Source organism: Giraffa tippelskirchi, chromosome 1 (assembly GCF_054371585.1).
Source record: "Giraffa tippelskirchi isolate mGirTip1 chromosome 1, T2T-mGirTip1v1.2.pri, whole genome shotgun sequence".
NCBI classification, from domain to species: Eukaryota; Metazoa; Chordata; class Mammalia; order Artiodactyla; family Giraffidae; genus Giraffa; species Giraffa tippelskirchi.
The window spans coordinates 117,002,552-117,124,447 of NC_137275.1; the positions used below are offsets into that span (position 1 = coordinate 117,002,552).

Genomic DNA, 121,896 nt, shown 5'->3' on the forward strand with positions numbered 1-121,896 from the left:
GTGACACAGATATTATAGTAACCACATTGGGATTTCAAAATAACCAAGATTCTGATGTTTAAGAAAACAGAGGAGGAAAATGGAGAATTTCAACAGAGAGCAAAATCTATAAAGAGGAGTAAACAGAAATACTAGAACTAAAGCTTCAGTAAGTGAAATGAATAATTCAACACATTTACTAATGGCAACCGACTCCAGTATTCTTGCCTGGAGAATCCCCATGGACAGAGGGGCCTAGTGGTCTACAGTCCACGGGGTCACAAAGAGTCAGACACAACTGAGCAACTAAGCACACACACACACTTAACAGATTACACCTAGCAGGAAAAAAATGTTCTGTGAACTTGAAGAGAAGCTGATAGAAGGAATCCAGATTGAAGCACGGAAGGTAAAAAAAGATAGACCCTTTACAAAGAGCACAAGAGACATGTGGAAAACAGTGTGATGGTCAAAATCATAAGCAGAGGATTTTAAACAGAGGAGGGAGGTAAGGGATGGGGCAATATTTGAGAGAAAATGACTTAGAAGTTTTCAAATAAATGAAATATCAAACCATAGATGCATTATAACTACAAATGCCTACTGATGGTTTAAAACAATAGTGATAATATCTTACCGAGTTTAACATATCTGTAGAAGTAAGATATGTATACCAATAGCACAAAAAGCATGGGGGAATTGGTAAATAAGTTAAGCTATTTCAAGGTTCTTACACTTTAGGAATCAATAAAAGAATTTACTGATTTAAGGTTGAGTATAATAAGATGAGGATGTATACTGTAATTGTTAAGGTAACAGCAGAAAGAATACTTATAAGACTGTGCAACCTATAAGGTAACAGAAATTCAAATGACCTAATTCTTCATCTTTCATTGTAGGAAACAAACTGATATTGTTTAAAGTTGACATTTCAATAAACAGAAATGTCAGTAACATTTTTAGAGTTACTGAGAATCTGCCAGAAAAACTAAAAACAGAAATAATTTAAATGGCTACCTCTGGAAATGAGGACTAGTAATTAGGGGTTAACAAAAACTTTTGCTTGTTGTTTTATGGTCTTATCTACCATTTGCATTTTTACTATGTGCATGCAATATTTTAATAATACATTTTAAACAAAATTTTTGTTGATAAAATTGAGTATTTTATCCATTGTGTTTAAAAATATTTTTAACTTGAATAAATGAGAAGTTAGACACAATTCTTCATCTCCATTGATATGGTGAATTTCTGATACTTCTTCAAGAGGAATATAAATATTGCTGGGAAGCAGTCTTCTCTTCTGTTCATCCTTTATTCTCTGAGTTATTAAGGTACTTTACACATACCATATGTAAGTGGCTTTTGTGTCTTTCCTGCTCCCAGTCTGCAAGCAGAGATTATTTCTTCATCTTGTTTCCTCAGTACCTAGCAAAATTCTGATACCTTTAGGTGATTAATCACTGAATGTTAAAAAGACATGAGGCCTTTCTATCTCCATATACAAGACCTCATTCCAGGGAAAGAAATTCTATTTGCCAAAGGTTCATTTAGCCCAAGCACTCTGGATGCCCTGTTCAGCCTTGCTGTGGTCAGTTTTCGGTCTCCTGTCTGCTACATGTCTGCATTGCACTCATCAGTGTGTATGCTCCTTGTTGTTTACTTATGTCCAACTCTCTGCGACCCGATGGACCCACCAGCCTCATCCGCCCATGAGATTTCAGGCAAGAATACTAGAGTAGATCGCCATTTCCTTCTCCAGGGAATCTTCCCCACCTGGGTATTGTACCCATGTTTCCTGCATTGGCAGGTGGATTCTTTACCACTGAGGCATCAGGGAAGCACTTGTGTATGGTCCTTACTGGTTGCCTTTCTCATTCTCTTTTCACAGTAGAATTTTCTTTTTAGCTACTTGTTTTGGCACCAGTTTAGGCTTCTTTAATATGTTATTAAATATGTTGGTTCCTCAAGTTCAAATATCTAGAAAACTGACGGAAAGTCAATAACATATCATGTGCACCTAAGTTCCATTGTTGAACTATGACTGTTTCTTTCTTGATAACTAACTTTTTGTATGGAAAATTCCAAACGTTCAGAGGAGAGAACAGTTTAGTAAACTGTTGTCTCCATCATACAGCTTTAACAGTTATCAATAAACGGACAATCTTGTTTTAGCTATATCCCCTCAACAACCCTTCCAAATTATTTTGAAGCAAATTTAAGACAAAATATCATTTCATCTACAATGTTTTGTGTTTTTTCTTAATGCTATCAAACAGCTAGTGTTCATATTTTTTTTATTCAGTGTCATAAATATGTGTGTGTAGCATATATATAGTATATATGAATTTTGATCCAATTAGGTTCATATATAGTGACTTCTTGATAAATATTTTGAGTCTTTTAATATGTATGTTTTCCTACATCTCCTTTTCTTTTTTTGCAATGTTTTGTTGCTGTTGAAGAAAGTTTTTTTTTGTTATGAGAAATATCTGTTAGTCTGGAGTCTGTTGACTGCATCTGCCTAGTAGAGTTAAGCATACGTTTTTGTCTTCTGTACATGGATCAGATTCAGATTCTAGTTCTTTTAGTAACATTGACTTTTAAGTGGTGTTCTGTATGTCCTTCAAGATGTATATAGTATTTTGTCATTCCTTTTGCAATGTTTTCCTCCACTAATTATCATATTCATTAGATGCTCAAACATTGATATTCAGATTTCATTATCTAATCTTAAGCTTATTAACTTTTTGGTTACTCTGATATATGGATTGTACATGATAGACAAGATAAATGCTTACTTTTTTCCCTTATACACTTGTTTTCAAAGTAACGAGGTGATTTTTCTAGCATATATTTAAAATTTTATATTAATTCCAGAAAATACCTGATATGTTTCAATGAATTGCAGTTTTTATTCTTGCGTATGCTTAAATTTTTCATCTCAATCCAGTGGAAATTTTTTCAGATTGGCTTCTGCTCGATAGGAGTCTGCTAGTTTCTGTAATTTTCTCCATGTTTCAGGCTCATCTTGCACCTTCTCTACTTAAACTTGGAATCAGTCATTTCTCCAAAAAGCTTTGCTTTCTTTTAGTGGGAATGGGATTAGATACCACAATCTAGGTGTTGAAGGAAGACAGCCACTTTTATTTAGTGAACTTAAATCTGAATGACCATGATCTGGTAGAAAGAAGACAGAGAGTTTAAAATCAGATAGACTGATTCAAATTAAGACTCTGGCCCTTATACCTAGATAAATTTAGCCAAATGACTGAATAGCCAAAAAAATTGTAGGATGAGCATATAATTTATTGTCCAATTCACAATGACTTGGAGAATAAAAAGGGTGCTGTTACAAGTTACCCTGGGATACTAGGTGTAAACTGGGAGTCCTGGGAGAACTGGAACATACAATTATTTTAGTTCTAAGATGTTATAATGATTAAAGGTACTGCATATAATGGCCAAAGAATTGTTTTGGCCAAAGTAGGCACTGAGAAACTGTAGGGGGTATTGATAATGCTCACTTTCCTCTATGCCACTTTTATACTCCAGAATTAGACTGTGATATTTGATATCATTAAATCCAGCGACATGAATGTCAGAAAATAAAGTTCTTTTCAGTGTAATTTCCCCAAAGTCCCTCTGTTGACAAATGCTATGCATTGTCATGAGGAGCAGAAGCTGTCAAGATCCTGACCATATTCCTTGGACCATAGAATTTCAATGTGTTCTAGACAACTTCCATCTGCCAATATCTACACCTCTGTGCAAGCTTGTTTTAGCTGTACCCTCAACCACAACCTTTCCAAATTATTTTGGAATAGACTAAAAATGCTAGGAAACTAAAACACTTACTGCAGCAGCTCTGTCAGTGACTGATAGGAAAGTGACAGTGAAGTTGCTCAGTTGTGTCCGACTCGTAGCGACCCCATGGACTGAAGCCTACCAGGCTCTTCCATCCATGGGATAGGAATTGGCGTATAAATAACTCATCCACCTTGCCTCTCTGATGGGCTAGCTCTATAATGTGTTTCTTCACTATTTCCAAGATTTTCTTCCATGAGGTACATATTCAGTCATCTATTACATATTCAGTCACTATTACAGTAGCTGGCTTATTGGCTGCCTTCTTTTCCCTATGTCATTTCTCCACTCCCCTGCCATTGTTCTATGTGCCTCTCAAAATCACTAGAATTTTTGTCTCAGGGTCCGCTTCTGGGAGAAATAAAGACACTAAGATATATGTGTTTTGCTTTGTTTTTTTAACTCATGTTCTTTTTTTCAGATACAATTGACATACAACATTATACTAATTTTAGGTACACTGCATAATGATTTGATATATGTATATATTATGAAATAATTACCACAGTAAATTTAGTTAACATACGCCACCATGTACATAACATCTATCACCATATTTAGTTTCTTGTGATGAGAACTTTTCAGCAACTTTCTAATAGCAACTTTCAAAAATACAGTATTATTAACCAGAGTCATCATGCTGTAACTTACATCCCCAGGAATTATTTATTTTATAAGTGAAAGTCTGTACCTTTTGACTGCTTTCACCATTTCACACCCACCATCTACCTGCCATCTTCCTACCTCTGACAACCACCAATATCTTCTTTATACCTATAATGTTCTTTCTTTTAAGATTCCATATATAAGTGAGACCATAAGGTATTTGTCTTTCTTTTTCTGACATTTCATTTAGCATAATGTTCTCAAGGACCATCCCTGCTGTCTCAAATGGCAGGGTTTCCTTTTTTAGGGATGAATAATATTCCTTTGTAAATATACCACATTTTCTTCATCCATCCATCTACCCATCAAGGAACACTGAGGTTGCTTTCATATCTTGGCTATTGTAAAGAATGCTGCAGTGAACATGGACTTGCAGATACCTATTTGAAATAGTGATTTGTTTGCTTTGAGTAAATACTCATAAGTGGAGTTGCTAGATCACATAGTATTTCTATTTTTAATTTTTTGAGGAAACTCCATACTATTTCCCATAGTGCTTGCACCATTTTACAATCCCACCGGTAGCAGGGGTCACGTTACCCTCTATACCCTTGTCAGCTCTCATCGTTTCTTGTCTTTTTGATGTTAGTCATTCTAACAGGAGTGGGATAATATCTCAGTGTTGTTTTGACTTGCATTTTTCTGATGATTACTGATATTGATCACCCTTTTTAAATCATTTTAAAAATTGAAGTATACTTAATTTACATTATTGTGTTTCAGGTGTACAGCAAAGTGATTCAGTTATGCATATATATATATATGTATGTGTGTATATATATATATATATATATACACACACACACACCTATGTATAGTTTCTCAGATTCTTTTACTTATAGCTCATTACATGATATTGAATACAGTTCCCTGGCCTATACAGTAGGCTCTTGATCTATTTTATATATAATAGTGCATATATGTTAATCACAAGCTCCTAATCTATATCTGCCAATTTACTGTCAACTTTGGTAACCATAAGTTTGCTTTCTATACCTGTGAATTTATTTTGTTTTGTAAATGAGTTCATTTGCATCATTGTTTTTTAGAATCTACATGTCACTAACATCGTGCTGTTATTAACATAATGGTATCGTATGATAATTGTCTTTGTCCGACTTAATGTGGTAATCTCTGGGGCCATCCACATCATTAAAATAACATTACTTCATTCTTTTTTATGGCTGAGTAATATTCCTCGTGCATATATACCACATCTTCTTTATCCATTCATCTGTTAATGGACATTTAGGTTGCTTCCACATCTTGGCTATTGGTTTTTTTTGGTTTTTTTTAATTGGAGTATAGTTGATTTACAATGTGCAAGTATATAGTGTAGAGCAAAGTGAGTCATTTATACAAATACATATATCCACTCTTTTCCCATGTAGGCCATTACAGAATATTGAGTAAATTTCCTGTGTTATACAGTTTGCCCTTAATAGTTATCTATTTTATATACAATTGTGTGTATGGCAATCTCAACCTCCCAATTTATCCCTTCCCCCACCCCTTTCCCCTTGGTAGGCATAAATTTGTTCTCTACATCTGTAACTATATATATATTTTGTAGATAAGCTCATTTGTACCCTTTTTTTTAGATTCCACATCCCTGGTGGCTCAGACAGTAAAGCCTGCAATGTGGGATACTTGGGTTCAATCCCTGGGTTGGGAAGAGTCTCTGGAGAAGGAAATAGCAACCCATTCCAGTACTCTTGCTTGGAAAATCCCATGGACTGAGGAGCCTAGTAGGCTACAATCCATGGGGTTGCAAAGAGTCAGATATGGCTGAACAACGTCACTTTCTTTCTTCTTTAGATTTCACATATAATCTATATCATATGATATTTGTCTTTTGGTCTGACTTCACTCAGAATGACCATCTCTAGATCCATCCACGTTTCTGCAAATGGCATTAGTTTATTCTTTTTTATTGATAAGTAATACTTCATTGTACATATGCACCACATCTTTATCCATTTCTCTGTTGATGGACATTTAGATTGCTTCTGCGTCTTGGCTATTATAAATAGTGCTACAGTGAACATTTGGGTACGTGTATCTTTTCAAATTATGGTTTTCTCTGGATATATAACCAGGAGTGGGGTTGCAGGGTCATATGACAGGTCTGTTTTTAGTTTTTTAAGGAATGTTCATACTGTTCTCCATAGTGGTTCTACCAATGTACATTCCCACCAACAATGTAGGGAGATTTTTTTTTCTCCACACCCTCTCCAGCATTTATTGTTTGTAGACTTTTTGATGATTGTCATTCTGACTGGTATGAGGTGATACCTCACTGCAGTTTTCATCTGCATTTCTCTGATAATTAGTTGAGCATGTTTTATGTGCCTTTTGGCCTTCTGTATGTCTTTTTTGGAGAAATGTCTGTTAAGATCTTCACACCTACTTTTTAAATTGTATTGTTTGTTTTTTTGATATTAAAATGAATGCACTGTTTATATATTTTGGAGATTAATCCCTTGTCAGTTGTTTCATTTACAAGTATTTTCTCCCATTTGGGGGATTATCTTTTCTTTTTGTTTATGGTTTTTGTTGCTGTACAAAATGTTTAATTTGATCTCCCTTTTATAGTTTTGCTTTTACTTTCATTACTCTTGGAAATGAATTGAAAAAGATCTTGTGGCAATTTATGTCAAAGAGTGTTCTATGTTTTCCTCTAAGCATTTTATAGGGTTTTTATAAGGGTTTTGTAGTCTTGCATATAGGTCTTTAGTCCATTTTGAGTTTTTATTTTTGTCTATGATGTTAGAAAATGTTCTAATTTTATTTTTACATGTAGCTGTCTAGTTTGCTCAATACCATTTATTGAAGAGATTGTCTTTTCTTCATCGTATATTCTTGCCTCCTTTGTCATAGATTAGGAGACTTGGGTTTATAGCTAGGCTTACTATTCTGTTTTATTGATCTATATTTCTGTTTCTGTGTCAGTACCATACTGTTTTGATGACTGTAGTTTTATAGTATAGTCTAATGTCAGGACATCTGAAGCCTCCAGCTTTATTTTTCTTTCTCAAGATTTCTTCAGCCATTCAAGGTCTTTTGTGTTTCCATACAAATTGCAAATTTTTTTGTTCTAATTCTATGAAAAATACCATAGGTAATTTGATAGAGATTGCAATGAATCCATAGATTGTCTTGGGAAGTATAGTCATTTTTCACAATATTGATTTTTCCAATCCATGAGTATGGTATATCTGTTTGTATCATCTTTCATCAATATCATAGTATTTCGAGTACAGGTCTTCCCCTCTTTATGTAGGCTTATTCCTAGGTATTCTATTCTTTTGATATGATGGTAAATGGAATTGTTTCCTTAATTCCTCTTTTTGATCTTTTGTTTTCAGTGTATAGGAATGCAAGACTTTGTCCTTGATTTTGTATTCTGTCATGTTACCAGATTGACTGATGAGCTCTGGTGGTTTTATGGTAGCATCTTTAGGGTTTTCTATGTATAGTGTCATGCCATCTGCAAACAGTGGCAACTTTACTTCTTATCTTCCAGTTTGGATTCTTTTTATTCCTTTCTTCTCTGAATGCCTTGACTAAAGAATTTCCAAAGTTATATTGAAAAAAGGCAGTGAGAGTGGACCTCCTTGTCTTTTTCCTGATCTTAGAGGAAATGCTTTCACTTTTCCACCATTGACAATGATGTTTGTGGTGGAATTTTTGTATATGGCCTTTGTTATGTTGAGGTAGATTTCCTCTGTGTCCAACGTCTAGAGAGTTTTGGTTTTTTTAAATCATAAATGGGTGTTGAATTTTGTTTAAAGCTTTTTCTGCATCTATTGAGATGGTCATATGATTTTTATTCTTTAATTTGTCGGTGTGGTGTATCTTACTGTATGATTTGCAGATATTGAAGAACTCTTGCCCCCTGGGATAAAACGCACTTACTCATGGTGTATGATTCTTTTAATGTGTTGTTGGATTCAATTTGACAGTATTTGTTGAGGATTTTTGAGTTCATGTTCATCAGTGTTATTGGCCTGTAGTTTTCTTTTTTTGTGTGTTATAATTTGTGTGATTTTGGTATCAGGGCACTGAAGCCTCATAGAATGAATTTGGGACTGTTCCTTTGCACTTTTTTGCAAGAATTTAAGAAGAGTAGGTGTTAACTCTTCTTTGAATGTTCGGTGGAATTCACTTGTAAAGCTCTCTGGTCTGGGACTTTTGTTTTTTGATAATTTTAAAGTTTTTGATTCAATTTCAGTAATTGTAATTGATCTGTTCATATTTTCTGAGGCTTCCTTGGTGGTTCGGACAGTAAAGAATCTGCCTACAATTAAGGAGACCAGGGTTCAATCCCTGGGTCAGGAAGATCCCCTGGAGAAGGGAATGGCCCACTCCACGATTCTTGCCTGGAGAATTCCATGGACCAAGGAGCCTGGTGGGCTACTGTCCATGGGATTGCAAAGAGATGGACACTATTTCTTTTTAAATTGAGAGATTGTACTTTTCTAAAAATTTGTCCATTTCTTCTATCTCTTTTATTGGCATGTAGCTTGTAGGAGTCTCTTACGGTCCTTTGCATTTCTGTGGTGTTAGTTGTAACTTCTTCATTCCTGAGTTTATTGATTTGAGCCCATTTCCTTTTTTTCTATGAATCTAGTTAAAGATTATCAATTTTGTTTATCTTTTCATAGAACCAGTTTTTAGTTTCATTGATATTTGCTATTGTTTTCTTCATTTCTTTTTTAATTTATTTTTCCACTGATTTTTATGATTTTTTTCGTCTGTTAATTTTGGGTTTTGTTTGTTCATCTTCCTCTAGCTGCTTTAGCTGTAAGATTAGGCTGTTCATTTGATTATTTTATTGTTTCCTGAGGTAAGCTTGTATCATTACTAACTTTCCTCTTTCGATTGCTTTTACTTCATTCCATAAGTTTTGGATCATTGTATTTTCATTTTCATTTTTCATTAGGTGATTTTGTAGCATATCATTTAGCCTTCATGTATTTGTGTTTTTTACAGCTTTTTTCTTGTAGTTGATTTCTGTGAGAAATTGTTATAAAGATGCTATATATGTTTTCAGTTTTATTAAATTTACCACTGTTTGTTTTGTGACCCAGTGTGTGCTCAGTCCCGGAGATTGTTTTATATCCACTTGAAAAAAAATGTGTATTTTGCCGCTTTCAGTTGAAATGCCTTATATATATATCAATTAAGTCCATTTACTCTAATGCGTCATTTAAGGCCTGTGGGTACGTTCTGTGTGGATGATCTCTCCACTGATGTAAGTGGATTGTTGAAGTCTCCCATTACTATTGTTTTACTGTCAGCATCTCCTTTTATGTCTCTTAATAACTGCTATATATATTGTGGTACTCCTGTGTTGGGTGCATATATATTTATAATTGTTATATCTCCTTCTTTGTTTGATTCCTTGATCATTATGTATTGTCTCTTGTAATAGTCTTTATTTTGAAATCTATTTTGTCTAATATAAATATTACTGCTCTGGGTTTGTTTTGATTTCCATTTGCTTGAATTACCACTTTTTATTTCCTCACTGTCATTTTGTATGTGATTGTAGATCTGAAGTGAGTTGATCATAGGCAGCACGCATGCATGCTAAATCGCTTCAGTCATATCTGACTCTTTGTGACCCTGTGGATAATAGCCTATCAGGCTCCCCTGTCTATGGGATTCTCCAGGCAAGTATACTAGGTGGATTGCTATGCCCTTCTCCAGGGAATCTTCCCTACTCAGGGATTGAACCTGCATCTCTTATGTCTCCTGCATTGGCAGGCAGTTTCTTTACCACCTGTGAAGCCCTGTAGGCAGCATATATATGGCCTTATTTGTGTATCCAGTCAGCCAGTCTATATCTTTTGGTTGGAGCACTTAGTCTATTTACATTTAAGATAATTTATTAATATGTGCCTCCTTATTGACATTTTGTTAATTGTTTTGGATTTGTTTATGTAGCTCTTTTCACCCCCATTTCTTCTTTTGTTCCCTTCTCTTGTGACTTGATGACTATGTTTAGTGTTATGTTTGGATGTCTTTCTTTCTTTCTTTTTTTTTTTTGTATAACCATTTTAGAGTTTTGTTTTGCAGTTACCATGAGGTTTTTTTGTGTCACTCTATGTATGTGTGTGTTTTGGGGGGTATATTGGAGTAGGAAATGGCAACATACTCCAGTATTCTTGCCTAGAAAATTCCACAGACAGAAGAGCCTTGTTGGCTACAGTCCCATGGGTCACAAAGAGTCAGACACGACTGACTGACTATGTGTGCGTACACACACACACACACATACGCATACTTGTTTTCAGTTGTTCATCTCTTAATTTTCGTATGCATTTTAGATATCCTTCATTTGTACTCTCTTCCCTTCAAGATCATTGTTTTTGATATGATATTTTACATCTAATTATTTTGTGTATTGTTTAACTGCTTTTGTAAATACAAATGATTTTACTACTTGTGTCTTTTAACTTATCTGCTATCTTTGTGTGTGGATGATTTTCTACTTTTATTATATGTTTACTTTTACCAGTGAGCTTTTCTATTTCATATTTTCTTGTTTCTAGTTGGGACTTTTCCTTTTCCACCTAGAGAAGTTCTTTTAGCATTTATTATAAAGCTGATTTGGTGGTTCTGAATTCTTTCAGCCTTTCCTCGTCTGTATAACTTTTGATTTTTTCATCAAATCTGAATGAGAGTCTTGTTAGAGTATTCTTGGTTGTAAGTTTATTTTTTACGTCCCTCTGTTTAAATATATCATAGCACTCCGTTCTGACCAGAAGAATTTCTGCTGAAAAATCAACCAGTAGGCTTATGGGAATTCCCTTATGGGAGTTCCTTTGTATATATTTTTTGCTTTCCCCATGTTGCTTTTAATATTATTTCTTGATATTTAATTTTTGTCATTTTCATTGCATCATGTCTTGCTATGTTTCTCTGTAGGTTAATCTTCTATGGGTCTTTCTTTGCTTCTTTTATTTGAGTGACTATTTCTTTTCCCAAGTTAGGAAGGCTTTAAGCTATGAGCTCTAAGGTATGTTCTCAGGCCTTTTCTCTCTTCTGACACCCCTATTATGAATATCAGTGTGCTTCTGTTGTCCCAGTGGTCTCTTAAATTGTCTTCTTTGCTTTTCATTCTTTTTTTTTTTGTTCAGCATCAGTGATTTCCACTATTCTTCCTTCCAGAACATTGATTTATTCTTCTGCCTTATTAAGTGTACTCTTGATTGCTTCTAGGCATCCCAGATGGTGACTTCTAGTGTATTTTTCTTTTTAATTCTTGTATTCTTCAATTCTGTTCATTCTTTATATTAACCAATTCTTTGTAAAACTTTTTTTCACTCTGTGCATCCATTCCCATCCTGAGTTCTTGGATCGTCTTTACAATCATTGCTCTGAACTCTTTAACAGGTAGATTGCCTATCTCCATGTCACTTAGTTCTTTTTCTAGGGTTTTATTTTGTTCCTTCATTTGAAACATATTCCTCTGTTGTCTCTTTTTGTCTAAATTTTTATTTGCAGTTTTATGTATGTGATATGTTGGTTATGTTTCTTGACCTTGTGGAAGTGGCCCTCTGTAGGAAATAACTCATGCCCCGCTCTCATCATTCATGGATAAGTTGTCAGTTTGTCTAAGGGTTTTGTCTGTTTGCTAATTCGGTCTTCAGGATGCAGGATTGTAGTTTACTTGCTTCTGGTGCCTGACCTCACTGGGTGAGTCTAGTATAGAGGCTTGTGCAGGCTTCCTGATAGGAGGGGCCACTGCCTGCCTACTGGTGCATGGAGCTGGGTCTTGGCCCCCAGGAGGCAGGAATAAGTCTAGGGGTAGGTCTAGAGGCAGCTATGGGCTCAGGAAGTATTTATGTAGACTGTCTGATTGTGAGCATGGTGTGTCATTGCCCAATTTGTTATTTGGCCTGAGGTGTACAACCACTGGCACCTGTAGGTTGTCGGGTGGGGCCAGGACTTGGTGCCAAGATGTAAGCCTCCAGGAGAGATCAGGCAGATGAATGCTCCTCAATATGTCACCAATGTCTATGTCTTCAGGGTGGGTCACAGTTGCCTCTGCTTCCCGAGGAGACTCTCCAAAACCAGCAGGTAGGTCTGGCTCAGTTGCCAACAAATTATTGCCTTTCCCTTGCTCCCGGTATGTGTGAAATTTTATGTGTACCCTTTAAGAGTGAGGCCTCTATTTCTCCATCCTGTGGAGATCCTGCGATCAAGCCCTGTTGGCCTTCAAAGCTAAGAGCTTTGTGGGCTCCTCTACCTGGTCCTGGACTCCTAGGATAGGTGAGCCTGACATAAGGCTCAGAATTCCTACTTATTTGAGAGAATCTCTGTGATATAATTATTCTCCAGCTTGTGGGTTGCCCACTGGGAGGTATGGGATTTGATTATATCATGAGTGCCCCCCTCCTACCTATCTCATTGTTGTTTCTTCCTTATGTCTTTAGTTGTAGATCTTTTCTGTAGGTCCCAGTCTTTTTTAATCAATTGGTGTTGTGTAGTTAATCTTTTAACTTTATTTTTGATTGAAGGATAATTGTTTTACAATATTGTGTTGGTTTCTGCTATATATCAGCATGAATCAGCTATGGTACACATATGTCCCCTCTGTCTTGAAACTCCCTCCCACCTCCCACCCCATCTCATCCCTCTAGGTTGTCACAGAGCCCCAGTTTGAGTTCCCTGAGCAAATTCCCACTGGCTATCTATTTTACATATGGTAGTGGGTATGTTTCCATGCTACTCTCTACATTCATACCACCCTCTCCTTCCCCCACTCTGCCTGTGTTCATAAGTCTGTTCTTTGCGTCTCCATTGTTGCCTGCAAATAGGTTCATCAATACCATCTTTCTAGATTGCATATATATGCATTAATATATGAGATTTTTTTTTCTTTCTGACTTACTTTTCTCTGCATAACATGCTCTTGGTTCACCCACCTCATTAGTACTGACTCAAATGCATTCCTTTTTATGGCTAAATAATATTCTATTGTATATGCATACCACAGCTTCTTTATCCATTTATATGTCAATGGACATCTAGGATGCTTCCATGTCCTAGCTATTGTAAATAGTGTAAATAGTGCTATTTATTGTAAATAAACTGTAAGCTGTTTACAAAGGTATTGTAAATATTGTAATTAGTGCTATAATGAACACTGGAGTACATGTGTCTTTCAGTTATGGTTTTCTCAGGGTATGTGCCCCGTAGTGGGATTACTGGGCCATATGGTAGTTTTATTCCTCATTTTTTAAGGAATATCCATACTGTCTTCCATAGTGGCTATATCAATTTACATTCCCAGTTAATTTTGATTTTGGTGTTCCCATGAGAGGAGGCGAGTTTAGGGTCCTTCTACTCTGCCATCTCAGAGAAGGCAATGGCACCCCACTCCAGTACTCTTGCCTGGAAAATCCCATGGATGGAGGAGCCTGGTAGGCTACAGTCCATGGGGTCGCTAAGAGTCGGACACGACTGAGCGACTTCACTTTCACTTTTCCCCTTCATGCACTGGAGAAGGAAATGGCAACCCACTACAGTATTCTTGCCTGGAAAATCCCAGGGACGGTGGAGCCTGGTGGGCTGCCGTCTATGGGGTCACACAGAGTCGGACACGACTGAAGCAACTTAGCACTCTGCCATCTTGGCTGTTCTTGATGATAAGCACATTTTCAGGTACCTATTTGCATTCAGTTCCTCTGCCCATTTTTTGGTCAAAATTTCTTTCTATGGAATTTTATCAATTCTTTATATATTTTGGATATTAACCCATTGTTGGTTTTATTATTTGCAAATATGTTCTCCTATTCAGTACAGTGTCTTTTCATTTTGTTGTTAGGTTCCTTTGCTATGCAGAAACTTTTCAGTTTGATGTTTATTTCTGCTTTTGTTGCCTTTGCTTTTGGTGTTATTGTCAAAAAAATCATCACCAAGACCAGTGTTAAGAAACTTACTGTATTTTAATTTTATGATTTTAGGTGCTATGTTCAAGTCTTTGAGGTATGTTATTATTGTGTGTCATGAGTAAAAAAAGGAATGTGTGTTTGGTCATTTCAGCTTAAACTTATTGAGGATTAAATAAAGTAAGGTAGATGGTGGAAATGTGGAGGGGTTCTGTCAAAGAAACTCAAAAGCCTCTTTTGATATATACATTGATCTCTTAGGTTTCTCATCAAAACAAGTAAATCACTTGATATCTTCAATAGCATTTCTATATAGTAGGGATTTTCCATAAGTTAGTGTTGGCATCATTGATGGGTGGGGACTAAGTATCAGGGACAGAGAAAGTGGGCAAAGTATAAAGACAACATTATCAATTGAAGTTTCTCTCCTTTATTGTTCCTGCAGGAAAAGTGCTAACTTTGATAACTACCTGAAATTAATCATCAATATACCCTAGAGTCACTGTGTATTTTGTTTTTTAAGTACAAAATGTAGCAAAAAAAAAAAAATCGATAGGTAGAAAAATTAATTACTGCTGCAGATACACACACCCACATAAATATACACTGACACACATAGATGCCTCAAAATAACAACAAAAATAAAAGTTCTATACCCACACAGATTTATGGCAGAATGAGTTGATGAGAAAAACTTTTCTATGCAGCAATGAAAAGGAATTTGATATTTTAGTTCTTTAGTAATTATGCTTTCTCTATGAGACCATTAGGACTACCTCATCAAGTCTCACAGCCCTCTTATCACCACACATCCGAGGCTTTTGGGTCACTTGTCATCACCAGGTTCTTGTCCCATTTTGCTTTATGTATCCTCGAATGTTAGCCACTCCTTTCAGTGTGTCCTCTTAATCCTTCCATTGAGTTTAATGGAATTTAAAGCATCTGTAATACACAAAATTCCTTATTTTCTCAACTATTTCCCTGAATGTTTATCTCCTGTTTGCCAGTGTGTTCTTGCTCTCACCTGAGGATTCATATTCCCCTAAAATCTTTGTAAGGAAGTTGTTGTTTTATAATCTTTCTCAAGATATAGCTGGTATATAATATAGCTGGTGTTCAAGGTATAGCTGGTATATAACATTTCAAATGCTTATATTGCCAAATTTTATAAGTTTGTATATATATATCCATGAATCTATCATGTAAGGTAATGAGCATCCATTGCTGCCTAAATTTTCCTCACAACCCTTTATAGTTCTACTCTCCCAATCTACAGACTTTTTTTAATACTCATAATTCATATTCAGAGGTGGGATGTCCTTTTCAAGGCTTCCAAGCCACTAATCTTTCTTCCTCTTTCAAAAACCATCTCCTCAGGGTGCTCAGGGCTGGTGCACTGGGATGACCCTAAGGGATGGGATGGGGAGGGAGGTGGGAGGGGGGCTCAGGATGGGGAACATTTGCACACCCATGGCTGATTCATGTCAATGTATGGCAAAAACCACTACAATATTGTAAAGTATTTAGCCTCCAATTAAAATAAATTAATTAATTAAAAAAACTCATCTCCTTTAGAGCTTATACATACTCTGAGACTATGCTGCTAGTTTTCCTTTCTATATTCTGTTATGTGTCAACCTTCTTTCCACTCCTCATGTTCACCAAAAGCTTTATAAAACTTGATTCATTGTCTTTTGCTTCACCCCAATACTAAACTACCTTATTTTCTCAACTATTTCTCATCTATTCTTAAAAATTAATCATGTGGAGTCAACCAACATTTTTTGGATGACTCATCTAACACTGATATCTGAATTCCCTTTGCCTCTAATTATCTCCTCAAGCCTACAGGTTTCATGGTACTACCTCAGACATTATCATCATGTTTAACTGGAGCCCCTTTAAAATATTGATTTCAAGCATCCATTCTGACTACTACCTTCTCTCCTTAAAGCCTCCTCTCCTAGGATCCCATTCCAATACTACTTCTTGTAGTATTCAACTTCATCTTCAAGTGCCTCCAATCTGTTGTCCTTCCAATTACTCATTTTATTAAGTAAAAACAAAGTCTTCATTCCCTTCTTCACCCAGCTTAAAGTTTTATGGTCCAGCAATATAATTACTCTTATACTAACATGTTTAATTCTCTTCTTGTTCTATCATACCTAGAAAAAAAGTCAGTCCTAGCTCAACCTGAGTACTGCCTTTTCGGTGCTGAAGCAGCTGAAAGCTCTTTGAGAAAATCATACAATACTTGATTCCTATCAGTTTCGATAATCTTTACAAATCTAAGAGGACATTTAACACTATTTGTCAATCTTATGACACTTCAAGCGTTCATTTTCCTTCCTGTTGAATATTCCATATTTTCTCTATCATTGCATCTATAAATAGCGTCTACCCAACCATCTCCATCAGTAGATAACTTTTCCTGCTATTTATAGGAAATAGAAGTGCTCAGAATAGGAGTGCCTATGTTGTTCTATATTGTTGTTGTTGTTGTGCTTCGATTCATGGGGTCGCAAAGAGTCAGACACAACTGAGCAACTGAACTGATGTTGTTCTATCACTAAATCTATATGTCTCCACAAATTTTATTTACTGAATTTCTTCTTTTGAAAACGGAAACAAGGGGAGGGGGACTGTCCCAAGATGGTGGAGGAATAGGATAGGAGACCACTTTCTCTCCCATAAATTCATCAAAAGATCATTTGAATGTTGAGCAACTTCCACAAAACAACTTCTGAACGCTGGTGGAAGACACTAGGCACCCAGAAAGGCAGCCCTTTCTCTTCAAAAGGAGGTAGGATAAAATATAAAATACAAAAAGAGAGACAAAAGGTTTAGGGATGGAGACCCGTCCTGGGAAGGGAGTTGTGAAGGAGAGCTTCCCACACAGTAGGAAACCCTCTCATAGGCAGGTCTGTGGGGAGTTTTTGAATCTCAGAGAGCAACAAAACTGGGAGAAAATAAAAACCCACAGAATATTCACCTAACCACAACTGCCAGCTGAGAAGTAGCCCAGACGCTTACATCTGCCCCCAGGGAATGCAGGCTGGGCAGGGAGGAGCGGGCTGCATCATTGGTTCTTAGGGTAAGAACCAGGCCTGAATACCCTGAGGACAATCTGGGGGAGCTGACATGAGATAACAACCCAAACTGTGGAATCACCAGAGAGACACACATACACACAAAATGACCTTTCATGTGAAAGGTTCTAACGTACAGCCGGGTGCACTCACAGAACAAAGGATTGAGCAAATACCAAAGGAGAGCTAGCTGGCTGCATGTAGGTCCCTCCCCACCCAGAGTGAGAGAGGCAGGCATGTGACAGCCAGAGCCAGAAGGCAAGGGGCTGCTGTGCTCTCAGCCCCAGAGAGGGCATCTTCCACCAAACTGTGAGTAGGCTCCCAGTTGCTAACCATGTCTTCCTGGGATCCTGGATGGTTGACATCTTCCAGCAGGGTCGCAGCCTGAGATAAGCTCCCCAGAGGAGACACACAGCACACCATAGATGGTTGTCTTGTGGTACACCTGGGAAACTTAGCGGCTGGGACCAGGGATGTGATTAAGATGCACAGCTCATCTGGGACAGTGCACTCACCAAGCACCTGGCCACCTGAGCTCTCCAACCCGGAAAGGGGACAAAACACACACTCAACTGACTCTGTGCCCTTGCTGAGTACCTGAGAACCTGAGAAGCTTAGACTTGGGAAGTGTGCAAAACACAGGGCCCATTTTGGACAGTGGCCTTGCATAGCACCCTGGAGCCTGAGCAGTGTAGATCTGGGAAGCACATGTCGCATTGGACTGTGGAAAACCCAGTGTGGTCCATACACAGTGAGCACTCCCAACACACATCAGTGATATTTGTTTGCAGTGTCCCTCCCTCCCCACAACACAACTGAGCAAGTGAGCCTAAATAAGTGACCACTTTCACCTCTTTGTGTCAGGGTGGAAATTAGACACTAAAGAGACTTGCAAACAGAGGAAGCCAAAATAAAGAAGAGGGAGCGTCTCTGGAAGTGACAGGTGCAACCAATTAAAACCCTGTAGTTAACATTGACTGATCATTGGAGGGGGCCTATAGACCTTGAGAACAAATACAAGCTGGGACAAGGAACTATCTGAAACTGAACTGACCCCACACTGCCCACAAAAGCTCCAGAGAAATTCCTAGATATATTTTTACTATTATCACTTTTTCATTGTTTTTCAAAATGTAAGTTGTTTATTACTCCTTTAATTTTCATTTTTATTTCATTTTTATATTTTTATATTTTATATTTCATTTTATTTCATTTTTATAACCTGTTATTACCTTGCCAAAAAAAGACCTTATTTTTAAAGCAAATTATATATTTTTATATTATATATATATATACACATTTAATTTTGTGATTGATTTCGTTTTGTAGTTTTTATATTGTATTTTTGAGAGTCTAACCTCTATTTTAGATTTTTAATCTTTGCTTTTTGGTATTTATTATCAATTTTGTACCTTTAAGAATCTAATCTTCCGTATCCATTTTCACTTAGGGATGTGATTACTGGCTTGATTGCTCTCTCCCCTTTTTACTCCCTCTCTTCTCTTGATTGCTTTTCTTCCTCAAGTCACCTCTATCTCCTTCCTCCCCCTTCTCTTTTCTACTTAACTCTGTGAATCTCTCTGGGTGTTCTGGGCTGTGGAGAACACTTAGGAAACTGATTAGTGGCTAGATTGCTCTCTCCCCTTTTGACTCCCTCTCTTCTCCTCCTGATTACCTCTAACTCCCTCCTCCCTCTTCTCTTCTCTATGTAACTCTGTGAGTCTCACTGGGTGTCCCTCGCTGTTTAGAATTGTTTCACCATTAACCCGGAGAAGGCAATGGCAACCCACTCCAGTACTCTTGCCTGGAAAATCCCATGAACAGTGGAGCCTGGTGGGCTGCCGTCTGTGGGGTTGCACAGAGTCGGACACGACTGAAGCGACTTAGCAACAGCAACAGCAGCACCACTAACCTAGATGTTTTATCATCTGTGCTGTATGAATGGAGAAGTCTTGAGGCTACTGTAAGAAAAGGACTAAAAGCCAGAGGCAGGAAACTTAATTCCAAAATTTGAGAACATCAGAGAACTCCTGATTCCATGGAACATTAATAGACAAGAGCTTACCCAAAAGTCTCCATATCTACACTGAAACCAAGCTCCACCCAAGAGCCAACAAGTTCCAGAGCAAGACATACCACACAAATTCTCCAGCAAAGCAGGACACAACCCTGACCATTAAAAGACAGGCTGCCCAAAGCCATGCCAAACTGATAGACACCTCAAAACTCACTGCTGAAAACTTCATTGCACTCCAGAGAGAAGAGATCCAGCTCCACCCACCAGAACACAGACACAAGCTCCCCCAACCAGGAAACTTTGACAAGCCACTAGAGCAACCCTACTCATAGGGAGCAGACTCCACAATAAAGAGGAACCATGAACTTCAGGCCTACAGAAAGCGTACCCCAAACACAGCAATCTAAACAAAATGAAAAGGCAGAGAAATATTCAACAGGCAAAGGAACATGATAAATACCCACCAAACCAAACCAAAGAGGAGGAGATAGGGAGTCTACCTGAAAAAGAGTTCAGAAAAATGATAGTAAAGATGATCCAAAATCTTGAAAACAAGATTGAGTTACAGATAAATAGACTAGGGACAAGGATTGAGAAGATGCAAGAAATGGTTAACAAGAACCTAGAAGAAATAAAGGAGATTTAAAAAAAAATGAATAATGCAACAACTGAGATCAAAAGCATTCTGGAGGGAAACAACCGTAGAATAACTGAGGCAGAAGAGAGGATAAGTGGAAATAAATGAAGCAGAGAGGAAAAAATAATTAAAAGAAATTAGGACAATCTCAGAGACCTCTGGGACAATGTTAAATGCCCCAACATTCGAATCATAGGAGTCCCAGGAGAAGACGACAAAAAAAAGGGCATGAGAAAATACTTGAGGAGATAATAGTTGAAAACTTCCCTAAAATGGGGAAGGAAATAGCCACTCAAGTCCAAGAAACTAGAGTCCCAAACAGACGATACCACCCTGATAGCAGAAAGTGAAGAAGAACTAAGGAACTACTTGATGAAAGTGAAAAAGTTGGCTTAAAACTCAACAATCAGAAAACTAAGAACATGGCATCCAGTCCCCTCACTTCATGACAAATATATAGGGATACAATAGAAACAGTGACAGACTTTATTTCTTTGGGTTCCAAAATCACTGCAGATGGTGACTGCAACCATGAAATTAAAAGACACTTGCTCCAAGGAAGAAAAGTTATGGCCAACCTAGACAGCATATTAAAAAGCAGAGACATTACTTTGCCAACAAATGTCCATCTAGTCAAAGCTATGGTTTCTCCATTAGTCATTTATGGATGTGAGAGTTGGACCATAAAGAAAGCTGAGTGCCAAAGAATTGATGCTTTTGAAATTTGATGTTGGAGAAAACCCTTGAGAGTCCCTTAGACTGCAAGGAGATCCACCCAATCAATCCTAAAGGGAATCAGTCCTGAATATTCATTGGAAGGACAGATGCTGAAGCTGAAACTCCAATACTTTGGCCACCTGATGTGAAAAACTGACTCACTTGAAAAGACCTTGATGCTGGGAAAGATTGAAGGCAGGAGGAGAAGGGGATGACAGAGGATGAGATGGTTGGATGGCATCACCAACTCGATGAACATGAGTTTGAGTAAGCTCTGGGAGTTGGTGATGGACAGGGTGGCCTCGTGTGCTGCAGTCCATGAGGTCGCAAAGAGTCGGACACAACTGAGTGACTGAACTGAACTGATGGAAGCTAAATAACACTGAATAAACAACAGATCACAGAAGAAATAAAAAAGAAAATCAAAATATACATAAAAACAAATGAAAATGAAAACATGTCAAGTGAAAACGTATGGGAATCAGTAAAAGCAGTGCTAAGAGGAAGGTTCATAGCAATACAAACTTACCTCAAGAAACAAGAGAAAAATCAAATAAATAGCCTAACTTTACATCTAAAGCAACTAGTAAAAGAAGAAACAAAGAACCCCAAAGTTAGTAGATGGAAAGAATCATAAAAATCAGAGCAGAAATAATTGAAAAATTAACAGAGGTGACTATAGCAAAAATCAGCAAAACTAAAAGCTGGTTATTTGAGAAGATAAATAAAATAGACAAACCATTAGCCAGACTCATCAAGAAAAAAAGGGAGAAGGATCCAATTACAAAATTAGAAATGAAAACGGAGAAATCATACCAGACAATACAGAAATACAAAGGATCATAAGAGACTACTATCAGCAACTATATGCCAATAAAATGGGCAACTTGGGAGAAATGGACGAATTCCTAGAAAGGTACAACCTTTCAAAACTGAACCAGGAAGAAATAGAAAAACTTAACAGACTCATAACAAGCACAGAAATCGAAACTGTAATAAAAAATCTCCTAACAAACAAAATCTCACGACCAGATGGCTTCACAGGTGAATTCTGCCAAAAATTTAGAGAAGAGCTAACACCTATCCTACTCAAACTCTTCCAGAAAATGGCAGAGGAAGGTAAACTCCCAAACTCATTCTCTAAGGCCACCATCACCCTAACACCAAAACCAGACAAAGATGCCACAAAAAAAGAAGACTACAGGCCAATATCACTGATGAACATACATGAAAAAATCCTCAACAAAATTCTAGCAAACAGAATTCAACAATGTATTTAAAAGATCATACATCATGACAACATGGGCTTTATTCCAAGGATGCAAGGATTCTTCAATATTTGCAAATCAATCAATGTGATACACCACATTAACAAATTGAAAGATAAAAACCATATGATTATCTCAATAGATGCAGAGACAGCCTTTGACAAAATTCAACACCCATTTATGATAAAAGCTCTCCAGAAAGCAGTCAAAGAAGGAACATACCTCAACATAATAAAAGCCATATGTGATTAATCCACAGCAAACATTATCCTCAATGGCAAAAAATTGAAAGCATTTCCTCTAAAGTCAGGAACAAGACAAGAGTGCCCACTCTTAATACTACTATTCAATGTAGTTTTGGAAGTTTTAGCCACAGCAATCAGACAAGAAAAAGAAATAAAAGGAATCAGATTGGAAAAGAAGTAAAACTCTGTTTGCAGATGACATGATCTTCTACATTGAAAACCCTAAGACACCACCAGAAAATTACTATATCTAATCAATGAACACAGTAAAGTTGCAGGATGTAAAATTTATGCACAGAAATCCCTTGCATTCCTATACAGTAACAATGAGAAAACAGAAAGAGAAATTAAGGAAACAACCCCATTCACCATTGCAACGAAAAGAATAAAATACTTAGGACTAAATTTACGTAAAGAAACAAAAGACCTATATAGAGAAAACCATTAACCACTGATGAAAGAAATCAAAGATGACACAAATAGATGGAGAAACATACCATGTTCATGGATCGGAAGAATTAATATAGTGAAAATACGTATACTACCTAAAGCAATCTGTAGATTCAATGCAATCCCTATCAAGCTACCAACTGTATTTGTCACAGAACTAGAACAAATAATTTCACAATTTTTATGGAAATACAAAAAACCTCGAATAGCCAAAGCAATCTTGAGAAAGAATAATGGAACTGGAGGAATCAACCTGCCTGACTTCAGGCTCTACTACAAAGCTACAGTCATCAAGACAGTATGGTACTGGCACAAAGATGGAAATACAGATCAATGGAACAAAATAGAAAGCCAGAGATAAATCCACACACCTATGGACACCTTATCTTTGACAAAGGAGGCAAGAATATACAATGGAGAAAAGACAATCTCTTTAACAAGTGGTGCTGGGAAAACTGGTCAAGCACCTGTAAAAGAATGAAACTGGAACACTTTCTAACACCACACACAAAAATAAACTCTAAATGGATTAATCTAAATGTAAGGCCAGAAACTATAAAACTCCTAGAGGAATACATAGGCAGAACACTTTCTGACATAAATCACAGCAAGATCCTCTATGACCCACCTCCCAGAGTAATGGAAATAAAAGCAAAAATAAACAAATGGGACCTAATTTAACATAAAAGTTTTTGCACTATGAAGGAAACTATAAGCAAGGTGAAAAGACAGCCTTCAAAATGGGAGAAAATAATAGCAAATGAAACAGCTGACAAATAATTAATCTCAAAAATATACAAGCAGCTCAGGCAGCTCAATTCCAGAAAAATAAATGACCCAATCAAAAAAAATGGCCAAAGATCTAAATATACATTTCTCCAAAGAAGACACTCAGATGGCTAACAAACAGATGAAAAGCTGCTCAACATCACTCATTATCAGAGAAATGCAAATCAAAACCACAATGAGATACCATGTCACGCCAGTCAGAATGGCTGCCATCAACAAGTCTACAAACAATAAATGCTGGAGAGGGTGTGGAGAAAAGGGAACCCTCTTACACTGTTGGTGGGAGTGCAAACTACTATAGCCACTATGGAGAACAGTGTGGATATTCCTTTAAAAACTGGAAATAGAATATCCATCTGACCCAGCAATCCCACTGCTGGGCATACACACCAAGGAAACCAGAATTGAAAGAGACACATGTACCCCAATGTTCATTGAAGCACTGTTTACAATAGCTAGGACACTGAAGCAACCTAGATGTCCATCGGCAGACAAATGGATAAGAAAACTGTGGTATATACACAATGGAATATTACTCAGCTATTAAAAAGAACAGTTCTAATGAGTCAGTTCTAATGAGGTGGGTGAAGCTGGAGCCTATTATACAGAGTGAAGTAAGTCAGAAAGAAAAACACCAATACAGTATATTAACACATATATATAGAATTTAGAAAGACAGTAATGACAACCCTATGTGTGAGACAGCAAAAGAGACACAGATATAAAGAACAGACTTTTGGACTCTGGGAGAAGGTGAGGGTGGGATGACTTGAGAGAATAACATTGAAATATGTATATTACCATATGTGAAATAGATGACTAGTCCAAATTCAATGCATGAAACAGGGCACTCAAAGCTGGTGCACTGGGACAACCCAGAGGGATGGGATGGGGAGGGAGGTGGGAGGTAGGAGGTGGGAAGTGGTGTTCGGGATGGAGGGACATATGAACATCCATGGCTGATTTATGTCAAGTATGGCAAAAACCACCACAGTATTATAAAGTAATTAGCCCCCAATTAAAATAAATAAATAAAATTTTAGAAAAGAAAGAAAACAGAAACAATGGTCCCTCATTCTTTCACAAACTGTCCTCCCATTCCTACTTTGAATCTCATTTCCCTTTGTCTTCTTATGGACTTCTCTCCTGCATTATCTTCCTCATTCCCTCATGGTAAGTTACTCTTACCTTGCTAAATATTTCCATTCACTTATAAACTTGCTCTTGCATCTATCATTAAAAATTTCTCTCTTGATCTCAAATATCCTCATTATTCTTGTTTCATTTATTCTCTTCTCTATTAGCAAGGCTCCTTTCAAAAATTGTTCTCTATACATTCACTATCTCAGCTCCTGTACTCCTATTTCCAATCAGGACATAGAACCGCCCACTGAATTAAATAGGAAAAGTTTAACATAAAGAGCTACTAAACCACAGTAAGAGCAACTGTAAGATCTAAAAAAAGTCCATGGACATCCTAGGACTGATAGAGAGCATTCAAAGAGGGAAAAACATCAAACAGTAGCTCTGGTGATCTGGTCAGCCACCACTGGTATATTTTTACACCTATAGTATTGACTGAAGGTGCAACATGTACTCCTGCAATTTCATTCCGATACCCTTCACTTAACATGTGTGCACTGAAAAGAAATGTTTAAAGGAATTTCATCCATTATTGTGTGCATATATTAAAAGGTGAACTCGGAGCTGAGAGGAAATAAATTGACCACTGGTACTCCCACTCATTTTTTTTTTAACCAGGACTTAGTGTACTTTGGAAGTGCACTTTTGAAAAACAAGACATGTTTTTTCAATTCTGGAAAATTCTTATTTTTTTTCATTTCTCTGATTATTATCTCTTTCTCATTGTCTTTATTCTTTTTTTTTCTGAAAATATTGTCATTCCATCCCCCATCTTTTCTGTTTCATTTTCTCTCTGGGTTATACCACACAGCAGAGTGTAGGGTTAAAAGCACAGACATTGGATCTATATTATCTGCATTCAAATTCTGGTTCTACCACTGCATTCACTGCACAGCATATTTGAAAAGACCCATCAGACTCTGCCAGGTCACATAAGGCTTTCACAAATGTAGGCAAACAGGAGGGGAAATGTTCAGGCAATCAGAGAGGTTATGTAACTTTGCATCCTGACCAGAGTGGATAAAATTTCAGTTGCTTTGACTCTATACTTTCAGGGATCATTTCTATAGTTTGTTACTAGAGAAGCTTCTCTGAACACGTAGAGCACCCAAAACCACAAGGAGAAAATGCAATGCTCTCTCCTGACAGTGAAACTGGCTCTTGGTTCTGCTTCTGCAACTGTCATTGGCCATTTAATGATCGTTCTTCTCTTCCTTTGGGAGAGTAAGAAGGCGAGAACATGGTCTGAGTGGTAAGAAGAAAAAAAGTTTCAGTTGCTTCACATTCTCGGTAACATTAGGGGGAAGGGAAATGAAGCAAGGAAGGAGGACAAGCATAGGGTGTGTTATTGAGCTGGCCACTGCTTGATAGCAAGTGCAATTGAATGCTTGATCTCAAGGGGTCATCTTCTAAGTTATATATATAATTTACTCTCTCAAGACAGTTAGTCCAGAGACAGGAAAAGAGGAAAGTGTGGTCTCTAGCTCCCTTATTTCATTCATCAAACTTTGCTGAAGTGAGAATTTATCCCCATTCAACATTGTGCTTGCATGGAAGTCTCCTTTTTCAGTATTAACAGGGAAGTGTAAGAGTGAAAAGTATAAGACATATGGCACATATATGGTGTGAGTACTACCTGCCTGTGCTGTAGTGAAGTTGCTGTGTAGGTTGCTGGGTGTGAGCAAGTGGCTGACATCCCAAAGTCAGTGAATGCATAAGAGGTGTCCCATGCTATGATTTAATACTGGTAATTTTGTTACTTCTGAGTTTCTGAAGTTGAAAAATGGATCTTCCAAGGCTATCAGACTTTTTAGAAGGCATAATTATGCCCTCTACACAAGATATTGTGCTATTAGTTTATCATCTGGACTTTAATTCATCATTAATTCAACAAATAATTATTTAGTAACTAGCATGGACCAGGCACTGTTCTGGGTTCTTGGTTTTAAATGAACCTAAGTAGGATCCAAATGGCCCTACTGTCATGGTCTTCCTCTATAGTGGAAGAAAGACAATCAGGAAAAAGATGAAACAAGGTACTATCAGAAAATTATGAGTGTGTTTTATAAAATAAAGCAAGGGAAGGAGACAGAGAGTATTCAGGGGGAAGCCATGGAGGGCATGGGAAAGGCAGTCCCATGAGAAGAAAGTAGTCATATTTGAGCAAAGAATTTAAGATAAAAAGAAAAACTAGCAGGTGTTGATTTGGAAAGAAAAAGATTTAGGCAGAGAGAATAGCAAATGCCAAGGTCCTAAAGAGAGAGCATGCTTGATTAGTGTAGGTGGACACAAGATGAATTTGAGGAAGTGGGTAGATCTCAGATTATGTCTGAATGTATAGATCATTGAGATGAATTTGGTCATTATTTTAAGTACATTGGAAAACCACTGGAAACTTTAAGGAGGAAAGGGAATAATGTGATTTTTGTGTGTTTTTGATGTTGGTTTGGTTTACATCCACCAGATCATTGAAAAAGCAAGAGAGTGCCAGAAAAACATCTATTTCTGCTTTATTGACTATGCCAAATCCTTTGACTGTGTGGATCACAATAAACTGTAGAAAATTCTGAAAGAGATGGGATACCAGGCTACCTGACCTGCCTCTTGAGAAACCTGTATGCAGGTCAGGAAGCAACAGTTAGAACTGGACATGGAACAACAGGAAATAGGAAAAGGAGTACGCCAAGGCTGTATATTGTCACCCTGCTTATTTAACTTCTATGAAGAGTGCACCATGAGAAATGCTGGGCTGGATGAAGCACAAGCTGGAATCAAAATTGCTAGGAGAAATATCAATAACCTCAGATATGCAGATGACACCACCATTATGGCAGAAAGTGAAGAAAAACTAAAGAGCCTCTTGATGAAAGTGAAAGAGGAGGGTGAAAAAAGTTGGCTTAAAGCTCAACATTCAGAAAACTAAGATCATGGCATTTGGTCCCATCACTTCATGGCAAATAGATGGGGAAACAGGGGAAACAGTGTCAGACTTTATTTTTGGGGGCTCCAAAATCACTGCTGATGTGACTGCAGCCATGAAATTAAAAGATGCTTACTCCTTGGAAGGAAAGTTATGACCAACCTAGACAGCATATTAAAAAGTAGAGACATTCCTTTGCCAACAAAGGTCTGCCTAGTCAAGGCTATAGTTTTTCCAGTAGTCATGTATGGATGTGAGAGTTGGAGTATAAAGAAAGCTGAGTGCTGAAGAATTGATGCTTTTAAACTGTGGTGTTGGAGAAGACTCTTGAGAGTCCCTTGGGCTGCAAGGATATCCAACCAGTCCATCTTAAAGGAGATCAGTCCTGGGTGTTCATTGGAACAACTGATGTTGAAGCTGAAACTCCAATACTTTGGCCATCTCATGCGAAGAGCTGACTCATTGGAAAAGACCCTAATGCTGGGAAAGATTGAGGGCAGGAGGAGAAGGGGACGACAGAGGATGAGATGGTTGGATGGCATCACCGACTCAATGGACATGAGTTTGGGTAAACTCCAGGAGTTGGTGATGGACAGGGAGGCCTGGGTGCTGCAGTCCATAGGGTCGCAAAGAGTCTGACATGACTGAGTGACTGAACTGAACTGTTTTATTTTTAATCACTCTGACTGATCTTTAAAGACTAAAGACCAAGGGACTAGTGATTAAAAAAACAACAAAAAAAAGACTAGTCTCTAACTCATGTTTATTGGATTGTGATGCAGGTGAACTATGGTGGAGAGAATATAGGAAAAAATGTTGGGGAGTTGGCTCCACCAGGAGCATATTGGCATAGTTATATGAAGAAGGGCTTTGGGACAGGAGATCAAGCAAGTATCTATAGAGAAAGGGTGTGTGAAGAATAGCACAGTGTTGGTCTCAGAGACTGGCCTCGGACCCAGTTTTTCAAATTTGATCTGAACCCAGGACAGCATGGGGAGAGACAGGGAGCTTTAGGAAGATTCTGTGAGGTATTGGGACACAAACATCATTGTCTGATGCTCAGGGAACAAATCGTGACATTGGGAAGGGAGTATCTCTCTCTCTCTTTCATCAGTGAACACAGCTTGGATTCAATGCCTTGACAACTAGACTAGGAAGCTGCCCAAAACTGAGGCTCAGCAATGCCCTGGGAAACACAGTGCCCCTAAAGGTAGGGATAGAATATACAGAAGACTTAGAGCTGCCAGACACATGAATGAACTTATTTCTGAGCATGAATCTGTCTTGGGTCTGTGCAAAATAACTGGTGAGACATCAGGGGACCCAGAGGAGATGTGTTAGAAGATGGGAGAAGAAAATTACATGGTAACTAGTGATGGTAAACCAGGGAAAGTCCTTCAAAGACTCCTCATTTCACTGGGATAAAGAGAAGTTCTCAGCTCTGTGTAATTAAGAACCCTGCTTACCTCTCTCCCTTCCTTCTGCTTTCCTCAGACTATGTGAGTCATCCACAAGAAGTCTCTTCCAATCCTATGGATGCATCTGGCTCTCTTTTATCATCTGGCTTTTATAAATGTTATTCCCACTCTTTGGATACTCTTTCCCCTTCTGTCTTGCCTCAGATAATTCCTATTGATTTTAAAGTTTCACCTTTGAGGCCACTTGCCCTAGAATAAGTTTCCTACCATCATACTCTGGGTTATGTATTCCTCATCCATGCTTCTACGGTGCCCCAAATACTATACTCTCATAGCACTTAAGTACAGGGGAAGTGTTTACTCATTTAGTTTAGTCCCAGCTACAATGAAAACTTTATGATGCAGGGATTGGATCTGTGACTTGTTCATCTTTGTATCTCTAGTCTCCAACATAGTTCCACAGGAAATTAGCAGATGCTCAAAACTTTTTAATGAAGAGAAGGTAGAAAGTTTAAAAGGAAGGGAAGAAAAGAGACAAGTTACAGATAAGGAGTGAGTACCCTTGCCCTGTACCATTCTCTTTAATTCAGCTTTCAGTGGAGTGGCCTCACTACTGAAGTTGATAGAAGGTATTGTATCTGCTGTGTTGAGAGAGAACCTATTTAAAGCTTTTAACTGTGAGAAATGAATTTCTTTTATTTATGAATCACTCAGTTTATGGTATTTTTGTTATATCAGTCCATATGGTATGGAAATCCTCTCCTCCAGAGGTCAAGAATCCTGAACAAGCCCCCAGAATGAAAGGTTGCTGCTATACGCCATTTGATAGGCCAGGATTCATGACCTCTGGAGGAGAGGATTTCCATCCAGGGTCAGAGACTTGACTAATTGGAGCTTTTTGTGTAGCAAAGTTTTATTAAAGTATAATAGAGATGAGGAAAGCTTCTGACACAGACAACAGAAGGGGAAAGAAAGTGTACCCTTGGTAGTTTTTAGCAAGGTGTTTTATGCCTGTGAGAAAGCTGTTAATCAGATAAGGGAGACACCCTCAAGGCTGAGGGAGTTTCACCAGGCCCCTCTCCTACAACATGCATTTTTGAGATAGGCTGGCAAGAGGTGTGTCATCCCCTGGCCACGAAACAATTGGCAGGAATACTGGTTTGTTGAGCCATTATCAGCCCAAGGTTTGAGAAAAGAAAAAAAGTTAGTCTCAGGTGGAACCCTTTTGAAGAAAGGCAAAATTCAAAGTTTCATTAACATGGCTTAAGAAAAACATTTCCATAAGAAAAACACATTGGTTAGCTCAAGGCGGAACCAGGTGTCCTCAACACAGAATTAAAAGAAGCCTCTTTTAGTATTGTGTAGAGAAGGAAAAAAAAAAAGTATGCCACTTGCAATTTATTTCCTCCTGCTGCTTAGGGACCTCTGGCCTTCCTGCCTCTTACCTCTCAGTTTTTAGGGAATGGGAAGGGAAAAACAGAACGTGACTGCTAATGGATAGGGAGGGGGCTTATCTTTAGAGTGATAAATGCAACAACCATTTCAAAAATAGGCTATTTTGAAAGGTCCATACATTTGGAAAGAATATGTAATATCTGCCAGAACAACATGGGGAAATACGGCCATCTATACACAGGCTCAAAGAATGCAAACAGACAAAAGTGGAATATTTATTAAAAGCCACACAATATGGAAAGTTTTGCTCATTACAAGGCAGGATAGCTGATGGGAAAAGCACCAGCTGTTGCTGCATATTCTACAAACGTTTTCTATAGGTTTAGTAGAATGGATTTAATAACAAATTTGGGTTTATGGAACTTTTCATGAGCTAAGGCATGATGCGTCATGACCCCAGAGAAGAATATCAAGGGGCTGGCTTTCTTAGGGGCTTCATATTATTTCTTCCAAAATAACCTATGTATTATTGCCTGAGTGCCAGTGTTCACAGATGGTCTCCTGCATGGCAGTAGTACTAACACTTTCACTGAAGAAAACATTTTAATAAGCAATAGAGCTAAGGTCAGGAAGCAACAGTTAGAACTGGACATGGAACAACAGAATGGTTCCAAATAGGAAAAGGAGTATGTCAAGGCTGTATATTGTCACCCTGCTTATTTAACTTATATGCAGAGCACATCATGAGAAACACTGGGCTGGAAGAAACACAAGCTGGAATCAAGATTGTGGGGAGAAATATCAATAACCTCAGATATGCAGATGACACCACCCTTATGGCAGAAAGTGAAGAAGAACTAAAGAGCCTCTTGATGAAAGGGAAAGAGGAGAGTGAAAAAAATTGGCTTAAAGCTTAACGTTCACAAAACTAAGATCATAGCATCTGGTCCCATCACTTCATGGGAAATAGATTGAGAAACAGTGTCAGACTTTATTTTTTGGGGCTCCAAAATCACTGCTGATAGTGATTGCAGCCCTGAAATTAAAAGACGCTTACTCCTTGGAAGGAAGGTTATGACCAACCTAGATAGCATATTTAAAAGCAGAGACATTACTTTGCCAACAAAGGTCGGTCTAGTCAAGGCTCTAGTTTCTCCAGTGGTCATGTATGGATGTGAGAGTTGGACGGTGAAGAAAGCTGAGCGCCAAAGAATTGATGCTTTTGAACGGTGGTGTTGGAGAAGACTCTTTAGAGTCCCTTGGACTGCAACAAGATCCAACCAGTCCATCCTAAAGGAGATCAGTCCTGGGTGTTCATTAGAAGGACTGATGTTGAAGCTGAAACTTCAATACTTTGGCCACCTCATGCGAAGAGTTGACTCATTGGAAAAGACCCTAATGCTGGGAAGGATTGGGGGCGGGAGGAGAAGGGGACGACAGAGGATGAGATGGTTGGATTGCATCACTGACTCGATGGACGTGGGTTTGGGTAAGCTCCGGGAGTTGGTGATGGACAGGAAGGCCTGGCGTGCTGTGATTCATGGGGTTGCAAAGAGACGGACAGTACTGACAGACTGAACTGAACTGAACTGAAGAATGCAAAAGACATGTACTCAGAAAACTATGATATTGATGAAATGAACTGAAGATACTACAAACAGATGGAAAGATATATCACGTTCTTGGGTTGGAAGAATTAGTATTGCTAAAATGATCATACTACCCAAGGCAATCTAAAGACTGTATGCAATCCCTAGAAAGATACTGGGCTTCCCTGGTGGCTCAGTGGTAAAGAATCCTCCTACTAATGGAGGAAATGTGAGTCCGATCCCTTGGTTGAAAAGATCCCCTGGAGAAGGACACAAAAACTCACTCCAGTATTCTCGCCTGGGAAATTCCATGGAGAAAGGAGACTGATGGGCTGCAGTCCATGGGGTTGCAGAAAAGAGTTGAACACAACTTAGCAACTAAACAACAACAATCAAGACATCAATGGTATATTTCACAGAACTAGAATAAATAATTTTACAATTTATATGGAAACACAAAAGATTCTGAATAGAAAAAACAATCTTGAGAAAGAAGAACAGAGTTGGAGGCATCATGTTCTATGACTTCAGACTGTACTATATACTATTATAGTAATCATAATCATCAGTTCAGTTCAGTCACTCAGTCATGTCCAACTCTTTGAGACCCCATGGGCTGCAGCACTCCAGGCCTCCCTGTCCATTGCCAACTATCAGAGCTTGCTCAAACTCAGGTCCATCGAGTTGATGATGTCATCCAACCATCTCATCCAACCAATTCATCCTTTCCTCCCACTGTCAATCTTTCCCAGAATCAGGGGCTTTTCCAATGAGTCAGTTCTTCCCATCACGTGGCCAAAATATTGGAGTTTCAGCTTCAACATCAATCAATAGTCAGGACTGATTACCTTTAGGATGGACTAGTTGGATCTGCTTGCAGTCCAAGGGACTCTCAAGAGTCCTCTCCAACACCACAATTCAAAAGCATCAATTCATTGGCACTCAGCTTTCTTTATACTCCTACTCTCAAATCCATACATAACTACTGGAAAAACCATATCTTTTACTAGATGGACCTTCATTGGCAAAGTAATGTCTCTGTTTTTTAATATGCTGTCTAGGTTGGTCATAGCTTTTCTTCCAAGGAGTTCAGTTCAGTTCAGTCGCTCAGTCGTGTCCGACTGTTTGTGACCCCATGAATTGCAGCACGCCAGGCCTCCCTGTCCATCACCAACTCCCAGAGTTTACCCAAACCCACGTCCATTGAGTCGGTGATGCCATCCAATCATCTCATCCTCTGTCGTCCCCTTCTCCTCCTGCCCCCAATCCTACCCAGCATTAAGGTCTTTTCCAATGAGTCAACGCTTCACATGAGGTGGCCAAAGTATTAGAGTTTCAGCTTCAGCATCAGTCCTTCCAAAGAACACCCAGGACTGATCTCCTTTAGGATGGACTGGTTGGATCTTGTTGCAGTCCAAGGGACTCTCAAGAGTCTTCTCCAACACCACAGTTCAAAAGCATCAATTCTTTGGCGCTCAGCTTTCTTCACCGTCCAACTCTCACATCCATACATGACCACTGGAAAAACCAGAGCCTTGACTAGACCGACTTTTGTTGGCAAAGTAATGTCTCTGCTTTTAAATATGCTCTCTAGGTTGGTCATAAACTTTCTTCCAAGGAGTAAACGTCTTTTAATTTCATGGCTACAATCACCATCAGCAGTGATTTTGGAGCCCCCAAAAATAAAGTCTGACACTGTTTCCACTGTTTCCCCATCTATCTCCCATGAAGTGATGGGACCAGATGCCATGATCTTAGTTTTCTGAACATTGAGCTTTAAGCCAACTTTTTCATTCTCCTCAAGAGGCTCTTTCGTTCTTCTTTGCTTTCTGCTATAATGGTGGTGTCATCTGCATATCTGAGGTTATTGATATTTCCCTGGCAATCTTGATTCCAGTTTGTGATTCATCCAGCCCAGTGTTTCTCATGATGTACTCTGCATATAAGTTAAATAAGCAGGGTGACAATACACAGATTTTACGTACTCCTTTCCCAATTTGGAACCAGTCTGTTGTTCCTTATCCAGTTCTAACTGTTGCTTCTTGACCTGCATATGGATTTCTCAGTAGGCAGGTCAGGTGGTTTGGTATTCCCATCTCTGGAAGAATTTTCCATAGTTTGTGTGATCCACACAGTCAAAGGCTTTGGCATAATCAATAAAGCTGAAGTAGATGTTTTTCTGGAATTCTCTTGCTTTTTCAGTGATCCAGCAGATGTTGGCAATTTGATCTCTGGTTCCTCTGCCTTTTCTAAATCCAGCTTGGACACCTGGAAGTTCACAGCTCACATTCTGTTGAAGCCTGTCTTGGAGAATTTTGAGCATTACTTTTCGAGAATGTTAGATGAGTGCAATTGTGTGGTAGTTTGAGCATTGTTGGCGTTGCCTATCTTTGGGACTGGAATGAAGACTGCCTTTTCCGGTCCTGTGGCCACTGCTGAGTTTTCCAAATTTGCTGGCATATTGAGTGCAGCACTTTCACAGCATCATCTTTTAGGATTTGAAATAGCTCAACTGGAATTCCATCACCTCCTCTAGCTTTGTTTGTAGTAATGCCTCCTAAGGCCCACTTGACTTCATATTCCACCATGTCTGACTCTAAGTGAGTGACCACACCATCATGGTTATCCGTGTCATGAAAATCTTTTTTGTACAGTTCTTCTGAGTATTCTTGCCACCTCTTCTTAATATCTTCGGCTTCTGTTAGGTCCATACTTTTTCTGTCCTTTATTGTGCCCATCTCTGCATGAAATGTTCCCTTGGTATCTCTAATTTTCTTGAAGAGATCTCTAGTCTTTCCCATTCTGTTGTTTTCCTCTATTTCTTTGCATTGATCACTGAGGAAGGCTTTCTTATGTCTCCTTGCTGTTCTTTGGAACTCTGCATTCAAATGGCTATATCTTTCCTTAAAACAGTATGGTAGTGGCATAAAAACAGACATGCAGGTCAATGGAACATATAAGCACAGAAATCAACCCACACAATTATGGTCAATTAATTTACACTCAATTAACCTATGACAAAGGAGTGAAGGATCTCCTGTGAAGATAGCCACTTCAATAAGTATTGCTTGCAAAACTGGACAGATACATGTAAATCAAGTAAATTAAAACATTCTCTAAAATCATGCAAAAAAAAAATCTCATTATGGATGAAACCATAAAATCAAAAGCTGTATAACTTCTAGTGGGAAATTATAGGCGGTACACTCTGTCATAAATTATAGCAATATTTTTTTGGATCTGTCTCTAAAATCAGAAGCAAACAAATGGGAAGTGATTAAAATGAAAAGCTTTAGCACAGCAAAGGAAACTTCCAGTAAAATGAAAAGACAATATACTGAATGGAGAAAATATTTGCTGATGATATGACCCATATGACTGATAAGAGATAAGCAAATTATACAATTCAATGTGAAAGAAATAAACAATCTGATTAAAAATGGCCAAGGAACTGAATAGACATTTTTCCAAAAAGAACATGCAGATGGTCAACAGGCATATGAAAAGATGCTCAATACCATTAGTCATCAGGGAAATGAAAATGAAAATCACAGTAAAATATCACCTCATATCTGTCAGAAAGCTATCATCAAAAAGAACATAAATAACAGATGTTGGTGAGGATGTGGAGAAAGGGAACCCTCATGAACTGTTGGTGGGAAAATAAATTCGTGCAGCCACTGTGGAAAACAATACTGTGGTGGTGGTTCAGTCGCCAAGTCATGTCCGACTCTTGCGACTCCATGGACTGTAGCCCACCAGGCTCCTCTGTCCATGGGATTCTCCAGGCAAGAATACTGGTGTGGGTTGCCATTTCCTTCTCCAGGGGATCTTCCCAATCCAGGAATCGAACCCAGGTCTCCTGAATTGCAGGCAGATGATTTACCAACTGAGCTACTAAAAATAGAAATACCATATGACCCAGAAATTTCACTTCTGCATATACATATGTCCAAAAAATGAAAGCATTAATTTAAAACTATACATGTACCCCAATGTTCATAGCAGCTTTATTTATAAATTACCAAAATATGGAAGCAACGCAAGTGACCATCAGCAGATGAAAGGATAAAGAGGAGAGAATGCTATTCATCCATAAAACAGCCATTTGCATCAAAATGGATAGACCTGGAGGATATTATATAAGTGAATTAAGTCTGACAGAAAAAGACAAACACTGTATGATATCATTTGTACATGGAATCTAAAAAATATGACAAACTAGTGAATATGACAAAAAAGAATCAGACTCATAGATACAAATTAGTATTTACCAGTGGGAGAGAGAAGAAGGGGCAACATAGGGATAAAGGACTAAGAGATGCAAACTATTACGTATAAAATAACCTACAAGGATACATTGTACAAAACATGTAAGATATCCAGTGTCTTATAATACCTGTAAATAGGCTAAAAACTTACATTTTTTAACTCACTATTGTGTACCCTTAACCAGTAACTTGTATATTATACATCAACTACATTTCAATTAAAAAATAAAAACAAATTAAAAAACAAGTATATTCATAAACATAGAAAGAAACCAACATTTGGGAACTCACATGATGATGGTTGAAATTGGGTGACACACTTCAGACTTTTATCAAGACCTGTTTTCACTTGTTAATAATGTTACTAGTAAGTCACCCTCTATATAGTTTCCATGTGTGTGCTCAGTCGTGTCCAACTCTTTGCGACCTCATCAACTGTAGCCCCACCAGGCTCCTCTGTCCATGGGGATTCTCTAGGTAAGAATACTGGAGTGGGTTGTCATGCCCTTCGCCAGGGAATCTTCCCAACCCAGGGATTGAACCCAGGTCTCCCGTATTGTTGGAGGATTCTTTACTGTCTGAGCCACCAGGGAAGCCCAAGAATACTGGAGTGGTTACCTATCCCTTCTCCAGCGGAACTTCCTGACACAGGAATCGAACCAGGGTCTTATCGTAGGTGGATTCTTTACCAACTGAGCTACACGGGACACTAATTTTCCATAATTTTAACTAATAGCTAACATTTGTTGATTGTTTATCATGTGTCAGGAACTGTACAAAGACTTTATACGAAATAGTTCAAAAGGCTATGAGGTAAATACTATTACATTTCCATTCTGTGATGGAAAGAGAGAGAGGGTCAGAGAAATGAAACAGCATGCTCAAATTTCACAGCAAGTAAATGACAGCTGAGATTCAAAGGTAGGCAATGGGACTTTGTAGCCTTAATGGCTATGCATTAGCAGAGAATTCTTGACTACTTCCTTACAGGGTAGATATGAAGACAAAAGTAACAGTTTAAATGAAAGCAATCCAAACAATATAAAGAACTATATGATAGATATATGTAGATGCTAAAAATTTCAGTAAATTCTGAAGATGAGAGCAGTGTTTGATCAACGTGCTCCAAAATACCCTTTGAGAAAATACATTTCAAAATTTAAAGTTATGGACGTATATTTCAAATATGCTGCTGCTGCTAAGTCGCTTTAGCCATGTCCGACTCTGTGCGACCCCATAGATGGCAGCCCACCAGGCTCCTCTGTCCCTTGGACTGTCCAGGCAAGAATACTGGAGTGGGTTGCCATTATGTGTAAAATTGTATGGAGTTATTAACTTCTAGGATTTATGCAATGTATTTTTAAATACTTAACATTTGATAATATCAGCTACTTTGTAAAAGTAAAATAAAAAAATCAGGATAAAAACTTGCTATACTGTATGCACACCATGTTCATAACAGTATTATTTACAATTGCCAAGATATAAAAGCAACTTAAATGTCCATCAACAGATGAATAGATAAAGAAGATGTGGTAGTATATATATACAATGGAATACTGGTGGTGGTGGTGGTGCTTAGTTGCTAAGTCATGTCCAACTCTTTTGCAACCCCATGGACTGTAGCCCTTCAGGCTCCTCTGTCCATGGGACTTCCCAGACAAGAATACTGGAGTGAGTTACCATGCCCTCCTCCAGGGAATCTTCCTGACCCAAGGATCAAACCACAGCTCCTACACTGTAGGCTGGTTCTTTACCACGGACTACCTGGGAAGCCCCACAATGGAATATTACTCAGCCATAAAAAGGAATGAAATTGTGTCATTTGCATACACGTAGATAGACCTAGAGACTGTCATATAGAATTAAGTCAAAAAGAGAAAAACAAGTATCATATAGTATCACTTATATGTAGAATCTAGAAAAATGGTACAGACAAACTTATCTGCAAAGCAGAAATAGAGATACAGACATAGAGAACAAACTTATGGGTACCAAGGGGAAAGGGAGGGTGGGATGACTTAGGAGATTGGGATTGACATATATACACTACTATTGTAAAACAGATAACCAACAAGAACCTGCTGTAGAGTACAGGAAACTCTACTCAATGTTCCGTGGTGAAGTAAATGGGAAGGAAACCCCCCAAAGAGGGGACATATATAGAGCTGATTCACTTTGCTGTATAGCAGAAACTAACACAACATTGTAAAGCAACTATTCTACATAAAAAAGATTTTTTTTAAAGATGTGGTACATATATATACAATATATTACTCAAGCATAAAAAAGGAATGAAATTTGGCATTTGCAGCAACATGGATGAACTTGAAGAGTACTATGCTAAGTGAAATAAGTCATACAGAAAAAGACAAATATTGTATGATACCACTTACATGTAGAATCTGAAAAATTATAACAAACTAGTGAATATAACAGAAAAGAATCAGACTCACAGATGTAGAGAACACACTAGTAGTCACCTGTCGGGAGCAGGGGGAAGGGCAAAATAGGAGTGGAGGGGTGGGAGTTATAAACTATTGGAAGTAAGACAGACTACAAGGATGTATTGCACAATATGGGTAATATAGTCAATGTTTTATAATAACTGTAAATGGAGTGTAACCTTTAAAAATTGTATAAAAATAAAAATGAGAAAAAATATGTCCTATTGCAATTATTTTTCCACTGTATTATTTTAGCAACAGAAATGCACACCATTCTCTAAGGAAGAATAGGAATATGTAAATTTATGATGATGAGGGTTTTCTTGGGATATAGAATCAAGGCTAGGAGCACAAGACAAAAAAGAAGGTGCTGCATGCTTTCTGCTGCACTCCCAGTGGCACAGGAGCCCAGTAATTATTCCCACCGGCAAGAAAACGGACGATAGATAATGATTGACAAGGGAAACTTGGGGTCTAGACAATCATATTTAATGAGATAGGTTAGACAGTCTAAGTAGCACAGCCTCCAACAGGCTGGATTCCATAAATTTTCAGTCCACTTTGGGATAAACTCAGTAGGTCTGTTGGCATCATTGCCTTGAAAGCTACCCAAAGCTACCCAAAACAGTTCAGACTTGATAATTCACTCTGGGCTTTTTTTTTTTTTTAAAACAAAATAAGGTAAATTTTGAGCCGTATGAATAAAACCTTCATATTCTAAGTGTTTTAACACAAATCTACCCTGCAAGTAGGTAGTAAGGTACAGTCTGGAGCAATAGGACTCTAGGCCAAATGCTCTTCTGGAAAGATCCCTAGAAATCCTGGGTAGTGGTGGTTTAGTCAGTAAGTCATATCCAACTCTTGCTACCCCATGTACTGTAGTCAGCCAGGCTCCTCTGTCCTTGGGATTCTCCAGGCAAGAATACTGGAGTGGGTTGCCATTTCCTTCTGCAGGGAATCTTCCCAACCCAGGGATTGAACCCGGGTCTCCTGCATTGCAGGCAGATTCTTTACTGACTGAACTATGAGAGAAGCCCTTTATGACACTTGTATGCATTAAAAAAGATGAAAACTTAAAATCCCAAGTGGGAGGGTGTCAGCTGTTTATGCCACTCAGAATGCATGGTCCTGTCCTGTATTCATTCTCTTACCTCTCTGGGCAGGTATGGCCAGAGGAGCTAGTGACAGCCATCCTTCTGCCATGATGACGGCATGTAGAAAATGGCTGAGGGTCAACAGTGTTTTGCCACTAAACCTGGTGAGAGAGTCACTGGCCCATCAGAGATAAAGCTTGTAACCAGTTAGCCAGAGCACTTTGGGGCAGGATGCCATAGGATAGCTCCTCTAACTCCATGCCGCATATACAGAGAGTTTAGGCTTCAGCTTCCATGTGATATAGAAATACTGGCCCCTTAGGACTGTGTTTCCTGGTGGCCAACCCTGGCCAAGAATCATAATTGAAAAGCTGTCACTGCCCTGAGCATTGCCAATCCCAGAAAATCTGAGAAGCACAGCCTTCTGCAATTTCATGTCTCTTCTCCAGACTGTAAAATAGCTGAAAAATAAACATAAAAAACAGACAAATACAAACACTGGACAGAGTTTTGAGGATTGATGGATGAATCTCATGTGCTGTTCCTCATTCAAGGAAGTTGATTTACATCCTATTTCCTGATAGGAAAGTAATAGACAAAGGACATCCTCAGATTCTAATTGCAATCATGTCTGTCATCCTGATATCCTCTGAATGCGTATTATAACAGAGACCTCATTCAGGTACAGATAATCTTGGTAAAACATGTTTCTGAAAGAAGTACAGCTTATCTTATTTCCTCTACTTCTAAATGCCAGAGTTGGGACTTTAATTATCAGATACACATCTCATCCAGGAACATGCCTACACACAAAGTCAGGAGGGAATTTCTGATCTGAGGCTCGCTGAAGATTTACTTATTTCAGAAGCATTTCTGTAGCAGTGTGAATTTGTATAGCAGTGTGAAGGCATTCTTCTAGGTGGTTTACAAATATACATTCCTTTAATCTTCATAACAGCTTTTTGAGAGAAGGTACTTTTATGGACTCTATTTTATAGATGAAGAAACTGCCCAAGTTTTCCCAGTGAGGACATGACAGAGCCAGGATTCAAACCTGGCAATTTTGAATCAGTCGTGCTGTGCTATGCTTTGCTGCCTCTCACATAGGCTTGCTGAGACTGACTATAAATTTATTCTGTGATGGGAATCATACACATTTAACCAGTCAACCCTAAAGGGAATCAATGCTGGATATTCATTGGAAGGACTGATGCTAAAGCTGAAGCTGCAATACTTTGGCCACCTGATGCAAAGAGCTGACTCACTGGAAAAGACTCTGATACTGGGAAAGACTGAGGGCAAGAGGATAAGATGAATGGATGGCCTCAATGATTCAATGGATATGAGTCTGAGAAAACTCAAGGAGTTAGTGAAAGACAGGGAAGCCTGGCATGCTGCAGTTCACAGGTCTCAAAGAGTTGGACACAATTTAGTGAACGACAACAAAGCATACAGGGACTATACAAGAAAGTTATATGGTAGGTGTGAATGGCTTCTGTCTCCTAACTCAAAAGTGGCCATTGTCTTTGACCAATGCAGCTAAGGACTCTTCCTCTACATCCTATGCACTTCAGAGCTCCTAATAGAAATCATACAGAACGTCTATACCTTTGTTCATTGTTCCAGATTTGATCTTTAAGCAGCATGCAATCAATTTGTTCAAAAATGTTGCTTCCTTCCAAACCACTGAGCAAAATTTTGGCTTCCTGGCCTGCTTACCAGCCTCAGGAATTTTGCAGCTCCCAGACTCTCTAATCTGAATACCCATAACTTCAGTATCTGATGTTGTGGCTGTGGTCTCTCTGCAGTCATAGGATTCTGTCTTGCTAACAGGTGGCCCAAACACTTTAATATCCTTTTGGCCAAAAGAACTACTTCCTACTCAGACTCCAAAGTAAAAACTGATTTCCCATTCTGTGGTATGTTGTCATTTACTGGAAAATGTAGAATCAGTTACTATTTTTGTAGAAGTCCCCAGAAATGGTCCTGGGGGAGAATCTCTGTTGAAACCAGTAGCACATGGGTTAGACTATCCTGGGAACATCAGCAAGTGTGTGTTACTCTCATCATAAACAAACCCATAGGAATAATAGAAAGCTTCTGAGCACAATCTCTGCATGAGTACACACACCATTCTGAAGACAGAGGTCTTCCCCCTGCCCTTGTGGCTCCCTTGATAAAGCTCAAAATGATCACTTGCTCCATCGATTTGGCAATTATTTATTGTTTTTCACAGTTTTTATAGTGTTTCTCATAGTACTAGAATTCATAAACAAGCATTATTAACTCAACATAAGTACCTCCAAATTGGGTCACAAAACTAATTCTTTTCAGTTGGTTTTAATCTATAGTTCGGTTAGCTGTCATTAGACTCACTTATTATAAAATGACCTATTTAGTTAAATGAAACTCTTAATTAAAGCAAGGGAGTCATTATTTACATTAGTGATTTTCATACTTGATTATCCATTACAACCATGTAGGGAGCTTCCACACTCTCAGAAGCCCAATCAGCATTCAGATTAGTTACATTAGTAACTTGGGGTGGGGTTCAGGTGTCATACCTTTTCAAGTGCCCTAGGAGATTCCAACATGTATCTAAGTTTGGAAACTACTGATATAAAGGAAAATTTTTAAATTTTAATATTATTTAATTAGATTTATACTAATAGCAAACATTGGAATATTGTGCCTGCTATGTACTGGGTACTGCTGTAAACCTTTGTGAATATAAACACATCTAATCTTCACTACAGGAGAAGGCAATGGCAACCCACTCTAGTACTCTTGCCTGGAAAATCCCATGGAGGAGCCTGGTAGGCTATAGTCCATGGGGTCGCTAAGAGTCGGACACGACTGAGCATCCCTTTCATGCACTGGAGAAGGAAATGGCAATCCACTCCAGTGTTCTTGCCTGGAGAATCCCAGGAACAGCGGAGCCTGGTGAGCTGCTGTCTATGGGGTCGCACAGAGTCGGACACAACTGAAGCTACTTAGCAGCAGCAGCAGCAGCAATCTTCACTACAATGCTATGGTATTATTATCTCCATGTTACAGTTGATGGAAAAAAGAGACAGAAATTACGAGACTTGTCCAAAATAACTCATATTGTAAGTAGCAGAGTCATAATTTTTATTCCATTAGTTTGGCTCATAACCATTATTCTGTCTGTTAAATATTTATGTCTTTAAATAGAGTTTGAAAACAAACATTTAATAGTAGTTACAGCAGTGGTGTCAGGAGGCAGTCAGAGGCACACTTTTAAGTGGTTTATATAAAGAAATGCATTAATAACAAAGAAAACTTCCTTTTTTTAAAGGAAGTTTAATTTAAATTTTAAATTAGTTTATTTATCTATTTTTTAACTTTACAATATTGTATTTGTTTTGCCATACATTGACATGAATCCACCATGGGTGTACATGTTTCCCTCTTCCAGAAAACTTCTTAAATGCCTGTTCTTATTAGTAACTGCTTAATCTATTTTTAATTGTTTTACTCAGACAAACCTCTTTTGGAATGTTATATAACAAATTAAGCTATATACCATGTACCAGGAATGTTAGCTTAAAACCATTAGTTAGCATTGACAACGAACGTTCCTATGATCTTCATTCTCTTAAAAAAAAAAAGTGACTCTCCTCTCCCCAAACAAGTGAACAAGCACATCTCTTTTGCTCTTACCTGTAGTGCCATCATCCCAGAATACTTAAAGCCCTCCCCGGTAGCCGTCTCCTGTGCTGCAGGCATTCTTACTCCGCTAACTGCCTTCCTGATATTCCTGGCTTACCCCCTCTCCAAGTGTCTGACACCCAAGTTCAGCATGGAACAAGCAGCTCTGGGGCCTGCCGGCTCCAGGCAGAACTCCCCTTTCTCTGCCTGCAGCTTGCAGGAGAGAGCGGCTCCTCCAGCCTCAGGCCCCAGGAAAGGGGCTCTCTGGCTGCTCCCTTCTCCTCCGGTCTAGCTCCCCTCTGCTTCACAGCATCCCGTGAGGTTTGTTCAGAGAGGCCATGGAGGTCCTGCAGCTGCCGCCAGCTGAGCCTGACCGGGGCCCTGAACCAGGCCTCTGGGACGGTGCCAAGTCACTCTTAAAGTGGGCACATACATAGCTGTTGAGCATCGTCTGCCTTTTAGTCCACCCTCAGCATTATGTCTCTGCTTTTCTCTTCTCCACACTCACATTCCAGCCTCTGAGGCTGACCCTTACCTGAATAACCGCCCTTTCTTACTCCCTTTCTTCCCTCTGGTGTCTGTAGTTTAAGCCCCAAACGTCAGCCCCAGCCTGGGCTGGCCACTCGCTGCCAGATCTCATGGATGCCCACCATCTGCTGTTGTGGCCTTAGGACTCTGCCAGGCCTCTGGGAATCCACGTGCCAGTCTTCCTGGATGGCCTCTGCTTTACTGTCGACGCCTGCGGAGACTTGTCCCAGTGACCTGCTCTGTCCTTGGGGTTCTGTGGAGTCTCTGCTTACTGGCCTTTTCTAGCCTGACCCACCCCACGTGACATTTGAGCTGAAGTCTGGCAGCTTTCTGTCCATGGGAGCCGGGGGTTATGATAAATTATTCAAATGCACACAAAATTTTGTTTTTACTGAACTATGTCACCGGCTTTGAGCAGTTGTCCCCACCTGTCTCAAGATGGCTGGCACAGATTTCTCCTTTATTAAAGGGACCAGGTCATTTTTCATAAAACATTTAAAAAGCATATGTACACAGGGCCTACCTGTAAGCAGGTGTGCAGTAGCTTCTGAGGGCTTCACTGGGCATCATGTTTTCCCATGCCCTCTGTATCCCTCATCTGCTTCTGCCATCACTGACCAGCCTCCACCCAGACTCCTTCTTTTCTCCGTCTCTGCACATCCCTCCTCATATCCCTCAATTGTCAGTTTAAATACCCATTCTTCAGGCTCTGGCTGCATATTAGAGTTACCTGGGTCCCTTCAGTTAAACTACAGTCTCTGCAGGTGGGGCCCGACATTGGCACTATGAAAGGCTCCTCAGATGATTCTAATCTGCTTTCAAACAGGAGAACTTCTGACAGGAAAATTTAGGCTTCAGTTCTTTCCCAGGAAGGGCAAGAAGCTGTACCACCAAGAATTAATCTCTATCTAACTTATCATGTTACTCCTCATATATAACATAACATGTGGCATATCTTGGAGATAATGTGTGTTTTATGAATAAATAAACGGATATTCTGAAATGTGTTTATAACTTTGTCCTAAGCCTGGAGGCTATGATTTATATCCACTAAGCCAAATTGGCTAGAAAATTTGAACAAATACATTCCAAGCATGTTCTCATCCAATTATAAAAATTTTAGATTTTGACATTCCTCATCACTCTGTCTTAAAATTCAAAATATTTCTCCCATTTTTATATACACTATTGTATAAAAAACAGAAAAACTTTCAATCAAAATAAACTAAATAACATCTGTGCTTATACCATCACTGCTAACCCTTTATCATCTCTCATTTACTATACCCACACACTATTGCATATATTAAATTGAATCATACCTTATTCCTTCAGCAATATGTTGTGTAAAACCTTAGTCTCATTAAAAAGTAACTTGGAGACAAGTCAGCTAAACATTAGGGAGGTTAAAACTTAAGTGTAAAAGTCCCCTAGAAGGACACTGAGACCTTTCTAACATTTGGCTACATTCTTATGTTCAGTGTGTGTGTGTGTGTGTGTGTGTGTGTGTGTTAGTCACTCAGTCATGTCCGACTGTTTGTAGCATCATGGACTATAGCCCACCAGGCTCCTCTGTCCATGGGATTCTCCAGGCAAGAATACTGGAGTGGATTGCCATTCCCTTCTCCAGGGGATCTTCCTGACCCAGGGATCAAATCTGGGTTTCCTGCATTTCTTGCAAATTCTTTACCATCTGAGCCAACAGTGCAGCCCATGCCTGTATTCTCTTACTAGTCAAGTCTGTAAATGACATTTGTATTTGAAAAAATGAACCTTAGGTGACTGTGAAATAGAGAAAGTTACTCTCCAGTGACTACATATAGGGAAAAAGAAAACATTTTTAATAAAAATGAAAACAATTCCTGAGGGTTTCAAGCCTTAAAATCATAACATTATTTTAAGCCTTCGCTTGCTTTTTTGACAGAAGAAAATCACAATGACTAATGTTTATCAACCACTTTTTTGTTAGGCACTGTGCTAAACAATTTACATAAACTATTTTGCCTATTGCTCACAATAGAACCATTAAGTGGGTATTATATCCCCTGGTTATGAACAAGGAAACTGAGACTTAGACAGGTTAACAAGTTCGACTGGGTTCTGCACTTAGTGAGTGACAGAGCTGGGACTGAGGGATGAGAAGGGTCTCACCTGACCACAGTGTTCTACTGCTAGTCTCAGTTCAGTCACTCATAGTGTTCAACTCTTTGTGACCCCATAGAGCATGCCAGGCTTCCCTGTCCATTACGAACTCCCTGAGCTTGCCCAAACTCATGTCCATCTAGTCGGTGATGTCATCCAACCATCTCATCCTCTGTCATACCCTTCTCCTCCTGCCTTCAATCTTTCTCAGCATCAGGATCTTTTCCAATGAGTTAGCTCTTCACATTAGGTGGCCAAAGTATTGGAGCTTCAGCTTCAGGATCAGTCCTTCCAATGAATAATCAGGACTGATTTCCTTTAAGATTGACTGGTTTGATCTCCTTGCTGTCCAAGGGACTCTCAAGAGTCTTCTCCAGCACCACAGTTCAAAAGCATCAATTCTTAGGCACTCAGCTTTCTTTACAGTCAGACTCTCACATCCATACATGATTACTGGAAAAACCACAGCTTTGACTATATGGAATTTTGTCGGTAAAACAATGTCTCTGCTTTTTAATATGCTCTCTAGGTTTGTCATAGTTTTCTTCCAAGGAGCAAGCATCTTTTAATTTCATGGCTGCAGTCACCATCTGCAGTAATTTTGGAGCCCAAGAAAATAAAGTTGTGTTTAGCAACTACTAGTCTAGCAGCACCTACTAAAATGTAGTGCTTTGACAAACCTTGTTCTTAATAAAAACCTGTGTTGATAATCTCCTTCCTTTTATTAAATTACTCTACAGTTTTACTGAAACTCGCCTTAAATTTATGGTTCAAAAATCTCTGTTTTTCTTTTTGGGGAAATGGAGAATTTAACCACGTCTAGTCCACACTATTTCTATTGTTTTTTTTTTTTTTTTCTAAAGATTCTCAGTGGCAGTTCTTCAGCACCATGGGTTAAGTTAGTCCTCCTCATAGACAGCGTATTAAAAAGCAGAGACATCACTTTGCTGACAAAGGTCTGTATAGTCAAAGCTATGGTTTTTTTCAGTAGTCATGTACAGATGTGTGAGTTGGACCATAAAGAAGGCTGAGTGCCAAAGAATTGATGCTTTCAAACTGTGGTGCTGGAGAAGACCTTTTAGAGTCCCTTGGACTGCAAGGAGATCAAACCAGTCAATCCTAAAGGAAATCAGTCCTGAATATTCACTGGAAGAACTGATGCTAAAGCTGAAACTCCAATACTTTGGCCACTTGATGCAAAGAACTGACTCATTGGAAAAGATCCTGATGTTGGGAAAGATTGAAGGCAGGAGGAGAAAGGTACGACAGAGGATGAGATGGTTGGATGGCATCACTGAGTTAATGGACGTGAGTCTGAGCAAACTCTGGGAGATAGTAAAGGACAGGGAAGCCTGGCATGCTGCAGTCCATGGGATCGCAACGAGTCAGACAGGACTGAGTGACTGAATAACAACAAACATGCTTTCCAGCTCTACAGTCTGTTGCTGACCCCATGCAGAATTGGAGGGATCCACTTGAACAGTAGGACAGTGCAGCTGATCCCCTTAACTTTCCTAATAAATCCACTAACTGGCAGACATGCTGTGTCCAGAGCACATGGGTCTCTTTTCAATCAACAGCAGAAATTACCTCATTTATCTCAATTTAGAGCCATTTCCTATATGCAGCTCCTGTCCAAAGCCTGACAAATACAATTTATATTCAGGGCTGGTAGTTTATGAGACATGAATAGTAATACATTCCCTAAGCTTTCTCCTACCTAGTCAAATCGCCAGAAAGCAGTATACCTGCATTTTATTATTCTGGCTTTCCATACACATCATTTTATAGGCTATGACTCAAACTCTGCAATCAGCTGGCATCATTTGTATTATGAATGGCTACATGCAGAATGTCCACTACTACTGAAGATGCATCCATCATGTACTTTAATATTTTTTCTATAAAGGCTGGTGTGGTCAATTCCTGCTGGAGTTCAGAGTCAGAAAAAGCTTGGTCTCTTCTGACATACAAGTATGCTTCTTTTCTCTTTTGAGTAATGAAGACTGACTCCCTTCTTGTCAGAAAGCTGGTAACTAAATATTCTACTCAGTTGCTGTAGCTTCTTATAACCTAGATTCACTGGTATAAGCGCATGCTTGTCTTTCTTCGTTACCAACTTCATGCCTCCATCCTCTTCCTCTCCTTTTTGTTTTGTCCTGGTAAGTTTAATAGATTTTTGCTGGATAGTAAAGACAGCATGGGCTTAAGAACCTTACTTCCTGGAATTCTAAGAAACTAACAGTTTTGAGCTGTGTGAGCTTGAGTGAGTTTCATAATATTGTCTATGCCTCTGTTTTTCATTTATAAAATGAGAATAATAGAAGCACCTGACTCATACAGTTGTTGTAAAAATAAAATAATGCAACATGTAGTTCAAATGATGCTATTATTAATGCTTCCCCCCCTTTACAAAATACTGGTTAAATACACAAACCATAAAATTTACTACCTTAACCATTTTGAAGTGTGCAGCTTAGTAGTGTAGTACACCCACATCATTGAGCAACCAATCTCCAGAACTCTTACAGTTTGTAAGACTGAGATGCTTGATATACCCCAACAACTCTCCATCTGCTCCAACACTTAACACCTGGCAACCACCATTCTACTTTCTATCTCAATGAATTTGACTACCCTAGGTACCTCAGATAAGTGGAACCATACAGCATTTGTCTTTTTGTGACTGGTTTGTTTCACTTAGCATATTGTCCTAAGGTTAATTCATGTTGTACCACATGTCAGGATTTCCTTCTCTTTTAAGGCTGAATAATATCCCATTATATATATATATATATATATATATATATATATATATATATGTATGTATATACACACACACACGCACATAACACCACATTTTGTTTATACATTTATCCTTTGATAGACACTTGGGTTGTTTCCATTTTATGCCTATTGTGACTAATGCTCTACATCTGTGTCTCTATTTTTGTTTTGCAAGTAAGATCATCTATACCATTTTTCTAGATTCCACCTATATGCATTAATATACGATATTTGTTCTTCTCTTTATGACTTACTTCACTCTGTATGACTCTCTCTTTTCAAATGACATGATTGTCAATGTAGAATATCCCAAGAAATCAACAACAAACTGCCTAAAACTAACAAGTAAATACAGTAGCATCGTAAGTTTCAAGATCAACATACAAAATGATTGCATTTCCATGCATTTCCATGAACACATGGAACTGAAAATTAGAACTACAATACCATGCATAGATGCTTAAAAAATAGCTTAAGTGCAAATCTAACAAAATGTATGCAGGTCTTATATGCTGAAAACTGCAAAATGCTGATGAAAGAAATCAAAGAAGACCTAAATATACAATGAGACCTACTCTATTCACAGATTTATTCATAGTAGAGATCTCAATTCCTATCAAAATCCTAGAAAGGCATTTTGTAGAGACACACAAATATATTATAAAATTTATACATATAGGCACAGGCCCTAGAATATCTAAAATTCTTTTGTAAAAGGGGAATAAAGTGGCAGAAATCACCCTACTTGGTTTCAAGACTTACACAGCTGCAGTATTCAAGACTGTGAGGGATCAGAGGACAAAGAGACACTTAAGTCAGTGGAATAGAATAGAGAGCTCAAAATGTCAAAAGTAAAACCACAGAACTCTTAGAAAAGAACATAGAAAAGTCTAGGGACAGAGAATCTGGTGAAGAGTCCTTAGACTGGACGTCAAAAGTATAACTAATAAAATTTAAAAAATGATAAATGGGACCTCATCAAAATTAAAACCTTTGAGAAGGAAGGTATATATGTACGTATAGAGCCAATTCACTTCATTGCACAACAGAAACTAACACACCATTGTAAAGCAATTGTACTCCAATAAAAATTTTAAAAATGAAAACTTTAATCCATGAGAGACCGTAAAGGGGATAAATAACAGGGTACAAACAGAAGGAAAGATTTACAAGTCACTTATTTGACAAAGAATTAGCATCTATCATACAAAGTGTACCTTCTAAACTCAACAGCAAATAGGCCAAACAGTTCAATTAGAAAATGGGTAAATATATTTTAAAAAACGTTTCACTGAAGAAGATATTAGGATGGCAAATAAACACATGAGAAGATATTCAATATCATTTGCTATTAGAGGAATGCAAATTAAGACTCAATGAGATATCACTGAACTCTTATTAAAACAGCTAAAATAAAAGTAATGACAATACCAAGGATGTGGAGAAACTGAATCTCTAATATGTAGATGATGGAAAGTTAAAATGGTACAACCATTCTGAAAAGTAGTTTGACAGTTTCTTGTTGTTGCTCAGTCGCTTAGTTGTGTCCGACTTTGCAACCAGCCCGTGAAGGCTTGGACTTTGCAGCACACCAGGCCTCCCTGTCTATCACCAACTCCCAGAGCTTGCTCAAACTCATGTCCATTGAGTCAGTGATGCCATCCAACCATCTCATCCTCTGTTGTCCCCTTCTCCTCCTGCCTTCAATCTTTCCCAGCATAAAGGTTTTTTCCCAATGAGTCAGTTCTTCACATCAGGTGGCTGAAGTACTGGAGCTTCAGCTTTAGTATCAGTCCTTCCAATGAATATTCAGGACTGATTTCCTTTAGGATTGACTGGTTTGATCTCCTTGCTGACCAAAGGACTCTCAAGGGTCTTCTCCAGACCACAGTTTGAAAGCATAAATTCCTTGGTGCTCAGCCTTTTTTATTGTCCAGCTTTCACATCCGTACATGACTACTGGAGAAAACATAGCTTTGACTAGAGGACCTTTGTCGGCAAAGTAATGTCTCTGATTTTTAACATGCCATCTAGGTTAGTCGTAGCTTTTCTTCCAAGGAGCAAGCGTCTTAATTTCATGGCTACAGGCACCATCCACAGCGATTGTGGAGTCCAAGAACAATAAAGTCTGTCACTGTTTCCATTGTTCCCCCATCTATTTGACATGAGATGATGGGACCAGATGCCATAATATTAGTTTTGTGCATGTTGAGTTTTAAGCCAGCTTTTTCACTCTCCTCTTTCACTTTCATCAAGAGGCTCTTTAATTCTTCATTTTCTGCCATATGGGTGGTGTCATCTGCATATCTGACATTATCGATATTTCTCCCAGCAATCTTGATTCCAGCTTGTGATTCATCCAGCCTTGGATTTCATATGATGTACTCTGTATATAAGTTAAATAAGCAGGGTGACAATATACAGCCTTGATGTACTCCTTGGCAATTTCTTAAAAAACCTAAATATACAAACCATACACTGGACAAGCAAAGTGAAAAGAAGTGTTACTTGCTCAGTTGTGTGTGACCCTTTGCAACCCCATGGACTGTAGTCCGCCTCGCTCCTCTGTCCACGGAATTCTCCAGGCCAGAATACTGGAGTGGGTAGCCATTCCCTTCTCCAGGTGATCTTCCTAACCCAGGGATCAAACCTAGGTCTCCTGCATTGCAGGCAGATTCTTTACCGTTTGAGCCACCAGGAAAGCCCAGACTGGACAAGCAAACTTTTTGTCATTTCTCAGAGAAATGAAAACATTCACAGAAAAATCTGTACCTGGCTCTTCATAGCAGCTTTATTTGTAATAGCCCCAAACTAGAAACAACCAAAATATCTTATTGTGGGAGACTGGTTAAACTGTGATATATCCTCAGCAATAAAAGTGCAACTGCTGATACACCTAACAACTTGGATGAATCTTAAGAGCATTACGCTGAGTGGGGAAAAAATCATATCAAAAGATTATATACTGTATGATTCTGTTTATACAACCTGCCAAAATACAGAGCCGGAGAAGAATTAGTGATCAGCAGGGGTTAGAGGTAGGGGGAGTACTGGGTGTGACTGTAAAGGGATAGCTTTATGGAAATCTTTGTGGTGAGAGAAGAGTTTTCTATCTTGGTTTTGGTGGTGGTTACAGGCATCTATACTTGGTATAAAATGACACAGACCTACACACACTATATCACACACATATCAAATTCCTGGTTTTGTATTGTACTATAGTTAAACAAGATGTAATAAATTGGAGAAGCCAGATGCAGGATACAGGAGACCTCTCTGTACTATCTGTGTGATTTCCTAGGAGCTGTAATTATTTTTTAACACAGGAGAATAATCAAAAATAAATCTCATTTTGCCTTGGCTGGCTGTAGCCCTATTATCTCATAAGAGGAGAAACTGTGAGACTGTGGAAAACCACAGTACTCAATTTTACACATATGCAGGACTTGGGGCACCAGACAGGGTCTGCGCGCCAGAGATTGGGGAGCCGGGAGGAGTTTTCCACTCCCGCCGGGAGGGTGCGGAGGCGGGGTCCCCGAGCTGAAGCTGGGAGTGAGCGGCGCGCAGCCGAGCTCCGCCCCACCCTCCGCAGCTCCCGGAGCCCGTGCCGCGTCCTCACCGCGTGGCCGGGGAGCGAGAGACGCGGGGACTGTCGCCCTGGCATTCCGGACGGCCACAGCGCCTGGCCTCAGAGAAGAGCAACAGAACTTTGAACTAGGAACATTTTTGGTCAATGGGATAATCTCCCTCGCTTTGGCTCTTGATTATGAGTTAAAGCCCTGCACTGTTTTCCCTCCCTCGAACCTCCTGAGGTGCTGACGGGAGCCCTCCCGCGCGCCCGAGCGCAGAGCAGAGGCTGCCGAGGCCTCCAGGGGCCGGAGGCGGCCGCCGGGCCGCTCCTCCAGGAGCCCGCGCCCCGCCACGCCGGAGTCCGTGACCCGGAGGCGGATGGCGCTCGGGGAGCCCGCAGCATGCAATCGCTCAACATCACTCCGGAGCAGTTCTCCCGGCTGCTGCGGGACCACAACCTGACGCGGGAGCAGTTCATCTCGCTCTACGGGCTGCGGCCGCTCGTCTACACCCCAGAGCTGCCCGGGCGCGCCAAGCTGGCTTTCGTGCTCACCGGCGTGCTCATCTTCGCCCTGGCACTCTTTGGCAACGGGTTGGTGGTCTACGTGGTGACCCGCAGCAAAGCCATGCGCACCGTCACCAACATCTTCATCTGCTCCTTGGCGCTCAGCGACCTGCTCATCGCCTTCTTCTGCATCCCGGTCACAATGCTCCAGAACATCTCCGACAACTGGCTGGGGGGTGAGTTCGCGCCCTTTCCTTCGCCCCTAATCCCCAGCCTTCCAGGGAATCCCCCACCACAACACACACTCTGCGCTTTTGACTTTCTTACTTTTTTTTTCTTTTCTCTACGAAATGAATCCAGAGCCCTTTCTCAGAACTTGCTTACCTGCTCTCACTTGGAGATAAGTTTTTGCTGCTTTTGTTTCCGTTCCACCGTTTTCCTTCCTGTCGCTTAGAAACTCAAGTTAGGAAGCACTTAGGAGAGGCTCAAGACAGTGGGGTGGGAAGTAACATCAGTTATTTCAGCTTCCTTTTCCATAGTTGCTTGGGTGGGGAAGAGCCCCTGGAGAAGGGAATGGCAACCCACTCCAATATTCTTGCCTGGAGAATTCCATGGACAGAGGAGCCATGGGGTCTCAAAGAGTCGGACACGACTGAGCGACAAACACACACTTTCCATAATTATGAGAACTTTTTCCTATTTTTAAAATAAAAGTGAGATAACATTTAAATAATAAAAGCCCCAACATCTCATTCCTCTTATCTCCAGCCTCACTCCCCAGTTTGCCTATACAGGTATTTGTAGTGCAAGTATATTTATGGAGTTAAAACTTTAAAACAAACATAATGCGCTAGCAGAAAAAAAAAAGAAAAATCTAGTCCTTCTTAAAAAAAAAAAAAAAAACATAAAGGGAGTCATACTTGGAGAAGGAATACAGAAAACATAGTGCCCCTGAAAGAGAAGAGATTGATTTCTCTTCCTTAGAAAGAGAACAGAAATGGAAGAGAACCATTCGGAACCATTGTTGAGAGTAGTATGTTGGGAAAAATAGACACCAGACTCCCCCTAAATGATCCAGTCTTTCTAAAGACACATAACTAGAGCAGGTATTTTGTAGTCCTAAATAGTAGTGGGTTGTATTCTTACCAATGCTTATGGAGTGCCCTGAGGAGGAAGCATTGGTTGTACCTGTATTTTCATGGGTGTATGTACTCTTGTGACCACATCAAAATTCTTAGAAAGTGGTTGGAAATATAGGGAGAAGAGGGAGAAGCTCTGCTGTTTCCACCCGTCCCTTAGCTAATCCCTTTTATTCTTATGGCGGGTGTTTATTTCATCCTACTTTATCTCAAGTCACCAACTTGAGATCCTTAGTTTAAGTCTCTGGTATTGTTTTTTTTTTTTTCATTAATTTGTACTGTACTTATTGTTAGTGGATCAGGATGCTAAAATCTTTGATTCCCATCTCATCTACGATGTATGTATTTCCCCAAATGCATTGGACGTTAGAGTACACAGCATTGGCTTAAAAGTGACACATAACTTCAGTGTCATAAATTGATTTATGGATTACTGACTTTTTTATGCACTCTGATTTAAATCATTATACTTGGGTGTTTTAAAGTTGCCCATTGTAACTAACTCCACAGAATTAATGGAAAAACTTTTGACCATCACATATAGCTTTTTTTTTTTTTTTTGAGAAAAAGGCACAGGAGTTTTCATTTCTAAATGTTTGTGAAGACAGATTTGTTAAGCATGTTTGTATTGCTGGATGATGATAGCAGCATTATAAAGTTGAATGTAATTAAGCAAAGTGGGTTCTTATACTGGGAATCAAAAGACTTGGATTACTACTTTAGCATTAGTGCAGGTTAATGCAACGTGTCTGGACCTCAGTTTTTCAATTAAGTATTAGGGATTCTAGAAGCTTGGAAGTGGAATGGGGCAAATCTTTAGCCCCTATCATTGCAGAATGATGCCTAAGGAAGATTACTTGGTGAACCCTCCCTCCTGAGGATTTAGGTGGGCATTGCAAAGATTTTTTTGAACTTCCTGTTTTCCTAGTTCATGGTGAACATTTCACTTTAACTTCAAATGCAGAAAAAGCATACTACATTGCTTACATATATTTCAGAGTTAGTGTGAGGGTAAAGTGTATTATAAAAAGTGCTTTGAAAAAATTTATCATTCCATGAATATGTAAGGAATTAATTCTATGAAAAAGTGTTTAGAGATGGTCTGTGTTCATCTGGAACCAGATTTATAGAATAAATGTTCTTATAAATTGAATAAGCAACAACAAAATTGAAGTTCAAGGGAAAAGAAAGCTTGTAGGCCAACTAGAGATAGTAGTACAAGGAGAATTAACTTGTACTTCATAGAATAGTATAATAATGACAAAACTCCCCTGATGAATTATAAAAAGAGAGTTAAAGGGAATGTAATCTAAGAGTTGAAATCAGTTCACAATTTTTTACTTTATAAACCTATTGAGGATGTCCTTTGTTGGGAAAACATTTTACTATGAGAATACAAAAATGAATAAAGCCCACATGTGGCTCTATGGGCCTCGGAGAACAGGAAATAACCTAACCTGGGCAAAAGTTAGATATGGTAAGAAATTATTTAGCCCTGCAGCATGGAAAAGTCAGGAAGTTTTCACCAAGGCAGGGATCTTGAAGGGTAATTCATACTGTTTCCAGGCGAGAAAGAAGGGTGGAGTGCATTTTAGGAATGGGGCTTCAAAGTGTGGAGAAAAGAAAGAAAGTGATGTAGTCCAAGAACACTGTTTAAGGAAGACATTTCAGAGAATCCAGAAATACAGATTTTTATGCTGTTGGCATTCAGATTTGAAAAATAAAATGCAGTTGGGTGAAAGCAAACCTCTCTGTGGGTTTGGCCACATATCATGGGCCACCTGATGTGAAGAGCCGACTCATTGGAAAAGATCCTGATGCTGGGCAAGGTTGAGGGCAGGAGGAGAAGGGGATGATAGAGGATGAGATGGTTGGATGGCGTCATTGACTCACTGGGCATGAGTTTGAGGAAACTCTGGAAGACAGTGAAGGACAGTGAAGCCTGGCGTGATGAAGTCCACGGGATTGCAAAAAGTCGGACACGACTGAGTGACTGAACAACAACAACACGGGCCTCCAGTTTGTGACTTCTCTACAAAGCCTCTCAGACATTTCTGAGAGCAGTAGGGCTGGGAAGGACTTGTGTTTCTTCTTTTAGTCTACTCTCTCCCTTGCTCAGGACCAAGAGCACCTTCTGAGTTAAAGCCTATGTTTTGGTAAGATCCTCCAGTGGTTCATGCACACGTGAAAGTTTGAGAGGTACCGCTTTAGGTAATGGTTCTCAGACCCCGCTGCACAGAGAATCCCCTGAGGGAGTGTGAAAACTGAGCCGTGCCAGCCCCAGTCCAGACTGGTTGCGTCTGACGCTCTGGAGGACTGACTTAGAGCCACTGTGTGCATCTCTACCCAGCTCCCTGCTGAAGGACGTGATGTTGTTATCTTGCAACTGGTGATGGCAGGAGTATTTGAACCATGGAAATTGTTAGCTATATATTTGTCCTTTAAAAAAACCCATACACTTGTTTTCCAGCATACCACTGAGCAGAGGTATTGAGTTTCCTTTTGTCCAGTGATGGCACATCCATGACAGTAAGACAAAGTGTATTCATAAACATTTAGTTTATGTATGAGATACAACTGATCCTCAGCATCTAGGTGTTGCCCAGCATTGTGGCAAGCTGATGTACAATCCTGTTTATATACTGTGTCTTACCATCCCGATATCAACTGTCTTTGACCTGTCAATTGACTTGTTCCCACGCTACTCCCCAGAACTTCTTCCCACATGGAGTGAAGATTCTCTTCCCCCCAAAATAATAAATAACATTTGCTTCTAACTTTTCTTTTATCACTAATACAAGGATGGGGTTGTGTTATTACCATAGCAATTAACAGTAGGGCCTGGAAAGTTCTGTCTCCCATCTACTCTCTGATTTATTTGGTCAGACTCCAGCAGTGAGCTTGCCCACTGTGTTCTTGGGGCCAGGGAATTTACCTATCCTTATCTGTAGCCTGCTCTTCTTCATTTTGTCTCTTTCCTCCTCCTCCTCCTCCTTTTATCTTTCTTTACAATATCTACACATTCACCCACATTCACTGACTGAGCATGTTCAATTTTTTTTCCAACTAAATTCAGTGTAATAAATTGGGCTTCTGAGTAATGCTCTGGGACACTTTGCTCTCTTCTCTAGCTTTCCCATAAACTTCTCTTTTCCTTCTATCTTTGTTTCCTTTATGTCTCTGTCTCTTTCTTTATGCTTTCCCTTTGAATGATTCTCATTTACCCTTATTTTTGTGTGTCTGTATCCACTGAAGCCTAGCATGCAATCTTTTTTCTTTCCTCATTCATTTCTGCATTGAGGCTACAGCCAGGACTCTCCCTTACTTTCCTGATGATTCTGAAATCAATATTTAATCATTATCTTAAATCATAGTTCCTCACTCAATTTGAAGGCATTTACACATGAATATCTTATTAGCCTCCAACATTCTCTCAGCCTACTTTGTCCCTCTGCCCAGGGTCTAAGTTATTAATAGTACTATGAGTCATTCTTGTATTCAACATTTCCTAGGTATCTGCTCTGTTTATTAGGATATTGTAGGTGTTGAGAAAACTGTGCCCTGGTGGAATAGCCAGGTTTCAGTTAGAGCAAGAAGGGGAAGGAAGCATTCAAAGCAAAGATGGAGAATGCGGAGGATTTTGTTGATGTCAGGGTTCCAGAGTGCATAGTGGAGAAAGCACAGTGGAAGCGTTGAGCGGCAGGGGCTTGAGTCAAATTGGGATGAGCCTGGATTGGGACCAGGTGTGAGGGATGGTCAAAGAGAGCGGGATTCACGGTGACTGAGGCACATGTGAACTTGAGGCCCGAGGAGTTATTTTATTTATTTATTTGGCTGCACCATGCCTTAGTTGAGGCAGGCAAGATCTTTGGTCTTTATTCGAGGTAGAAACTCAGTTCTAATTCTAGGCTTCTCTATTGCTCTCAGCATTAATAAGGTGAGGTGAGGAGTGTTTGGGGAGAGGCTTGAGTGGTCCCTTGCTGGCAGGGCTCTGTGCCCACTTTCATCCTGCTGTGGGTGTAGTCACAGCCGGGGGCAAGGATGGTCTCCCTGGGTGTACAGAGAGCTCCGTGGCTCTCCCTGCAATCCTGCTTAGGGCAATGAAAAGAATTTTCTAATGGTTGTTGGCAAATTGAGTAAAAGCACTTCTAAAAAAGGAGTTCCAAAAATATCCTAAGTGATGGCTGCATCAGTGAGGGAAGCGTATATCCTCATCTACACTTGAGGACTTCCAGCTTGGGTGATAAAATGGAAAACATCAGAATTCCTCTTAGAGCAGTGGTTCTGAGTCTTGGAAAAACACAGGAATCACCTGGGAAGTTTTGAAAATGATGCCTGATTCTTTTCCCCTAGAAATTCTGATTTAGTTGATCCCTGAGTATCAGTGTGATCCCTGGGTATCCGATTTTCAAGTTTCCTGATAGAAAATATTGTAATTTATAACCAAGGTTGAGAACCGTTGATGTAGGATAAATGCACCAACACTTGGGCTGTTATAAAGGTGAAAAGAAGGAATATGTAAAGTGCTTAAATAGCATGATACCAGTCACATATACCAGCGTAATATATTGTAGCTATTATGTTTTTTTAAATAGCAGTTGAAGTCAGAATGCTCAGAAAATACAGAAGTAGGTTGCATAAAATTGACTCCAACATGGAACTCTGAGGCAGTTCTTTTACTGTACACAGCCAATTTCATCTATACTGATGTCTTTAACATTTTTTGGAGTCTTTCCTAATGGATTTGAAAAGAAGTAAAAAGTGATTAAAAAACAAAAAAAGGTTGGAATCTAAGCTATGCAAAGAAAGGTTAGAAGAAGTTTTCTGTTATCTGGAGAATAGAACTCTAATGCTAAACTAGCACACCATGTTTTCAGTCTGTTTTACCCCGAGCCATAGTGGCTGGTGTGGGTGGGTAGCTTGTGACAGATGAGGTAAAGCTCTTAAGCTTCGTCAGAACAACTCCTTTCTTTCTTTTTAACAGTTTTGCATAAGATTTCATATGAAAAAGAACACTTTTACTGAAAGGAGGACTGGAAGGAGTAACGGAGGAAAAGAAAGAGCCCTCAGTGAACACAGCATGACAAATTTAGGTGAATTTTTAGAGATTTTGAGCTGACGAATTGCAAAGTGGGTTATTAAAAGAAGTTGTGAAAATTTTATTTGATGAAAAGATCTTAATTCTTTGGGCCAGTTCAGAACGGAGAGATTAGACTGAACTTCTTCAGGTCTATATTATTGTTTTATTATTGATTGATTTATGGTTAGAAAACGTCACTTGTACTTATTGTAATAATTTGTTCTAGAACAGCTCAGAAACTTCAGAGTCCCAGGGGAAATTTAAATATGGTGAAATTGATGTAAAATCAGCAGTATTATGGGCCTTTAAAAAAATCTTTTCAGAGAGATGATGAAAGCAATTGATGACAAATAGTCTCAGTAAAGTATAAAAGAAATAAATCAAAGGGAGGCCCAACAGCAACAGCAGTTTGGAAATAAAATTAAAAATTGTGCCATGGGGCTGGCCTCTGGGTGATCTTCTCTGGAATCAATTATGTGCACACTTTGAGAAGGAAAGATGCCAGGGGTCAGAAAATCACTAAATTTTCTCAGAAGGTGAGATTGGCAGTAACAGCAATGGGATTTGTATAAAATATTCTCTCTACTTAAGACAAAAACATTTTAAAGTTACAATAAGGAAAGGATTTAACAATGAGAAAGTTTGAAAAACTTTATTGTTCACATAGAATAAAAAGAATCTTCTTTTAATTTGCTCTTCTGGAACAGAGCTCAGCATGTTCTTTGACAAGTGGTTGGTTTATTAGGATTCCTCTTTCCAAGCAGAGAAACCCAATTTAAACTAAGTTAAGAAAAGTGCGAAATATCTTCACAGAACTGAAAAGCTCAGGATTAGGAATTAGCTTCAGGCACAGCTGGACCTAGGTCCTCTGACAATGGCTCCAGGGCACTGGCAGTCTCCCTCTGTGCCCAGCTTCACTTTCTTCTATATTGTGGTTTCATTCTTGGGATGTCTTTTGTCAAGTATGTGTAAGATGGTCCCTGGAGCTATAGGCTTTAATTTTTTTTTTAATACTCCCTATCTCAAGATAAATGAACAAAGTATAGTACCTATATATAATGAGCCAAGTTCTGATAATAAGCATTATGCTAAGTGAAATAGGCCATACGCAAAATATAAATTATATGGTTTCATTTATATTTGCCTGGGCTTTCCAGGTGGCATTAGTGGTAAAGTACCCACCTGCCAACGCAGGAGACCCGAGACATGGGTTTGATCCCTGGGCTGGGAAGATCCCCTGGAGAAAGAAATGGCAATCCACTCCAGTATCCTTACCTGGAAAATTCCATGGACAGAGGAGCCTGGTGGGCTACAGTCCAAAGGGTTGCAAAAAGTCAGACACTAATGAGAGACTGAAGCACTATATTTGCCTATCTAGAATACGCAAGTTCATAGAGATAGAAAATATATTAGACATTATTAGCAGCTGAAAGGAAAGGGAAAGAGAGTTATTGCACTGGTTTCTGTTTGAGGGGATGAAAACATTTTGGCCACAGTAGTGATGGTCGCACAACATTGTGAAGTAATTAATGCCACTGAACTGTATACTTTAAAATTGTTAAAACTGCAAATTTTATGTTACAGATATTTTACCACAGTAAAAAAATTTCAAAAAAAAAACTAAAAAAAAAAAAGTCCTATCTGTATCAGAAGATGAGAGACAATCCTTCCTGGTAGCTGCAAAATACTCTGAGGACTTGAGGCAGCTTAGTATCATTCTCTTACCCATAGAATCAATCATCGTGGCCCATGCTTCAAAATCCTCTGCTCAAATATCAGTCATATACACATGCCAATGGGGAGACTGAAGGACGGAAGGGCGGTGTCAGCCCTACATGAATGACTTGGATTGAGTAGAACCACTGTGGGGAGATGCAGGGGACAGCTACACCCTGGCATCCTGGCAACCTTGCACATAGGTCTTCACACAGGACACAAAGGCAAGGCTTAACCTCCATCTGGGGCTTCTCCAGTGGCTCAGTGGTAAAGAATTTGCCTGCAATGCAGGAGAGGAGGAAGACACAGGTTCGATCCCTAGATTGGGAAGATCCTGTGGAGGAGGAAATAGCCACCCTTTCCAGTATTTTTGGCTTCCCTGATAGCTCAGTTGGTAAAGAATCCACTGCAATTCAGGAGACCCTGGTTTGATTCATGGGTTGGGAAGATCTGCTGGAGAAGGGATAGGCTACCCACTCCAGTGTTCTTGGGCTTCCCTCGTGGCTCACCTGGTAAAGAATCCACCTGCAATGTGAGAGACCTGGGTTCAATCCCTGGGTTGGGAAGATCCCCTGGAGAAGGGAAAGACTACCCACTCCAGTATTCTGGCCTAGAGAATTCCATGGAGTGTATAAGCCTATGGACAGAGGAGCCTGGCGGGCTACAGCCCATGCGGTCACGAAGAGTTGGACATGACTGAGCAACTGAGCACAGCACAGCAACCACCGTCTGACTTTAGTCTTGGCAGAATTGTGGGTGAAGTCACTTGGAGCAGAGGGAGAAAAGCCTAGTGAGTAGCCAGTGTGAGGTGGTTTCATTCCCTGTCTCATGGGAGACTGACTGTTTCTCATCCATCCCCCTAGTTTAGTTTTAGGTAAATGCGGGACTTCCTTCCATGTTCCCACTTAAGTTCCAGCTATGGGCTTTTGTGTAAGTCTGTAAAAATTGTTTGACTGTACTTTAAGTTGTGCCGGGGGGATCCTTCCCCGCAGAGCACCTGCTGTCTGTGCCGTTGGTCACCTGGCCCTTCGGGTTTGCGGTCTTCCTGTGGGGCTAGAGACATAGGGCCTGACGCCATGTTGATCTCGTGTTGTCGCTTGCTTCTGTGAATTGTCTGACAGAATCTTACTGACGGAATCTGTGAAAGTGTGACAAGCCAATCTAACAACTGTGGTGGGAATACGGGTGGATTCTCAGCCACCACACTGCTGCTTGGGAATACTGGACTCTTGACAGGATGTTGTCCTGAAGGAAGACATGCGAGGCAGATAAAGACACTTGACAGGGTTGCCTACCTGTGTCTACCGGACTGAGCCCAGCTAATGGGAACTATGAGCTCCCGAACATAAGGCCTCTGTCTTTGATTTCTTTGATGCCTTCCCTCAGGCATAAGCTCCAGGCTAGGTACTGTGGGAGCAAGCTCAATCAGAGTTGTGAATAGCCTCACCTGCTTACCTCTCACATCTCTCTCCGCCACTGCCATCACATTTACACGCTCCCCGATGGACCATCCTCCATGCAGCTGCTTGCCACCCCCCACCCCCCCCACCCCCGGCCCGTGCTGGAGCTACGCCTTCTCCTGTTAAGGAGTTTATTACAAGGTTTATTTATTTAAATTTGGCTGCACTAGGTCTTCTTGGCGGCACATGGGCTTGCTTCTCTTGTGGAGCCCGGGCTCTAGAGCACACACGCTCAGTAGTTGTCGCGCACAGGCTTAGTTGCTCCACAGCACGTGGGATCTTAGTTCCTTGCTGCTGCTGCTGCTAAGTCGCTTCAGTCGTGTCCGACTCTGTGCGACCCCATAGACGGCAGCCCACTAGGCTCCCCCATCCCTGGGATTCTCCAGGCAAGAATACTGGAGTGGGTTGCCATTTAGTTCCTTGACTAGGGATCAAATCCACATCCCCTGCAATGGAAGGCAGATTCCCAATCACTGGACCACCAGAGAAGTCCTGCCAAGGAATTATTGAAAGGTCAGTGAACAGGTCGTCATCTTGGCCATTCCCCCTCAGCCAGTGTCTCTAAAAAGGATTCACCAGAACCTAAACTTCTTATCTCCTTTGCTGTCTTAAAGCTAAAGACTTCTAATGACTGATTCTGAAGTACTCGAGTAAGTGTTTATTATATTTATCTATCTATGCAAAACTAAATTTGTTTTTCTTATGGCTGGGTTTCTGAGAAATACATTACCTTTCGTTCCAGAAAGGTTGAACTTTATTAAGGACTAATAGAAGTCTCCTTAAAAGATAACATGTTCTCATATCCTGGGAGAAATAGATGAGGTAGTTTGGTGCAATGAAAATGAGCATGTAGTTTAGAGCCACACAATCTTGTTTCTAATTCTGTTCCACTGTTTATCAGTTCCTGTATTGACTAGGTTATAAGTTGCATTTCTTTGCATTCTATCTGCTCCTAGTAGTAGACCAAGCGAAGAAGTTAATAATGGATGATGCTATGCCACAGTGGTCAATGCGGCCCCAAAATTACAACAAAGGTGAATTTTTTACATCATGCTATATTTTAACAAAAACATTAATGTATATCCAGTTTTTGTGATTTCCCATTGGATTTCAGTATGAAGCAGCTAGTATTTTCATATTTTCACCTATAAAACTTCAAAGTGTCTTCGAATACATTTATGAAGTGTTTACATTATTTTTAAAAAACTTTTCCTTATGAAATTGAGCTATTTGCAACTATTATAGGTTGGCAAACACAGTGTTTAATGTTAGGAGATTTATTTAATTTCTGTTTGCTGTAGTTTCCTCATCTGTAGGCTTGGGAAATCCTATGCCCACCTTACAGGGCTGCTGTGAGAATGAATGACCTCATGTTAAAGAACCTGGCACTTCCTGGCTACCTGATGAAAGGAAGCAGAGTGTGATTCACAGCTGCAAACAAAAAACAAACACATAGATATATAGGAGAAAATAGTGGTTATCAAAGCGGAAGGGAGGAGGGTGAAGTGGGTAAAGGGGGTCAACTATATGGTGATGGGTAGAAACTAAACTTTTGGTGGTGAGCACACTGTAGTGTAGGCTTCCCAGGTGGCACAGTGGTAAGGAATCCACCTGCCAATGCAGGAAACGCAAGAGACATGGTTTCAATCCCTGGGTCAGAAAGATAACCTAGAGAAGGAAGTGGCAACCCACTCCAGTATTCTTGCCTGGAAAACTCCACAGACAGAGGAACCCGGCAGGCTATAGTCCATGGGGTCGCAAAGAGTCAGACACAACTGAGTGACTGAGCACCACACCACACAGACCCTGTAGTGCATACAGAAGTCAAAATATAGTGTACACATGAAATTTATATAATGATATAAGCCAATGTCCTCAATAAAGTCTTTAAAATGTTGGGTGCATTTATGTGTAGAATGATTTTATAACCAATAAGGATGATAGAATTAAAAGGCTGTATGTACCATGTTGCTAATATCTCGGATACATATGATAATGTATTTATACAAAACAACTACAAATAATCTGGCCCATTGATGTTTTTGTTATTAAAATCTTGAAGATATTCACTTCTACATGCAGACTATTATAAAAATTCAAACTAATCGTTCATATTCAGAAAATAAAAGAGTGCTTGATTTCTTTTGTCTCTGAAGCAATAATATTTAGTATAGCCCTAGAGGAGAATTAATTGGTAAAAAGTTTGTTGGGTGTGATACAGATTTTTATAATTCCTTGCAAGGCTTGTGTGTCTTTCCAGGCCTCTCCAGGCTGCAGGCACAGTGTTGCCATGCCCGTGTCAGTGCCAAACTGTCCCACTGAATCATGCCCCCTCTTATAATGCAGAGTCTTAAGGTCCCTCAACTCCTCTGTGCCACCCTCCCCACCCCCACCCCCTGAACCTCCCTTGATTATGAATCTGTGCTGCCGGTTACCTTGGGAACATCCCTGCTGCCCAGCTGATGGCATGAAAAGGCACATCAGGCTCCTGAACTTGACCACCAGAGTCATGGCCATGGTGAAGCAATGACATCAGTGTCATGACTGCTGTCCTTTACTCTCTCTTGCTGGCATGCGAGATTTGCTGGGATCTGGGCAATTCTGGGGCTTCCCAGGTAACACTAGCGGTAAAGAACCCACCTGCCAATGCAGGAGATGTGAGAGACGCAGGTTTAATCCCTGGGTCAGGAAAATCCCCTGGAGGAGGGCATGGCAACCCACTCCAATATTCTTGCCTAGAGCATCCCATGGACAGAGAAGCTTGGCGGGCTACAGTCCCTAGGGTCTCAAAGAGTCGGACACAAGTGAAGCAACTTAGCACAGGCAATTCTGGATGCTAGAATTTCACTCGACTCTGTAGAGAAGAGAGAATAATATTACTGAAATGAATACCAAACTCTTAACATAGAGCTTTCTATGTGGCAAGTCTATTATTATCCCTATTTTACATGGGAGAAAATGAAGGGACAAAGAGATGGTGCTATGTATCAGTTATCTGTTCTGCATAACTACTCACACTGGTGGATTAATAAACAGTCTGTTTATTTGCTCTTGATTCAGTGGGCTGGTAGTTTTAGCCTGGCTCAGCTGGGCAGTTTTTTGCTAGTCTCACCTGGGCTTTCCAGGTAGCACTAGTGGTAAATAATACCCCTGCCAATGCAGGAAACGCAAGAGACTTCTGTTTGACCCCTAGGTGGGGAAGATCCCCTGGAGTAGGAAATGGCAACCCACTCCAGTATTCTGGCCTGGGAAATCCCATGGACAGAGGAACCTGGTGGGCTACAGTCCATGAGGTCATAGTGTCATATATGACTGAGTGACTGAGCACACAGCACACACCTGGGGTTATTCATAAGACTCCACTCCTCTAGTAGCTAATGGAGGCTTACTGTTTAGATGGCCTCAGTGGAGACAGGTCATCTCTGGCCATGCAGTTTCCTTATCCAGTAGGATAATCCAAAACTCCTTGTGCGGAAGCATCACGTTCTAGGAGAGTGAGAGCAGAAGCTTGAAGACTCCTTGAGACCAGGACTGGAAGTTGTGCAAATGTTACTTCTATGATAAAGCAAGTCACAGCACCAGCCCAGATTCAAAGAATGGAGAAATAGAGGTCTCTTGGCTTGACCTGACATAGTCACACTGCTAAGGGTGGGTACAGGGAGTTGCAGAGAGTCATGGAAGAAATCTGTAGCCTTTTTTTTTTTTTTTTTTTAACAATTTGTCATGCATCACATTAAATAAATTGCCCAAACTCATATAGGTAGGAATTGATGGTTCCAGGATCTGAAGGTATCTGCTTCAGTGTTGGGGTTTTAACATAGTGGCCATACTGAAAAGTGGCAGTTTCTACAATGCATTATGCTTCATCATCTACTTCTGCTCCATTTGCCTATGGTATTGGCCTACACAGTTTGACCCCTAGACGTCAGATACTGTTTTGGGACCTGGAGGACACTTTTCCTGAAATGAAAAAATTGCCATCATCTCGACTCAATGGACATGAGTTTGGGTGGGCTCCTGGAGTGGGTGTTGGACAGGGAGGCCTGGTGTGCTGCAGCTCATGGAGTCACAAAGAGTTAGACACGACTGAGCGACTGAACTGAACTTTCCTCAGAAACCTTGATGAGAAGTTGCTGTTGTTCAGTTGCTCAGTCATGTCCGACTCTTTGCGACCCCATGGACTGCAGCATGCCAGACTTCCCTGTTCCTCACCATCTCCTGGAGCTTGCTCAAACTCATGTTCATGAAAACTCATGTTTAAATTCCTGCAAACTGACTCTCAGTAGCTCTTCCTACCAGTCCACTAACAACTGGACTACTAATACACACACAGAGTCCATACTGATTGAGATACAGAAGGAACTGTCAGGTTAGTCTGCAGATGAAACCCCATGCTTGGCTTTTTAAAATTTTCCTTTCCTGTAATATCCACAGATAATAAAGGACCTCTTTTTATGAGGAGGAATTTTATTGGATCAATCTGTAGACTTAGTATCAATATGAAACTGATCCAAGCAGGGATTGTCTTAAGGGGACTCTGAGAAAGAAATAGTAGTAAATTCATTTTAAGAGAACAGTTTTACTTTCTTTGCAAGAACAGTGATGGAGGCTTAGAAATTAGCACTGATCTAGTGCTTAAAGCAAAGTAAGTGAGACTTAATGAAATAAAATAACACTTTGAGTAAGATGTAGATCCTGTTGAAAATTTCACATTACCTATAAATAGAATCATTAGGTTTAAAATGTAGATCTTCACACTGTGTCTGCAAGATGCTAAAACAGCTGGTAGATTCAGCCAGCACATTATTCAAATTAGATTTTCAGGGTTGGAGAAATAACATATCTAAACTTTATGACTTTGAAGACACAGTTTATTTGCGTATATATATACGTATACATATATATATATATACATACACACACACACACACACACACACACACACACACATACGGGCTTCCCAGGTGGCACTAGTGGTAAAGAACCCACCTGCCAATGCAAGAGACATAAGAGACACAGGTTCGATACCTGCATCAGGAAGATCCCCTGGAGGAGGGCATGGCTACCCACTCGAGTATTTTTGCCTGGAGAATCCCATGGACAGAGGAGCCTGCTGTGGGCTACAGCCCATAGGGTTGCAAAGAGTCAGACATGACTGAAGCGACCTAGAAAGCAAGCATACATACATATGTGTGTGTGTGTGTGTGTGTGTGTGTGTGTGTGTGTATTTGGTGTCTTTCACTAGAATGGGCTCCCCTGGTGGCTCAGACAGTGAGGAATCTGCCTGCAATACAGGAGACCTGAGTTCGATCCCTGGATCCAGAAGATCCCCTGGAAAAGGACATGACAACCCACTCCAGTATTCTTTCCTGGAGAATTCTGTGCACAGAGGAACCTGGCAGGCTACTGTCTATGGAGTCGCAAAGAGTCAGACACTACTGAGCGACTAACGCTTTCACTAGAATGTAAGTTCCATAAGGTCAAAGATTTCATCTGTCTTGTTTATCCAGCACTTAGTTTGTTGCCCAGCAATAGAAAGTCTTGATATCATGCAAGAGGTTATCAATAAAAATTTTGAATGAATTAATGTGTATCATCTTATCTATCATTGCACTAATGTTTGAGGCTTTTAAGTAATAAGTTGTATTTATTTTTGTGATGTGCAGAAGAATGAGATTGCATTGACTTTTGCTTTTTCGGTCGCAATAAGAAAGGATTCAGTTTACCTCAAATAATTGGAGTTTTTGTGAGGCTGTTTTGCAGCAGTAAAGGAAAAGGGCTTCTGTGTTGAATTTAAGGATGGTGACAGGTAGATTTCATGGAAACTGAAGTAGGACCCAAAGAGGCAGCTGTGTGGAGCACACCATGAAAAGTCATGGATCTCCAGAGCTTAGCCACAAATGTGACTTTGCTTCCCTTCAGTAGTTGAAAGGCCTGCTGTTTAAATCTGATCGCTTTTTACTACCGCAGTCTTTAATCTTTTGGTTTATTAAGTCTTTCTACTCTTTTGTATCGTCTGCCTTCTGCTTTACTCTTGGTAGCCTGAATAAATCCTAGTGTTCTAGGTAGCCCAGGCTAGGTATAGCATCAAATTCTAAGAAACATAGTCCAGTAACCAACACTCATGTAAAATAACTTAAAATTTTACTTGCATACTTCAAAAAAATTTTAAGATTTTAACTCACTTGTCACAAGGTTATTTCTTAAAACTCCTTTCTTCTCTTCCACTGAGGTGTTTTCTGTCACAATTTGTCATGTCCCACAAGACTCTTCTCAACTTGCAAGTCTCAGGTGTCTTTTCAGGCCATCTGTACTGCAGACACAATGTTGCCATCTTGTATGAATATAAAACCCTCCCACTGACTCTCGCCCTCCCCCTTTGTAATGCCCGACCTCTAGACTCCTCAACTCCTTTGTGCTACACTCCCCATCCTTCCCCAAGAGAAGCTCCCTTGATTACGTTCCAGATATCTTGAGTATGTTCCACTTATACTGTGGACATTCTTGCTCTTTAGGTCCTTTCCTTTCTCCAGCCTGGTCAGTCTTTTCTCTTTTTTTCTTTCTTCATTGTTCTCCTATTCCTGTTCTTTTTTTTTTTTTCTTCTCTCTCTCCACCTGTTTCCTTTCCTCTGTCCCTTTCCTTCTTCCATTTCCTCTCTTTCTCCTTTAAATCTCAGTCTTATTCATTCAAATACCCCATCCTAATATCTACCCACCCCCCAACTTATCCCACACAATTTGGTCAATAAAACGGCCCCTAGAGGGAAATATCTAGCAAATATTTTCCTTAGTTAAGGAATGAAGTGTTGAAGAGAGAACAAAGCTAGGAAAACTCATCCTATTCTATTTATTCATCTTCAGGTTTTCTATTTTCTCAAAATCCTGTAGTCTCCACTGTTGCTTGCATCTTTTCTGTGTATCCTCTGACTTCATTTGACACTGTATCTTTATTTACTTTACCAGATCTTAGCCCAAAGAGAAGCTTTGATTTGGGGCACAATATGCTTTGACTTTGGCCTTGACTTTGACTCTGGGCCCAATATCCAGTGAGCAAAGGGCTGTGGGGGGAGGGGCAGGGTCATGAGACTCACACGAGGCATCTCCTTCAGCAGACTTGGAGAAAAAAGGCAGTGCCCTGTGGTGGCAAGATTAACATATGAAGCAGGATGTAGTTTGGTCTCCTTCCTTGGGAAATTCCTGGAGGCTGCAAAATACACTAGGCTTGTGTGGACTTCAAAGAGGTTAATTGACTAATTTGTTTCCTTTAAATTTATCTATGAAATTCTCAAGTCTGGAAGAACTGTTCCATGTGATAATTTGCAGAGTTATTTCAATAATTATGATGGGAATTTCATGTCAGATAAGTATAAACCTTGGTGAGTTATCTAAATTTGATTTGCTGTTTTTCCTTGACAGACTTCACTTTTTTAAAAATTTATTTTAATTGGAGGCTAATTACTTTACAATATTGTGGTGGGTTTTGACATACATTCACATTAATCAGCCATGGGTGTACATGTGTTCCCAATCCTGAACTCCCCTCCCCGTTCCCTCCCCATCCCATCCCTCTGGGTCATCCCAGTGCACCAGCCCTGAGCACCCTGTCTCATGCATTGAACCTGGACTGGTGATCTGTTTCACATATGATAATATACATGTTTCAATGCTATCCTCTCAGATCATCCCACCCTCACCTTCTCCCACAGAGTCCAAAAGTCTGTTCTTTATATCTGTGTCTCTTTTGCTGTCTCGCATATAGGGTTATCGTTACCATCTTTCTAAATTCATATATATGCATTAGTATACTGTATTGGTGTTTTTCTTTCTGACTCACTTCACTCTGTATAATAGGCTCCAGTTTCAACCACCTCATTAGAATTGATTCCAATGCATTCTTTTTAAGAGCTGAGTAATATTCCATTGTGTATATGAACCACAACTTTATCACCAGAAATCAGATTGATTATATTCTTTGCAGCAAAAGATGGAGAAGCTCTATACAGTCAGCAAAAACAAGACTGGGAGCTGACTGTGGCTCAGATCATGAACTCCTTATTGCCAAATTCAGACTTAAATTGAAGAAACTGGGGAAAACCACTAGACCATTCAGGTATGACCTAAGTCAAATCCCTTATGATTATACAGTGGAAGCGAGAAATAGATTTAAGAGACTAGATCTGATAGACAGAGTGCCTGATGAACTATGGATGGAGGTTCGTGACATTGTACAGGAGACAGGGATCAAGACCATCCCCATAGAAAAGAAATGCAAAAAAAGCAAAATGGCTGTCTGAGGAGGCCTTACATATGGCTGTGAAAAGAAGAGAAGTGAAAAGCAAAGGAGAAAAGGAAAGATATACCCATTTGAATGCAGAGTTCCAAAGAATAGCAAGGAGAGATAAGAAAGCCTTCTTCAGCGATCAATGCAAAGAAATAGAGGAAAACAACAGAATGGAAAAGACTAGAGATCTCTTCAAGAAAATTAGAGATGCCAAGGGAACATTTCATGCAAAGATAGATGGGCTCGATAAAGGACAGAAATGGTATGGACATAACAGAAGCAGAAGATATTAAGAAGAGGTGGCAAGAATACACAGAAGAACTGTACAAAAAAGATCTTCATGACCCAGATAATCACGATGGTCTGATCACTCACCTAGAGCCAGACATCCTGAATGTGAAGTCAAGTGGGCCTTAGAAAGCATCACTACGAACAAAGCTACTGGAGGTGATGGAATTCCAGTTGAGCTATTTCAAATCCTGAAAAATGATGCTGTGAAAGTGCTGCACTCAAAATGCCAGCAAATCTGGAAAACTCAGCAGTGGCCACAGGACTGGAAAAGGTCAGTTTTCATTCCAATCCCAAAGAAAGGCAATGCCAAAGAATGCTCAAAGTACCACACAATTGCACTCATCTCACACGCTAGGAGGAGAAGGCAACGGCAACCCACTCCAGTAGTCTTGCCTGGAAATTCCCATGGACGAAGGAGCCTGGTAGGTTGCCATCCATGGGGTCGCTGAGAGTTGGACATGACTGAGCGACTTCACTTTCACTTTTCACTTTCATGCATTGAAGAAGGAAATGGCAACCCACTCCAGTGTTCTTGCCTGGAGAATCCCAGGGACGGGGGAGCCTGGTGAGCTGCTGTCTATGGAGTCCAACAGAGTAGGACACGACTGAAGCGACATAGCAGCAGCAGCAGCAGCACACACTAGTAAAGTAATGCTCAAAATTCTCCAAGCTAGGCTTCAGCAATATGTGAACCGTGAACTTCCAGATATTCAAGCTGGTTTTAGAAAAGGCAGAGGAACCAGAGATCAAATTGCCAACATCTGCTGGATCATCAAAAAAGCAAGAGAGTTCCAGAAAAACATCTATGCTTTATTGACTATGCCAAAGCCTTTGACTGTGTGGATCACAATAAACTGTGGAAAATTCTGAAAGAGATGGGAATACCACACCACCTGACCTGCCTCTTCAGGAACCTGTATGCAAGTCAGGAAGCAACAGTTAGAACTGGACATGGACCAACAGACTGGTTCCAAATAGGAAAAGGAGTATGTCAAGGCTGTATATTGTCACCCTGCTTATTTACCTTATATGCAGAGTACATCATGAGAAACGCTGGGCTGGAAGAAGCACAAGCTGGAATCAAGATTGCCAGGAGAAATATCAATAACCTCAGATATGCAGATGACACCACCCTTATGGCAGAAAGTGAAGAAGAACGAAAAAGCCACTTGATGAAAGTGAGAGAGGAGAGTGAAAAAGTTGGCTTAAAACTCAACATTCAGAAAACTAAGATCATGGCATCTGGTCCCATCACTTCATGGGAAATAGAAGGGGAAACAGTAGAAAGAGTGTCAGACTTCATTTTACTGGGCTCCAGAATCACTGCAGATGGTGATTGCAGCCCTGAAATTAAAAGATCCTTACTTCTTGGGAGGAAAGTTATGACCAACCTAGACCGCATATTAAAAAGCAGAGACATTACTTTGTCAACAAAGGTCCGTCTATTCAAACCTGTGGTTTTCCCAGTGGTCATGTATGGATGTGAGAGTTGGACTATGAAGAAAGCTGAGCACCAAAGAATTGATGCTTTTGAACTGTGGTGTTGGAGAAGACTCTTGAGAGTCCCTTGGACTGCAAGCAGATCCAACCAGTCCATCCTAAAGGAGATCAGTCCTGGGAGTTCATTGGAGGGTCTGATGTTGAAGCTGAAACTCCAATACTTTGGCCACCTCATGCGAAGAGTTGACTCATTGGAAAAGACCCTGGTGCTGGGAAGGATTGGGGGCAGGAGGAGATGGGGACGACAGAGGATGAGATGGCTGGATGGCATCACTGACTCTATGGACATGAGTTTGGGTAAACTCCGGCAGTTGGTGATGGACAGAGAGGCCTGGAGTGCTGCGATTCATGGGGTTGCAAAGTGTCAGACATGACTGAGCAACTGAACTGAACTGAACCACAACTTTCTTATCCATTCGTCTGCTCATGGACATCTAGTTTGCTTCCATGTCTTGGCTATTGTAAACAGTGCTGCGATGAACATTGGGGTACACATGTCTCTTTCAATTTTGGTTTCCTCGGTGTGTATGCCCAGTAGTGGGATTGCTGGGTCATATAGCAGTTCTATTTCCAGTTTTTTAAGGAATCTCCACACTGTTCTCCATAATGGCTGTACTAGTTTGCATTCCCACCAACAGTGTAAGAGGGTTCTCTTTTCTCCACACCCTCTCCAGCATTTATTGCTTGTAGACTTTTGCATAGCAGCCATTCTGACCGGTGTGAGATGGTTTTGATTTGCATTTCTCTGAAAATGAGTGATGTTGAGCATCTTTTCATGTGTTTGTTAGCCATCTGTATGTCTTCTTTGGAGAAATGTCTGTTTAGTTCTTTGGCCCATTTTTTGATTGGGTCATTTATTTTTCTGGTATTGAGCTGCAGGAGCTGCTTGTATATTTTTGATATTAATTCTTTATCAGTTGCTTCGTTTGCTGTTTTTTCTCCCATTCTGAAGGCTGGCTTTTCACCTTGCTTATAGTTTCCTTCATTGTGCAAAAGCTTTTAAGTTTAATTAGGTCCCATTTGTTTATTTTTACTTTTATTTCCATTACTCTGGGAGGTGGGTCATAGAGGATCCTGCTGTGATTTATGTCAGAGAGTGTTCTACCTATGTTTTCCTCTAGGAGTTTTATCGTTTCTTGTCTTACATTTAGATCTTTAATCCATTTTGAGTTTATTTTTGTGTATGGTGTTAGAAATTGTCCTAGTTTCATTCTTTTACAAGTGGTTGACCAGTTTTCCCAGCACCACTTGTTAAAGAGATTGTCTTTTCTCCATTGTATATTCTTGTCTCCTTTGTCAAAGATAAGATGTCCATAGGTGTGTGGATTTATCTCTGGGCTTTCTATTTTGTTCCATTGATCTATATTTCTGTCTTTGTGCCAGTACCATACTGTCTTGATGACTGTGGCTTTGTAGTAGAGCCTGAAGTCAGGCAGGTTGATTCTTCCAGTTCCATTCTTCTTTCTCAAGATTGCTTTGGCTATTTGAGTTTTTTTTTATATTTCCATACAAATTGTGAAATTATTTGTTCTAATTCTCCGGAAAGTACTGTTGGTAGCTTGATAGGGGTTGCATTGAATCTACAGATTGCTTCACTTTAAATAGTCTTTATTGTAGTAAACATTCCAGAGAAAGACTTTCTCTTTAGTTAGACCATCTCTATATATATTCCCCATTTTTTCTCTCCTTGGAAAAAGATATATAGCAAAAACAAAACAAAACAAAAAATTAATCAAGGAAAGGAAATGGGGGGAAACTACACTAGCATTTTTCTATTATTGTCAAAAGCTCTTGACTTATAGATGTTACTGTCGCATGGGAAGCTGACTGTATGAGACTGGGATTTGATTATCTTCTATTAAAAGCTTGAAGGAAATCTAACAGGAAAAAAAAAAGTTAAGTTAGAGAAATATGAGCCAAAATAGTATAGTGAGCTGTTTGCCTTCCATATATAAAAGTCACATGGAAGGCAAACAGCTCACTATACTATTTTGGCTCATATTTCTCTAACTTAACTTTTTTTTTTCCTGTTAGATTTCCTTCAAGCTTTTAATAGAAGATAATCAAATCCCAGTCTCATACAGTCAGCTTCCCATGCGACAGTAACATCTATAAGTCAAGAGCTTTTGACAATAATAGAAAAATGCTAGTGTAGTTTCCCCCCATTTCCTTTCCTTGATTAATTTTTTGTTTTGTTTTGTTTTTGCTATATATCTTTTTCCAAGGAGAGAAAAAATGGGGAATATATATAGAGATGGTCTAACTAAAGAGAAAGTCTTTCTCTGGAATGTTTACTACAATAAAGACTATTTAAAGTGAAGCAATCTGTAGATTCAATGCAACCCCTATCAAGCTACCAACAGTACTTTCCGGAGAATTAGAACAAATAATTTCACAATTTGTATGGAAATATAAAAAAAAACTCAAATAGCCAAAGCAATCTTTTTAAGATGTTTCAGTTCCAGTATGGTACTGGCACAAAGATAGAAATATAGATCAATGGAACAAAATAGAAAGCCCAGAGATAAACCCACGCACATATGGACACCTTATCTTCGACAAAGGAGGCAAGAATATACAATGGAGAAAAGACAATCTCTTTAACAAGTGGTGCTGGGAAAACTGGTCAACCACTTGTAAAAGAATGAAACTAGAACACTTCCTAACACCGTACACAAAAATAAACTCAAAATGGATTAAAGATCTAAACGTAAGACCAGAAACTATAAAACTCCTAGAGGAAAACATAGGCAAAACACTCTCCGACATAAATCACAGCAGGATCCTCCATGACCCACCTCCCAGAATATTGGAAATAAAAGCAAAAATAAACAAATGGGACCTAATTAAAATTAAAAGCTTTTGCACAACAAAGGAAACTATAAGCAAGGTGAAAAGACAGCCTTCAGAATGGGAGAAAATAATAGCAAATGAAGCAACAGACAAACAATTAATCTCAAAAATATACAAGCAACTTCTGCAGCTGAATTCCAGAAAAATAAACGACCCAATCAAAAAATGGGCTAAAGAACTAAACAGACATTTCTCCAAAGAAGACATACAGATGGCTAACAAACACATGAAAAGATGCTCAACATCACTCATTATTAGAGAAATGCAAATCAAAACCTCAATGAGGTATCATTTCACACCAGTCAGAATGGCTGCTATCCAAAAGTCTACAAGCAATAAATGCTGGAGAGGGTGTGGAGAAAAGGGAACCCTCTTACACTGTTGGTGGGAATGCAAACTAGTACAGCCACTATGGAGAACAGTGTGGAGATTCCTTAAAAAACTGGGAATAGAACTGCCATATGACCCAGCAATCCCACTGCTGGGCATATACACCGAGGAAACCAGAATTGAAAGAGACACGTGTACCCCAATGTTCATCGCAGCACTGTTTACAATAGCCAGGACATGGAAGCAACCAAGATGTCCATCAGCAGACGAGTGGATAAGGAAGCTGTGGTACATATACACAATGGAATATTACTCAGCCATTAAAAAAAAATACATTTGAATCGGTTCTACTGAGATGGATGAAACTGGAGCCCATTATACAGAGTGAAGTAAGCCAGAAAGAAAAACAACAATACAGTATACTAATGCATATATATGGAATTTGAAAGATGGTAACGATAACCCTATATGCGAGTCAGAATAAGAGACACAGATGCATGGAACAATTTTATGGACTCTGAGGGAGAAGGTGAGGGTGGGACGTTCTGGGAGAATAGCACTGAAACATGTATATTATCATATGTGAAACAGAACACCATTCCATGTTCGATGCATGAGACAAGGGCTCAGGGCCGGGGCAATGGGATGACCCAGAGGGATGGGATAGGGAGGGAGGTGGGTGGGGGGTCCAGGAAGGGGAACACATGTAAACCCATGGCTGATTCATGTCAATGTATGGCAAAAACTATTACAATATTGTAAAGTAATTAGCCCCCAACTAAAATAAATAAATTTATTAAAAAAAAAAAAAAGATGTTTCAGTTCTAGGTAGTAGCAATGTAGAGATTTGCCGACAACTGAAGTTCCTAATGTAAATGAGAAATGGCTGCTTCACTGGTAAATGGAAGATATCTTATTCTGGGAAGAATAGTACTGGTTCCTTTTAATTTGGAATTCTGTGGAGGGAGGAAGGGCTGCTGTTTGGCTGAAACAGTTCCTCTAGCACAAGTCATTAGGTCAAGTGGTCATAGGACCCACTTGTGGCCCAGTTACCTTGGTAACAAAAATATTTGAATTGGGAAGTAATGCTGCCTAGGATCAAAAGAAAACGTCTTCAATAAGCTGTGTACTTTTCATGAATGCTTCATACATGATGATCCCATAGTCTTGCAGAAACTATTGTATTAGAAACGCTAGTATTTCAGGTCAGTAATGCCAATGCAAGGCTTTTGTAGTTGTAATTTTGTTTCTCAAACCTGCCACTTTTAAAATGTAGACATTAAATATAGATATCTGCAAAAAATAATAAAATAAAAATTGTGTGCTTTTCTTGCTATTTGGGCTTAAATAATGCTCTTCTTGCTTGTTGAGCTTAAAGCTTAACATTCAGAAAACAAAGATCATGGCATCCGGTCCCATCACTTCATGCCAAATAGATGGGGAAACAGTGGAAACAGTGACTGACTTTATTTTGGGGGGCTCCAAAATCACTGCAGATGGTGACTGCAGTCATGAAATTAAAAGACACTTACTCCTTGAAAGAAAAGTTATGACCAACCTAGATGGCATATTAAAAAGCAGAGACATTACTTTGCCAACAAAGGTCCAACTAATCAAGGCTATGGTTTTACCAGTAGTCATGGATGGATGTGAGAGTTGGACTGTAAGGAAAGCTGAGTGCCAAAGAACTGATTCTTTTGAACTGTGGTGTTGGAGAAGACTCTTCAGAGTCTCTTGGACTGCAAGGAGATCCAACCAGTCCATCCTAAAGGAAATCAGTCCTAAATATTCACTGGAAGGACTGATGTTGAAGCTGAAGCTCTAATACTTTGGCCACATGATGCGAAGAGCTGACCCATTGGAAAAGCCCCTGATGCTGGGAAAGATTGAGGGCAGGAGGAGAAGGGGAAGACAGAGGATGAGATGGTTGGATGGCATCACCGACTCAATGGACATGAGTTTGAGTAAACTCCAGGAGTTGGTGATGGACAGGGAGGCCTGGGGTGCTACAATCCAGGGGGTCGCAAAGAGTCAGACACGACCAAGTGACTGAATTGAACTGAACTTGTTATTTAGAGTCTGGGCAATAGACCTGTAGCATTGTATCACCTGGTACCTTGTTAGAAATGCAGTCGCAGATTCTGTTCCAGACCTACTGAATCAGAATGTGAATTTTAACAAAACTGTCCATGTGATCCAAATTTGCACAAAAGTTTGAGACCCATTGGTCTCAAATACACTACTGATCTCTAATACACCATTGATCTCTAATGCACCATTCCTGTGTTCCACTTTGGGACAGATTATTTTCACTGATGGTAATAGGCCACCACTAAGCATTTTTCATTAGCAAATATACAGGCTAAATATTTCTCTTTGATTGTCTATTATACCACAGAAGCAGTTACTACAGTAACCAGGACTTATGCTATTACATCTCATCTTTCCAAGTCATCGTTATACCAAGGAGGTGTGGAATTTAATATACAATCAACTTTGTCTATCTGATTTGTTGATGGCCAAAATCCAGCTGAACCAAATTAAATGAGGGAACATTTCCTCAAAGTAAATAAGCTTTTATGAAACTTTTCACTCTAGTTTCCAGAAATTTTAATTTTCCTTAATAAATCTCTAGGTTATTGAGTGCTTTTTTGCCTTTCTGTAGCCTAAGCCTGCATTTGCAGAGTGAAGTCTGTGGAATGTTATTGTCAAAGTACATTCTTTGAATAGATTTTTATATAATTTTTCCTTGGTTAATTTATTCATTCACTTACTGATTCACCTAATATTTTTTGAATCCCTAGTTTATGCTAGTCATTATCAAATACAAGGGTGAACCGTACACAATGTATGTTGTGTAAGATTTTGAGGAAAGAGCAATATTCCTGGAAAATGTGAGTAGCTCTGTATGCTTGAAGTTTTGCATGCAAAGAGAAAGTGGTGAGAGATGAAGCTGGAGAGGAAAAGAGAATCATGAAGAGCCTTCTAGTGCTATATGAAGGAGTGTGAACTTTATTCTGAAGCAGACACATCACTATTCTAGAGCAGTGAATTTCAAACTAGAAGTTGCAACCTGTTAATTAGTCATTTGTGCATCAGGATTAGCAATTTTTGAAAAAAGCTGATATAGAATAGAGAATTTCAAAGAGCATTTACATAGTAAAATTTTGGTTGTGTGTGTATATATAAGTATAATCATATATGTATACACACATGTAATAGAAATTAAATTTCATGTGTGTGTAAGTAATGTAAAGATATTTCCTTTTGTAGGTCATAGTCAAAACCGCTACTGTAGAGGAAATCAAGTTAGAGCAAGTACAGTTGACCACAAGCAAACTAAACCCATCAGAACTCAGCAGCATCATGGTTTTGTTCCATCGCTACACTGTGGCAATACTCTGTTTCAGCCAACTCTCAGAATTGGATTATTAAAGTAGAGGAATTGATGATGCAACTTCTATGAAACACAGTTAATTTAAAAAATTGATTTGGGTTGCTAATAAAGTAGAAGTTTGTATTCATCTTGGAATGTGTGAGTGTGAAATTGTTTTTGTTCAGTTGCTCAGTCATGCCCAGCTCTTGGCGACCCCATGGACTGCAGCACGACAGACTTCCCTGTCCTTCAACGTCTCCTGGAGCTTGCTCAAACTCATGTCCATTGAGTCGGTGGTACCATCCAACCATCTCATCCTCTGTCGTCCCCTTCTCCTCATGCCTTCAATCTTTCCTAGCATCAGGGTCTTTTCCAATGACTCTGCTCTTTGCACCGGGTGACCAAAGTATTAGAGCTTCAACTTCAGCATCTGTCCTTCCAGTGAATATTCAGGGTTAATTTCCTTTAGGATGGACTGGTTTTATCTCCTTGCAGTCTAAGGGACTCTCAAGAATCTTCTCCAACACCACAGTTCAAAAGTGTCAGTTCTTTGGTGCTCAGCCTTCTGTATGGTCCAACTCTCACATCCATACATGACTACTGGAAAAACCAGAGCTTAGACTATACAGACCTTTGTTGGCAAAGTGATGTCTCTGCTTTTTAATACACTGTCTTGGTTTGTCATAGCTTTTCTTCTAAAGAGCAAGTGTCTTTTAATTTTGAGTGTGGAATAGACGGTGACAAAGGCAAAGAGATGAGATGAGATTGAGATGAGATTTGTTGAGATGCTGCTGCTGCTAAGTCGCTTCAGTCGTGTCCGACTCCGTGCGACCCCATAGACGGCAGCCCACCAGGCTCCCCCGTCCCTGGGATTCTCCAGGCAAGAACACTGGAGTGGGTTGCCATTTCCTTCTCCAATACATGAAAGTGAAAAGTGAAAGTGAAGTTGCTCAGTCGTGTCCGACTCTTAGCGACCCCGTGGACTGCAGCCCACCGGGCTCCTCCGTCCATGGGATTTTCCAGGCAAGAGTACTGGAGTGGGGTGCCATTGCCTTCTCCGTTGTTGAGATGAGATTATGCCAAAAGATGTAAGTGGTGGCTACGTGGAAGAATGGCTATCTTACATGGTTTTTTGCCTCAGGCCACCTAGCTCTCTGACTATTTTTATTACTGCAGTAAAATCAGAGCTGTTCCTGGAAAAAGAAAAACATGGTGTGTGTATATGTGTGTGTGTGTTTGTGTGTGCTCAGTCACTCAGTTGTGTCCACCTCTTTGTGACCCCATGGACTGTAGCCCGTGAGGCTCCTCTGTCCATGGAATTTACCAGGCAAGATTACTGGAATGGGTTAACATGCCCTCCTCCAGGGGATCATCCTGACCCAGGAATCGAACATGTGTCTCCTGCACTGGCAGGCGTGTTCTTTACCACTAGTGTCACCTGGGAAGCCCGTAAGGCATAAACAGGGGCAAAGAAAAGAGAGAGCAGAGGCGAGCAGAGATAGACTTTCATGATGTTGCAGAACTACAGAAGTCAATGAGAGCAGTGCAAGGAAAGAGTTGAAAGACAAGCATGTTAGTCAGGGTTCTGCTGGGAAACAGAACCAATAGTATGTGTGTGTTTGTATGATCTATTGTTAAGAATTGACACATACACAATTATGGAGGCTGAGAAGTCCCACAGTCTGTTGTGTCTAAGTCAGAGACCGAGAAAGCTTGTGGTGCTGGTCGTTCAAAAGCCGGAGAGCCACAGAACCAATGCTGCAGATTTCAGACTGAATCTGAAGGCCTGAGAACACAGGGGACTTGAGGACAGAAGAGCAGTTTCTCAGCTCAAGCAGTCAGGCAGAGAAAAATTCAACCTTCCTCCAGCCTTTTGTCTATTTAGGCCCTCAACAGACAGATGATGCCCAACCACATTGGGAAGGGCCATATGCTTTTCTCAGTCCATCAATTCAAATACTAATCTCCTCTGGAAACACCCTCAAGTAATGTTTAACACACCCAGAAACACCCAGAAGTAATGTTTAACTAGACATCTGGGCACCATGGTCCATTCAAGTTGACACATAAAATTAAATATCACAGAGTATTGAATAGAGTTCCCTGTGCTATACAGTAGGTCCTTGTGAGGTGATAGATGTTAACTATATTGATTGTGGTAATCATTTTGTAATATACGCTTGTTTCAAGTCATGTTTTACATCTTAAACTAATGCAAGGTTATATGTCAATTTTATCTCAATGAAACTGGGGGAAAAAAAGAAAAATTATAAATCCATTTCCCATTTTCTTTTCTTTCTATTTTGAAACATTGTTTAGTGTCTAAGCCCACACCAGTGCTATAGTGTTTATTGAAAAGACTTTTTAGGATATCTAAATATTGTATTTGGAAAGTCCCTCATTTCTTTGACCTTCTCTTTCAGAGTTGATTTAGCTGTGTAGGAACCTTTATTTTTCCACAAGCGTTTAAAAATAAGTTTGTGCGTACTAAGTTGCTTCAGTTGTGTCTGACTCTTTGCGACCCTGTGGATCATAGCTCACCAGGCTCCTCTGTCCATAGGATTCTCCAGGCAGGAATACTGGAGTGGTTTGCTATGCCCTTCTCCAGGGGATTTTCCTGCAGGATCGAACCTGCGTCTCTTATGTCTTCTGCCTTAGTAGGCAGATTCTTTACCACTAGTGCCACCTGGGAAGTCCCCCAAAAACGTTTGTTCCCCTGGAATCTTGATTGGTATTGTATTCAATTTATGTGTCGTTTTGGAGATAATTGGCATTTTTATGGTAAGTCACTGAGCAATATTAAGTCATGTTAATTCTATGTGATAAAACAGAATAGTGGTCCTTCAAAGATGTCTATATCCTAATCCTTACAAACTGTGATTATGTTACTTTACTTGGCAAAAGAGATTTTGCTGATGTGACCAAGTTGAGCATCTGGAGATGGGGAGATCATCCTGTATTATCTGGCTGGACTTTCTTAATCACAGGGATATGTATAGTCAGGAGTGTCAGAAGCAGAGGAGATGTGGCAACTGTGTCACAGGTCAGAATGATGCAGGACTTTGAGCCAAGAAATGTAGGCAATCTCTAGAAACTGGAAAAGGCCAGGAAACAAATTCTTTTCTAGAGCCTTCAGAAGGAATGCAGCCCTGTAGACCCATTTAAACACCTGACTTCCAGAACTGTAAAGTATAAATGTGTGTTCTTTTAAACCACTAAGATTGTGGTAATTTGTTGTAGCAGCAGTAGAGAACTAATAATATCACCCTTTGCATATAGAATAATTCTATTTATTTAGGTCTTATTGGGTATTATTCCTTCCAAGCAGAAACCTGGTATATTAGGTATTGGGGGGACATGTTCTTCAGGGATGTTTAGGATCCTTCTCAGCTGTAGGGTTGGATTTCATTAATTTAGGTCAGTATTTTAAATTTCATTCCCCTTGTCCATGATGAGTTATAAAATGGGCATACAAACCATTTTGGCCACAGAGGGTGAGGGGTGGTCTAAGATTTTCCTCACTTTCATAAAAGGTTTGAGAAAAGTAAATATTTTCCTTTCCTCTCTTGGCTTTTGAATATTGTTTGACTTGCAGTGCTTAGAGATAGTATAGTCATCCTATTTGCACAAAGGGAGCATGCTAAGAACAAAAGCAGAGCCATGCTGTGGAGGATGAAGTAATACAAAGGAGAGAATGCCAATCCATGGTAAAATCATTCAGCTATAGAATTTATTGCCCCATTATTGCTCTACCTCTGAAATCGCTTACATGTGAAACAGTACATCCTCCTTATTGTTTCAGCCAGTTGAGCTGAATTTTCTTTTATTTGCAATCTAAAACATCCTGATTAACATACAGAACAAACAAACATAAAGAAAATAAAATTTATGTATTTCGAATACAGAGGTAATTATAATGAGAATTTTAGTGTGTTACACTTTAGTTTTCTCCTGAATATATTTTTAGCAAAATAGAAACTCCAGTCTTTGAGGGCATGTGTGTGTGTATGTCTAAATATATATTTCACTTGTTTACTGCTTGATTTAAGTTAGTTTTCACTTTAAATTATCCATTGAAAGATGGTTTAATAATTTACATTATATTGACATGTAAATTATTTACTCATACAGCTATTTTTTGCATTACTTTAGACTAATTTGACATTGTTTCATGTTTGGTGAGCAACTGAGTATATAAATTATATGAATGTTTAATATTTTTATTAAGCTTTTCTGGGAAGAGCACTTTATAATGCACTTTTGTTGCATGATAACCTTTACATTTAAGAATTTTTCCCTGATGCCTAACCTGGCTTTATTTATTTCCTTGTACACAAAAAAAAAAAAAAAAGGAAAGAAAAGAAAGAAAAATCCCTCCTTCATTGTCTGATAGTAAGTTATTTTAACATTTTGGCATGATGAAGCCACATTGTTTCTGCTTTCTGTTTTATTGCCCTGATGTTTAACCTGGGTTTACTTTATTCTATTATTTGAAAATCTGACTGTAGCCATTAATGGAAAGTAAAAAGCCAATTCAGTTACTTTTTAAAAATAGTATTTGTACCTATTAGAGTAATGCAAATAAAAATACCAGAAGAGATATAATTTTACTTTGGTCTACTTGTTTTTTCTAGCACAAATATACATGCAGAAGGTTCTTCTTCTAAAATAATTGAAGGAAGCACTCTGAGCAGGACTACAGAACTAGTACCAACTTGGCTCTACAAGGGAAAAACCTCAGAGTCCTGCAATTTGTATGACCTCTAGAGGAAGCCCATTCATCCTAAATCAAAGGCTTTCTGAGGACAACTCCAGCTCATGCACACAGGAAAGCCAGACGTCTTTCACGTTGCTCTATTCTCAAATGTGTAAAGGCAACCAAGGATTGTTAGGCAGTTGAAGAAAGTTTGCAGAATAAAAGGGAATAAGACAAACAGATAAATGTAACTAGAATAAACGGTGATTTATAGATTAGAAAAATTCTTAGTAGTATATTTATATCTACATATTCTGAAGAATGTCTCCTCATTTGATATTTTCCTAGTGGAATTCCTATTGGTTTTTAAGTCTCAAACTTCTACAATAAATACAACACCTTTTCTTTTAGCCGGAGAAGGCAATGGCACCCCACTCCAGTACTCTTGCCTAGAAAATCCCATGGATGGAGGAGCCTGGTACGCTACAGTCCATGGGGTTGCTACGAGTCGGACACGACTGAGCGACTTCACTTTCACTTTTCCCTTTCATGCACTGGAGAAGGAAATGGCAACCCACTCCAGTATTCTTGCCTGGAGAATCTTAGGGACGGCGGAGCCTGGTGAGCTGCCGTCCATGGGGTCGCACAGAGTCGGACACTACTGAAGCGACTTAGCAGTAGCAGTAGCAGTTTCTTTTAGCTGATTTTTATATAAGAAAAAATTTGTGTCCCAAAACTTAATAAAAGATTTTAAACAAAATGATTTATCTATAAAATAAAAATTCTCAAGCTATGTTCCAAATACACTTGGTAGAACATCAATATCATGGATATTTTGAACAGCATGCCTAGTGTCCACAAATGGATGTGTGTACAGAATGTTGCTGACACTAATAAAAGAAACCACACCGTTTCACACATTCTCATGACTTCCTAGGTAGCTCAGCTGGTAAAGAATCTGCCTGCAATACAAAAGACCCCAGTTCAATTCCTGGATCGGTAAGTTCCCCTGGAGAAGGGATAGGCTACCCATTTCAGTACTAGGGCTTCCCTGGTGGCTCAGACGGTAAAGGATCCACCTGGAATGCAGGAGACCTGGGTTCAATCCCTGGTTTGGGAAGATTCCCTGAAGGAGGGTGTGGCAACCTACTCCAGTATTCTTGCCTGGAGAACCCCCATGGACAGAGAAGCCTGGCAGGCTACAGTCCATGGAGTTGCAGAGTCAGACATGACCGAGCAACTAAGCACATCACACCTTCTTTGCAACTGAGCCATTCTTTGCAATCATTAGTCTTGAAAAGGAGACTCGCTTTGCAAAGAGGTCACTGGAAAAGATATTGAATTCTTTGATTGCATGATGAGAAATTAACAACTACTGAAGTTGTTCAGAATATTAGTCTGAAAAATTTAATCACAGTTCTAACCAGATGGTATTCAGTTAAACCACTAGATACCGCTTGCTAAAAATTATCTGTAGGTTCTGCAAATACAATGATAATCATTATCTTTGAACTTGGTGGAGATATTACTGCCAGATATTTCTTATAGCACCATGCAATAAGACTAGAGGAAATTAAGTAAAGCTTTATTCTGAAATTTTTCATCCTAAAGTATCAACTATCTCCCCTGAAGATTCATTCAGGAGTCTTTACCTGAGCACAGAGGTGATATTTAAAAAAAACAAAAACAAAAACTGACAGCTTCTGAATTTTATAGTTTGCTTGAAATTGCATCTTTGCACCCTAACTTACCCATGATATCACTCTCCACAACCAATGACAATGATTACACTGCAACCCTCCTCGCCTCTCAACTTTCTTCAAATTTCCAGTCTGTTCCTTTCTTCACGGGTAGCAGGTCATCCAAGGTGATTGTCCTGTTTTTGTTGCAAATTATACCTGAATTTTTCTCACATATTCATTAATTTCTCTGTGCTGGTTGCTATGACTTGTTGGAAAAAAATATTCATGATGTACCATGAAAATGCTACATACAGAACAACATGCACACAAACCATTTGATAAAAACATTCTAATTGCTTTTGCAGTTGGGAGCAATATTTTAAGCACTTTTGCATGCTAAATGATGACTTCTCTATGTTTTAGTTACACTTAAGGAATTCTGTTGGAAGTTTAATTTGGAATTTTAAATAATGGGGAGTAGGCTCCAAGTGCACATTTTCACAAAGAATGTCTCATTTTCATGAATGAGTTACCGATGATAAGTGGGAGGTGTCTTGATTTAAGAAGATATTGACTTCATAATTCAAGAGCAAGCATTTCTGAAAAGAAACAATTTGAGAATAAGAAAAGCTCTTAAAAATTAAAATATGATTACTGAATTTATATAAAAGAGTTGGAAGATAAAGACAAGAAAATTTTTATAATGTGGACCAAAAGGACAAAGAGAATTTATAAGGTAAAAAAATATGTATAAACAAAAGATATTCAACATGGGAGAACACACCCAGGAATTCCAAAATCTGATTAATAAGAGTTTCACCCCCCCTCAAAATGCACAAAACAGAGATAAAACAGAGAGAAGGGAGTCAGAAGTCTCCAAATTCAAAAAGCACACAAAGAGCAGAAGAATAAATGGGCCATGCATCAACATATATCCCCATAATATTTCAGAATCCAATTACAAAGAGATCCATAAAAGCATACAAATAGTAACCAGGGAACTCATAAGGGAGAAAAAATCAGTCTGATGGTATAAATATGTTAACACCAAAAGTGGATGCTAGAGATCAATAAAGCAAGATTTTCAAGATTCCAAAGAAGAGGATATTGAATTTAAGTCAAATTATAGCCACTTTCTGACAAGCAAGAACTTACTTTAAACTCATTATTTTGAAGAAGTTATGTGAAAAAGATTCATGCAAAATGAAGATGATATGCACAAATTAAGTAGCCATGAAATAAAAGGGACAGTGGAGAAGGTATCCATTCTAAATGAATTTCAAAATTATGACTATAGAACAATCTTAAATATATAAAGAGCTGCAGTCATCAAAATTGGAAATCAGCAGTGTTCTAGGGGAAAATTTTAAAAGAAAAAATGTTAGAAAAATAGGTAACAAATAGGGACCTACTATATAGCAGAGAGAACTCTACTCAATACTCTAATATCCTAAATGGAAAAGAATCTTAAAAAGAGTGAATATATGTATTTGTATAACTGATTCACCTGAAACTAATATAACATTATAAATCAACTATGTGCCAATAAAATTTTTATAAAAAGAAAGAAAAAGAAGAAAAAAATACTAGAATTGATTCCAGGTAGTGAATATATTATGTGAAAAGTTGAGGTGTAATCGTAAAAATGATGATGATGATGATGACAACAATCAGTGTAGCTAACAGTCATGAATGCTCTTCCACTGGTGCTAGAGATTATTTTAAACACACTATATATATGATTTCATTTAATTCTCTAAGAGTCCTCTGTAACAAGTAGTGTTTCGTCATTCGCATTTTATAGGTAAGAAAATCCAAGATACAATGAAGAAAGGTCATGTCTTTGGGGCTTCCCTGGTGGCTCAAATGGTAAAAAATATGCCTGCAATGCAGGAGCCTGGGTTCGATCCCTGGGTTGGAAAGATCCCCTGGAGAAGGGAATGGCTACCCTCTACAGTATTCTTGCCTGGAGAATTCCATGAACAGAGGAGCCTGGTGGGCTACAGTCCATGGGGTCTCAAAGAGTCGGACACACAGTTACAGTGAAAGTGAAAGAAAGTGAAGTCGCTCAGTCGTGTCTGACTCTTTGCGACCCCATGAACTGTAGCCTACCAGGCTCCTCCGTCCATGGGATTTTCCAAGCAAGAATACTGGAGTGGGTTGCCATTTCCTTCTTCAGGGGAATCTTCCCAACTCAGGGATTGAACCCGTGTCTTCCACATTGTAGGCAGATTCTTTACTGTCTGAGCCACCAGGGAAGTGACGGACACACAGTTAACTACTGATTAAGTCAATATTCAAACCCAGGCAGTCTAATTCCAGAAGGTGAAGTGAAAGTGAAAGAGTGAAAGGTGAAAGAGTCGTGTCTGACTCTTTGCGACCCCGTGGACTATACAGTCCTTGGAATTCTCCAGGCCAAAATACTGGAGGGGGTAACCTTTCTCTTCTCCAGGGATCTTCCCAACCCAGGGATTGAACCCAGAAGGAAATAGCAACCAACTCCAGTATTCTTGCCTGGAAAATTCCATGGATGGAGGAGCCTGGTGGGCTACAGTCCATGGGGTCGCGAAGAGTCGGACACGACTGAGCAACTTCACTTCTTCTTCTTCTTCTCCCACATTGCAGGCAGATTCTTCATCAGCTGAGCCACAAGGGAAGCCCCTAATCCAGAGCTCATACTCTAAACTGCTATACCATGCTGAAGAAGGTTTCTGCTTCAAACTAGAAAAAGAAAATGCAATCTAAAACTCTAGGGAAAATGAAATAAATGAAAATGCTCTACAGAAGATCATAGCCCTGATCAAAAACACATTAAATTATGGCATACTATAGAGCAGTAAGTAAACTCACAAGGATCATGACTATAAAATCAGAGAAAGAGAAATGTATTTAGAGCATACATACTGCCTTTGTACTTACAATATTTAAATAGTCATAGTCATACTAATGAAAATGCTGTTTATAGTTTTAATCTTTCATAATTAAAATGCAGGCCAAGTGCAGAAGACTTAACATGGCTATGAAACAGAATGAAAAGCTATTAGTCTCGATAAAGTACATGTAAAGGTATGGCTGATAGAAGTTACAGGGAAGAAGAGAGGGAAAAAAGGAGGAAGGAGGTGATGCGAGGAGGTGAGGTATTATCATCTTAGAAAGTGAGGGACAAGATAAACTGTTGGAAGCTGAGAGACCAAGGAATAGTGTATTAAGTATATTACTTTATGAGTCAAAGATAGGGGGAAACACTTGAATTTAGGAAGCACACTTCTCAAAATCTTTTCAAAGAAATTATTGAAGAAAGTGTTATAACAATAAGAAAACTAAAAAGTGTGGGAGAAACAGAGGTAGGAGGTGATTAAAGTGAACTAAAAGCCCATCTTTCCTAGAAGAAAGTCAATATAGACCATCTAAAATCAGTAAATCAAGAACCAAAAACAGTTTGATTAGAGATGTAAAGGTACCTGACAGAAGAATGCAACACAAGTAGGTGTTGGAAGTAAGACAGCAAGTGAGTGGGGGTGGGAGAGACCCATTCTTTTTTATTGTAACCCTTTTGATTTGGAAACATTTGCTCATAATTCTTTGACTAAAAAGACATTCTTAAAAGAAAGAGACACATTAGTTTGCACCCACAAAGCTGCCCCTACCCCCTAAAAAATCTCCCGCCCCAGATGGTTTCACTGAAGAATTCTGCCAAATATATAAAGAAGAATTACTACTTTTACACAAACTCTTCCTGAAAATAGAAGAGGAAAAAGCACTTCCTAAACCATTTTCTGAGGCATTTTTTCCTCTGGTAAATAAACTAGACAAAGACAGTACAATGAAAAGAAAACTGCAAACCAACGTCTCTCACGAACTTAGACATAAAAAAGCTCAGTATATCAGCAGACAGAATCCAACAGTGTATAATAAGGATTATACACATGATCAAGTGGGATTTATCCCAGGTCTGAAAGTGTGACCCAGCATTCAAAAATCAATATAATCCACCATATCAACAAGCTAAAAAAGAAAAGTCATAGAAGCATAGCAAATGACACACAAAAAGCATTTGACAAAATCCAACATCCATTTAGATAAAAGTTCTCAGCAAGTTAGTAATAGAGAGACTCTCAGCTTTATAAGACTTCCCTGGTGTCTCATATGGTAAAGCGTCTGCCTACAATCCGGGAGACTCAGGTTTGATGCATGGGTTGGAAAGATCCCCTGGAGAAAGAAATGGCAACCCACTGCAGTTCTCTTGCCTGGAAAATCCCATGAATGGAAGAGCCTGGTGGGCTACAGTCCATGGGGTCGCAAAGAGTCAGACACAACTGAGTGACTTCACTTTCACTTTCAGCTTATAAAGAACAGCCATGAAAACCTACAGCTAACGTCACATGTAATGGTGAAAGACTGTTTTTTTCCTTAGACTTGGAACAGAGAAAGGATGTCTATTTTCACCACTCTTATGTAACATAGTGCTTGAAGTTCAAGTCACTGCAGGGAGGCAAAAAAAAGAAAGAAAGACATTTTTAAGTTTGGAAAGGAAATACAAAACTGCCTGTATTTGCAGATGACATTATTTTCAGCATAGAAAATCCTAGGGAATCTACCAAAATCTCTGAGAATTAAGTGAATTCAGCAATGTCAAAGTATACAAGATCAACACACAAAACTCAGTGGTATTTCTATATTAACAAGTAACATGCACGAAATAGAATGAAAAATACCATACTACTTCCAACTACTCCAAGAAAGTGAAATACTTAGGTATACAGTGAACACAATACAGTTTTCCATTCTGTGTGCTTGAAAATGACAAAATACAGATGAAGAAAATCAAAGAATACATAAATAAATGGTGAGACATACTGTGTTAATGGTTTTGAATACTCAACTTATTAATGATGTCAGTTTTCCCAAAAGTGATCAATAGGTTTAAAGTAATTCCTACCAAAACCTTAGCAAGGACTTTTAAAACATAGATGAGTTTGTTCAAAAATTTATAATAGGCACAGAGACTAGAAGAGCTAAAGTAATCTTGACAAAGAAGAATGAAGTTTGCCTGTTGTAGCAAGGACTTTTAAAACATAGATGAGTTTGTTCAAAAATTTATAATAGGCACAGAGACTAGAAGAGCTAAAGTAATCTTGACAAAGAAGAATGAAGTTTGCCTGTTGTCAAACTTCTTATGTAGATACAGTAATCAAAACAGTCTGGTATTGGCAGAGGGATAAACACACATGAATGGAACAGAATGGAGAACTTACAAATAGAACTTACAAATAGACCTACACAAATGTGCTCAACTGATTTTTAACAAAGCTGTGACTCAATGGAGGAAGGAATGCCAGTTTCACAAGCAGTGCTGGAGCAGTTTGACATTTGTAGGCAAAAATAAAACAAACAAAAACTACTCATCTTAAATCAGACACTTAATACAAAAATTTACTCAAAATGTATTATAGACCTAAAAGTAAATGTAAGGCTATTAAACTTTGGGGAAAACCATAGAAAATGATCACAGAGCACAGAATTCTTGGGATCCTTAACTGACACCAAAAGCTCAGTGCGTAAAAGGAAAAACTGATAATTTGGACCTCATCAAAATTAAATACTTGATCTGTTAAAGTCCATGTGGGAAGATGAAAGGACAAGCTACAGATGGAGAAAAAATATGTACAAAATGTATATCTTACAAAATACTCGTATCTAGAATATATAAAGAACACTCAAAATTCAGCAGTGAAAAGACAGTGTAATCAGAAAATGGGCAAAACACATGAAGAGAAATTTCATCAGAGAGGATATACAGATGGCAAATGATTACATCAAAAGATGTTCAGCATTATAGAAATCAGGGAATTGAAAATTGAAACCACAATATCATACACATAAATAAGAATGGCTAAAATAAAAAATAGTGACAACATTGAATGTTGGCAAGGATATGAATCACTTATACATTGCCAGCAGGAACGTCAAATGACACAGCCATTCTGGAAAATAATTTTGCAATTTATTATAAAATTAAATATGCAATTACCATGCAGTCAGAGAATTAAACTCTTGGGTATTTATCCCAGAAAAATGAAAAGTTTTGTTCATACCAAAACTTTTTCATGAATATTCATAACTGCTTTTTTGTAATAGTCAAAAACTGGAATACCCCAGATGGTCCTCAGTGGATGAATTAAGCAAACTGTGGTACATACATTCTGTGGAGTATTAGCATACAAAGTTGGAGAAGGAAATGGCAACTCAGTCCAGTGTTCTTGCCTGGAGAATCCCAGGGACGGCGGAGCCTGGTGGGCTGCCGTCTATGGGGTCGCACAGAGTCAGACACGACTGAAGCGACTTAGCAGCAGCAGCAGCAGCAGCAGCACACAAAGGAACAAACTATTGATAAATGCAACAACTTGGATGTGTGTTCAGGGGTTTGTGCTAAAAGAAAAAAGCCAATCCCAAGATGTTATTTACTATATTACTACATTTACATAATGTTTTTGAAATGAAAAATTTTAGAAATGGAAAACAGACTAATGGTTGCCAGTGGTTAGGGACAGGGAGGGGCAGAGGCAGGAGGGACATGGGTGTGATTATAAAAGGGCAGTGGCACATATACACTGAGTACAACAGTCAGGACAGGGGAGCGACTTCAGTGAGCAAGAACAGACAGACGGACACAGAGAATGAGGCACATATATACTGTGTACAACAGTCAAGACAGGGGAGCAACTTCAGTGAGCAAGGACAGACAGACGGACACAGAGAATGAGGCACATATACACTGGGTACAACAGACAAGACGGGAGCGACTTCAGTGATCAAGGACAGACAGACGGACACAGAGAAACGGCCAAGACAGGGGAGCAACTTACGTGAGCAAGGATAGACAGGCGGACACAGAAAATGAGGGACATACACAGCCAAGACAGGGGGGCAACTTAAGTGAACAAGGACAGACAGAAGGATAGAGAAAATGAGGCATATATACACAATGCAATATTGCTCAGACATAAAGAAGGGTGAAATAATGCCATTTCCAGTTACAGGGAAGAAACTAGAGGAGATCAAACTAAGTGAAATAACTGAGAAAGGGAAAGTCAGATAATAGCGAGTATCACTTCTGTGAAATCTAAAAATGGATACAAATGAACGTCATTACAAAAGGCAAACAGTTTCACAGACTCAGAAACATAAAAAAAAAAAAAAAGGGCAGTGGGAGGAACTATTCAGTGTCTTAACTGTGGTGGCAGGTATATGAACCTATTAATAAAAATTTATAGAACACAAATGAGTACAAGCAAAATCTGAATAAGATCAGTGGATTATATTAATGTCAATGTCTTGGTTGTGATATTTGTGTAGTTTTACAAAATGTTACCATTGGGGAAAACTGGGCAAAGTGTACAAGGGATCTCTCTGTATTACTTCTTACAACTGCATGTGACTCTACAATTATCTCATGAAGTTTTCAGTTAATAAACAGAAAGAAAAAATAAGAGGTCAGGAGAGTAGAGCCCTCTTGAGTGTAGAGCCCTCATGAGTGGGATTTGTGCTCTTGTGAAAGAGATCCCATAGAGCTCTCTGGCCCTTTCTGCCAGGTGGGGACACTGTGAGAGGTCTGCAACCCTGAAGGGGGTTCTCACTGAACCATGCTGTTCACTTTGACCTCGGGCTTCCAACCTCCACAACTGTGAGAAGTAAATCTCTGGCTTTATAAGTCAGCCCATCCATGGTATGTTGTTATAGCATCCCAAATGGACATGCTTCCTCTCAGAGCCAGCTGGGGGCCTTCTGTCTCCTTCCCTAAGTATAACAAAGTGGCTTATCGTCCTTGCTGTCAGTTTCCTCCTACTCTCTCTTAGTAGAGACTCTCTCTTCTTGGCACCTGAAACTGTAAGACTTTTCTCCTTGCCCCTCTACTCTGGAGGAGTCAAGGTGCCTTCTGCCTCCTCTGAGCCTTCCCCTTTGCCTGGAGCCAGGATTTCCTTTCCCTGGGCTCAGTTCCTCCCTCTTTTCTGCTGCACAAATGCAGCATTATCAGAAATTTTGTAAATCAGAGGATAATTACTAGATCGCTTTGTAAAGGTCTTACACTAATTAGGGATACAGTTGACCCTTGAACAACACAGATTTGAACTTCAAGCGTCCAGTTATATGCAAAGTTTTCAATAATAAACACAGTGGTACTGCACAATCCAAGGTTGATTGACTCCTTGGATGTAGAAGGCTGACTGTGAAGTTACTGTCTGATAATCAGCTGTGCCCTGGTCAGTGCCCCTAACCCCTATGTCACTCAAGCGTCAACTGTAATTGTCAGGAGGGCTGAAATTCTAGGAGAGATTTGTCACATATCTGTTTTAAAAATGTAGTCTGTTATGGTTTAAATTGGCAGAATCTCCCAGTCCACTTTGGAGTTCTATAACTTCTTTGAAATTGCCAATGATTTATTTATGTGCTGGAACCACGTTAAGATGGATGCAGTTGAAGCTGATCCAGCTGCAGCAGGAATGGAGCTCAGAGCCCCCTCTCCTTTCTTGGCCATTCCTAGAGCTAGCCTGCAGGAGCACAGGGCTCCATGGAGCACTGATGGAAACCCTCAGCCTGGATCCTTGCTGAGAGGACCTTCCTGCCAAGGAATTCCACAGTTCTGTTCCATTGTGGTTCTCAGCCACAGGTTGTATAGCAATTCTGACTCTGACTGTGTTTAGTTTGTTCCCAACCATTGGACGTGGTTGAGGGAAATGTGGTTAGGATTCAGGATTTGGTAAATTTGTTTATTAGCAGCTAGCTGCTTAAGAAATGCTGTAGAAAAAAACTAGAAACTTAACAGCCATAATGGGATAGGATGCATCAATTGTTTGAATATGGGTTAATTTTTTTTTTGTACAGGAAATTAAATGCCACATTATTTTGTAGCTTGTTAGACTATTGTTTCAAATAGTGGTTGTATAAAGTAATCCTTCCTTTAAAACTACAAATGTCTATTCATTTTGTTTATTACCAACCTTGGAACAAATTATTCATACACATCATAATAGTTATCATCATTTCATGCAATCATAGCTCATTCTACCATTTTCTAAATTAATAGGGGTATGTTTTTAATCTTTTCTAAGTATGAAAACTCTGGTTGTTTTTCACTCTGTCCTTTCCACTTGGATCCTTTTTAAAGCCACTATTACCCAAGCATGAAAACAAATACTGGCCAAGTTGTTTTCAATTTCCAAGTATCATTTTTAGAAATAATGAAATCTTGTTTCGGTTTGAATCATTGAAACCTACACTGCATATGGTAGGAGGTGAGGACAGGTGTGGGTAGGTAGAAGAGTGGATACCATCCATATCCAGAGCAAAGAGTTCATTTTCTGGAAAATTAAGTTGTATAAAAAGGTGGTAAAAAGAAGGCTTTCTGTGCTTAGTCGCTCAGTCGTGTCTGACTCTTTGCAACTCCATGGACTGTAGCCCGCCAGGCTCCTCTGTCCATGGAGATTCTCCAGGCAAGAATACTGGAATGAGTTGCCATGCCTTCCTCCAGAGGAATCTTCCCAACCCAGGGATTGAACCCAGGTCTCCCGCCTTGCAGGCAGGATCCGCCAGGAAAGAAGCCAATAAATAAAGAAGGAAATATTTAATCAAAGCATTTGTTCCTAATCCAGTAGGCAAAGGAGAATTATTGTAAATTCTTGGGCAAGAATTTAATGTAGTAGAAATGGAACAGCAATGGAAGCAAACTGTAATAGTAGGATTTGGACTGCTATCTAAGCCTTAACGATACACCTAGAAGGAGTGCTGACTGGAGTATTCTACATTTTAGGGAATCTACCTTCCAGAGAAAAAGTGATGAAAGAGAAGTAGCCAAATAAGTTTACTTGGTCTACAGTTGATAGCTAAGTAGCTTTAGAGAAGGGGATATACCAGAAAGATGTTGGAGGCTCATGGGATCAGTGAATCTGTAGGAGAGGACTTGCAACAGGCAGGGACCAAGGGTGCACAGAGGTGAGCAGCTATAACTAAACAGTGTTCTGTTCATGCTCATGATCTGGTGAGCACAGGGCTCACCACCTCAAATCTCCCTTCCATCTTCACTGCACTCTCTCAGCAAGTTCAAAGAACTGAGATAAATTTGGCATATTTGGAGCCAATAGATTCTTTAAGAGAACCCATCCTGTGTTTGCCTTGTCTTCTCTAGCAGGGCCTCTTCCCTAACCTTCCCACGTAGAGGAGAGTTCATGCACCAGAGGAAATTGTGCTTCTATTAGAAAATGAAGGTGAATGGTAAACAATCAAAATGTGAGAAATAGGGAATTTCTTGGCAGTCTAGAGGTTTGTACTCAGAACTTTCACTGCCAGGACCCAGGTTTGATCCCTGGTTAGGAAACTGACCCAAAAGCCACAGGGAACAGCTAAATAAAAAAATATAAATAATAATAATTCACATTTTAAAAATAAGAGAAATAGCCATTCAGGCAGCCTCTAAGAAACACAGCTCTTACATTAAGATCAGATAATCCCTTAAGAACAAAGGGAAGGACATCCCAAGAAAACAATGCCCTCCATAGGAAATTCTAGGGTTATTATCCCAGTTTAAAATTACCGTTTGTGGGAAGAAGTATCATAAGGGACACATTCTTGCAAATAACAGACCTATTTAATTCACATTGGGAAGGCTGAAGTGTAGAACACGCTGACTGTAGAGTCATCTGAAACATTCATCATTAGAACAAGGAGCTAAAAAACAAAAGGGAAGGTCACTGATAGAAATTTAATGAAAAGCAGAGGGAAAAAAACGAAGCTCTTCAATGTCTGTTTTTGCTTCAGTCTTCTAGATCTTGAAAAGTGACCTCCAAATTAAAAAGCACAAAACAAAAAAGGCTAGAATGAAAACAAAGATCCTGTTCAGTTCAGTTCAGTCGCTCAGTCGTGTCCAACTCTTTGCGACCCCATGAATCGCAGCAGGCCAGGCCTCCCTGTCCATCACCAACTCCCTGAGCCCACCCAAACCCATGTCCACTGAGTCAGTGATGCCATCCAGCCATCTCATCCTCTGTTGTCCCCTTCTCCTCCTGCCCTCAATCTTTCCCAGCATCAGGGGCTTTTCAAATGAGTCAGCTCTTCGCATCCGGTGGCCAAAGTACTGGAGTTTCAGCTTCAGCATCAGTCCTACCAGTGAATATTCAGGACTGATCTCCTTTAGGATGGACTGATTGGATCTCGTTGCAGTTCAAGGGACTCTCAAGAGTCTTCTCCAACACCACAATTCAAAAACATCAATTCTTCGGCGCACAACTTTCTTTATAGTCCAACTCTCACATCCATACATGACCACTGGAAAAACCATAGCCTTGATGAGACGGACCTTTGTTGACAAACTGATGTCTCTGCTTTTCTATATGCTGTCTAGGTTGGTCATAACTTTCCTTCCAAGGAGTAAGCATCTTTTAAATTCATGGCTGCAATCACCATCTGCAGTGATTTTGGAGCCCTCACCCTAAAAATAAAGTCAGCCACTGTTTCTACTGTTTCTCCATCTATTTGCCATGAAGTGATGGGACCAGATGCCATGATCTTAGTTTTCTGAATGTTGAGCTTTAAGCCAACTTTTTCACTCTGCTCTCTCACTTTCATCAAGTGGCTTTTTAGTTCCTCTTCACTTTCTGCCATAAGGGTGGTGTCATCTGCATATCTGAGGTTATTGATATTTCTCCCTGAAATCTTGATTCCAGCTTGTGCTTCTTCCAGCCCAGCGTTTCTCATGATGTACTCTGCATATAAGGTAAATAAGCAGGATGACAATATACAGCCTTGACATACTCCTTTTCCTATTTGGAACCAGTCTGTTGTTCCATGTCCAGTTCTAACTGTTGCCTCCTGACTTGCATACAGGTTTCTCAAGAGGCAGGTCAGGTGGTCTGGTACTCCCATCTCTTTCAGAATTTTCCACAGTTTATTGTGATCCACACAGTCAAAGGCTTTGGCAAATCAATAAAGCAGAAATAGATGTTTTTCTGGAACTCTCTTGCTCTTTCGATGATCCATCGGATGTTGGCAATTTGATCTCTGCTTCCTCTGCCTTTTCTAAAACCAGCTTGAACATCTGGAAGTTCACAGCTCACATATTGCTGAAGCCTGAGTACTTTGAGCATTTGAGAATTTGGAGCATTACTTTACTAGCATATGAGATGAGTGCCATTGTGCAGTAGTTTAAGCATTCTTTGGCATTGCCTTTCTTTGGGATTAGAATGAAAACTGACCTTTTCCAGTCCTGTGGCCACTGCTGAGTTTTCCAAATTTGCTGGCATATTGAATGCAGCACTCTCACAGCATCATCTTTCAGTATTTGAAATAGCTCAACTGGAATTCCGTCACCTCCACTAGCTTTGTTCATAGTGATGCTTCCTAAGGCCCATTTGACTTCACATTCCAGGATGTCTGGATCTAGGTGAGTGATCACACCATCGTGATTCTCTGTGTGGTGATCCGGTATAAGTGAGTAAATAGCAAAAGATCATCTACCTATTTTTAAAACAACTCATATCTTCCGGGGAGATAAATTATATGCCACAACACTGAAGACAGTTGGAAGTGTGATCGAAAAAACTTCTCAGTAATTTCTGAGAAAGTTGATTGGAGGAAATGTCAGAAGTAATGAGTTGGGCAAATGCTGTCTAGATTCATAAAAATGTTACAATGACAGATTACAGAACTCCTCTTGGTCAAAATTTTCAAGTGGATCATTAAACAGATGAATTTTGAGCATGTAGACAAGAAAACAGCCACATAGCGTGGATGTGTTCAGATAAGTGAAAGTGAGATAGCGGAAAAAGCTGGAGTCAGACAACCTGGATTCATGCCTTCATTTTGTCACTAAACAGCTCTCTGGACATGAGCAAATCACAACTCTTTTGAGCTGCAATACATTTATCTGCAAAATAGGCTGTTGAAGTATATGTCTTTAATGGGACATTTAGCCACAAAGAATCTATCAGTTCCACGTGTACTGAATTTACCATGATTCTTTTAATCAGGCTGCCATTTATTCTTGTACTGGATGTTTATGTCATTTTATGAAGTACAAACATTGGTCCTGTAACAGATGGGTATTATTAATTCTGTTTTACAAAACTGATGAATTGGAAGTTTAGAGTAGCTAACCAATAGAATAGATGAATCAAGATCAGAGTGTATCCTAGTATCAGGTAATCAGCTGACCAATTTTCCACACCATTGTGATGGACATGTTGAGTAGGTTTAGGATGGATAGCGTTGCAGTGAGATAACACTACAACAATCATTTTTGTTTGGGTAGTTATACCTAAAATGTGTTGATAATGGATCCATGTCCATTTCATGAGAAGTTTCTTCTGGTATTTAACTTTAGCTGTCCAACTTTTGTTCCAAAAGAATCAGTTTGGCTGAAAGAATCAAGGAAATTCTGATCAAATTTTCAAAAAAAAAAAAAAAATAACAGGAGAAATACCCAGATAAATAATTTGGTCATATATTCATTTATTCAAATGTCACATCCAAAACAGGATTTGAGGTAAGCTGTTTCATTGACAATATGGTCAGTGTTCAAGTAGTGAAATATATGGGTACTGAAAGTATTAATAAATTACTGCATTTAGCTCAAAACTATCTTGCTGGAAAGGAACGGCTTTAACTTTGAACAGGGTTGGAATTTGAGGAGCTGGAACAGAGATTGGGAGTCTGTAGGACAGGCTCTTACGCTGCCATTTGGAGCTTCCAAGAAGGATTAGAATGGAAGTATCTCTAGCGATATTAGGTCTTTTTTTTTTTTAGCTAAATCACAGGATTGAAATTAAGGAAATCTTGAGTTAACAGAAATTTTCTGTTAAATGGACCCAATTCATTTCAAATTGAGTTCAAGTTCAACAGACACCAACCATTTGAAAATTTCAGCATAAAGGGTTGAAGTGTATTTCAGTTACACTCACAGAAGAGGGTGTTCAGACCCAAGGAAGCAGTACAGCCCTACAGTTTCTGCCTTGTCCAGGTGGCATCCTGAGCATGGCGGGCTCCCTTCTGGGCCACATAGTCACAAACTGGAGAAAGTTCAATGGAAGGTGTCCAGGGAGTTGAAAGATCTGAAGAGCATGTCATGAGGAGTAGCTGGGGCAACTGGAAAAGACTTAAGAGTGACATAAAAGTATCTTTTAAATATATGAAGAGTTGCTCTTTGGGAAATAAAGTTGGTTAATTCTAGAACTCTCAGAAAGAAAAATTAGAAGAAGTGGATGGAATTATTGAAAGATACTTTTCCCAGAGAGAGCCTCTCCAAACTTGAATGATGTCAGTTTAACAAGGTTTCTCGTCACTCATCCTCTTCAGCTCAGTGAATGTCAGTTGAGAGGCTTCTGTGTGCCATTCTCAGTGCTTGGAATACGTCAGTGCAAAAAGAGACAAAAATCCTTACTCTCAGAGTGTTTACATCCTGGTAGGGGCGGGGAAGGGCTTCCCAGGTGTCGCTAGCAGTAAAGAACCCACTTGCCAATGCAGGAGACACAGGAGAAGAAGACACAGAGTCAGGAAGGTCCCCTGGAGGAGGGCATGGCAACCCACTCCAGTGTTCTTGCCTGGAGAATCCCATGGACAGAGGAGCCTGGTGGGCTCAGGTCCATAGGGTCATAAAGAGTCAGACATGAACTGAAGCGACTAAGCAAGCGTGCATGCACAGGGGTGAGGAAACTTTCATAGACAATAAAACAAGTCAGTAAATTACATAGCATGTTGGAATTGGAAGAGTTATGGGAAAAGAGTAGAATAAGAGAGGAGGAATGAGAGGAGGTGGCAAGGGGCATGCTGTAGTGACAACAGGGCTGTTCAAATAGGTCAGCCTCATTGAGAGGTGACATCTGAGCAAAGACTTCGGTGAAAGGTGTGAGGACTATTCTCCTGGAGAAGAACATTCCAAGCAGAAGGAAAAGCCATGTGAAGACCTGAAGTGAGGATGTGCCAGCAAGGAGGGCTTCCTTAGGTCTCTAAGCAGAGCCAGGCAGAGCATTTGGGAGAGGAGGTGAAAAGAAGATCTCTGGTTTGAGCAAGTGGACTGAAGTCTCTTCCAACTTTTTATATTCCTTGAGCTTATGCTTTTCAGATAGTTCAAAGTAATTAATTTGGTATTGATGAGCAGGGTGGATTCAAGAGCAGAGATGTCAGACCATATGTCACAAATACCAGTGGTTAGGGGGCCGGACACGCAGTGTAAGAAGTTTATAAATGCGGGCAATGCATTCAGATATTTTTATTTAAAATATTATGTATAGTAAATGAAGTATGCTCGCAGACTTTGAGACCTTTGCATTAGAGAATGTGAAATCAGTTAAGAGCATAATGGTATAATCTGCATATTAAGTCTTGGACAGGAAGTCAAAGGACAATAAAAGATAAAAGAAGAAATCAGAGAGTCTTTGGTGAAAAATATTCCTTTGTTATGATTTGACAGGGAACCAAAAAGGAAGAAAGAATCAAGAACCACTTTGTGGTTTAGACCCCAAGAAACTGGTTAATACCAACTTTGCTTTTTCTCAAGGAAGGGTCACACTGACTTTCTTCTGCTTATTGTCAATGGCCAGATAATTACCTGTCCTGTCATCATCCCACTATACATAATTACACATCATTTAGGAACTTGAAATCCACTTAAGAAAAGAAAATATCAGCCAGTGCAGACTTTCTCAATTATTTTGTGTCTACTGTGTAATTATAGTCATAAGACTTTTAAACAGAGGCTCAGAACTACTTCACTGTTATAATGACAAAGAGATTGATAACACTTCGATTCCTGTTGCCACTTAACTTGTCCTGGATCCTTGCTCCAGGTGCCTTCATTTGCAAGATGGTGCCATTTGTCCAGTCCACCGCTGTCATGACAGAAATCCTCACGATGACCTGCATTGCTGTGGAGAGACACCAGGGGCTCCTGCATCCTTTTAAAATGAAGTGGCAGTACACCAACCGAAGGGCTTTCACGATGCTGGGTGAGGACATGCCCCTGGCAGCATTAAAGCTGTGCTTCTTTACAGAACACAGAGAATTTCTGAAACATGAGCCATGTTTATGAACTAGAGGAGGAACCTCCTGTCTGTCTTGTAGGCACTGGGGTGTCATTTCAGGGTTTCAGTTATCTCCGTGCTTACTGCTCCCCTCCCCTCTTTCCTTGAGGCCTAGCCCAGCACTGAAAATCTCTCCTCTCAGATTTCCCTGAGTTGCTGTTCTTAACTTTTTAAGCTGGCGCTAGTGGTAAAGAGGAGAAAGCAATGGCACCCCACTCCAGTACTCTTGCCTGGAAAAATACCATGGACGGAGGAGCCTGGTAGGCTACAGTCCATGGGGTCGCTAAGAGTCGGATGACTGAGCGACTTCACTTTCACTTTTCCCTTTCATGCACTGGAGAGGGAAATGGCAACCCACTCCAGTATTCTTGCCTGGAGAATCCCAGGGACGGGGAAGTCTGGTGGGCTGCCGTCTATGGGGTCGCACAGAGTCGGACACGACTGAAGCGACTTAGCAGCAGCAGCAGCAGTTGTAAAGAACCCACCTACCGGTGCAAGTAGGCATAAGAGATGCGGGTTCAGTCCCTGGGTTGGGAAGATCCCCTGGAGGAGGGCACATCAACCCACTCCAGTATTCTTGCCTGGAGAATCCCATGGACAGAGGAGCCTGGTGGGCGACCATCCACAGCGTTGCAAAGAGTCAGACACGACTGAAATGCCTTAACACACACAGCACATCTAAGATCATCTATCAGTGGCATCTCCATATTAATATTCATTAGATTAGTCCGCTGTCATCCTGAGGTAAGAAGCAAGTAGATTTCAACAGGTAGCTTTTGACAGAGGCCAGAAAGGTATGTGTAGAAGAGTGGGGAGCATGTGTGCTACCCAAACGGGTCTCAGTGCGGAATACACAACAGCAGAAGGCAGCAGGACCTGTGAGAACACTGGGTCCCGAGTGCTGGAGATGCCTAACAAAGATGGATTTCATTCACATCCTAATTTTGCTTCAGGCACTCCTGAATCCTCAGCTTGCTGTAACCATTTCTGAATCACCGTGTGTCCTGTGATGTATGTAAGCCAAAAGCAATGTCCTAAAGCCTAGCACAGTGAAATGGAAAAATTTCTTTATTTGTTAATTATAATTGAGCCATTTAAAACTTCAATGTGGTTCTCAGTGATTTGAATGTGTTATAGCTGAATAACGAGAGATTTTGGAACAACTAATATGATAATCAAAGAGAGCAATTTTTACTAATATCTCACTTGAGAGGAATGAGTCAACATTTATTTCTGCTGTAAGAATTTAGCCAGCATGGGATAGTAGAATAACAGAAAGAACTCCTGAAGGTTTTGCTACACTAAACTCTGAAATAGTTTGAGCTGAATTGATAAGCCAATAGAGGGAAAAATTGTTAGTAATTTTCAAATTTATGTCACATTTTCCCTGAAAAAGAATTCAAAGACCTCTTGGCATTTAATAATTGACATGTTTCCACCATCAGAACATCTGAAAACAGCATGTGGGTGTGGAAAGAGGGTTAGGAAAGAAATACATGGAGGAGGGAAGTTATTTAAAAAAAGACAGAGAGGAAAGAGAGTTTTGATATTTGAAGGCAAAGTTGATAATAGACAGCCAAGGCAGTTCCTACTCAAAAAAGTCATAGGAGACAGAAAGGTTTTTAAATCAAGAAGATTCATCTCCCAAGGAGGCTTTCTTACAGTGCTGACTGACATCTCCCTCTGTCTCTGTCACTCAGGAAACCAGCCTGTCCTCTCCCTGGGTCCCCCTTCTCACTGGGTCCCCCCTTTCACTGGGTCCTCCCCTCCCTGGGTTCACCCCCTCACTGGGACCCCCCTCTCCCTGGGTCCGCCCTCTCACTAGGTCCACCCTCTAGACTTCCTTGTCCAGATTATACTAGTTACAGTCCTTCTATCGCTGAGCAGGCAGTGGAGTCAAGAGAACTGCAATGAGCTAAGCCAGATAGGCTCAGTTCCTCCAGAATTGCTACTAAAGACTGGAAAAATGATTGGATATGAGATAACATAATAAAATAATGATTGGACTAAGAGAGAATTCGGAGAGAGGGAGGGAAAGAAACAGAGACAATGATCTGTGAGCCTGAGAACAACCTTGAATCATTGATTCATAAGAACTTTCTATAGGTTGTGTCAGTCTGTGTGTATCTTTATAATAAATTCCAATCACAGTTTAAGTGCGTCTCATTTCCTTGAGATCTACAGCAATGCAATGTTTTTTTTAAATGCTCGCACTCAATACAGAAAGAACAAGCAGAGTTTGAGCTGGGAAATTTTCTTCAAAAACAGTGCTCTTGGTTCTGGCCTTGCCCTAGTGTGTTAAGATTCTCTTTTGTTCTTTGCTAAGGAATGCATCATTAAAGTAATCCCCTCAACAAACTCATGGAAAGTGGGAAATTTGGAAAAAAGTACTCTGGTTTTGATGTTATACATATTTGTTTTGTAAACAAGAAAATAATGCTCATATCAGTTCAGTTCAGTTCAGTCACTCAGTCGTGTCCGACTCTTTGCAACCCCATGAATTGCAGCACGCCAGGGCTCCCTGTCCATCACCAACTCCCGGAGTTTACCCAAACCCATGTCCATCGAGTCGGTGATGCCATCCAACCATCTCATCCTCTGTCGTCCCCTTCTCCTCCTGCCCCCAATCCTTCCCAGCATTAGTCTTTTCCAATGAGTCAACTCTTCGCATGAGGTGGCCAAAGTATTGGAGTTTCAGCTTCAACATCAGTCCCTCCAATGAACACCCAGGACTGATCTCCTTTAGGATGGACTGGTCGGATCTTGTTGCAGTCCAAGGGACTCTCAAGAGTCTTCTCCAACACCACAGTTCAAAAGCATCAATTCTTCGACACTCAGCTTTCTTCACCGTCCAACTCTCACATCCACACATGACCGCTGGAAAAACCATAGCCTTGACTAGACAGACCTTTGTTGGCAAAGTATTGTCTCTGCGTTTAAATATGCTATCTAGGTTGGTCATAACCTTCCTTCCAAGGAGTAAGCGTCTTTTAATTTCATGGCTGCAATCACCATCAGCAGTGATTTGGGAGCCCTCAAAAATAAAGTCTGACACTGTTTCCACTGTTTCCCCATCTATTTCCCATGAAGTGATGGGAACAGATGCCATGATCTTAGTTTTCTGAATGTTGAGCTTTAAGCCAACTTTTTCACTCTCCTGTTTCACTTTCATCAAGAGGCTCTTTAGTTCTTCTTTACTTTCTGCCATAAGGATGGTGTCATCTGCATATCTGAGGTTATTGATATTTCTCCCAGCAATCTTGATTCCAGCTTGTGTTTCTTCCAGCCCAGCGTTTCTCATGATGTACTCTGCATATAAGTTAAATAAGCAGGGTGACAATATACAGCCTTGACGTACTCCTTTTCCTATTTGGAACCAGTCTGTTGTTCCATGTCCAGTTCTAACTGTTGCTTCCTGACCTGCATACATATAATTATGCTTAAAATAAATATAATTTCAACTTTAAGAAGCTATAGAGGATTCGCTCCATCATGTTTAGGTTATTCATCCATTCAACAAAGAAGCAGTAGGTGCCTGATCTGTTCCTGCCGAGGGAAATGGGAACTGAAACCAATTCTGTAAATTCCTCATGAGAGGACTCTGGCATGAAGAATGTGAACAGAAATGTCAGAGGACTTTTAAGGAATTTGCGCTTTATCCAGCAACAGCTTCTTATTCTTTAAATTGATTACTTAATTAATTTTAGTTGGAGGATAATTATATTGTGATGGTTTTTACCATACACCAGCATGCATCAGCCATAGGCATACAATTGTCACCTCCCTCCCGAACCCCCTCCACACCCCCCCTTCACCTTCCTCACCCCCCACCTCCCCCCTCACTTCCCCCCACCTTCCCTCCAGGTTGGGTTCCCTGTGTCACGCATATATCAAACTCCCACGGCTATCTATTTTACATATGGTAATGTATATGTTTCAGTGCTATTCTCCCAAATCATCCCTCCCTCTCCTCTCATTGTGTCCAAAAGTCTGCTCTTTATGTTCCAATGACAATTTTGAAGATAGAGTGGAAAATGTGAGGAAACCATTGCAATGCGCCAGGGAAAAAGTGATGTGGTCCCTTGAACATAAGGAGTCTTTATGGTTAGAGAATTAAGCGCAGGTGAATTTTGCTTTGCTGAGTTGCATTCTAATGATCTTATCGTTTTGCAGGGATGGTTTGGCTGGTGGCAGTCATCGTAGGATCTCCCATGTGGCATGTGCAACGACTTGAGGTAGACTGGGGGCTGGGATTGGTAATCACACTGTTGAAATGTTTTCCCATCCCTCTTACTTGTAATCATTTTCCTCCCTGCAAGCACATTACAGCAAATTTGTGTGATCTCAATTTTTTCACTGGAGGTTTTTCAAGTGGAATAAAATAATTTGCTTTAAGATAGTTTTCTCTGCTTTATTCAGCTCTTCCTTGAACTTATATTGTTAAGACTTTAATGCTTAAAATAAAATGTTCCAGGGTCACTTTCTGCATTTGCCTGCCAGCAGAAACATGCCTTTCCTACTGTTGTTCAGTGTCTTGTTACATCCTGAGTTTGATGCTCACTCTAGATTTTTCTTTTGTTTTTAAGTCACAAAAAAATGTTAACCATTTAGCTACTTATTGGTTGATTCTCCTTCATAAGCACTTCCCCTGCCTCTTAGCCACTGACAAATATCTGAACTGGAACATGTAAGCCATTGATTTGTGAACCTGAGAATGATCTTAAATCATTGATTCATACTAACTTTCTATAGGTGGTGTCAGTCTGTGTATATATTTATAATAAACATAAACCTCTCTGTTCCTCCCACACCTCTGTCAGCTGGGCCCAGCCTACAGTGGTGATTCACAGTGAAGAAAACACTGTTCCATTTTTGATGACCTGGTCTCTTTACTGGGGCCTACTTGAATGTGTCTTGCATGGGAGATCTAGTGTAGACAGTAGTCTTCAAGGACACTAGGGGGTTGCTCACATGGCCTCTAAGATAATTTTTAAAATTACTTATCTCTTGTACCTTTTTCAATTAATGTAGGCAAACATGAAACTACTGGCCACTCACTGTTCCACTGGCAAGGATATCAAATGAGCCCTCAGGCAAGAGTGCACTTTAAAAAGTGACTTAAGGCTTCCCTGGTGGCTCAGATGGTAAAGAATCTGCCTGCAGTGCAGGAGACCCAGGTTTGATCCCTGTATTGGGAAGATCCCATGGAGAAGGGAATGGCTACCCACTCCAGTATTCTTGCCTGGAGAATTCCATGGACAGAGGAGCCTGGCCAGCTGCAGTCCATGGGGTTGCATAGAGTCAGATATGACTGAGCGACTAACACGTTCACTTTTCACTTTGATGGGCGATGCAACCTGTATATAAATGAGCTTGACTGCACAGGTAACAACAGAAGGCAGTTTTATTCTGTCTCTTACCACTTCTAAAATGCAATCAGAGGACTTACCAGTCCTCTGATGAAATGTGATGGATGAAGCCTTGAGTGGATCCTGTAACTCTTGTGGTCATTCAGAGAATAAAATTCCTTTAGTCACTTTCAGTCACAAGAACAGTAACTGGTCACTGAATATTGTTAGTTCCCTTATCAAAATATCCAGTCCAGTGTCACAATCCCTCAAGTCCATACTTTCAATCAATTTAAGATGTCTCCCTCTCCCCAGTTTGAGCCATTTTCGGCCTAGAATCCTAGGATATGGAGAGGAGCTTTGATCTGTTTATTCTGCATATTACTGTTTCTCATGACTGATTCTTTATTTCCTAGGTTCCTCACAAATAATATCCCTGGGGCTTCCAATGGCTACTCCCGTCTTTAAGCTTCCACACAGCTGGATGTGGTCAACTCCTTTCTCTGAGGCTGCCCTTATCTCCAGCAGGAAACCCATACCTTTAGAAATAACCCAACCCAGTTCGCATATGGAGTCTAATTCTGGCTCATAGAACACAAGGAGATGTGTCCATTTTTAAAAATAAAATTATTTTATCATAAGCTCTGTTTGTAGAAAATTAATTAAATCTAATTGGCAAAACCAGTTCTCTCTGTCAGATGGATCAGCCTAATCAGATTTGCTTCCTGTCAAGAAAAAGTACGATTTCATTTTTCAAGTCAAATAAATGTATTAATATGCTCTCCCACAGCCACCTTCTCACTCCTAACTTCTATTAGCAAGAGTGTAAGCATACAAGACGCTTTAATTCCTCAGCCAGCTGAAAGGAAGCGCCAGTGATGTTACCATTTGCACTGATGCTCACTTTGCTTTGCTCCTACTGTCTCTCCCAGGAGTGATGTACCTGACAGCTTTCAGGGGATGGAAGCAATCAGGTGGTCAAGTTAAAGTTGTCCTCACTTCTGCCCTTTATTATGCGGATAATGGGAATTCACAACATCTCTTCACCTGTCAAAACACCTTTTGCTTTTTTCTAATGTCAAGTTTCCCCTGAATAGAAATACATTTAATACAGGGAAAGGCACAAAGCCCTGTCATGGATTTATGGTGCCTTGATCAACGAGGCTTCACTGACATCCATAGTTTGGACCACCTCTTATTTTGGTGGTCCATAGTGCGGTTACAGTTGGGTGAGAGATAGGACTTGTGAAGACTGAAAGAAGGGTGATTATGAAAAAGGAACTGGGAATGTAGACCCAGCATGACTCTTCAACCCCACCCCACACGTTCTCTTAGGCAGTGAGATTTTTGGAGAATTCTGAGTTTGGACACAGAAGGTCTGAAATTGGTTCCCGTGAAACCATCTGAGCATGCCCTCAGAAGGTCTCTGCTTGTCCCCAGGGGAACGTGCACCAGTTCAGAGGCTGTCAGTCTCTTCTTGTGCTTTAGAACGCATCAGTGTGTGACCCCCGTGGTTTTGGGCCCTGTGGGCTCTGCTTACGTGAGTCAGAATGAGTTTCACCTTCATATCCTCTTCCCAGGGAGTAAAGACTTGAAGTTATTGTTTAGTACTTTCATTCCTAGTTGCATTTGAAAAATAATACCTATATCAAAACTTGAATTGTCTTACTTTTGATAACAATACCAGAAAGCTTCCTGCCCCCCTGCAGTTCAGTTGACTTTGAAGATTGGTGATAATACTCTGGGAATGGAGGCAGAAATATGTCTTAAGACTTAAGTAGTCCTCACGTGTAAAGCTCCAGAGTGACTCAGATGACAAGAATTTTGATCAATTCTCTAACTTTAATTCCTATTATCCAGATATGTGATTTTTGTTTGTACTTTAAATGTTTAGTTTGTCTCATATTAGCATTTTCTATAGTTTCCCTGGTGGCTTGGTTGTAAACAACCCACTTGCCAATGCAGGAGACACGGGTTTGATCCCTGGATCAAGAAAATCCCCTGGAGAAGGAAATGGCAACCCACTCCAGTATTTGTGCCTGGAAAATCCCGTGGACAGAGGAGCCTGGCAGGCTACAGTACATGGGGTCACAAAAGACTTGGACATGACTGAGCGACTAAACAACAGCAACAAATTCTAATTGTTATTATTAATTTTTGAACTCATAAGTCAGTCTCTTAGAAATAGTATTTATAAATAGAAATTGCCTTTCTGTATAATATATACCTTAAAGGCTTATAATTGGGTCTGAACATTAGTACATTGACAATAGTTCAAATCCTAATTTCTCATTCATCTCAAAATCTAAAAGCTACAAGTTTCCTCTCTAAAATCTTTGCAAACAGCATGATCACTGCAATCTGAAACAGCAGTAGCAAAATACAGATTTTCAGTTCAGAAACAAAATGCAGACTTTCATTACTTATTCAGTTGGAAGAAGTCTGATGCCTTCTCAAAACTGATCTCGTCAACAATTGAGGAAGCAAAATCATGTAACAGCAAACTAGCTGGTTGCCTTCCCATGTGGCACAGTGGTAAAGAATCTGCCTGCCAGTGCAGGAGATGCAAGAGACAGAGTTTGATCCCTGGGTTGGAAAGATCCCCCAGAGAAGGAAATGGCAACCCACTCCAAGATTCTTGTCTGGGAAATCCCATAAACACAGGAGCCTGGTGGGCTACTGTCCAGGGGGTCGCAAAGAGTCAGCTGTGACTAAGTGATGGAGCATGCATGCAAACTAGCTGGCATGCTAGAAAAAAATATTTTTTTTCATACATACTTTGGTCATTCCAGTGTTCTTTCTTTCACTCAACTGAAAATTTAATGGTGTTGCTGCTGCTAAGTCACATCACTCGTGTCTGACTCTGTGAGACCCCATAGACGGCAGCCCACCAGGTTTCTCCATCCCTGGGATTCTCTAGGCAGGAATACTGGAGTGGGTTGCCATCTCCTTGACTATCATGTAAAAACAAGAACTGATCTTCTGAGAAGATTTTTTTAAAAAGTGAACAGACTATGGACCTCAATTCCATTTAAAATAGAAAAGAAAATATCAAACTGTCAAGAATCTAAACAGTGAAGGGGAGAAAGCACACTTCACAACAAAGTTCAGTTCAGTTCAGTCGCTCAGTCGTGTCTGACTTTGCGACCCCATGAATTGCAGCACGCCAGGCCTCTCTGTCCATCACCAACTCCCGGAGTCTACCCAAACCCATGTCCATCGAGTCGGTGATGCCATCCAACCATCTCATCCTCCGTTGTCCCCTTCTCCTCCTGCCCCCAATCCTACCCAGCATTAGGGTCTTTTCCAATGAGTCAACCCTTCGCATGAGGTGGCCAAAGTATTGGAGTTTCAGCTTCAACATCAGTCCTTCCAATGAACACCCAGGATTGATCTCTTTTAGGATGGATTGATTGGATCTCCTTGCAGTCCAAGGGACTCTCAAGAGTCTTCTCCAACACCACAGTTCAAAAGCATCAATTCTTCGGCACTCAGCTTTCTTCACCATCCAACTCTCACATCCATACATGACCACTGGAAAAACCATAGCCTTGACTAGACGGACTTTTGTTGGCAAAGTAATGTCTCTGCTTTTAAATATGCTATCTAGGTTGGCCATAACCTTCCTTCCAAGGAGTAAGCGTCTTTTAATTTCATGGCTGCAGTCACCATCAGCAGTGATTCTGGAGGCCAAAAAAACAAAGTCTGACACTGTTTCCACTGTTTCCCATCTATTTCCCATGAAGTGATGGGACCAGATGCCATGATCTTAGTTTTCTGAACGTTGAGCTTCAAGCCAACTTTTTCACTCTCCTCTTTCACCTTCATCAAGAGGATCTTTAGTTCTTCTTCACTTTCTGCCATAAGGGTGGTGTCATCCGCATATCTGAGGTTATTGATATTTCTCCCGGCAATCTTGATTCCAGCTTGTGTTTCTTCCAGCCCAGCGTTTCTCATGATGTACTCTGCATATAAGTTAAATAAGCAGGGTGATGATATACAGCCTTGATGTCCTCCTTTTCCTATTTGGAACCAGTCTGTTGTTCCATATACAGTTCTAACTGTTGCTTCCTGACCTGTGTACAGGTTTCTCAAGAGACAGGTCAGATGGTCTGGTATTCACAACAAAAGAACAAGGAAAATTGTATCTCATTTGAAATGTGTACCCACGGTAAACATGTGAGGCTCTGAAAAGTGCTGCCTGACAATAGTCTTGGTTCCTTTGTGTGCTTTGATGTTGTCTCTGACTCTTCTAACTGATTATATTTATTTTAAAGATTAAGTATGACTTCTTATATGAGAAAGAACACATCTGCTGCTTGGAAGTGTGGAGCAGCCCTGTGCACCAGAAAATCTACACCACCTTCATCCTTGTCATCCTCTTCCTCCTGCCTCTCATGGTGATGCTTATCCTGTACAGTAAGATTGGCTATGAACTTTGGATAAAGAAAAGAGTCGGAGATGGCTCTGTGCTTCGAACTATTCATGGAAAAGAAATGTCAAAAATAGCCAGGTGTGTTGCATGGAACATTCACCTCTTTAAAACATTCACCTGTTTTAGAGACAGTAGGCAGAGATCTCAGATGCCTGGGTAATGTAATCAAAGTGTCATGGTAATTTATGTGGAGCACATGCGCTGACTTGGAACTTTTGATTTTACATATGACATAAAGAAAGAGCAAGATCACCAGCTCCCAAGTCAGAGGGGGAGGTCACTGTTACAAATAGTTGCCTGAAATTTTTTTAATTGTTATACTTTCATCTGCATGTTGATAAAAATTGCTGTGACTCTCTCCTCTTTCTGCTACTCCCCAGCCACTTGATGTAGATAAATCTGACTCCCAAGCCCCCGACTTTCCTCATATGTACTAGAAAGCATCAAAATATCCATCCGTACTTCCTCCTACACAAGGAATGATGCTAAAAAATGTAAGATGATATGTATAAAAATACTCTGGAAACCAGAGTACGTTATTTATTTTAAATTGTTATCTTATATTTTATTTTTGGGCTTCCTTGATGGCTGGCTCAGTTGGCAAAGAATCCGCCTGCAATGCGGGAGACTTCGGTTTAATCCCTGAGTTGGGAAGATCCCTAGAGAAGGGAATGGCAACCCACTCCAGCATTCTTGCCTGGAGAATCTCATGGACAGAAGAGCCTGGCGGGCTACAGTCCATGGGGTCGTAAAGAGTCAACGCGATTGGGCGACTAACACACACACACACACCCAAAGAATGATGCTAAAAAGCGTGAGATGATACGTATGAAAGTCCTTTGGAAATGAGAGTATGTTATCTATTTTAAATTATTATTTTATATTTTATTTTTACCTAAAGGCTTTACTTTCTGATCATATGGACTAACAAAAATTTAAAAGCACAATTACCGCTATGGTACTTGTGGGCCATTTGGTTTATTTTATAATCTACACTGCATGGCCAGCAAACACAACCACCAGCTTAGAAGTCTAGTGATTTGACGAAGTTTATCATTTCTTCAAGTGTGCAGTGCCCTCTAGTGCCCAATTTGTATAAAGACGTACTCCCGCTCCATGTACAGGGTGCTAGACTGTTCAGCATCTTGGGACTTACTGCTGATTTAGCTCTCTTTTCCTTCGAAGAAAGGGCTAACACGTTGAGATAATAAATAATGAATGTGACTCATTAAAATTTGAAAATGTGCAGATCTCTTGCAGACGTTAATCTCCTTTACATGGCTAATAGAGAAAATTCTGAATCCCTGATTAATCATATTAATTATATAATGGAAGATTACATTTTAATTCTGTCCTGAGGACTTCCCATATTTTTCTATCACAGGCATGAGTGTTCTTCGATATAATATGAATAAGAGCTTTGGCACTGAAGTTAGACTGCCTAAGTTTAAGTCCAAACTAAACTTTATACTTTAAATTCTCAACTTTCTGATCTGCAAAGCCATCTGACTTTGCAAGTTACTTAACCTTCCCTTTGCCTCAGTTCTTGCATCTGTCCAATGGCTTTTCAGGAAGATTAATCTGCGCCAAGCATCTAGGATGCTGCTAGACTCAAAATGAGCATGTATCTTAAGAGTATTCATAATATGAGAAATATAGGGGTGAGGGTAATAACAATGGGGAAAGATGATAAACAGTTCACAGTTAGCTTATCATGAGCTTCATTAGAGGCTTCCCTGGTGGCTCAGTGGTAAGAATTCACTTGCAATGCAGGAGATGCAAGAGACAGAGGATCGATCCCTGGGTCGGGAAGATCCCCTGGAGAAGGTCATGACAACTCACTCCAAGCAAGACCTGGAGGATCCCATGGACAGAGGAGCCTGGCGGGCTACAGTCCTTAGGGTCACAAAGAGTCAGACACGACTGAAGAGACTGAGCATGCACGAGCTTCATTAACATTTGAAAATTATCACTGAGAGGTCTAGACTCAAATTTTATTCAATAGCTTAACAAGTCTGCCAAGGAAAAGTTAACTGATACAGAGTATCCTTGTGGATTCAGGAAGAAGAAGCGAGCTGTCGTTATGATGGTGACAGTGGTGGCTCTCTTTGCTGTGTGCTGGGCCCCTTTCCACATTGTTCACATGATGATCGAGTACAGTGAGTGACTGTCCTTCCCATTTGATGGAAGTTCTGGTTCATTCCCTGCTAGAATGAACAGTGAATCATTGAAATGTTTAGCCATTCACTTGGGTAATCAAATCTCAAACATTCACTAGGTTTCTTTCAAGTTTTCAAGATAACCAGATCGTTATGTGATTGGTAACTATATATAAGTATGATCAAAGCTTTAATAATTATAGAAGATAAAGAAAAACATTTGCGATACATCTCCCATGCTATGCCTTCTGGTCTCCCTAAGCCGTTTAAACCCTGAAAGAGGTGTGACATTCTGTGAGTGTTTCCCATTTGGAACCCTCACTTGAACCACATGAATTTAATAACACCTAGGATTTCAACTAGATATAGTTCAACTTAATATATTCTCTCTGATTATCTGAGCCTTAACATGGTTCTCAGATGATTGTGTTTCTGTAACACAAGTGGACATTTGAAGGGTGACTGCATCTTCCAGTTTACATGAAGCTTCAAATCATGTTGAAATGCAATAAGCCCTCTAATATGTGCTGGGCTAGTAAGCCTAGATTCTCTAACAAGGAGGACTCATCACAAAGGTGGGTCTTCTTCAGACATCAGATGGCTCTCCCCAAAATCTTGAGAATTTTTCACAGAGAATTTTACACAGTTGTACAAGTGTAACTGTTTCATAAAGATGGAAGATAAACAAAAATGCTGTTTTCTGTTCATTCAAACAAATATCCATTCTAAAGCATTACTTTTTATTTCAGGCAACTTTGAGAAGGAATATGACGATGTTACAATCAAGATGATTTTTGCTATAGTGCAAATAATTGGATTCTCCAATTCCATCTGTAATCCAATTGTTTATGCATTTATGAATGAAAACTTCAAAAAGAATTTTTTATCTGCAGTTTGTTATTGCATCGTAAAAGAAACCTTATCCCCAGCACGAAGGCATGGAAATTCAGGAATCACGATGATGCAGAGGAAAGCAGTGTTTTCCAGGAAAGAGAACCCAGTTGAGGAGACCAAAGGAGAAGCCTTCAGTGATGGCAACGTTGAAGTCAAGTTGTGTGAACAGCCTGAAGAGAAGAAACATCTCAAACGACCCCTCACCCTCTTTAATTCTGAACTTTCTGAGAATTCTGGCTTAGGCAGTGGGCATTAATTATAACTGTGTTCGTAATTCATGCTATACATAGCTGAATCTGAAAATTATTTTGAGCAAAAGTTAAAGACTTGCTTTTTATCTAGAAGTATTCTTCATGTGCAGTCAGTGTAATGTGGCTTTTTATTTATTGCTAAGTTGGATGAGATAGCTTAACACTTGTATTTTTTGTTCTTGACTAAGTTTAATAGTTGAACACTATAATGTAATTTTTAGTGCACCTTTGAAGGTTGGTGATAGTCTCTTGCAAATGAAGTCTGTCCAATAATCATAAAGCCAAAGACAGTGAAGAAACAGCAAAGTGATAGCTTAGATTTAGAGGCAGATGCCTGGGTTTCAGCTTCTTACCCATCACCATGGTTGTAATGACTGAGCAGTCACTCAACCTCTTGAAGTCTCCTTTCCTTCTTGCATAAACTGGGGTGGTTCCTCCTACTCCAGGAAGTTGCTACCAAAACAAAATGAGATTGCAGTGGGAACACACTTTGCTTCTGAAGCACCCGAGTTCTGAAGCATTATTGTAGTTCTTCATGTCTCAGTGCCGCCCCATCCCACATCTGTTCTCCTTTCCTTTCTGAGACTTGACCTCAACCCTATTCAACTTTTCACATGTCCCTGTTTTGTAGCTAGTTTCTTTCATCAAAAGAAGAATATTCCTGGGATTCTCATTCATAAGTTGACTATAATATATTTTGGAGAAGGAAATGGCAACCCACTCCAGTATTCTTGTCAGGAAAATCCCATTGACAGAGAAGCCTGGGGGGCTACAGTCCATGGGGTTGCAAAGAATTGGACACAACTGAGTGACTAAGCACATAATATATTTAGGCCAATTTAACTATAACAAATATTTATATTTTTAAAACTTTTATTTTCACTAGTGGGATGAAAGACTTTTTGTCATGTTAAAGGACTTTTAGCTGCAGTTAATGAGAATCAGCTGCATTTTATCATGCCCCAAACTGACCCCCAAAAGAGCTGGGTCATGAAGAAAAACAGAGTTCCTCGCCTGTATTCCTGACCTAATTCTCCCTTGAACTCAACCCTTCTCCTTTTTGTCTTTTCCTCTTACTCCCAAGTGTCATGGTTCCAGTGGTCACCCTCACCATACTCTGTTGCTTCCCCTCATTATCTGAGCTTCCCAAAGTCCATTCATCACAGCCTCATGGCCAAAGTGTTTCTTCTGCCTCCAACGCTTCTTCCTCCAGCCAGGAATTAGAAAGAAAGGGAAGCTCAAAAATTCTTAAGGTTTCACTTGTAGAGCTTTCAGGTTTGGGAACCAATGAATTCAGGCCACTGATATCTTTCAAGATATATACATTTAATTTTACATGTATGTTAATGTGAGCATGGTTAAAAAACAAAAGATGAAACAGTGTGTGATACTGAGGGGAATGTTAATATGACAGAGAAAAATTAATAGTCAAGAGGGAAACTGATTATTTGGTTGTGTTAAAATGGCCTTATCATGGGTTCTTTATGTATGCCGTTCCCCTGTTTTCCCTAGTTACTGTGTAACAAAACAGTGATTATCATTATGCCATTAAAAATAAATTATATTCACTGACTTTTGGTTATAGTTATTTGGCTAATATCCATATGACTTTTCCTAAATTTGATGTTACACATGCTCCTAATATGTCAATGAAGAACAAATAATACTATTCCTGACCATTTAACTTTCCGGAGTCCAGCTCCAGCAGCCAGGGAGTCGGCCTGAAGGGATGAGCTGTGTTGGCGGAGAATGATGCAGCCTCTGACTCAAAGTACGGGACTACATGTTTATTTTAAGCATCAGGTTTTCTTTCATACTTTTACAAAAGTATTAGGTCAGAGGTTTGACATCTTCAGTTCCCCTTACCCAGATTTACTGTCTCCATAAATCATTGTTGTCCTTCAGAGTTCCCTCTTAAGTGTCCTTGTGATTACATTGTAATTCATGTTTGTCTCTGGGCTGCATACCACATCCCTCAGTTTATTTCTTATCTTTCTAAATCCTGCTAGCCCCTAGTATCTTAAGCTCATTATCTCCTAAAAAGGCTTCTAGCTATTAGTATCTCTAAAATTCCTAGTCTCTATAAGCTATAGTTAAATATGCCAACACTACAACATACCTTAAACTTTTAGCTTCTAACTATTCTTAATTATTCCTAAACCCTAAACTCAGCAAACTTCCTTTGCCGTAAACATATCCCTCACAAGCAGGTGTCAATAACAATCTTTCCCATGGCCTGAAGCTGTGGCCTATGTGCTCATCCTGGAACATTATTTGTAAAGGTCCTTGAACAAATATAACTTTATGGATTATTTCCTGGGCATAACTGCAGAAGGCTTTGTGCTTTCTCATGCAAGAACAATAAGCACCTTAACATTCTTTCCAGCCAACTCAAACGAAGGAAGGAAAGGACAAGTCAGAATCACAAGACCTAACTCCTTCATCCTGGGACTGTGCCTGTGGGATGAGGAGAAGGGGTTAGGGCCATGCCTCCATTTTGTCAGTAATGCCTAACGTGGCTCCTGACAATTTATTATTAAGATTGTTGTTGTTTAATTGCTGAGTCATGTCAACTCCTTTGGACCCCAAGGACTGAGGCCTGCCAGGCTCTTCTGTCCATGGGATTTCCTAGGCAAGAATACTGGAGTGGGTTGCCATTCCCATCTCCAGGCGAATCTTCTTGACCCAGAGATTGAACCTGTGTCTCCTGTATTGGCAGGTAGATTTTCTACCATCTGGGCCAGCAGGGAAGCCCAGTTCCCAAAGGTTGATTATTAATCACCATGATGAAGAGACAGAGCTGGTAAGTAAGAGAGAAATGGCAGCCACACAAATTCTGGTTGCTCAGTGATTCTTTACCAATGAGCCATTTGGGAAGCCCATGGTTAAGGAGGGGTAAAGAAAACTATTCTTCCATTTACCAGCCTTTGGGTAAAATGTCTATGAAATCAGTGAAAAGGTCTGTACCCCTGTTCAGATGCTTAAGTCTTTTGTTTCACTCTGAAACATTGTGCCAAAAAGAGCTCGGTGTATTGACCAATGTGGCAACATAATTTCAAAGGGAGAGGAAAATCTTCCAAATAAATGCTTCCAAACCAACTGAATACCCAAGTACCAAAAATAGGACCTTGATCTTTACATTATACATAAAAATTAAATCATAATGCACCATAGACTTAAATATAGAAGCTAAGTCTGTAATGCTAGAATAAAATATAGAAGATAATCTTTACAACCCAGATTAGGGAAGGTCAAAATTTTATAAGTAGAACACTAAAAGGAGAAAGGCTAAAAGAAAGAACTAATAAAATGAACTCCATTAAAAACAAAAATCTGGGAGCTGGTCCTAAGATGGCAGAAGAATAGGATGGGGAGACCACTTTCTCCCCCACAAATTCATCAAAAGATCATTTGAACGCTGAGCAACTTCTACAAAACAACTTCTGAACACTGGCGGAGGACACCAGGCACCCAGAAAGGCAGCCCATTCTCTTCAAAAGGAAGTAGGACATAATACAAAAGACAAAAAGAGAGACAAAAGAGTTAGGGATGGAGACCTGTCCTGAGGAGGGAATTGTGAAGGAGAAGTTTCCAAACAGCAGGAAACCCTCTCACCAGCGGGTCTTTGGGGAGTTTTGGAATCTCAGAGGGCAATATAACTAGGAGGAAAAAAAAAAAAAAAACCAGAATGCATGCCTAACCGCAATTCCCAGTGGAGAAGTAGTCCCGAAGCTCTCGTCTGCCACCAGTGAGCAGAGGCTGGACAGGGAGGCACAGGTTGCATGCTTAGGGTAAGGACCGGGCCAAAATGCCCTGAGGACAACCTGAGGGAGCTAACATGAGATAGCAGCCCAAACTGTGGGATAGCCAGAGAGAGAAAGAAACAAGAGAGGACTTTCCCTCAAAAATCTCTAACCTAAGGCGCAGACTGATCCACTCATAGAACAAAGGATTGAGCAAACACCAAAGGCGAGCTAGCCAGCTGTGGACTGGCCCCTCCCCCCGCCAGAGGCAGAGCAGCAGGCGGGTGACAGCCAGAGACGGAAGGCGAGGGGCAATTTCGAACTCCAGAGACGGCATCCTCCACCAAACTGTGAGCAGGCTCCCAGTTGCTAACCATGTCTTCCTGGAATCCTGGACAGTTGACATCTGATAGGAGGTCACAGCCAGAGATCAGCTCCCCAGAGGAGACACATGGCACACCTGAGACGGTGCGCTTGCAGCGCACCCAGGAAACCGAGTGGCCAGAACGGGGTGATGATTAAGACTCACAGCCCACCTGGGAAGGTGCACTTGCCAAACATCTGCTTGCCTGAGCTGCTCAGACCTTGGAAGGGCACAAAACACAGGCCCAACCAAGTCTGTGCCTTTGTGGAGTACCCGAGAACTTGAATCTGAGCAGCTTAGACCTGGGAAGTGCACGAAACTCAAGGCCTGATTTGGACAGCACCCCTGCAGAGCAACCTGGAGCCTGAGCCGTGTAGACCAGGAAATTACACCCTGCCGTGAGTTGGGGCAAAGCCAGTGTGGTCCCTACACACTGCAAGCACTCTTTGCACATGCCAGTGATATTTGTTTGCAGTATTCCTCCCTCCTCACAAGAGAACTGAACAAGTGAGCCTAAATAAGTGACCACCTTTGCCCCCTTGTGTCAGGGTGGAAATTAGACAGTGAAGAGACTTGGAAACAGAGGAAGCCAAAATAAACAAAGAAGAGAGAACTACTCTGAAAGTGACGGGTGCAACAGATTAAAACCCTGTAGTTAACGTTCAAAAAGCATTGGAAGGGGCCTATAGACCTTCAGAAGTATAAGCTGGAACAAACAACTATCTGAAACTGAACTGACCCCACACTGCACTCAATAGCTCCAGAAAAGTTCCTAGATATATTCTTACTATTACCATTTTTTAATTTTTTAAAGTTCTTTATTACTCCTTTAATTTTCATTTTTATAACCTACTATCTTGCAAAAAAGAAAGAGACCCTATTTTTAAAGCAAATTTCATATTTTTTTTAATGATTTTTGTGATTGATTTTGTTTTGTAGTCTTAATATTGTATTTTTGAGAGTCTAACCTCTACTCTAGATTTTTAATCTTTGCTTTTTGGTATTTGTTATCAATTTTGTACATTTAAGAATCAAATCCTCAGTATGCATTTTTACTTAGGGGTGTGAATACTGGCTTGATTGCTCTTTCCCCTTTTGATTCTCCATTTTCTAGCCCAGTGGGAAAGACTAGAGATCTCTTCAAGGAAATTAGAGATACCAAGGGAACATTTCATGCAAAGATGGGCTCGATAAAGGACAGAAATGGTATGGACATAACAGAAGCAGAAGATATTAAGAAGAGGTGGCAAGAATACACAGAAGAACTGTACAAAAAAGATCTTCACGACCCAGATAATCACGATGGTGTGATCACTCACCTAGAGCCAGACATCGTGGAATGTGAAGTCAAGTGGGCCTTAGAAAGCATCACTACGAACAAGCTAGTGGAGGTGATGGAATTCCACTTGAGCTATTTCAAATCCTGAAAGATGATGCAGTGAAAGTGCTGCACTCAATATGCCAGCAAATATGGAAAACTCAGCAGTGGCCACAGGACTGGAAAAGGTCAGTTTTCATTCCAATCCCAAAGAAAGGCAATGCCAAAAATGCTCAAACTACCGCACAACTGCACTCATCTCACACGCTAGTAAAGTAATGCTCAAAATTCTCCAAGCCAGGCTTCAGCAATATGTGAACTGTGAACTACCAGATGTTCAAGTTGGTTTTAGAAAAGGCAGAGGAACCAGAGATCAAATCGCCAACATCCGCTGGATCATCGAAAAAGCAAAAGAGTTCCAGAAAATCATATATTTCTGCTTTATTGACTATGCCAAAGCTTTTGACTGTGTGGATCACAATAACCTGTGGAAAATTCTTGAAGAGATGGGAATACCATACCATCTAACCTGTCTCTTGAGAAACCTGTACACAGGTCAGGAAGCAACAGTTAGAACTGGACATGGAACAACAGACTGGTTCCAAATAGGAAAAGGAGGATGTCAAGGCTGTATATTGTCACCCTGCTTATTTAACTTATATGCAGAGTACACCATGAGAAATGCTGGGCTGGAAGAAACACAAGCTGGAATCAAGATTGCAGGGAGAAATATCAATAACCTCAGATATGCAGATGACACCACCCTTATGGCAGAAATAGGAATGAAAAAGAGCCTCTTGAGGAGAGTGAAAAAGTTGGCTTAGAGCTCAATGTTCAGAAAACTAAGATCATGGCATCTGGTCCCATCACTTCATGGGAAACAGATGGGGAAACAGTAGAAACAGTGTCAGACTTAATTTTGGGGGGCTCCAAAATCACTGCAGATGTGATTGCAGCCATGAAATTAAAAGACTCTTACTCCTTGGAAGGGCCAGCTGGCTTCACAGGTGAATTTTACCAAAAATTTAGAGAAGAGGTATCCTGTTAGCCTACCTATCTTACTCAAAGTCTTCCAGAAAATTGCAGAGGAAGGTAAAACTGCCAAACTCGTTTTCTGAGGCCACCATCACCCTAACACCAAAACCAGACAAAGATGCCACAAAAAAGAAAACTATAGGCCAATATCACTGATGAGCATAGATGCAAAAATCCTCAACAAAATTCTAGCAAACAGAATCCAGCAACATGTTAAAAAAGATTGTACATCATGAACAAGTGGGCTTTATCCCAGGGATGCAAAGATTCTTCAGTACTTGCAAATCAATCAATGTGATACACCACATTAACAAATTGAAAGATAAAAACAATATGATTGTCTCAAAAGATGCAGAGAAAGTCTTTGACAAAATTCAACATCCATTTGTGATTAAGAAAAAACAACAAACCCTCCAGAAAGCAGGCATAGAAGAAGCATACCTCAACATTAAAAAGCCACATATGATAAACCCACAGCAAACATTTTCCTCAATGGTGAAAAATTGAAAGAATTCCCCCTAAAGTCAGGAACAAGACAAGGGTGCCCACTCTCACCACTACTATTCAACACAGTTTTGGAAGTTTTAGCCACAGCAATCAAAGAAGACAAAGAAATAAAAGGAATCCAGATTGGAAAAAAAGAAGTAAAACTCTCACTATTCGCAGATGACATGATCCTCTACATAGAAAACCCTAAAGACACCATCAGAAAATTACTAGAGCTAATCAATGAATATAGCAAAGTTGCAGGATATAAAATTAACACAC

At 39.9% G+C, this 121,896-nt stretch overlaps 1 protein-coding gene and 1 non-coding gene across 2 annotated transcripts; both read left to right on the forward strand.

The window, feature by feature from the left end:
- Nucleotides 1-25,811: 25,811 nt before the first annotated feature.
- LOC145521505 (small nucleolar RNA U3) lies at nucleotides 25,812-26,026 on the forward strand. The gene has a single exon (XR_014065427.1). It is a non-coding gene; the product is annotated as a small nucleolar RNA U3 (small nucleolar RNA).
- Nucleotides 26,027-53,006: 26,980 nt separating this feature from the next.
- On the forward strand, nucleotides 53,007-114,673 carry QRFPR (pyroglutamylated RFamide peptide receptor). Its single transcript, XM_081529959.1, has 6 exons — nucleotides 53,007-53,346; nucleotides 101,348-101,506; nucleotides 105,755-105,816; nucleotides 111,207-111,442; nucleotides 113,426-113,523; nucleotides 114,273-114,673. The coding sequence occupies exons 1-6, from the start codon at nucleotides 53,007-53,009 to the stop codon at nucleotides 114,671-114,673; spliced, it is 1,296 nt and encodes a 431-aa protein (XP_081386085.1).
- Nucleotides 114,674-121,896: the final 7,223 nt, after the last annotated feature.

Excerpts from the sequence above, each read along its gene's own strand:
- QRFPR (XM_081529959.1), top strand. The coding sequence starts at position 53,007 with ATGCAATCGCTCAACATCACTCCGGAGCAGTTCTCCCGGCTGCTGCGG. Across the intron at positions 105,817-111,206 it reads GGCATGTGCAACGACTTGAG|ATTAAGTATGACTTCTTATA; the intron begins GTAGACTGGGGG and ends TTTATTTTAAAG. Across the intron at positions 113,524-114,272 it reads TCACATGATGATCGAGTACA|GCAACTTTGAGAAGGAATAT; the intron begins GTGAGTGACTGT and ends TTTTTATTTCAG.